General features: G+C 36.9%; 1 protein-coding gene across 1 annotated transcript; it reads left to right on the forward strand.

Moving 5' to 3' along the window:
• Window positions 1-3,607: 3,607 nt before the first annotated feature.
• Window positions 3,608-85,048, forward strand: LOC145112643 (uncharacterized). The gene is made up of 10 exons (XM_079048783.1): window positions 3,608-3,816; window positions 68,859-69,015; window positions 69,150-69,165; window positions 69,243-69,295; window positions 69,383-69,513; window positions 82,267-82,436; window positions 82,578-83,058; window positions 83,169-83,756; window positions 84,477-84,610; window positions 84,825-85,048. The coding sequence occupies exons 1-7, from the start codon at window positions 3,608-3,610 to the stop codon at window positions 82,772-82,774; spliced, it is 933 nt and encodes a 310-aa protein (XP_078904909.1). The 3' UTR covers window positions 82,775-83,058; window positions 83,169-83,756; window positions 84,477-84,610; window positions 84,825-85,048.
• Window positions 85,049-144,179: the final 59,131 nt, after the last annotated feature.

A 144,179-nucleotide genomic window follows, 5' to 3' on the forward strand; every position in this document is an offset into this window, starting at 1 on the left:
ATTTATAAATTTAAATATTAACCCCTCATGTTTTATTAAGTGTTATATTGCATCCTTGCAATTAAGTGGAATTAATAATAGACAATTAAATTTAAAGAGTTTTAAATTTACCCCTTATATATATATATATATATATATATATATATATATATATATATATATATATATGTAAGATCCATATCTATTGTATATATATATATATATATATATATATATATATATGTATATATATATATATATATATATATATATGTAAGATCCATATCTATTGTATGTATAAGAGAATTACAATATGCATACTCGCATATTTTAAATATTGACATTGTTAGTCTTACCATGACTAGGCTTACCCATTCTGATGTAGGGATTTAAGGAGGTCTCTATGATTCCTAATGAGGTCGGTTTTTAATATTCTTCGTGCTTACCATCCTCACCACCCTATTGCATTTTGAGAATGGAGTTACCGAAAGGGTTTGATATTGATAATGGTCAATCCAAAAGTATTCTAAATACAAGTATAAAACAAAATCCCATTTTATTAATTAAAAGTGAATCTTATGTTGTCCATAAAAATTGCACATTCTCTTTATAACTTGTTGATGGAGCTCGCATGGTTAACCGACATGTCAATTTGAGAGTATAGGTAGAGAATGATATGGAACTCATGAATATCAAGGGTAACTTGAGTTGGGTACCATGCAATTTTGTATGGGTGATTCACCATCTATTCAATGATCCGCAACATCCCTGTCATTGAATTTGAGATGAACATAATTCGATAATAACATGCTATTGATAGTCAATGAATCTCAAAGATCTAGAATTTCTTGGTGATCGAAATTGGCAAAGAGTTTTGTCTACCTAAATAACTTTGTCGTGTGTTTATGGCATCCCTTTACACATCATGAAGCCAAATATGGATCATAGCCTTAATTTAATAATTTGATTCAGGGTGATTATTTATTAATGATTTTATATATCAAACTAATTGGAATCTTATATTTTGTTGATGTCGATTCCAGTCAACAACAACAACAAAATAATGATTTTATATATCAAACTAATTGGAATCTTATCTTTTGTTGATGTCGATCCCAGTCAACAACAACAACAACAACAACAATCCTCCTGTTCCTCTTACTCCTCCAAACCAAAACTCAAGCTTCTCTCTGATGTCAGTTCTAAACAAGGAAAGGCTCAATGAAGATGGATCCAAGTATCTTGATAGGATTAGGACCTTGAGATTCATGTTGAGATATGAGAACAAAGAGTATGTTCTCGACGATGATGTTCCCGAACTTAAAGAGAATGCTACCCCAGATGAAGTTACTTCCTACAACAAGCATTATGATGAATCGACAAAAGTGGCTTGCCTTATGTTAGCGACCCTGGCTTCTGGTCTCCATAAGAACTTTGAAAATTGGGGCACTTATGACATAAACCAACAATTCAACGACATGTTCCAAGATCAGGCTAGGCAAGAACGATTCGAGATCGTTAAGTCCCTCATGGCATGTAAACAACAAGAGGGAGATTCTATGTGTGTGCACGTTCAAAAGATGAAGTCGTACATAGACAGACTTGGGAATTTAGGTGTCGAGCTGCCTAAGGAGTTGACGATTAACATGGTCTTGAACTCGCTTAGTAGTTCGTATTCGCAGTTTATCATGAACTTCAATATGAAGAACCTCGATAAGACCTTGATGGAGTTGCATGGCATGCTCAAGGCAGCTGAGGCGAGAATGAAGAAACCTAACAACTCCAACCCTACTGCTCCAGTCTTCACCATTGATCGTGGTTCTGCTAAAAGGGAAAGGGTTTCTCATCCTAAAGGAAAGGGAAAGGGAAAGTTTGGATAGTCTAACCAAGGCCCTAAGAGAAAGGTCCAAGCTAACATAGCTCTTTTTGCTGATCCAAGTGAGGCCATTTGTTTTTATTGCTAGTCAAAGGGGAACTGGAAGCGTATTTGCCCTAAATACCTGGAGGACCTTAAGAAGGGCAAAGTCAAAATTACTGGCACCTCAGGTATGTTTATGATAGAACTCTATAACACATCTACTTCTAACTCATGGATTCTTAATATAGGATGTGGTACTCATATTTGCTCTAATATGAATGGACTAAGACAAAGTAGGAAGTTGAGGCATTGTGAGCTCAACCTGATCATGGGAAAGATGCACAAGTCAGTTGTTACAAGGATTGGGAACTATGAGCTCATGCTTGGTGGGGGTGTTTATCTTAGTTTATTAAATTGTTGCGTTTTGCCTGATTTGGCATGAAACATTATTTCTTTTCATGCACTTTATAAGTATGGTTGTAGTTTTTCTATTGATAATGATAATGGTGAGATTTTGGTTTATAAACATGGTTGTTTTATATTTAAAGCTAGTCCTTGTAAAGGTGTGTATGAAAGTGTTGTTTATGTTGGTGAAATTGATAAAATATTATTGAATATTGGTTTGTATAATAGTGAATTAGACAAATTGTGTTTGTGGCATTGTCGACTTGGCCATATAAATAAGAAGCACATTACCAAGCTCCAATCAGATGGGATCTTGGATTCATTTGACCTCAAATCAGATGATGTATCCAAATCTTGCTTACTTGGCAAGATGACAAAGGCGCCAATCACAGGTCAATGTGAAAGAGGAAAAGATATATTGGATCTCATCCACACAGATGTTTGTTGACCATTCAAATCCACCACAAGACATGGAGAAATATACTTCGTGACTTTCACTAACGATTTTAGCAGATATGGATATGTCTATCTAATTAAGCATAAGTTAGAAACCTTTAAGGTGTTCAAAGAGTTTCAAAATGAAGTAGAGAACCAATTGGGCAAAGAATCAAGATACTCCGATCCGATAGAGGTGGAGAATATTTAAGTCTTGAATTATAACATCATCTTAAGAATTATGGAATAGTTTCACAATTGTCTCCTCCCAGAACATCACAGTTGAATGGGGTGGCTGAGAGAAGAAATAGAACACGATTAGATATGATTTGATCTATGATGAGTCGAGCTACACTTCCGATATCTTTTTGGGGGTATGCCTTAGAGACATCCGCCCACATCCTAAACCTCGTACCTATTAAGAAGGTTGCTAAAACACCCTTTCATATGTAGAGTGAGACACGTCCTTCTCTAGCATATATAAAAGTTTGGGGTTGCGAAGCTTTTGTTCGTTGTCAGGCGAATGATAAGCTCGAGACCACATCAGAGAAGTGTTACTTCATTGGTTATCTAAAAAAGTCTTTTGGATACTTTTTATACAAGCATTATGAGAACAAAGTGTTTGTTGCTCGAAGGGGATTCTTCTTCGAGAGGGATCTCATTTCCAAATAGGACAGTAGGAACCATATTAACCTTGAAGAGCTTCAAGAGTCAAGTGAAGAAGAACCCTTAGTAGACACTAGCACTCAATCTGAGGTGGAACAACCTGTTGAGGAACCTCAACCTGAGGCAAAGCAGCCTGTTGAACAAAAAGATATATCTCCACCTCCCCTTCTCAGATCCAATAGAGTTTGTCTTCCTCCTGATTTCTATGGTTTCCATATGAGCACATAAGGAGACGTATTGGTCAGTGATCGTACATTAGTTAATATGGATGAGCCATCCAACTATAAGGAAGTGATGACAGGCCATGAGGCTGCCAAGTGGAAGGAAAACATGGAAAGCGAGTTTCGGTCCATGTATGACAACCAAGTATGGAATTTGGTTAATCCTACACCTGGGATCAAAATTGTTGGGTGCAAATGGATCTTCAAGAAGAATACAAGCATAGATGGGAATGTGTATACGTTCAAGACCAGGTTGGTTGCAATGGGTTATACTTGAACTTAAGGGATTGATTATGATGAAACCTTTTCACCAGTAGCCAATATCAAGTCTATTAGGATATTACTTGCCATAGCAGCCTTTCATGATTATGAAGTATGGAAAATGGATGTGAAAACCGCTTTCCTTAATGGAAAACTCATAGAGGAAGTGTATATGGCACAACCTAAGGGTTTCATATCAAAAATATCCAAATAGAGTGTGTAAGCTTGAAAGGTCCATATATGGACTAAAACAATCATCTCATAGATGGAACATTTGCTTTCTTGAAAAGGTCAAAGTGTTTGGATTTTCAAGAAGTGAAGGGGAGTCTTGTGTATATATCAAAGCTAGTGGGATTATTGTAGTCTTCCTAGTGTTATATGTAGATGACATACTCCTTATAGGAAACGAAATACCGATGTTGCAAGGAGTTAAGACGTGGCTTGGGAGTTGTTTCGCTATGAAGGATCTAGGAGAGGCTGCACTCATCCTTAGTATAAGGATATATAGAGATAGATCAAAATGTCTAATAGGACTAAGCAAGAGTACATACCTGGATAAGGTCTTGAAGAGCTTCAAGATGCAAGATTCCAAGAAAGGTTTTCTACCTATGCAACATGGCATCAAATTAAGTAAAACTCAATTTCCTAGTTCTAGTGATGAACATGATAGAATGAGTCGAGTCCCATATGCTTCTGCTATAGGATCGATCATGTATGCCATGACATGTAATCGACCTGACGTCTTATTTGCTCTCAGCATGGTGATTCGTTTTCAGAATAATCATGGCGACATTCATTGGACAGCAGTAAAGAACATTCTGAAATACCTAAGAAGAACACATGATATGTTCTCGGTATATGGGAGTAAATATGAGTTGAGAGTTATAGGTTATACAAATACATGTTTCCAAACTGATAGGGACAACTCATGTTCGCAGTCAGGATGGGTATTCTTGCTTAACGGAGGATTGGTCAGTTGGAAAAGTTCCAAGCAGTCGACATTGGCAGACTCTACGTGCGAGTCATAGTATATAGAGGCTAGTGAAGCTGCAAAAAGAGCTACATGGTTGAAGAATTTCATTGATGATCTTGTTGTCGTTCCGAGCATCAAGGATCCCTTGGAAATCTTCTATGACAACGAGGGTGTAGTCACATTGACTAAAGAACCCAAGGACCATGGTAACTCAAGACATATACTTAGGAAATTCCACTATGTGAGACATAGAGTCGAGGATGGAGACATTGTCGTGAATATAATATCGTTAGAGGAGAATCCAGCCAATCTGTTCACGAAGCCATTATCAAGGATCAATCATGATAGCATACTAGATCTATAGGCATTAGATTTGCTGATGATATGATTGTTGGATTAGGTGTTTAAGCCCATAACTATAATTGGTATGTACTTGACCCGAGAGTAGCATGGTCCATTTCGGGTTGCATATCACCAGGACAATTTGATAGGATGGACTTTTGAGAAGAGGTTCTTTATGATTTATTAATATATTATAAGTTCTAATATATTAATATGAAATCATATGATTTAATTAGTATTGATCAAGAATTAATTTGGAATTAATTTAGTGATCAAAAAAGACTAATTAATCAATGGGGACTAATTGTGTAAATTAGTCATATATATAGACACACACACACACACACACATATATATATATATATATATATATATATATATATATATATATATATATATATATATATATATGTATATATATATATATATATATATATATTGGGCTTATGATACATGATGGACTAAGTTTATGGAAGAATCCATAAAGAGTTAGCCCACTTGATTCATGGATCATGGTTAATAGGCCCAAGGGTATGGATTAGGGTTTACCATGAATCCTACAACTATATATATAATGTCCCATGACCTAAAATTGACCCCTACATGTTCTAAGAGTTCATAGAGCCGATTTCGAGTGCAAGAATGCTCTCTCTCAAGTCTTCCTTTGTCCAAGGGTGTGTTGTGAACCGTTTGAGGCATCATACTTGGGGTGCTAAGTTCTTAATGGCCAAAACCACAAGCTACAACTAAGAGGTAACTATATAACTCATTTTTATGTTGATTATGTCAATAGTATTCTAGTTGTAGGCTTAATGCTTTGGAAACAATATTGCATTTATAATTAGAGAAAACATAGATCCAAAGTATTTAGGGTTGTATGTGCACCATAGGATGTTGTAGTATACAAAATCCATCAGTGGTATCAAAGCATAGGATTGTTTTCTATTATATTTGATGCATGACTTAATTTTCAAAGTTGAAAAATCGATTTTCTGGCTTCTGACTGATGAACTCGCCGAGTCCACTGGCTGACGCGACGAGTCCACACAGATTTTCGGGATTTTTGGCCGGTTTTGGATTAGGATCATTACCACAAAATGTTTTAGTTCATAAAATTTGATTTTTGTTGATATGGTAGTGATCATGCTTATCCAAATTAAAAGATAATTGTCAAAATTTCAAGATTTGTATTAGTTTATATGATCAGGCTAATTTCTTGTAAATTGTTGATATGAACTATCTTGACTTATGAGTTTAACTTGATAATAGATAAATTATTTGATTATTTTGTTAATTGAAATATTTGATCTTAAATGTTTTTAAAGTCCTCCATAACTTGTCCTCAAGTTATGGAACATGAAAAGTTTTTCCATAAAAACCACATTAAACTCGTAAGTTATGGAATTCAAAAGTTTTTCAAGAGTTACAAAACTTGCTCTCAAGTTTTGGTATTTGAAAAGTCTTAAATTTAGAAACTCTTGTAATTAAAAGGCGTAACTCTTGGGTTCATAAATTAAAAAAATTAATTAAATAGTTTTTAATTTTGAATTTTTATATTTAGAACCTTGAAGTTTTTGGATAGTTCAAATTACACCCTATGGACTTTATTAAACTAATTAAAGTGTTTAATTAAAGGAGGTTAATAATTCCATAATGATATGGTTTAAGTTTAATTAAATTAAGACTATTAATAGATTAAACCATATATAATTTTAAAAGTTTAAAATACACCCTTATACTATTATAATATTAAAAGTTTAATAATTATATATATGTATAAGACAAGTCAGTCTTACCGTTAGTAGACCTCATTCACAAAGTCAGTCTATAAGGGGGGGTATAAGGCTACTGCCTATAAAATGACAGTTTAATGGGTGTCCACTCTCACCCACCGCTTCCTTGACTGGTGGAGGGTCGTTAGCCGAACGGGTAGGATAGGACATTAATTCTCATTAAAAGTATAATGAAAAAAATACCAATTAACTAACACTTATAAATTCTCAATCTTAGTTACCTAGGAAAAATGTGAATTTGGTGCTAACCCATGAAATTGCACTTTGCACCTTGCCAAGTCGTTAGTGGAGTGTGTGTTGTTAACCGGCACACTAACTTGGACTAACAAGGGTGGCAAAGGGTAGCTTGATGTTTGTCATAGATCAATGGAGCGTGTGTGGTTAACCGGCACATTGATTAGGTGATAAATGACATCGAGAGTACCAAGCTAATTTGCATGGTTATTCACACCTTGTTTGTGATCCTCGGTATCTCAGTCACAAACTTGAAGGGCATAATCGAGATTAAACATGCCATTGAAAAGTTCAATGAATCTCAAAAGATCTAGGAATTTCAATTCATTTAAAACGTAAAATTCATTTTCGTTTTTCATGGTGGAAATTGGTAAATTGTCATTTACCTACCTTCAAATATTTTGCAATTGGATTACGACATTCCTCTTCCGAATTGTAAAATATTGTGTTGGGTCCTAGCTTTAATATTTCATTTGGGTGTTATATTAAGGACTTAAATCAGCTAAACTTGAATTTCTCCCCTATAGATGTCTAGTTCTGACAACTATGGTCTAGCATATACTTTTGGAAAAAGCTTTCCTCATAAAGATGATATTCCATAAGACGGTCAAGGTGAAAGATTAATCCCTTCTTTATGCTGTAAGTGGAACTTCACTTCCTCCACCTCCTGCAGTAATTCTCCTTAACCCACATGTTCAAAGAGTTGAAAATTTCAAGGTCACTCAAACCCTATTGGCTAGCAAATACAAAGATGGAAAGTCTGTATGTGCTCACATCTTGGAAATGAAGTTACATATTGACAAGCTGGGAGAGTTGGGTGTCGAAGTCTCGAGGAAGCTGGTTGTTGACTTGGTTCTTCAGTCACTCCCTAAGTCGTATAGTGATTTCATTAAGGACTACTATATGACAGACCACGACATGACCCTTATCGATCTTGCCTATTTGCTTGTTGCTGCTGAATCATCAATGATTTAGCGCACTGGTAAAGCAAACTTGATTGGAAGATCTACTCCCCAAACTTCCATGGACATTGACAATGGAAATATTGGAAGTCCAGAAAAGTATTCTCTTCCCAATGGAAAGGGATCGGCCATGGTCAAGTCAAATGACCAAATGGTAAAGAGAAAGGCTGAGTCTGAGATAGTCCCGTGTACCATTCCCAAAGAGTTCATATGTTTCTATTGCCAAGAGAAGGGGCATTGGTTACGAAGCAGCCATATTTACCTGAAAGATCGCAAAGATGGTCAAGTCAAAAAGTTTGACTCTACTTCAGGTGAAGTCCACTGTCTAACTCTATTAAGTTCCTATTTGGAGATTCTTAATACATGATGTAATGTAATTAGATTTTGATGTTTTGTAGAATCGAAGAAATGAAAGGAAGCTTAAAGGTAGAGTAAGTTGATTCTGATAGTGAAGAGATGAATTTCAATCGCATGGTTCGATGATCAGGATTTTGAGCTGCTGCTTAAGAGTTATGATAGATTGCTTAGGAATAGATAACAACATAGTTTTCATATGTATTTGCATTGTAAGGACAAGTTTTCCGCAATTTTTTATAAATAAAGAAAATATTTGAAATTTATCTTTTTTTTTTTAAGTTTCCTTACAATGACATTTATGAAAAATTGTTGCTTATATGTTTCCATTGATAGAAATATTGGAAAATGGATTTGATTCTTTCGTTTGTAGTAGTGTCAAAATTTACCAAATAAGGAAATATTCTCATCACCCAAGTTTCAGTTGGATAGAAACTTGGAATCATGCAACTTGTATTGTGTGATGAATTAGAACCTTCGTCTTTGGGAAATTAAGACTAATTCCTTGTTCACATGTATATGTGAGTCAGGTGAAGGACTAGGGGATCGGTACACTTGGTTGTGCGCTGATCACGTCCACCACAAATAACGATAAGACTATTCGTTATGATTTACTAAAGTTTAGTAAATATGGTTATACTTACAAGATTAGGTATAATTCTGAACCCTTGGAAAAGTTTCAATGTATGGCAGAACGAATAAGAAGAATCAAATTAGGCAGAAAGATAAAGTTTCTCCAATCTGAAAAGAAGGGAGAGTACTTGAGTATCGTGTTTTATGATTATCTTAGTGATTATGAAACCATATCACAATTGATTCTCTAAGGACATCTTAGTGCATTTGTATGGCTAAGAAGAGGAATCGTGAATTGTTAAAATGGTTAAATCAAAAGGTGAATCATACTTTGTTCCAAAATCAAGTCTTAGAGTAATATTCCAAGATTGTAACTTAAGTGACATAATCTTAAGAAAGGCTTATAACACTTATCAAGTGTAGAGTAAAATGTTTTCTACTCTTGTACATTTGAAATTGGTAAGTTGATATGTTTTGTATAAAACAAAGACCAACTAAGACCAATTATCAGAAGTGTTTGTCTTGATAAGAATCCGCACTAACTCTTGAATATTTGTTTGTCAAGTAATGTTCCTTGACAAAGAGAATCTTATATGTCAAGAGGTTAGTAGGAGTCTTAAAGATCTTGAAGAGTTTCAAGAACTAATCAAGAGTAAACCTATTGTTAATCACTAGCACACGACTTGAGGTTTGTAACCTATCGTGTTGACATATTCTTGTTTCTGTGCCCATTCCAGTTAAATTTGACTATGCATGTGAGTTCTATGAGTTCTCAGGTGTTTTCATAACAACTTGGAAGCAATGGTAGGCCCTTGTGCTACCAGGTGGCAAGAAATTAAGATTGAACAAGTTCAGTCCATATGAGTTTGGATTTGTCACTAACCTTATCTTGTGATTATGGTTATGACAAATTCACATGGATAGGAAGATATACACCATAAAATCTAAGTGTCATAAGGTTTCTCTCCAATTCATGAAAATGATTGTGGGGAAACGCTTTCACTAAGTAGATTTTAAGGAGATAGCAATTGTGTTATTTGCATTCTCAAATTCGATTATGATTACGACATCCCTCTTCATAGTTCGAATTGTGAGAAATGGAAAAAGGTCTAAACATTTAACACTTATGGCTGTAAGTTCTAAAATTGTTTAGACACACATGTGAGCTATCTAAGGACAGGTGTATGAATTTGAGAAGCCTAGATAAAGTCTTATCGAAGCATCTCGTATCAGAAATCTGAACTTTGGTAAGAAAGTTAATAAGTATTGATTTCTAGAAGTCCAGCCGATTTCTGGTGACATGTCAAAGCTAGTGGGAGCATAAGTGTTATGCTAGTAAGATAATAATTATTATGCTAGTGGGAGCACAATTATTACTTTAAGAGTTGCAAGTTAGCAATGTTGGTTATAGAAAACAAAAAGTTTCAATTTGCAAAGATGCAGGGTTTGAAAAGTTGTTTTGCTATAATTAAGGGAGAGGAATTCATACTTCATTTCAAATCTTAAATCTTAGATTAAGATTTTAATCGAATTTAGTCATGGACATTTGTGGATGTTATGTTGAAATTGTCACACCCCAAAACCGGAACGGCGGAAACGTTCGGGGGTGGAGGACGTCATGTACAGTATCACAACAAAGCATAGTAGTAAACAAGCAACAACATCATCCATTGCATTAATAATATAATTTAATACAAGTGTGTTCTGTGAAGTTTATAAGACACCAAAAATGTAAATCATAATAAGAGATGAGTCTTGAACGAGCTCCATCTTCTCAAAACCTGGCATCGGTACGTGTCTACTGATGACCTGAGAATACAAGTTATTTTGAAAGAGTTTATCAGCTTTAAAGCTGGTGAGTTCATAAGCATTTTAGTGTCATTGTTTGTATGAAAATGTTTGTAAGTGCTTGATGTATAAGTTTGTAAATGTTTGATGTATAAGTTTCTAAATGTTTGCATCTCCTAGAAAATCCTATATTTTCTACTAAACGTAGCCTTCTACCAAGGCATCAAATGTTCTGTATGTTTGTTTCTTGTAAGAGTGTGTATTTTCCCAAGTGTGACTATCATTAACCAAAAATATAGTTTTACATTACCTTTTATGTGAAAAGATCACAATGTGAATGCAATAGGGAAATAATAAAGTACTATAGTGTTGTATTATAATAACTATTGCTGTACTTTCTACCTTAATCCGGCCGTTAATTAAGGTTAAATGTGAAATGGTTGCACCATACTATCGACTAATAACACGACGATGAAAGACGTCGGAAGAAATGACATTTGGCACTCGTAGACTTGCAAGTCCCACTGTAGCGAACAGCAAGGTGTAGGATAGTCAATCCAGTATAGATCTATATATAAATTCACGCTCTCCTGGATACAAAATGAGCCATGACAGGTGATGCCATGCCCCGAAACATTGGCTCACATTTATGTTATAGTATTCTTGTATATGTTTTGTATGTACTAGTGTAATGTATGTTCTCTCTGTCTAGTATGTAGTATGTTCTCTTTGTTTCTAATCATAGTATGTTCTCTTAGTTTCTCATAATAGTATGTTCTCTTAGTTTCTCATAATAGTATGTTCTGACTCATGTATGAACTGACTCTTTGTATGTTTCATTGTTCTAGTAATAGTATTAGTAACTTCCTAAACTATACCTATTATAGTTTACTAGCAATGTTGTTTGTATGAATGAACATGTTTGTATATCTTTGCTACCCAAAGGTATTGAACTGAATGAAGGAACTTTTATATCTATATACATATACATAATATATAACTAAGATTCAAACGACCTTCGGACAACAAACCGATACCCTAAGTCCACAACCAAACAAGGAATAGGAAGTAAGGTGAGCTATCAGTCCTAAGTCCTTTCAATCCTACTTATATAACTATATCTATATAGATACGCATTTGACAAAAAATATATATAAGTTTAGAAAGAAGTTTTGTAAAACCTTTTGAAGAGTTTATATAAATATTGATGACTTCATGTCATTTTATAAGACGATTTAAAAGCAGTTTGGCATATAAGAACAAGTTTGATAAAGAGTTTAACGTGCAAAAGAGTTTGATAAACATTTTGAAAAGTAAGAAAATCCATATGTTTGATAGTTATTAATCACATGTGATTGATATAATAACTATATTAGTTCAACTTGTATTCCCCCCCCCCCACCATAAAAGCATTTAAAATCATTTAAAAGGTAGATTAAGGGTGGTTTGGATGAACGAGTGGTATAGGATGCTAAGTGTCAAGTGAAGACTTGAGCACACACACGGATCCTATTTAACATATAATGACACATATATGTATCTAATTAGTTAAATAACAACTAATTAAGCAAGTAAAGACACCCTAGGACATGGAAAACACTTTAATTCAAGTGCTAGAAGTACCAAAGGGTTACATCTAGGGGAAGTATGGCCTCATTTTGGAGTTTAGGGCCAACATGGATGCATCACATGAGTTTACGGCCCAAGGGTAAACCCCCATGAGTTTACGGCCGTAAACTCATGGTATTTTGTACCAAGTTGTGTTTTAAGGTCTTACAAGTCACAATGAAGTGTTCTAGGCTTGGTTCCAAGGCTTTGGGAGGGATTAGGGCTCATTTGCACCCTTAATTAGGGTTTACGGCCCAAGGAGATTGCCTTGGCCGTAAACACCTTTTGTTCTTGATTTCTTGATGTTTTCAAGGTGTAAACTAAGTGATTCAAGCATATAACAAGCTAAAGCAAGAGTACTTACAATATAGAAGCTTGTAAGGGTGATTAAAGTCCAAAAACACTAGTGTGTGTTCTTGGTGTTCTTGGTGAAATGAAGAACACTTGAGGATCTATCAAAATGGAATGATTTCATGGATGAAATCAAAGGGTTGTACTAGTTAATGAAATGTAACAACAATTCAAAGGAAGAATTTCTTATATTTTTTGAAGATTAAGATGAAGATCTTGAAGATACTTGAGAGAGAATGGGAGTTCTTTGACTTGAAATGAAGGAAATGATGAAAAATGATGTAAACTCATGCATATAGCATGATTTCACGGCCATGGATGAGTTTACGGCCCAAACTCATGAAGTTTGGCCGTAAACACCTCATAATGGGGTTTAAGGCTTGATTTTTGCACATTTATCTTAGAAGATACTTCCTAACATTTGATTCTTGAATGCCATATGATTAAAACACCCAAACAGACTCTAAACAGTGCTAAAAGTTAGCATAAATAAGTATGACTGTGATTGAGTTGAACAACTGTACAAGATAGAAATTTCGGGTTGTCACATCATCCCCCCGTTAGAGAGAATTTCGTCCCGAAGTTAGAGTTTAAGCAAATAAGTAGTTACAATTAACTAAGTAAAAAGATGAGGATATTTCAGTTTCAACTGATCCTCGCGCTCCCAAGTGAATTCAGGTCCTCGCTTGGCGTTCCAGCGAACCTTCGCTATCGGGATACGACTTTGCTTCGTTTGCTTGACTTCTCGGTCCATGCTCTCTACAGGTTCTTCCAAGAAGTTGAGTCTCTCGTTGATCTCGATCTCGTCGAGTGGGATTACAAGAGTCTCGTCGGACAGACACTTTTTCAAGTTTGAGACGTGGAAAGTAGAATGTACGTTACTAAGTTCGCGAGGTAAGTTGAGTTTGTAAGCTAAAGGGCCGATTCTGGCGAGAATCTCGAAAGGCCCTACGTATCTTGGATTTGGCTTTCCACGCTTTCCGAAGCATATTAAAGCCCTTCCAGGGTGAGACCTTCAATAGAACACGGTCGCCCACCTGGAATTCCAACGATTTTCTTCGTTTGTCTGCGTAGCTTTTCTGTCGGTCTCTAGAGGCTTTCAATCGTTCACGAATCTAAACGATCTTCTCTGTCGTTTCCCGAATGATCGACTCTGGACCTTTGGAGCAATTACCACTACCTCTAACTCCAGATCATGTGTTGTATAGCTGGCTTCGAGTGTCTTAAGCTGACGGGAGGCATAGGCAATGACCTTACCTCGTTGCATCAGAATACAACCGAGCCCTTGATTTGGATGCATCGCAATAGACCACGAAGTCTTCTATTCCTTCTGGGAGGGATAGTATCGGTGCGGCGCATAAGGATCGCTTCAGCGTTTGGAACGCTTTCTCTTACTTATTTTCCTAGTCAGAGGTTACGTCCTTCTGGGTCAAAGTCATAAGAGGTTTCGCAATTTGGAGAGAAGTTCTGAATGAACCTACGATAGTAGCCAGCGAGACCTAGAAATTTACGAATTTCTATAGGTGTCTTCGGAGCTGACCAGTTCCCAATGGCCTTGATTTTGAAAGTGTCCACATGAATTCCTTCTTCACTAACAACGTGACCCAGGAATTCGATTCTTCGATTCCAAAACTCGCATTTAGGGAACTTCGCGTAGAGCTTCTCTGATCGTAATGTTTCCAAGATCTGACGTAGATGCTTACTATGCTCTTCCTTACTACAAGAGTAGATAAGTATGTCATTAATGAAGACAATGACGAATTGATCCAAATAAGGACGACATACCTTATTCATTAAGTTCATGAATATTGCGGGTGCATTGGTCAATCCGAATGGCATCACTACAAACTTGTAGTGTCCATAACGAGTTCAGAAGGCTGTTTTTTTTGGAACATCCTCCCCTAGCACTCGTAATTGGTGATACCCGGATTTCAGATCTATCTTTGAAAAGTAATTCGCCCCTTGCAGTTGGTCGAACAGATTGTCTATACGAGGTAGTGGGTAACGATTCTTAACGGTAAGCTTGTTGAGCTCCCTGTAGTCAATGCACATACTAAACGATTTGTCTTTCTTCTTGACGAACAAAACCGGTGCTCCCCAGGGTGAGAAGCTTGGTCTTATAAAGCCCTTGCTGAGCAGTTCGTTAAGTTGACCGGATAGTTCTTGCATCGCAATGGGTGCTAGCCGATAGGGCGGTTTGGCTACTGGGGTAGCCCCTGGAATTAAGTCGATTCTGAACTCGACTTTGACATTGAGGAGGTAATCCTGGAAGTTCTTCTGGAACGATGTCGGAAAGATCCAAAAGAAAGTATGATTACTCATGAAGTAAGGAAAAAGGATAGGTACTTCTGTTCTATCTGTATGTCTTGTCTCGATCGGCGGGAAAGGCATTTGTTTGGCTCTTAAGTTTATCCGCATAGCAGCGCGATCACTCGTATTCTTGAGCAGTCTCCGTCCTGAAGTTCATATTAGAAGTCATATTTGGTTCATCAATCACAGCTTCGCGTATACGACTCGTATATAATTAAGATTGAAAAGGTCGTCGAATAAATGATTCTTCTCTAAGCTCACATCCAAACAAGGAAAAGAAGTTAAAGCGGGATCATCAATTCTAAGCCTGTAGAACCTTGATTATATACCACCCTTGCGTATACATTCCTCAGCGATATATTAACCGTATGAGTCTTCAGATTGAACTTGACGTATTGCACGAGCGGTATACCGGGGAGGTTTCTTCAGGAAGGATACGAAACATAAGATACTCTTCGCATGAGTATCTCGGAGTTCTGGAATGACGGCTTCGCTAGAAAGGCGATTACGTGGAAAAGAGTTTTCGCACGAGACTGGCATTGTGAGGATCGAATTGACTCATGTTACATGATAATGTCGGACTACTCGGAATAAAAGGCGTTAGACTAGATCATAAAGGTGTTACAAAAACATAATGGTGCAACTTTGACAGAGTTTCAGTACTTTAGTTTTATCTTACAAGACTACTGCTGCGAACAAGGTATACTACAAAAGGCAAGTATACGCAGCACGAGAGTCCCTTGACTGACGGGATCTCGCAAAAAGATATGACCCGAGTTGCACTAGTTTTTAACAGTTTATAAGTCTAATATAACGAAACGCCCTAGAATTTCAACGTGGGTCCGGAGTAGTCTCTCCTTCAGCAGTGATCCTTAGTATCTTCCCGTCTGCGCCAGAGTTCTTTGTTATTGGACAATCCTTCTTGAGATGTCCTATCTCACCGCATAAATGACATATCTGGCTTGCACCAGCATCGGTGGTGGAAGTGATGTGTCGGGTCGGAGTTATGTGGACACGAGCGCTTTCGTTGTTCCTCTCTTTTGGACAATTCCTTTTATAGTGTCCGGTTTCACCACAACCATAACAAGCCGGGCTGACCCCGATGCTAGTGGCTTGGAAGACGGTTCGTGTCGACGCCCTATAGACACGAGTAGTGTGCCCCATTCGATTGCAATTCATGCATTGCAAATCACGGCAAACTCTGTTATGATGAAAATTACACTTGTCACACTTCAGGAGTGTTCCCTCATATGGTTTGACCGGTGTTGAAGTGGCAGGGGTCGCCACTTGTTGCTGTTGCATGGCACGTCTTTGAGATCGCTTGCGCTCCTTTTGGGCTTGATGCTTTCGTTTCTTATACTCAGATTTGTGGCTTTGGGTGTTTGTAACAGTTATCATTTGTTGATTTCCCGGATTGTGACAACAATTTGAACTGTCAACACCTTTTACAGCCTCGATTGCGTTACCAGCGTTGAAGTGTGCAAGGACAGCTGCCACGACAGCTGTTACCGCGGCTTGGAAGGTGGTAGCGTCTATATGAAGGATCGGGGTTTCGTCGTTTGGCTGACTATTTCTGGATGACGACATGATTCTGTTATATGACAAGAAAGGAGTTTGTGAGTGATTATGGTCGGTCCTAGATGTATTCTACTCATTTATGTAAATGTATATTTTTCGTTTTGTTAAACTGTTCTCGGCGGTTTGACCTACATCTCTATGATGCAGTACTGGTAAAGAGTTGAAGTAAGTTCGTAGAATGGTCACCAGACGATTGCTATTTCGAACTAGGCTATCATTGGTTGGTGGGTAACATGATCCAACCTTTGACAAGAAATGGAAGTGATCCATGAGCTAAATTACTGTAGCTTGATGAATTTGACGAGAGTGAGATTTAGATAGAATTCTAACGATAGTAGAATGAAAGTATTTGAACAAGGGTTGCCACAGGGATTTGCCGACTGTCAATATCAGTGATATTTAAGATGTAATAAATTTGGGAAAATTGACCTTGAAGTTGGTCTTACATCCTATCCTAAGTAGAAAAGTTTTGACAGAACAAAGGCCTATGAAAGGTACTTATAGTACAGGGGTAGTTACATAGAAAAGTGATACTTGGAGCATAGATAGGAAGACTATTCCTTAAACCAAGGAAAGAAAGGTAGGATATCTCCTACTGATGACGGTTATCCCTCGGGTGAGCCTTTAGTTCAGCCAGCTGACGCTCCACATCGAGCAGGTGCCTTTCGTACACCCTTTGGCGTACTCGGAGCTCTATGACTTCAGCTCGAGTTTCAGCTAGCTCTTGCTGCAGGGCCTCGTGGTCTCCCCTATATCGATCACGAGCATCTTCCGGATGAATGGTGCGGATGGTATGCATTCTCGCATTGGCGTTAACTTCCGTGATTCGATGGAGAGCTGTCCTGCCATGAATTTCGTTTCGGGCAACTCTGTGGACCAGGATTGGCAATACTCTGTCTGTTGAGCCTCCTTCGCTCAGGTCATAAAAGCTTCGGTTTCCATTGAATGGTGTGGGCTGATCCTGCTCTTGGCTCCATGTTTCCAAGCTTTCCACCCAAGAAGGCATCGGGCCTTGAAAAGTCGGGCGAGGGTTAGGATTTGGGACAGGAGCCACCGGGGGTAGGTTATTGACCTCGGACTCGGAGTCCGAAGCATCAGAAAAACCTTCAGCCTGGTGATCATCCAAAGGGATTGGGTGATCCTCCTTTGGCTCTGCTTCAAACCCTCCTCCAGCACCTTGGTTAGGGAAGTACGGGTCGCCGTGGGGATGGAATCCAGCCATGTTATCTACGCAAGAAATAGGGATAAAGAAATAATTAATAGACATACTAACTAGATAATTATAAGATGATCTTTATCAGTTACTTCAATACTTGTATAGTGCATACCAGTTATATGAAATCAAAACAGGATAGACCTTCGAATAAGTGACCCTAACTCCAAATCCACAAGGGACAGGGAGTAAAGCAAAGGTCACAGATTCTAAGTGTATGACATCCTAGTTACATATAACCTTAGCGTATCCACTTAGCAACTATTGACCTACTAATGAAGACCTTTAGTTCTCAGATAAGTAATTATGGTATACAAAATACTCCTATAGTATTTTAGGTTTATGTTTTGTTCGAATGTTTTCATTGTAGTAGTATTGGTAAGTTTTTAGACTTGTTGCCACATCACAACCATTCTCGGGCATATTCTAATCACTTCTCGGATCAACATAGTTGATCAGGCTATGTCACTCCCAGAACTGATCATACATCCCCGAGTCTACTTGTGATGTTCAACAATCGTAATACTTTTGTTCTGTCCTAGTGACACTGATTTTAGTATGAATACAGGTATGTATACTTAGTTAAATATTTTATTATTTAAAAGTATAAACTCTGGATCAGAGTATTTTAATCCCGCTGTGTTTATAGTTTGTATATCTTTTATGGGTTGATATACTCGATTCACTATAAACGATGCTCTGATACCAATCTGTCACACCCCAAAACCGGAACGGTGGAAACGTTCGGGGTGGAGGACGTCATGTACAGTATCACAACAAAACATAGTAGTAAACAAGCAACAACATCATCCATTGCATTAATAATATAATTTAGTACATGTGTGTTCTGTGAAGTTTATAAGACACCAAAAATGTAAATCATAATAAAAGATGAGTCTTGAACGAGCTCCATCTTCTCAAAACCTGGCATCGGTACCTGTCTGCTGATGACCTGAGAATACAAGTTATTTTGAAAGAGTTTATCAGCTTTAAAGCTGGTGAGTTCATAAGAATTTTAGTGTCATTGTTTGTATGAAAATGTTTGTAAGTGCTTGATGTATAAGTTTGTAAATGTTTGATGTTTGTAAATGTTTGATGTATAAGTTTTTAAATGTTTGCATCTCCTAGAAAATCCTATATTTTCTACAAATGTAGCCTTCTACCAAGGCATCAAATGTTATGTATGTTTGTTTCTTGTAAGAGGGTGTATTTTCCCAAGTGTGACTATCATTAACCAAAAATATAGTTTTACATTACCTTTTATGTGAAAAGATCACAATGTGAATGCAATGGGGAAATAATAAAGTATTGTAGTGCTGTATTATAGTAACTACTGCTGTACTTTCTACCTTAATCCGACCGTTAATTAAGGTTAAATGTGAAATGGTTGCACCATACTATCGACTAATAACACGACGATGAAAGACGTCGGAAGAAATGATATTTGGCACCCGTAGACTTGCAAGTCCCACTGTAGCGAACAACAAGGTGTAGGATAGTCAATCCAGTATAGATCTATACACAAATTCACACTCTCCTTCTAGGAGACTCTGGATACAAAACGAGCCATGACAGGTGATGCCATGCCCAGAAACAGTGGCTCACATTTATGTTATAGTATTCTTGTATATGTTTTGTATCTACTAGTGTAATGTATGTTCTCTCTGTTTAGTATGTAGTATGTTCTCTTTGTTTCTCTTCATAGTATGTTCTCTTAGTTTCTCACAATAGTATGTTCTCTTAGTTTCTCATAATAGTATGTTCTCTTAGTTTCTCATAATAGTATGTTCTCTTAGTTTCTTATAATAGTATGTTTTGACTCATGTATGAACTGACTCTTTGTATGTTCTATTGTTCTAGTTATAGTATTAGTAACTTCCTAAACTATACCTATTATAGTTTACTAGCAATGTTGTTTGTATGAATGAACATGTTTGTATACCTTTGCTACCCAAAGGTATTGAACTGAATGAAGGAACTTTTATATCTATATACATATACATAATATATAACTAAGATTCAAACGACCTTCGGACAAAAAACCGATACCCTAAGTCCACAACCAAACAAGGAATAGGAAGTAAGGTGAGCTATCAGTCCTAAGTCCTTTCAATCCTACTTATATAACTATATCTATATAGATACGCATTTGACAATATATATATATATATATATATATATATATATATATATATAAGTTTAGAAAGAAGTTTTGTAAAACCTTTAAAAGAGTTTATATAAATATTGATGACTTGATGTCATTTTATAAGGCAGTTTGGCATATAAGAACAAGTTTGATAAAGAGTTTAACGTGCAAAAGAGTTTGATAAACATTTTGAAAAGTAAGAAAATTCAAATGTTTGATAGTTATTAATCACATGTGATTGATATAATAACTATATTAGTTCAACTTGTATTCCCCCCCCCCCCCCCCAATAAAAGCATTTAAAATCATTTAAAAGGTAGATTAAGGGGTATGAACTCACCTGTAGTGAGTGGTTTTGATGAACGAGTGGTATAGGATGCTAAGTGTCAAGTGAAGACTTGAGCACACACACAGATCCTATTTAACATATAATGACACATATATGTATCTAATTAGTTAATTAACAACTAATTAAGCAAGTAAAGACACCCTAGGACATGGAAAACACTTTAGTTCAAGTGCTAGAAGTACCAAAGGGTTGCATCTAGGGGAAGTATGGCCTCACTTTGGAGTTTACGGCCAACATGGATGCATCACATTAGTTTACGGCCCAGGCGTAAACCCCCATGAGTTTACGGCCGTAAACTCATGGTATTTTGTACCAAGTTGTGTTTTAAGGTCTTACAAGTCACAATGAAGTGTTCTAGGCTTGGTTCCAAGGCTTTGGGAGGGATTAGGGCTCATTTGCACCCTTAATTAGGGTTCACGGCCCAAGGAGATTGCCTTGGCCGTAAACACCTTTTGTTCTTGATTTCTTGATGTTTTCAAGGTGTAAACTAAGTGATTCAAGCATATAACAAGCTAAAGCAAGAGTACTTACAATATAGAAGCTTGTAAGGGTGATTAAAGTCCAAAAACACTAGTGTGTGTTCTTGGTGTTCTTGGTGAAATGAAGAACACTTGAGGATCTATCAAAATGGAATGATTTCATGGATGAAATCAAAGGGTTGTACTAGTTAATGAAATGTAACAACAATTCAAAGGAAGAATTTCTTACATTTTTGGAAGATTAAGAGGATCTATCAAAATGGAATGATTTCATGGATGAAATCAAAGGGTTGTATATAGTATCATGTCTTTATGTAAACCATTATGAATCGTATTCCATATGCTCCGGATATAGGATCGATTACATATGCTATAATATTAATATGTTCTAATTTTTCCAAATGCCTAGGGCATTAAGAGGGAAAAGGGACTAGAACGAGATATGACTAAAATGGTTAAGCAATTGTCGAGGACAATCTGAGGTTTACCAAAGATTGGTTGCTTATAGACAGTTGGAAGTATATTCTAAATTTTTGGAAGGACCATATTGACATACTCTGAGAAGAGGTAACTCTCGTTCAGAAGTGATAGTCAAAATGGGAATATGGAAATGTTTCCATAAGTGGAAGTGAGTCTTTAAATATGTGTAAGATTAGGAAACTTAATGCAAGAAGGATTTTCAAAGGAATATACTTTGAATGTGAGACTTTGTTTCCATGGAATTGCTCTCCATTGGAATACTTTGAAATGTAAGTTGCCAAGTCTCTGCGATTTTGTGCATAGTCATTACAAAATGATCATTGCATATAAGTTTAAAATCTAACAGATTATAGCGAATGACAAGAATTTGGTATTCTTACATTTACGATAAGGATTTGGAATTGTGAAATGAGCGTCATTGAAATGCTTTCAATTGATCTATTTCACAAAGAAAGGACCATAGGCAAACATAGTGTGCATGCTTGGAGTATGGCATAACTGTTGTTTTAATTCAAGTATTAAGTTGATTAATCGAAACATTATACAATGAATAATGTGTAATCAATATGGTGATTAAATAAAAGGTGTTTTATTTATAAGTTTTGGGACCATATTGGATTCTATTATTCTTGTGTTTCACTTTGCATGTTTTGACTTCCTGAAATAACTAGGATATTCAAACTATCCACAGTCGATCATACTTTGGAAGTAGGTATTGAGGCAAGACTGTCATGAATCTGACTGTAGATTGTCTAGGTGTTTTAGACATAGCACAAGTTTGCTGCAGTGTTCATGAGTACTCCTAGAATAAGATTCGAGTATTGGATTAAACCCACGCTCATCTGAATCACTTCATGGATTTTATCATGAGTTATTGTGAGACGATAATATCTTATATTCTTGAAACCAAGACATGTGAGTTGTAATTTACAAGTCGGTTGCACATTGACATATGTAAACACATCGGTAACTTGGTGTTATAAAACATATTGTTGTGTGTGATTTGATGAGTAAGTACAAGCAAGCATTTGAGTCGAAGTTTATCCACCCATTTTTCCCTTAGAGTAATAAAAGCGATATCTATGGGCCCCTCGATGATTTAGTGATGACAACCCTAAGTGCTTGGCCAAGCCTGGACTGATTTGATCTGTTCAATTAGTCGGTCGTCATAAATCGGAAATCGGGAAACAACAGATGGACAGAGAGAATGATTATATTCCATGTCTCAGTCCATATGATATCTTGTAGAATGGAGGAATATATGATCCCTTATCTAATGGATGCGTCATTGACTAGTTCAGAGTTCGACAACGGCTTTTTAGAGCTACAATTGCTAGTCGGGTTGTGGAGTCGTACTTACAATAATAGTTATTAGACTTATCCAAGTGGGAGACTGTTGGATTAGGTCTCTATGCCCATAACTATAATTGGTATGTACTTGACCCGAGAGTAGCATGGTCCATTTCGGGTTGCATATCACCAGGAAAATTTGATAGGATGGACTTTTGAGAAGAGGTTATTTATGATTTATTAATATATTATAAGTTCTAGTATATTAATATGAAATCATATGATTTAATTAGTATTGATCAAGAATAAATTTGGAATTAATTTAGTGATCAAAAGAGACTAATTAAATCAATGGGGACTAATGTGTAAATTAGTCATATATATATATATATATATATATATATATATATATATATATATATATATATGTATATTGGGCTTATGATACATGATGGACTAAGTTTATGGAAGAATCCATAAAGAGTTAGCCCACTTGATTCATGGATCCTACAACTATATATATAATGTCCCATGACCTAAAATCGGCCCCTACATGTTCTAAGAGTTCATAGAGCCGATTTCGAGTGCAAGAATACTCTCTCTCAAGTCTTCCTTTGTCCAAGGGTGTGTTGTGAACCGTTTGAGGCATCATACTTGGGGTGCTAAGTTCTTAATGGCCAAAACCACAAGCTACAACTAAGAGGTAACTCTATAACTCATTTTTATGTTGATTATGTTAATAGTATTCTAGTTGTAGGCTTAATGCTTTGGAAACAATATTGCATGTATAATTAGAGAAAACATAGATCCAAAGTATTTAGGGTTGTATGTGCACCATAGGATGTTGTAGTATACAAAACCCATCAATGGTGTGATTGTTTTGTTGTTTAGTTTGATAATCTTTGAAACATTTGACAATATGAATTGTGACTGAATTGATGTTTATTTTATGGAGACTTAATAAAGTGCTAGTGATGTTATCATTTCTATTAATTTGTTATTGTATTTCACTTTTTCATGTTTGAAACCCATTTCCTGAGTATTAATTTACTCAAACCTCCACAGTCGGTCATACTCTTGGAAGTAAGTAGTGATTCAAGACTATCATGCGTATTAGTGGATTGACCATATTGATTGGGCGTAGTATAGTGATTACACCAACACTCATGAGTGCTTAATGGAGATTTAAGTATTAGAACATCATGCACTTAGAGATTACTTCAAGGATATAGTCACAAGTAATTCTAAGATTATAAATCTTATGTTCTTCAAACCGAGATACATGTGGGGTTTTGCTCTATGATTCTGTTATGTATTGGTGTACTCCAACGCTACTTAACTAGTAGCTGTAACGGGTAGATCAATGTATGACATGATGAAATAGATAAAAACTATGTAATCAAAGTTTATTCGTCCCATATGCCTTAACAGGAGAAGCGATATATATGGTCCCCACGATGATTTGGTGCTGGAAACATAAATACGTGGCCAGGTGTTGATTGAAATGGATGTGTTCAATTTAGTAGTCAAATGCATTCGTCACAAGTCTCTATCAGGAAACATAATCTTGAATTCTGATATTTACCATTATCCAGGTCTCGAATTAATACTGATATCCTGAGGATGAAGGAAGTGTTGATCACTTATCTGAGGGATGAAACTGATTAGATCAGAGTTCGGCAGATGCATTAGATGGCATTCTCTCTGTTGATTATTAGAGAAGTATTGGACCATATATAGTTGATGACTTATCCAAGTGGGAGACTGTTGGAAAGAGTGTCCAAGGTCATTAACTATTGGTAATATTTCTAATAATAGCATGGTCCTCTTGGGTTTCCCTCAAGACTCAAATTAAGTGTAATAAATAAAGGAGGAATTAGTTTATTAATTATTACAGTTTAATAGTTAATTAGAAACTAATTGGAAAACAATTTGGGAATTAATTAATAGTTTAATTAATAGAAGGGTTAGATATCAATTAATCAATAGTTGGTTAATCATGAATATTCCAGAACCCTAGGAAGAAGGGTGGTGGATAAAAATTCCCTTTGGATAAGGGAAATGTCGCTAATAGGGTTATCCTATCCCACATGGGCATGAAGATAAAACCCTAGGAGGTATGCGAGGCTATAAATAGGGTCTTAGGGATTCATTCATCCTTGCTAATTCTTGGCTTGATTTTTCACCATTTCTTTCTCCCTCCTTGTGGAAGGACTCTCCTTATAGTTCATCCCCTCCTACTTATTTTTGATTCTACTCTTTTGGCTCTCCTTGTGAAAGGACTCTCCTTATAGTTCAACCAAGAGAGGGATTCTGGTTTGGGTCCTGATCATCTAAACAAGGTGGCACGCATGAGGAGTCAAGCGTGAAGATCTTTGGCTGCAAAAGAGGTATGTGATTCTTCCTTTTGTGTTTTCGATTTTTCCGCTACCTAGTTTAGAGTGTATTTGATCCGTAGAAAACCAAACAATTTAAAGCACAATTTGATTAGTGTTTTGCAAATAATTATTGGAATAGGAAATTAGGTTCTTTTTTATAAGGAAGGACGTATAATCTCCAACACGGAAACGAAGGAGATTCTGCTGAATTCAAAATGAAAGGGAGACATGTTCACTCTTAAGATGAAACCAATTGTGGGTATTCCCTCAGTGTGTTTGCTATCGAAAGCATCTTTGGATCTCAGCTGGTTATGGCATAGATGTCTTTCTCATCTCAACTTCAAAAATCTAAACAAGCTTGTTCTTAACGACCTTGTTCGTGGTTTACCTGTTTTGAAATTTGACAATGATTCGTTATGTGATGCATGTGAACAGGGAAAACAACATCGTCAGGGTCATCCGATCATAATTGATGTAAAAATCATTGAACCATTAGAACTTCTTCACATCGACTTGTGTGGACATTCGACTGTTGAGTCTCTTTATAAAAAGAAGTACATACTAGTTATTGTTGATGATTTTTCAAGGTTTACTTAGACTTTCTTTCTTCAACAAAAGTCTGAAACAACTCAAGTGATGATTGATTTTATCAAGAGCATTGAATTGAGCTTAAAAAGGAAATTTCAAAAGATAAAGAGTGATAATGGAACGACATTCAAAAATCGAATTTTAGATTCATTTTTGACTGAACTGGGCATTTCTCACATTTGATGATCATTATGTCAAGAGAGTTGAATAGTCATTCATTCAAAAACCAATTATTGCTAAATCAAATGTTGAATCTGAGCAAATGCATACTTTTGATATTGATCTTGATCTGATTTTTGGCATTCCTGACAAAGCTATCAATGCTGATATAATTGTTGAAGAATCGAAACATTCTGAATATTTGTATTACAGACGATGTATTAAACACATGCCTCAGTTTTTCTGTTTTCTTGTTTGCTTTCGTAATATTTTTCCTACGCCCGTGTAATATACAGGTCTTACACCGTGTATGTGTGTGTGTGTGTGTGTGTGTGTGTGTGTATATATATATATATATATATAGAGAGAGAGAGAGAGAGAGATAAATATAGCCAACCCCTAAATATATAATATATATATATATATATATATATATATATATATATATATATATATATATATATATATATATATATATATATAGAGAGAGAGAGAGAGAGATAAATATAGCCAACCCCTAAATATATAAAAGAGATAGGGTATCTGTTCAAAAACAATTTACAAGGAGATATAATTATTATTATTATGCCCTCAACGTTTTTAAAAAGATTCACTCGTGTCTTCACCGAAAAGATATCGTTGATGTGATATAGATAAACGATTGTCAGACACTAATACTTTTTGGACAAAGGAAACAAAATGCTTCGTATATATAAAAGTCAATATCATTAACTATTCTATCAAATAACTTTTGTAACGATATAAGAGAAATGAATATTGTAACGATAATACTTGGCAAATTGTTTAAAGATAAGAGATGAAATTGTAAAAATCCAAAAAAAAAAAAAAACATAAAATTACAAAACCTAATACTTTTATTCTCAATTCAAACAAAAAGGTATTAGCACTCAAATAAAAAGTGTTTCGAAATTGTCAAAAGTATGAAAAGTAAAATGATAACACTTTTGCCCCACAAATGTAAAAAGTAGTTGTAACTTGTTAAATATAATTTTGAAGAGATGTTGTAGACGTTATCGTACTTTGCATGAAGCGTTTCGAAATTGTTAACTATACATTATACCTTAAAACTAAAACAACACAAGCCAAGATAACGTGTACTACATCATAAAAGTATTATATTTAAAAAAATGAACATATTTGACAGGTTCTTATAAATATAAAATTTTCATTTAAATTTACTTTGATGAATAGTAATCGTGATACAAACACAAATGCTTTAATTAGTGATTGAAAACAATATAACTAAAAATAAGATATACAATTGATGTATTAATCATTATTAGTTAACACGGATAACATTTTAGACCGGTGGGAGTGGCTACGACCTCTACCGCACTTTCAATGCCACGTAAGCCGGAACACCGGCCTTTTACTGCGCTTAGGGTGCGGCTAGGGCCGCACTTCGGCAGTAGAAGGACGTGTTTGTTGATTGGCCGGCTGTTTTTTTGACCATTTGTAACTGTAATAAAATTCAAAATTATTTTTTTTACCAACTCTACAAATACATAACATTTTTAAACAAACTAACCCACAAACACTTCATATTTTACTATCTCTTTATTCCAAAACCTTTTAATATGTCATCCTCCAAAAAACCTATCAACCAAAAACCACCCACTAGAAACGCCACAACCACAAGACCTTCATACGGTCAATCGATATATTCGCCCCATTTTTACCACTACTATAGTATGCTTTTCTATTATCCACAACATATCTCACAACCACAACGACATACACACCCACTTCCACAAACACAAGTACAACTCGATCCAGATTTTGATCCTTTTGATTTTGTTACTCAATCCGAATTTGTTCCACAAACACCTATTTCCGAATTCGAACCCGAATTTGTTCAAGAAAATCAACCCGCTCGACCACAAAATAAAATAAAAGAGAAGGCGGATGCTAAAATGTGGGAACCCCAAGAAGTGTTAACATTGGCACAATCATGAATTGACGTTTCAAAAGATCCGATGACGGGAGCTGACCAAAAACATGATTGTTATTGGATGAGCGTTAGAACTAGGTTCCATAAAGGAATGAACCTACCATTATATCGTTCTAAAGATCAAGTCTACTCGAAATGGGAAAGATGAACAAAGAAATTATGTTGTTTAACGATTTGTATAACAACATGAAACGACAATGGAACAACGACGAAAGTGAGGATGTGATTTTGGAGAAAACTTTTAACATTTAACAAAAAGAGCAAAAGAAGCCTTTCAAGTTTTTTGAAGTGTGGAATCTAGTCAAAGGCAACAAAAAATTGACAAAATAAAAAAACAAGCGACGAGCACATCGATAGTGGCTCAAAACGGTCAAGAACTTCCGACTCCGATCACAGTACATCGGATGTTTGTGTTGGTTTTGACCTCAACGGTGATGAGCTCATTCAAGTGTCACCCCCCCCCCCCCCCCCCGACCGATGGAAGGGACAAAGCAAAGGCAATGACAAAGCATCGGAGTCGGATGCCTTAAATGAAATGGATGACAATGTGCAATGCATAAAATATAGAATGAATAAAATTTTCCAACTTGTTTCGGATAGAGAGGCTCGGAAAGAAAGAGACATCGACATGAGAGTGCTAGCGATGGACACGTCGAAATTGATTGGGGATGAGCTTCAAGTCTTTTTAGCGATGAAGGAGGACGTCAAAAAACATTACCCTAATCGTTTTTAATTTCTAGTTTTTTTCCAAGTTTTTAATCGTTTGATGTGACTTTTTTTAAGTTGTATGTTTAATATTTCTAGTTTGTTTTTTAAAAATTTTTAGGGTTTTTTTTTTAATTTATGCAATGTAACAGTACTTTTATTTTTAATTAATGAAATATTATCTTTTTTTTAAATAAATTTTTTATTCATTAAAAAAAACCATAATGTGGCACCACTCCTTAGATATGACAACAAACCATTTTTTTTGGTAAAAACACACATGACACCTATGTGGCAGTGTAACAAAATAAGAGAGTGTGACAACATTCACTCTCACCTTACATATTAACATTATAGAAAAATAAATATATAATTTTTGGTCGAGTAAGTATATTATTGTTTATTGAAAATGATTTATCTATTTTGAAAAATGTAGTTCAAACATATAATATTTTTTAAGTTGCAAAACAACTTTTATCTATTTTATCTATTTTGAAATATCACAACATATATTTATCTATTTGAAATATCACAACATATATTTATCTATTTTGAAATATCACAACATATATTTATAATTTCATTGATTAAATTCTTCAATTTTTTGTAGTTTAAAAACACTTCCACTTTATTTAAAACATGTAAATGCCATCAATATAAACTGGGAATTTAAGTAAAATTACTATCCTCAAATTTATAAAATGTAAAAAAGTAATAATATAATCAATCAAAAATAAGGAACTAGATCGATAAAATATGAATTTGTTTATATTCTGTGATAAAAATAAAATGGAAGTAAAAATAAAAAAATGGTAAAAACATTATATTTCTAAGTTAAAAGATTCAAAAAAAAATGATGTGCAATCGTGGGCACATACAAAAGTGATAGGACATAGATTTAACCTTTTTTCAGGTACATGTCACCCCATACTAAACGCGATTTTATCCGCCGACATGGCAGAAGATAATTGGGTGAACAGATTGCTTAGGATGACAGACATAACATTTGTGGCAGATGGATGCTGTTCGTTGTCATCATTACTTTCGGTGACTTCGATTACAACCCAAAACCATTTGACAAAACTATTTAATGAGTAATTGACAAACATTTATATTTAAATATTGATTCATTAATTTATCTTATTTTTCAAATGTTCACTATTTGATGAAAATATAAGTTTAATTTAAAGAAATCATTCTAATTATCAAGTTTATGGGTATGAAAAGGTAGACATTTATAAGTATGATATTTTAACCTATATATTATACTTACTTAAAGCCAACACTTACATGGTTGAAAACTTTCAAATTATATTTATTTTGGAGAATTATAAAAATATCACTTTGTAATTACATTAAACATTTTGATAATTTGTATATAAAAAAACGAAATAATCAAATTTTTCGAAATCAGTCATTTGTGAAATATTTTTTAAGTTGCAAAACAACTTTTTCTGAAAAACCATCGTCAAAAATTTAAAATATATAAATTTAAAGTGTGAAAAAAATATTTTTTTTAAGTATAAAAATATTACTAATCATAAACCTCATGTATTTTTTTTATTCTTAATTTGTAACTTTATCATTCAACTCATTGTATTAAATAAATTGTTATTAATTTAAATTTCTACGACCGATCACTTTTGAAACCTTGTTTTATTTAACTAATTTACCTTTCTTTTATTGAATTACATTTTATAAAACTCTTCATTTAATTTGTTGTTTTTTTAATCGTATGTAATATTTATAATATTAAAAAGTAATTAATATGACATGAAATAACGATCCATAATTTTTATAAACATTTAACATTAATTTTTTGGGAAGATATAAGAGTTTACATACATGATACTAAAAACCAGAGTTTCAAAAATCTTTTTATAGTATCCCAAAAACATCAACGCGTGTTACCAATTCATATCTTAACCATAATTAAAGCAAACAATGATAAACATGTAACAAAAGTCTAGTCCGATGTCCTTGTTGCTTCTAAGTCCTCACACTCTATATCTTGCTATTAGAACTTGTAAACAAATGGAAACAATATTTGTCAGACCGATGAGTTATAACATAATGTAATACAATATAACAATATAACACATATTTGACTTGTCACATAAGTAACCAAGCATCTACACATATATCGGGTGATAAACAACCGATCATCATCATCATCTTTGTTTTCATGCAAAACTCTAATCATAATCTTTCTAAGGAATCCCTTAATTTAACTCTCTGCAGGCATGCACACACACATCATAAAACATACACAAGTTATTTAGCATCACACAATCTAACAATGATGTAATCAATAATTACATCCATACATTCACATGCTTGTACATGTTCTATATCACATAATCATACTTTAAAAGATAAGTATAACTCACCTTTTGTTGTGGAATAACAAACTACTTCCAACTTCTCCAAAGGTTCTCTTGAGAGGCTTGAAATCCTTACTTGCTACGACCTATGACATTCACATACATTAAGCCTCTTACATGTGTCTTAATCCATTAAGACATTACTAGTGATTGTAGCCAAAAAAATCATATTTTTAACCAAAACCCTAGCTTGACTATCTTTTGTTCAAATGTTTGTTAAACTACTCCAATCAAGCAATTAAATACTTAACCTTAATAGGTTATAACATATGAACACCTTCTTAATCATTTCTATTTCTAGGGTTTCAAAACCTAGAATCAAATCATAGAATTCAACTATTAAAACTTCATATAAACCACGGATTAAGCTCTAAAACACTTAATCAAGCATTAATACCAAGTTATCTTGAAGAAATATGGCATACTATCATCAAACCTGAAATTTATCATTTAAGCTACCGAAAGCTTAAAAATGAAGAAAACAACTACAACAAGAGTTTGAGATGCACTTACCTAGTCCAAAGCAAGTTAAATAGACACTTGATGCATTCTGGAACTCAAGATAATCAGATCTCCTCTTTTTAGGGGTTGGGTGCGCGTTTCTGAACAAATGAGGTCTAACTCCAAATTTATCACTACACGAAACCGCACCGTGACGAGGTATTTATCGTGTCGCGGTGACTTAAATGAACTCTCGGCCAACCTTATGCCACGCCGTGGCGACTATTATTCATAGCAACATACTTTTCCTACCACGTCGTGGCACCCATACACCACGCTGCAGAGCCAAGGTACGTTGCCTGTGACTTACGAAAAAGAAACTCCTAAACCACCGCCTCGCTCACAGCGTCGCGGTAAGCTTCTTAACTTGCCATGGTGAGGGTAAAAATAACCTTTGCATTCCGTTTTCAATGCCTTTCAAACCCAAACTCATTTCTATCACTTTCATTCCACTCTTAAACCATTATAACACATTCTTATAGCTTCAAAGCACAAGGTAAATGCATATAACGTATCCAAAATATTTCACAAATCTAAATATCATCAAAAGGACCAAAATACCCTTGACAATAAGATAATATTCTACAACATAATTAACCAAAAAATCTTAGTTGTTACACTACTAGCCTTAGAGTTCATATTTCGTTTTGACCTCTTCATACAATATTACGCACACAAAAACAAAATAAAAAAGATAAAAATATCATTTGACCTTTACAAGTATAATGTTTAATATTAAAGATTAAAATAAAAAAATTGGTCATAATAATAACGATTTAAATGTTAAATATAACGAGGAAGATAATATATCATTATGGAACAAAAGGATTGATTATATAAATCAAAGTTGTGAAAACCGCTCGTACGGTAGCTTGGCGGTCGACTAGTGATAAGGGATTAATCGGACTAAGTGTGGATTAATCAACAATTAATCGGTGACCCTTAATTATTAATAAAATTATTTTTAAAAAAATAGTATATCCTAAAATAATAAGTATTTGAAAATTTATAATTTTAAAATTTAAAATTTTGAAAATTTTGGTATAATATTTTAAAATTTAAAGATTTGAATACTTAAAAATTTTAAAATTTAAAATTTTGGTGTTATATTTGAAATTTAAAAAATTTGAATTTTTAAATATTTCCTGCCTATGACCGCCGAGGACCGCCAATGACCGTCAAGTCCGAATTTGACCGATTTTGACCAATTCCCGCCAAACACCTTAATCGTACTCGGTTTAAGGCCACCAAACGATTAATCGAAGATTAATCGGCCGCCAAGGCCAATTTCTACAACACTGATATAAATCATGAAACTCAAAAACATCATTTAGTATAATAAAAATGGTTGATATTATTGACAAAAAAAAACAATTCATTCTAATAGTAAGAATACAATTTTTCGGTTGATTATTAGTATCCGAACTCTCAAAAACCTATCATTTAAAATGCTGTAAGTATCATAATTTTTAAATACTAAGGTGAAAGGTTCCAAAACACCACAAAATAGTCGGTTTTTCGTTTATAAAATGAAGTCTAAATTCGTAAGTATTTCACACATTACATCGTTTATGTAATATAATTTTATTTACCAAAAATATATGGTAGGTCATCTAAGAAAACCAACAAATAGGAACAACTTACATGTAGGGATATCAAAAAGTCTCGTGGAACCCCGTTCCCGTGGGGGCGGAGGAACGGGCGGGGGTAATAAGGCTGACCATTTTGGGGGTAGGGGTGGGGTCAAGGGAAAGGGGAAATTTCGGGGGTGGGGGCGGGGAATGCACTCCCCATCCCGTCTGCCCTCGTTGACATCCCTAGTTACGTGCTCCTCAAATACTAACAAAAATAATTATCATTACAATGATGATAAATAAGGATTACATAGAATCGATTGATCTCTTTATTGAAAGGGATATGATACATAAATAGGTACAATAGCTAGCAAACTACCTAAAATACAAGATCAATGAAGAGCAATTACATGAGAAATTTAAATAAAAAATATATACAAATAATACGTCTAATACTCCCCGACAGTTGGATCAGGAGGAGGACGGATGCTTAAAATGGTTTTGAAACGATTGAAGATTTGACGTTGCAACCCTTTGGTAAAGATATCCGCATATTGATGATCGACCGGTACATGAATGACACAGATTCTTCCAATTTGAACTAGTTCTCGGACAAAATGAATGTTAATCTCGACATGTTTTGTTCGTTGATGTTGGACAGGGTTGTTGGAAAGGTAAACAGTGGAGATGTTGTCACAATAAACGATCATTCTTTTGTTACTGGTACATGAAGTTCATGTAACATGTTTTTGAGCTAGCTTATTTCGATAGTGGCGTTTGCAACACCTCTTTATTCTGCTTCTGCACTAGATCGGGACACAGTTGGCTGCCGTTTAGATGAACAGGAGACGAGGTTGTCCCCAAGGAACACACAATATCCAAATGTTGAACGACGAGAGTCGGGGTACCCCCAGTCGGCGTCTGAGTATGCAATGATGCAAAGGTTTGAGGACACGTGATGCGAAACCCTTGGTATTTTCCTTTAATATAGTGAAGTATGTGTTTAAGGAAATTGAAATGAGGTTCTCGGGGAGCATGCATAAAAAGAAAAACTTGTTGAACGGCATAGGAAATATTATTCCTTGTAAATGTAAGGTATTATAGAGCACCTGCTAGGCTTCGGTAAAAAGTACCATCGGTGAAAGGTTGACTAAAGTTAACACTAAGCTTGGAAGAGGTGTCCACTGAAGTGGTGACGGGGTTGCATTCGGTCATTTTTTCCCTGTTAAGAATGTCTTTAACATACTAAGATTGCGAAAGAAACAGACTGCGATTAGTGCGTGTAACGCGAATGCCAAGAAAATGATTAAGTGTTCCCAAATCGGTCATGGAAAATTCGTGAGAATGGGTGTCGATGACCTTGTGAATGAAAGATTCAGAAGATGTCGTAAGTATAATATCATCGACATATAGGAGTAAATATGTTGTGTCTTGCCCTTTTTGATAAACAAATAGAGAAGTATTTGTGGCAACACTTTTAAAACCATGAGATATGATGTATGTGGCAAAGTGGTGGTACCAAGCCCATGGGGCTTGTTTTAGCTCATATAAAGAATTTCTTAACCTGCAAACAAAGTTAGGGCGGGTGTGATCCACAAAGCCTGGAGGTTGATGCATGTAAACAGTTTTTGGAAAAATTATCATGTAAAAAAGCGTTCTTGACATCGAGTTGGTGTATCGGCCATTACCGAGATACCGCAAGAGAAAGGACTTTGCAAATTGTAGTGGGTTTAACAACAGGTCTGAAACTGTCATCACAGTCTACAACAACGTGTTGAGATTTCCTATTTTCCACAAGTTGAGCTTTATACGTCTGGAGAGAACCGTTAGCATGTAATTTATGGCGAAAGAGCCATAAGCATCGAATAATATGAGCCTCGTTTGGTTAGGGAACTAGTTCCCATGTGTCATTATCACACAAAGCCTTGTAATCATCGTTCATGGCCTTATTCCAGTGTGGGTCGAGGAGGGAAAGGTGAGGGTTTTCCGGGATGGGATAAATAGTAGTGGTGTGAAGGTTAAGACGTTGAATTGGTTTGGTAATTCCAACATGAGATCTAGTTGTCATGGGGTAAGGCGAGATTGGAGGTGAATTCAGGTTATGAACATGGTTATCGGAAATAGGGGAGATTTGAGGGGTTACCGAGGGTGGTGGAGGTGGGGGTGACAGAGAAAGAGATGTAGTTTTTTGGTGTGTTGGTGGCAGAGAAATGGTGGGGGATGGAATGGTGGAGAAATGTTTGTATGTGTATGGAAGATTTGTGTCTTGGAGAAGGAATTGCTAATCATGGGAAGGAATTTTGGAGAGAGTGGATGTCACACCCCCGAACCAGGACGACGGAAACGTCCGGGGGCGGATGACGTCATAGTGTAATATCATAGCAGTTGAATATAAATGATACATAGTTACCAAACATCATACATTACAATATACCAACATTCATTGTTTACAAATTGTACTTGTTCTTCAATTAAACAAAAATAACAATAAGTATGATGTCTCAAAAAGATAGCAAAATATCCAGATCCAAGGATCGAGTACCTGTTCACTGAGTCCCTGAGAATGCAAGTTGTTTTGAAAAGCATCAACATAGAATGTTGGTGAGTTCATAAGCATATTTGTAAGAAAACTTTGTAATTGCATGCATGTTCTCTGTTTTCCTTTGTTTGTATTTGAAAAGAGTGTCATCCCAGAAAATCCAATATTTTCTATAAAAGTAGTTTGTGAGTTTCGTTCCAAAATCGTGTATAATTGCATGCATGTTCTCTGTTTTCCTTTGTTTGTATTTGAAAAGAGTGTGATCCCAGAAAATCCTATATTTTCTGTATATAAAAGAGTTGTGGTCTTAAAACCCTAAGTTCGGAGTGGTGAAATTAGTTTACAAAATAGACGAAACATAGTTGCATATTTTATAAAGCTAGTAGAGTGTATATCCTTCGTAAATTCAAATAATATTGTTATTCTCTATGTGAGTCGCTACAACCATGCTAATTTGACTAACACGCCTGTCTTGACATTCTTCAGGCGTCGATTTCTAAAGGATATTTGTCACTCTAGACTGTCCCGTCTAGCTGTAGCGAACAACTCAGGTGTAGGGGTGTCAACCCCGTATAGATCTATACACAATTACCTCGCTCTCCCTTCAGGAGACTCTGGTTATAACTACAGGGCTTACGGTGTATGCTAGGTAGGTACGGTGAAGGAGTGTCTCACAAGAGCCTCAACAAAATTTACGCGAATTTATCGAATAATGCATACGACGTCCTTAGGATAAATTCATAACACATAGACATATATACATTTCAAAACACATAGACATATATACACACAAGTACATGCAAATATCCAAAGATTTCAAACAAGACTTGACTTGTATTCTCACCCAAAAGGATGAAAACTTGAAAAGAGTGGGGTATGAAGCTCACCTTGGGGATTTTCGAAATGTAGAAGGAGATGAAGAAGAAACTTTTGAGCCTGGCTTCTGTCTTGGAGAGATTCTCGAAAATGTGGGTGTTCTAAGAAGTTTAACACACAACAAAGTGTGTAAATTGAATGTTCTAAGCATAAAAATGAAGCAAAAACACTTGAGTTAAACATGGACTTACCAAGTTGATGATCCTTGAAGAACACATACACGCCCACAAATTTTTAGAGAAAGGAGATGAGAGAAATGTTGAATGTTTGAGAGGAAAATGATTTGGAAGTGAATTAAGAATGAGGGTGGAGAGCGGTTGGATTAGGTGTCTAAGCCCATAACTATTTTGGTATGTACTTGACCCGACTATGAGCATGGTCCTTTTGGGTTTCCTTCACTCATACAACTTGATAGGATGACGAAAGGAGAGAGAGTAGAATTTTTTATATGAATAATATATTCTTACTCAAAATGGTTATATTAATATATTACAAGATTAATATATTATTTGGAAATCATATTATTTAATTAGTATTGATCAAGAATTTAGAATTAATTTAGTGGTCAAAAGAGACTGATTAAATAATTGAGGGACTGTTATGCGAATCATTGATAGTTGCATAAATGGGCTGATGGACTCCATAGAGTGGAGTGGACGAATTTCTATAAGGAAGCCTTATAGAATTCGTCAATGGGCTCTAAGGAAAAGAGTTCATGGGCTGCTTGTTGCCTAAGTCAGGTATTAGGGTTTCCACCTGAAAACCCAAGCAGCCGTCAACTATATAAACCCTTCTAGTCTAAGGAATTCGGCCCTATGCTTCTTAGAGTTGCCCAAGCCGATTTCCTTCCCTCTCCTAAGTCATCTAATTGTAAGAGTGTTTGTGACTCCATTAGAGGTGCAACACTTGGGGCACTAAGTTTTCAAAGGTCAAGGAGTTCTTGTTATTACTACATAACAAGTTGAAAGTTTGATTTTGAAATGTTAAATTCTAAAACCCTAGTATTTGAATAGTTCAGATTACACCCTTATGGTTTTATTAAATTAATTAAGAGGTTAATTAAAAGAGATAATTAATAAATCCATAATAACATGGTTTAAGATTAATCAAATTAAAAGTCTAATTTATTAATAGTTTAAACCACCTAGTATTTTAAAAGTGTAAAATACACCCTTATACTATATAAAATTAGTAGTATAATATATTATATATGTATAAGTAAATGGTTCAGTCTTACCGTTAGTAGGCCTCATTCACGAAGCTGGTCTATAAGGGGTGTTTAAGGAAGCGGCCTGTAAAATGACTGCCATTGGGTATCCACTCTTACCCACCGCACCCTTGACTAGTGGAGGGTCGTTAGCCGAACAGGTAGGATAGGACACAACCTTCCATTATAAGTATAATGAAATATGAAGTAACTAAACACTTTTATAAATTCCCAAATCTTAGTTTCTTTACGAAAAATGTGGAGTTGGTGCTAATCCATGAAATTGCACATTGCACCTTGTTGGTTGTTAGTGTAGCGCATGTGGTTAACCGGCACACTAATATGGGACCAATGAAGGATGGAAATGGGTAGCTCTTAGATTATCATAGATCAATGGAGTGTGTGTGGTTAACCGACACATTGATTAGGTGATATACATCTTTGAGAGTTCCAAGCTAATTTGCATGGTTATCAACACCTTGTTTGTGATCTCGGCATCCCAGTTGCAAACATGAAGGGCATAATCGAGATTAAACATGCCATTGAAAAGTTCAATGAATCTCAAAAGATCTAGGAGTTTCAATTCATTTAAAACCTAATTTTCAATTTTCTTTTTTCATGGTGGAAATTGGTAAATCGTCATATACTTACCTTCAAATATTCTGCAATTGGATTACGGCATCCCTCTTTCGAATTGTAGAATATTGTGTTGGATCCTAGCCTTAATATTTCATTTGGGTGTTACATTAAGGATTGAATCAACTAATATTCTAAAACTATGGTCTTCCTGAATCCTTTGGAAAAAGTTTTCCACATGAAGATGATGTTCCACGATTAGATTGTGGAAATGGAAATCATGCTTCCTCCACCTCCTCCAATAATTCTCCCTGAACACGTGTTCGAAAACTTGAAAAGTTCAAGGTCACTCAAGCCCTATTGGCAAACAAACATGAAGATGGAAAGTTTGTATGTGCTCAGGTCTTGGATATGAAGTTGCATATTGATAAGTTAGGAATGTTGGGTGTTGATGTATCAAGGAAGCTAGCTGTTGACATGGTTCTTCAATCACTTCCTGACTCATATAGTGAGTTCATTAGAGAGTATTATATGATGGACCACAACGTGACCCTCATTGATCTTACTTATTTGCTTATTGCTGCTGAATCAACAATGATTTGGCGCACGGGTAAAGCAAATTTGACTGGTAGATCAAGCTCCCAAACTTACATGGACATTGATGATGGCAACATTGAAATTCTAGAAAAGTCTTCTCTTCCCAATGGAAATGGATCGGCCAAGGTCAAACCGTTTGACCGGATGGTAAAGAGAAAGGCTGAATCTGAGATTGTCCCATGTGCTGTTCCAAAACAGTCTATTTGTTTCTATTGCCAAGAGAAGGGGCATTGGTTACAAAGCTGCCATATCCACCTGAAGGATCGCGAGGATGGGAGAGTCAAGATGTATGACTCTGCTTCAGGTAAATCCACTGTCTAAATCTATTAAGTTCCTATTTATAGATTCTTAATACATGATGTGATGAGATTGCATTTTGATGTTTTGTAGGATCGTAGAAAAGAAAGGAAGCTTAAAGGAAGAGTGAGCTGAGTCAGATCACGAAGAAATGGATTTCGATCGCATGGTTCGAAGATCGGATTTTTGGGCTGCTTTTTAAGAGTTAGAATAGATTGCTTAGAAATATTTAGTAACATAGTTTTCATTTGTAATTGCGTTGTAAGGACATTTTTTCTACGTTTTTATAAATAAAATAAATTTTTGACTTTTGTCTTATTTATACATATCCTTGCAATGACTTTTGTGAAAATTGAGGTTTGTATGTTTTTATTGTTAGTAATATTGAAATGGATGTGATTCTTTGTTATGTTAATTGTGGTAGTGTCGAAAATTTACCAAATAAGGAATGATTCTCATCACCCAAGTTTCAATTGGACAGAAACTTGGAATCATACAACTTGTTTTGTGTGATGAATGAGAACCTTCGTATTTGGGAAATTTAGACTAATTCCTTGTTCACATAATTATGAGAGTCAAGTGAAGGACTAAGGGATCTAGTACGCATTGTTGTGCACTAGGCCAAGTCCACCACATAGAACGATAAGAATATTCGTCATGATTTGCTAAAAGTTTAGTAAATATGGTTATGCTCACAAGATTAAGTGTAATTTTGAATCGTTGAAAAGGTTTCAATGTAAAACAGAACGAATAGGAAGAATCAATTAGGTAGAAAGATAAAGTTTCTCCAATCTGAAAAGAAGGGAGAGTACTTTTGTATCATGTTTTATGATCATCTTAGTGATTATGAAACCATATCACAATTGATCCTCTAAAGGACACCTTAGTGCATAAGTATGAATAAGAAGAGGAATCGGAAAATTGTTGAAATGGTTAAATCAAAAAGGTGAATCGTACTTCGTTCCAAAATCGAGTCTTAGAGTTGTACTCCAAGGTTGTGACTTGAGTGACATCATCTTAAGAAGGTTTATAACACTCATCAAATGTGGAGTAGAAAAATTTTCTTACTCTTGCACGTTTGAAATTGGTAAGTTGTGATGTCTTGGATAAGACAAAGACCAACTAGGATCGATATTGTGAAGTGTTTGTCTTAATAACAACCCGCACTAACTCTTGAATATTTGTTTGTCAAAGAATGTTTCTTGACAAGAGATTCTTATATGTCAAGAGGTCAGTGGGAGTCTTAATGATCTTGAAAGGTTTTAAGAGCTGATCAAGAGTAAACCTATTGTTAATCACTAGCACACGACTTGAGGTTTATAACCTATCGTGTTGACATATTCTTGTTTCTGTGCCATTCCAGTTGAGTTGACTATGAATATGAGTTCTACGAGTTCTCATTTGACTGCATAAGGCAAAGCACCTTGATCAATGAAAGTACATTGAACTGTGAGGGCGAGCTGCTAAACAACTTGGAAGACATGGTAGGCCCTTGAGCTGCCGGGTGGCAAGAAATTAAGATTAGACAAGTTCGGTCCATATGAGTTTGGATTTGTCACAAACATTGTCTTATGAGTATGGTTATGACAAATTCACTTCGATAGGGACACATACACCATAAAATCTAAGTGATAAGGTTTCTTTCCGCTTCATGAAAATGATTGTGAGGAAACGCTTTCACTAAGAAGATTTTAAGGAGATAGATGTTGTGTAAATTGCATTCTTAAATTTGATTATGATTACGACATCCCTCTTCGTAGTTCGAATTATGAGATTTGGCAATTAGTTTGAACAATTAAGACTTATTGCTATAAGTTCTGAGATTGTTTAGACACACATATGAGCTTTCTAATTAAAGGTGTATGAGCTTAGATAAAGTCTTATCGAAGCATCACGTATCAGAAATATGAACTTTGGTTAAGAAAGTCAATAAGTATTAATTTCTAGAAGTCCAGCTGATTTCTGAATACATGTCAAAGCTAGTGGGAGCATAAGCGTTTTGCTGATAAGGAAATAATTATCATGTTAGTGGGAGCATGATTATTATGTTAAATGTTGCAAGTTGGCAATATTAATTATAGAAAACAAAAGTTTCAAATCGCAAAGATTGCAGAGGCTAAAAATGTGTTTTTCTATAATTAAGGGAGAAAATATTATACTTCATTTCATATCTAAAAGCTTAAATCGAGAAATTTTAATCAAATTTTGTCAAAGGACATATATAAATGTTATGTTGAAAATATTCAACATAAGGAAATTCTATATATGGCAGTATTATAGCAAGAGACTGGTAAAGCATCATGTCTTTATGTAAGACTTTATGTATCGTATCCCATACGCTTCGGGTACAGGATCGATTGCATATGCTCTAATATTCAACCGTTTTGTCTATTCCAAATGGATAGGGAATTAAGAGGGAAAAGGAACAGAACCGGATATGACTAAAAATGATTAAACAATTGTCAAAGACAGTCTAAGGTTCGCCAAGGATTAGTTGCTTGTTGCCAGTTGGAAGTATAATAATGGATGGACCATATTGACATTATTATGAATAGATAGGATTCTATTTAGATTGAGTTGTCATATGGAAAATATGGAAATGTTTCCATAATGGGAATTGGATATTAAGAATCTATGTGCAAGTTAGAAACTTTTATGCAAGAAGGATGTTCAAAGGAATGTACTTTGAATGTGAAACTTCATATCTATGGAGTTGTCTTGTAACAATCTCCAATAAAGAACTTTGTAATTTCATTGGTAAAGTCTTGGTGACTTTGGTGCTATGACATTACAAAAGGATCATTGCATAAAATGTTAGAATCTAACATATTCTAATAGTGGCTAGAATTTGGTGTTCTTACACTTGTGATAAGGATTAGGAATTGTGAAATGAGCGTCATTGGAAATGTGTTCGATTGATATATTTCACAAAGTAAGGACCATAGGTAAATATAGTCTGCATGCTTGGAGCATGGGACAACTATTGTTATAATTTAAGTATTAAGTTGATTATCCGAAACATTATACAATGAATAATGTGTAATCGGTATGGTGATTAAATAAAAGGTGTTTTATTTATACTCAAAAGTTTTGAGGCCATATTGGATTCAATTATTCTTGTGTTTCACGTCGCATGTTTTGACTTCTCGAATAACTAGGTTATTTAAACATGCACAGTCAATCATACTTTGGAAGTAGGTAATGAGGTAAGACTGTCATGAATCTGACTGTAGATTATCTAAGTGTTTAGGCATAGCAAAAGTCTGCTGCAGTATTCATGAGTGTTCTTGAAATAAGATTTGAGTATTGGATTAAACTCACGCTCACTTGAATCACTTCATGGATTTTATCACGAGTGGTTGTGAGACGATAATATCTTATATTCTTGAAACAGAGACATGTGAGTTGTAGTTTTCAAGTCGGTTGCACATTGGCATATGTAAACGCACCAGTAACTTAATGTTATAAAACATATTGTTTTGTGTGATTTGATGAGTAAGTACAAGCAAGCATTTGAGTCGAAGTTTATCCATTCCTTTTACCCTAAGAGGGATAAAAGCGATATCTATGGGCCCCTTGATGATTTAGTGATGACACCCTAAGTGCTTGGCCAAGCCTGGACTAAGTTGATGTGTTCAACAGAAGTCTATTATCAGTCGTCTTAAACTAGAAATCGGGAAACAATACATAGATAGAGAGAATGATTATAATCCATGTCTCATGTCTATACGATATCTAGAATGGAGGAATATATGATCCCTTATCTAAAGGACGCGTTGCTGATAAGATCAGAGTTCGACAGCGGCTTTTGAAAGCTACGATTGCTAATCAGGTTCTGAAGTCGTACTTGCAAAATAGTTATTAGACTTATCCAAGTGTGAGACTGTTGGATTAGGTGTCTAAACCCATAACACTTTTGGTATGTACTTGACCCGACTATGAGCATGATCCTTTTGGGTTTCCTTCACTGATGCAACTTGATAGGATGACGAAAGGAGGGAGAGAGAGTAGAATTTATTATATGAATAATATATTCTTACTCAAAATGGTTTTATTAATATATCACAAGATTAATATATTATTTGGAAATCATATTATTTAATTAGTATTGATCAGGAATTTAGAATTAATTTAGTGGTCAAAAGAGACTGATTAAATAATTGAGGGACTGTTATGCAAATCATTGATAATTGCATAAATGGGCTGATGGACTCCATAGAATGGAGTGGACGAATTTCTATTAGGAAGCCTTATAGAATTCGTCCATGGGCTCTAAGGAAAAGAGTTCATGGGCTGCTTGTTGCCTAAGTCGGGTATTAGGGTTTCCACCTGAAAACCCTAGCAGCCCTCAGCTACATAAACCCTTTTAGTCTAAGGAATTCGACCCTATGCTTCTTATAGTTGCCCTAGCCGATTTCCTTCCCTCTCCTAAGTCATCTTGTTGCAAGAGTGTTTGTGACTCCATTAGAGGTGCAACACTTAGGGCACTGAGTTTTCAAAGGTCAAGGAGTTCTTGTTATTACTACATAACAAGTTGAGGTAATCATTCTAACTTGTTTAGTATGTCAATTTCGAAGTAAGCGTGCTAGATTAGGGTTTGTTGTTTTGGTATTCAATGTTGTATGTTCAATTTAGAAAAACCTAGATCAAAACAATTAGGGTTGCATGTACACCATAGGAATGATGTTATGCTCATAATCCATCAGGAAGAGGGGCGCCCAAGAGGTAGAGAAGAGGGGGGAGGGGGTAGGGGTAGACCTATGGGGGGGGGGGGGGGTGATGGGAAAGGTATGGATGCATGGAGGGTAATCCCTTGGGTGCATGTTGTGTAAACATGAGGTGTCAACTCTATTACCCAAGTTATTTCTCCTTTTTTTTTTTGAATAAGCCAACCGGCCCAAGGGGCTCTCGACCCAAGGTTGGCCCAAAAAAAATATTTGTGGGCTTTGATTTAGCTTGGCCCAATGAGGATTCTTGGCCCATTGATTCTTAATAGGGGTTTTCGGTTCAAGGAGCCCAAAATAAGAATTCTCGGCCCAATTAAGGCCCAAGTATGGGCTTTCGGCCCATATAAAGGCCGACTAGAATTTTTCGGCCCAAAAGGCCCATTAGAGGAGTTTTTGGCTCAATATAATGTTTAATAAAAGTTTTCGGTCCGTTAAGGCCCAAAGAGGGTTTTTTTGGCCCAACAAGACTAAAAGGGGAAGTTATCGGCCTAATAGGGCCCAATAAGGAAGTCTTGGTCCAATAAGGGATTTGGACCGACAATTCTTGGGCTAAGGCCCAAAAATGATTGAATTTGGCTTATTGGATCGAGTTTTGGGCTTATACGTGGTTGTTTCGACTTGAATGACAATGTATGAAAGTATGAAATTAATAGCATTAAAGTTTGAATTTCGCTAAATGAAGTGTTGCAAGATTACACAAGGAGATTATCTTGTACAAGGGTCAACTTCTTAACCCTAATTTGCTAGTTGTGATAGTGGAGAAGGAAATAATAGATCCATCGAAGGTAACATGGCAGGAAAGATGGATTTTCCCGGTCTCAGGGTCGAGACATTAGTAGCCTTAGTATATAGCTGGATAGTCGAGGAAGACCCATCGTATGGACAGATTATTAAGTTTGTGGGTGCGAGTGGCAGAAAGGTTTGGATAGCAAGCACACTCGAAAATACAAAGGTGGTCTTAGGATGGGCTACGTTGAAAAAGAACATAGGTGGGGGATTGATTTTTGAGGAGTTTGGTGGGGGTAATGTTGTGGAGATAGGTTGCAACATGGAGAACTATTGGATTAGGTGTCTAAGCCCATAAATATAATTAGTATATACTTGAATTGATTGTGGCACAACCCTTTTGGATAGCCCTCAAAACGAACAACTAGATATGATGACTTTTGGAGAGAGAAGTTGAATTTATTATTTGATTAATAAATTGAAATAATAATTTGTTAATATATTATGAGAACAATATATTAATTAGAAATAACAATATTTAATTAATATTTAATCAGAAATTAATTGGGATTAATTTTGGGATTAAAAGAATTAATTAAAAGTGCAGGGGCTAAAATACAAATGTTCAATAGTTGAGCTAGAGGTTCCAGAACCTTCCTAGGGAAGGATGTGGACGGTTTTCATATCGATAATCTAGGGTTTCTAGATTATCCCATATGGATAAATAAAGAGCTGAATAATTACCAATGTAAAATATTAATATTATATTCAGATCAGGGTTATCCAGGACATCCTAGCTGCACTATAAATAGGCCTCAAACCCTTAGGAATTTCAGCCATCTGAAACCCTAGAGTGATAGCCGAAATTCTCAAGCTCCCTTATCCTCTCTCCTCTCTCATCCTCTTGCTAGTATTGGGTGTGATCTTTTAGAGGCACAACATTTGTGGTGCTTGCTCTCTAAGCTTCTACAACACAAGGGTTTCTTGTTATTTTTCAATAACAATCAATGGTATGTATTCTAACCCTAGTTGTTAATTTCGAAATTAGTATATGCTTCCTAGAGTTTTCCTTTTGATGTTCAAAGTTGTGTGTTTAATTAGATAAAACATAGATAAAAAATTAGGGTTGCATGCCCACATAGGAATTTTGTTTGTTATGCTCAAAACCCATCAGTGGTATCAGAGCCTTGGTTTGTTTTCTATTGAATAGATTACAATTGTTTGAATTTGATCAATTAGGGTTTATGGCAATTAAACCCTTTTGGACTTGCGGATTTTCGATTTCAGGGTTTTCTTGAACCCTATGTTTCGAAAATTAGGACAGGGTTTTAACCCTTTCACTTGCCCTACAATTTTCGAATTAGGGTTTCCTTAACCCTCAAGGTTTCGAAAATGGTAAGGATTGAAATCCTTGCCTTCCTCCCCAAGATAAATCATTTTCGAAAATCCTAGGGTTTTGGTACGGTTATCTTATTTCTGGTAATTATCTATTTACTTGATTTAATTGGATAATTATAAATTTTTTTTATCCCTCCCATGATTTTCGAAAATTACAGGGAGAGGATTAGGATTAAGTTATATTGATTAATTTAATTGGATAATCCTCAATTGATTTAATAAATTAATTAAATGTTTAATTAATAGATAATTATTAAATCATTTGTTTTTAATTTTAAATTCTTTTAATTTCGAAATTTAAAATTTAAAAAACCTTGTATTTTGAAAAGTTTAAAATACACCTTATACTATATGTAAAATTAAATGTTTAGCATTACTATGTGTATAAGACTAAGTCAGTCGAACTGCTAGTATGCCTCATTCACGAAGCCGATCTACAAGGGGGTATAAGGAAACTGCCTATAAAATGGAAGTTGAATGGGTGTTCACTCTCACCCACCGCTTCCTTGATTGGCGGAGGTTGTTAGCCAAACGGGTTTGATAGGACAAATAATCCTCATTAATAAGTATAATGGATTATAAAGTAACTAAATTCCTTTTATAAAATTCTCAATCTTAGTTACTTTAGTAAAAATGTGAATTTGTATGCTAACCCATGAAATTGAACATTTCACTTTATAAGTCATTAGTGGAGCGTGTGTCATTAACCGACACACTAATAGGTACTAATAGAGAGTGGAAAGGGGTGTCTCGCAAATTACCATTGATTAATGGAGCGTGTGTGGCTAACCGACACATTAAAATGAGATGATAAATGACAGCGAGAGTACCAAGCTAATTTGCATGGTTATTCACATCTTGTTTGTGATCCTCGGTATCCTAGTCACAAATGGAAGAGCATAATCGAGATTAAACATGTCATTGAATAGTTCAATGAATCTCAAAAGATCTAGGAATTTCATTAAAAACTTAATTCGTTCAGATTTCGTTTTTCGTGGTGAAATTGGTAAATCGTCATTTACCTACCTTTATATAATTTAAAATTAGATTACAACATCCCTTTTCTCAGTTGTGAATTATTTAGTTGGATCCTAGCCATAATATCTCATTTGGGTGTTATATTGAGGATTATTCTTATCTAACCAAAACTATATTTCTTTTATAGATGTCTACTCCAAATGATGTTTTTGGTTCCTCCTCCAACAACAACTCCTCCAACAACAACTTCTCACTATTGAACATCTGTTCGAGGGTAACTTTTGATGGCACCAATTAGAACGAGTGGATGTGAAACATCAAGATGGCTCTACGTTTCGAGGACAAGGAGTATGTGCTCGACAAATAACTTCTCGAGATTGATGAAACCAAAGCTACTGCTGTAGAACTAGCTGAGTATAGGAAACACTATAATGATGCAACAAAAATTCCTTGCATCATGGTGGCGACTATGACTTCTGAGCTACAAAGGTTCTTTGAGGATTACTGGCCGTACGAGATGAACAAAGACTTGATGGAAAAGTACCATCAACGAGCTCGTCAAGAAAAGTATGAGGTCGTAAAGTCCCTCATCACTAGCAAGATGAAAGATGAAGAGTCCATCAGTAGCCACGTGTAGAGAATGCAACGATACGTGGATCGCTTGCAAAAGCTCAATGTGAACTTCGATGAGGAATTGGCTATTGATATAGTCTTGCACTAATTTCCCAGTTGTTATGATCAGTTATCTTGAGTTATCATCTGAACAACCAAGAGAGCACATTGGCTAAACTTCAGAACCTCCTGCGAAATGTTGAAGCAGGAATGAAGGGAAAAGGTGTTGCTTCCACTCTTTTTGCTGCTCCAGTCTTAGCTATGGGACAAGGAAAAGGGAAGAAGATGAAAGGTCCTCCCAAGCAGAATTGGACGGGAAAGTCCCAAGCCGGGTCATCAAGCAATGGACCCAAAGGAAAGGCCAGTTCTGACGCTCCTCTGCCTCCAATCCCAAAGAGGCTACTTTCTTCTACTGCCACAACAAAGCGCATTGGAAATGAAGCTACCCGAAGTACTTTCAAGATATAAAGGATGGCAAAGTGAAGCCAACCTCGACATGTATTTAAACTATCTTATCTAAAAACTAATCATACTCTCATTCTTGGGTCCTTGATACAGGATGTGGTTTTCACATTTGTTCTGATTTGTAGGGGCTAAGAAGAAGTAAGGATGTGGAGCATGGAAGAACGAACTTGATCATGGGCAATAGGAGATCTTCACGTGTTACCAAGATTGGAGTTTATAACTTAATTCTTAGTAATGGGATAGGTTTGGATTGATAAATTGTTGCTACTAATCAAAAATGACACGAAACATCCTTTCATTTCATGCTTTATTTAAACAAGGTTTTAGATATTCTTTTAATGATGAGAATGGATCTATTTCTGCTTTTAAAAATGTTGTTTTTTTTAAAAATTTACCTTATGATGATGTGTATGAAACTTTGATGATTTTAGACAATTTAGGTAACCGTGTTCTTCAAATTGATTCATCTAATGGTATAGACAAAGCATGTTTGTGGCATTGTAATCTTGGACATGTTAACAAGAAATGCATCGCCCAACTCCAAAAGGATGGAGAGCCGGAATCATTCGACTTCAGGTCAGATGATACATGTGAGTCTTGTTTACTAGGGAAGATGACAAAATCACCTTTCACTGGTTCTTGTGAAAAAGGTGAAGGATTGTTGGATCTCATACACACATATGTGTGCGGGCCCTTCAGATCCACCACAAGGGATGCAAAATCGATTCTATGTGACTTTTACTGACGATTATAGTAGATATGGCTATATCTACTCAATCAAGCATAAGTGAGAAACCTTTTAAAAGTTTAAAGAGTTCAAACAAGAAGTTGAGAATCAATTGGGCAGGAAGATCAAGATGCTTAGATCCGATAGAGGCGGTGAGTATCTTAGTATCGAGTTCCATGACTATCTCAAGGAATGTGGAATAGTTTCACAATTGACACTTCCTAGGACACCACAACTTAATGGTGTGACTGAGAGGAGTAATCAAACCTTGTTGGAAATGGTTCGTTCCATGATGATTTAAGCTTCACTTCCAATCTCATTATGGGGGAATGATTTAGAGACTGCCTCCCACATTCTTAATCTTGTCCCAACTAAGAAGGTTACCAAAACAACTCATGAGTTGTGGATAATGAAGGTTCACTCGTTAGCACATATCAAGGTTTGGGGTTGTGAAGCTTTCGTTAGACTAGAGACTCACGAAAAACTTGAACCTCGAAGTGAGAGATGTATTTTCATCGGTTACCCATAAAAGTCTTTTGGATATTTGTTCTACAGACCTAGTGACAACGTGGTCTTCATAGCACGAATGGGAGTCTTTCGTAAGAGAGAACTCATATGCAAAGAGGAAAGTAGGAGTATAATTGATCTTAAAGAAATTCGAGAGTCAAATGATGAAGGAACCTATGAAAATGTTAGGGCTCAAACTGAGGAAGAAATTACGGTTGAACCAATTGACGAATCATTACCTCTTAGGTGTTCCAGTAGAGTTAGAATGCCACTCGAGTTTTATGGTTTCCATATTACTACAGATGGTGATATGTTTATCAGTGATAGTACACTGGTAAATTTGGATGAACCTTCTAACTACAAGGAAGGAATGGCGGGCCCTGAGTCTGCCAAGTGGAAAGATGCAATGGACAGCGAGATCAAAGTCCATGTATGACAACCAAGTTTAGAATATGGTTGACAATGTACCAGATTGTAAGATAGTTGGGTAGAAATGGATCTTCAAGAAGAAGACCGACATGGATGGAAAGGTACACACCTTCAAAGCTCGATTGGTTGCGAAGGGCTTTACTCAAACCCCAAGGGTTGACTATGATGATACCTTCTCACCAGTAGCTAAGATTAAATCTATTATGGTAATTCTAGCCATAGTTGCGTTTCATGAATATGAAATTTGGCAGATGGATGTAAAAACCAATTTCCTTAATGGGAAGTTGGTTGAGGATGTTTACATGAGTCAGCCAGAGGGTTTTGTGAATGCAAAGTATCCTAATAGAGTGTGTTAGCTTGAGAAATCAATCTCTGGATTGAAACAAGCTTCTCGCAGATGGAATCTTTGATTTGACGAGAAAGTAAAAGAGTTTGGATTCTCTATAAGTGAAGATGTATAACACCCGGACTCCCAGGCATATTATTTATATATTTATATTTTGGGTTTACTGAGTAACTCGGCGAGTTGGTGCTAAAAATCGTCGAGTAGAGTCATGTTTTGCCACGTGGGATTAGTAACCTACTCGACGAGTCAGAGAGTCGACTCGCCGAGTAGACACTGAGTGATGAAAACTTATATCCCCGGGTTTGGGGCCTATTTAAGGACACTTATAGCCTCATTTGCGGCTCACCAGCTGCCCAACTTCACTGAGAGAAAACCCTAATCGGCCATTGAGCTGAGAGAGAGTATTTGAGCTAACTTTGAGTCTTTGGTGCATCTTTTGAAGAGAAAGGAAGGATTCCAAGCCAAGGGACGAGAAGAGGCTGTTAGATTCGTGGCTATTTCATCCAGGAGCTTCTGTGAAAGGTAAAAAGTCCACACCTTTCTCATTTTATTGGGTAGATCTCATATTATTTGGAGTTTAGGGCTTTTTCCATCTAATATTGGTACTTTGAGTGTACTGAGTTCATATAGAGATTTGGACATCAGATCTGGACCTTGAGAGGTCCCTAGAGTCAAAAGGTCCCTACTTTATTCAGGCATAGTAGAGCTTTTGTGTGAAAAACCCTTTTTGGAGCTTGTATTGGCATTATGGAGCAAATAGGCAATGCATGAACGTAAAGATCGAAGCTTTACGTGACATTCGAGCCTTGGGGGACTAGATCTAGAGTTTGGAGTGATAGATCTGCCTTAAAACGTATGAATGAGAATATAAACTGAATGGACTCGACGAGTCAATAAGCTGACTCGATGAGTCGGCTAGGGTTTTCGTGATGAGATTGAACATGCGATAACTCGGCGAGTTGAGTTGGACCAACTCGGCGAGTTGAGTTGGACCTTCACGAGACTTCTGAGGAAAAGAGTGGACTCGACGAGTTACATGGGTGCACTCGGTGAGTCAGGTCAAACATGGACTGTTGACTCGAGTTTGACTTCTGTTGACTTTAGGGTTTGGTCAACATGAGTAATGGAGAGCCATAGAGGGGTAAAAATGGTCTTTTACCCATTCCAAGAGTTAGAGAGAGAGAGAATAACCCTTGGTTTATTTAGAGTCAAGAATAGAGTATTAATTAGAGATATTTATCCTATTTGATAGGCGGAGGCTAGTTCGAGATTTGTGCACGAGGTTTTGCTAGCTTGCTTACGAGGTGAGTCTTCTCACTATACATTACCATGAGTGGTCTCTATGTTTGACCGGAGGGTCTTATGTGCTTATATTGAGTACGGTGATATCCTGCATTATGTCTATGTTATTTATGCTGGGTATTATTTTGAGCTTACTGAGTTAGGACCGGAGGGTCCACCCGAGTTGTGGGACTGGAGGGTCCTACTGAGACACATTGACCGGAGAGTCTTATTGAGTTATAGTCTCGAGTGGCTAATGAGCTGTGTGTGGTATTTTGGGGAACTCACTAAGCTTCGTGCTTACCGTGTTTTGTGATATGTGTTTCAGGTTCTTCTCAGGATCGCGGGAGGGTGCCGGTTCGATTGTACACACCAGAGAAAGAGTTATGTTTTTGACGATCCTGGATTATTAATCAAACAATTACGGAGTTGTGTTTTGTAAATTAAATAAATGAGATTTTTGTGAAATGTGTTATGAGAATCATGTGATTTTAAATTGAAAATTTTGTTTGAAAATTTACGGTGTTACAAGTTGGTATCAGAGCCTTGGTTTAAGGGATTCGGATGCACCTCCGGGTGTGTTTGGACTCAAACTAAGGATTTGAGAAAAAATTTCAAAAGAGATAAATTTTTCTAAAATGAGAAAGAGTTTAAGAGAAAACGAGTTGGAGCAGTGTGTACAATCAGCCAGAGCCCGAACGGTGATTTCCCAAAATACCCTTACTTTTGTGATGAGATATTTATGAGACATTTTATGAGATATTATGCATGCTAGAGGGTAGGCTAGGTAATTCACATTTTAGGACTAGAGTGGCCTGATTTGTGATGCCTTCGCCTAGGAGTTGCTGCTCTCTGTGATGTGCTTTTGAGTATAAGCTGAGTAAGAGTATTTAGCAGGAATCACCTAGAGAGAGTTCTGAATTGAGTGATAATCTAGTAGAGATACCTAGATGTGCATTTGAGGAGTTTATTGAGGGAGTAGAGAGATACCCGCGAGAGGCAGGGTTGCTTGAGTTTGGTGATACCTTTTGAGTGTGAGTAGAGCAAGTGGAGTTGTAGCCTATAGTGGTTTACGTGTTGGTGGAGATTATTCGATGCCCGAATGCTGCTTGCTTTGTGCTTTGTGGAACTCTTGATGATGGGAGACAGCTACCAAGTGAATATGACGATATTCAGGAGGTAGATGACTGGCATCATGAGGAATTTTTCAGTAGCTGATTGCGGAGAAGTGTGAGAACCTAGGAAGAGCCTGGGGAGTGACTTTAGTCAGAAGAGTACACTGATAGAGGAGAGTATTCGCTGGATAGCGACCATGTATATCGGGAGAGGTGATCGAGGAGGTTGAGCAGCTACTTAGGAAATCTGGGACAATCCATAAGGAAAGTATGGGTAGATGTGGCAGGTAGTATGGGCCCTTACTACTGAAAGAAGAGGACCCGTACTCGAAACAGGGAGAATTCCAGATGTTCTAAGTAGCAGATTGAGAAGTGGTAACATGGTTCGAGTACCATGATTCATAGCAGATTGAGAAGTGATAACATGGTTCGAGTACTATGATTCGTAGCAGATTGAGAGGTGATAACATGGTTCAAGTACCATGATTCGTAACAGATTGAGAGGAGATCACATGGTTCGAGTACCATGATTCGTGGCGGCTAGTTCTTCTGGTTTTACCAGTTATCCCGTTGTGATTGATTAGACTGAGAACATATATGATAGAGTGTGGGGCCAGAGGGCCATGTCGAGCGAGTTTTAATGGAGCATACCTAGAGAGGGAAATCGAATTAGTTATGAGAGATTTTCATTGGTGAGATGCCAGTTGGAGTCGCAAGATACAGGGATGAGTGGAGATGAGACTTTATGGAGAATTGCGGCCTGAGTTGAGCAATCAGACGATAGTTGAGATGTCACCTTCTGTGACAAGAGTTGCGCTGTTCTCGTTTCCTGGGAGAAGCAAAACAAGATATTGAGCTTTCGGTTTCAGAGTTGGAGGTAAACCCTGTGGGGTAGCATAGGGTTGCAACCTTTTCACCAGAGTATTTGGGCAGTATGTTTGCTGCGAGGTATTCCAAATACCACGAGAGAGCTATTAGTGGAGACAGAGATGAGGACAAGGAGATGCCTTAGTCGAGTCAGGCATGATTTTAGCAGTGGTTTCAAGTGATCAAGAGGAGTATACTTGGACGGTGGCCCTTGTTGTCTACGTTGTGTATCGACTGTGAGAGTGAGGAATCTTGCTTCCATGATGATTTTTGCGATGGGAGGCTGGTCGGGGAATCAGAGATGAGGTGCATGATAGTGAATTATTTCCAAATGGAGACTCAGGACTAATTCGGAACAGTTGGGGTATCTGGCGGTGTGTCGGTCTGAGGCTTCGAGATGACCAGAGGCAGTCAGGTCGAGAGGATTCTGAGATTTGTTTTCTGAGTTACGGGATATTTGGAGTTGTTTGGTTTTCATCAGAAGATTATCGAGTATTACGTTGTACGAATCCAAGATTCAAGTATGATGTACTTGGTGAAACAGTCTGTGGAGTAGACTGTTGGTATGCCAATTGGTGATGGTTCGAACCCTGAGTGGGGGAGAACTGAATATTTTATTAAGAGGATCAGAGGTTTGTTCAGGTGCGGTCAGAGAACTGATTATGGAGATCTGTGGTACGGGAATTATGAGACTTGGGTCATTGGTGGATGAGACAAGACATTGTGAGATTCTAAGAGGGTGTATTTGTTGGATAAGGTGTCTAAGTCCATAACTTATTTGGTATATACTTGACCCGACCCGACATGGTCCATTTGGGTTGCACTTCACCCGAACTATTTATATGGATAACATTATGAGAAGAGTGTATTTGCGGCTTATTAATATATTATAAGTTATAATATAATAATATGAAATTGTATTATTTAATTAGTATTCGTCTTAAATTAATTATGAATTAATTTAGTGATCAAATGGTGACTAATTAAACATGGGCTATTATATTTATATAGTGTGGGCTAACACTCATTATGGTAATGGGCTAAGCTTATATGGGAGTCCATGGATGATCCATGGAGCTCTTAACCCATGAATCCTTGGAAAGGAAAAGACATGAGTTATTAGGGTTTACCCTAATCATGTGCACTATATAAACAAGCTTGTGATGCATGAAATGACAACCTAGTGTGTGTGAAGAAAGGTGGCCGATTTCTAGAGCATAGATATACTCTCTCATAAGTTTTCAAAGTTTGTGGTGATTTGTGATTTACATTTGAGGCATTCACACTATTGGTGCTGGCTCTCAAACTCCTAAGGAATCAATTCACAATCAAAGGTATGTAATTCATCTAGTTCTTTTATGTTTAAAAGTTCCCCATGCCATGCTAGATAAGTTATAAACCTTGGAAAACAAATTTTGCATGTATTTTAGACAAACATAGATCCAAGGTTTATTAGGGTTGCATGTACACTTAGGAAGTGTTAGAATGCTCAAAACCCAACAGTGGTATCAGAGCGTAGGCTTGTTTGTTGATACTTGATGCAAAATTGTGTTAAAAATCGAAATTGTTTGCTGTCTGAACAGTGGACTCGCAGAGTTCATGGGGGGACTCGACGAGTCCAAGTGAAAATTCATCCTACTCATCGAGTAGGTTCGTGCACTCGACGAGTAGAATGAACTGACAGCAGATTTTCGACTTTTGTTGCTGGAAATGGACTAGAAACATTACCCTAAACTGTTTTGGTGTTTTAAAACCTGTTTTAGATGGTGTAATGTTTAAGCTAATCCATTTACAATGGCTTATATCAAAATTCCATGATTTTATGTGTTCATATAATTCTTGAAATCTTGATGATCATGTTCATGTTCTTATGAGTTTAGAAAAATGATAGGAATTATTTGCTGAATTGTTTATCATTAATTCTTGATCATTTATGTGTTTTAATGGAGTCCATAATTTGTCCTCAAGTTATGGATATCCAAAGGTCACTTTCTTTTAAACACACATTTAAACACATAAGTTACATAAAAATGAAGAGTCTTCATTTTTATGAACCATTAACTCATAAGTTATGAAATGAAAAGTTTTGAAAAGTTTCAAAACTTGCCCTCAAGTTTTGGAATTTGTAAAGTTACACACACTTTCATATACTTTAATTCCAACCCTTAGAGTTTTAAAAGTTAAAATTCAACCCTTATACTATTTATAACATTAATGGTTAATTATTATATATATGTATAAGATCAAGTCGTTTTACCGTTAGTAGGCCTCATTCACGAAGCCGATCTATAAGGGGGGTATAAGGTTGTTGCCTATAAAATGGCAACTTAATGGGTGTCCATTCTCACCCACCGCTTCCTTGATCGGTGGAGGGTCGTTAGCCGAACGGGTAGGACAATGACTTTAAATTCTCATTAAAAGTATAATGAATATTATAAAGTGACTAAACCTTTTATAAATTCCCAATCTTAGTTACTTTTGGAAAAATGTGAATATGGTGCTAACCCATGAAATTCACACTTTGTACCTTACCAAGTCGTTGGTGGAGTGTGTGTGGTTAACCGACACACTAACTTGGACTAGTAAGGATCACGAAGGGTGACTTAATGTTTATCATAGATCGGTGGAGCGTGTGTGGTTAACCGGCACATCGATTAGGTGATAATATTAAGGGTACCAAGTGAGTTTGCATGGTTATTCACACCTTGTTTTGTGATCCTCGGCATCCCAGTCACAAAACCTGAAGGGCACAATCGAGATTGAAACATGTCATTGAAAGTTCAATGAATCTCAAAAGATCTAGGAATTTCAAATCCAATTAAAACCTAATAATTCATTTCGTTTTTCATGGTGGAAATTGGTGAATCGTCATTCACCTACCTTCAAATATTTTATAGCTTGGATTACGGCATCCCTCTTCCAAGTTATAAAATATTGTGTTGGGTCCTAGCCTTAATATTTCATATTGGGTGTTATATTAAGGACTTAAAATCAACTAACTTGAATATCTCCCATTGTAGATGTCTGGTTTAGACAACTGTGATCTTCCCAAATCTCATGGAAATCATACTTCTCTACCTCCACCTCCTCCATTTATTCTCCCTGACCCACAAGCTCGAAGACTTGAAAAATTCAAGGTCACTCAAGCCCTACTAGCAATGAAACATAAAGATGGAAGACCTGTGTGCACTCATGTCTTAGGAATGAAGTCACATTTTGACAGGTTGAGAATGTTGGGTGTCATTGTCCCAAGGAAGTTGGCTATTGACTGGGTTCTTCAGTCACTTCCAGATTCATATAGTGAGTTCATTAAGAACTACTATGTGATAGATCACGACATGACCCTAATAGATCTATCTTATTTGCTTGTTGCTGCTGAGTCAGAAATGATGTGGCGCAATGGTCAAGCAAATATGGGTGGAAGGTCTATTTCTCAAACTTCCATGGACATTGAAAATGGCAACATTGGAAGTCCAGAAAAGCCTTTTCTTCCCAATGGAAAGGGATCGGCCTTGGTCGACCATGTTGACCAAAAGGCAAAGGGAAAGGCTAAGTCTGTGATAATCTCGTGTACCATTCCCAAAGAGTCTATATGTCATGAGAAGGGTCATTGGAAGCGAAGCTGCCCTGAATACCTAAAAGATCTGAAAGCAAGTAGAAACAAAAGGTTTGACTCTGCTTCAGGTAAGTCCACTATCTAACTCTGTTAAGTTCCTTATTGATGATTCTTAATACAAAATGTGACTCGGTTACATTTTGGTGTTTGGCAAGATCAAGCAAAGGGAAGGACACTTAAAGAAAGAGTATGCTGAATCTGATCGTGAAGATGGATTTCAATCGCATGGTTCGAAGATCGGATTCTTGAGCTACTACATAAGAGTTATGATAGATTGCTAGAAGATATGTAATAGCATAGTTTTCATTTAAAGTTGCATTGTAAGGAAAAGGTTTTTCCGCATTTATAAATAAATAAAATTTTGTTTTATTTTATTATATCTCCTTGCAATGGCATTTTATGAAAAATTGATGTTTGTATGGTTCTAGCAACAATAGAAATGTGCATTTGATTCTTTCATTAGTGGTAGTGTCTAAATTTATCAAATAAGGAAAGATTCTCATCACCCAAGGTTTCAATTGGACTGAAACTTGGAATCATGCAGGTTGTATTGCATGATGAATGAGAATTTTCATTTTTGGAAAGATAAGACTAATTCCCTGACCACATGTATATGTAAGACAGGTGAAAGACTAAAGGATCGGGTACACTGGGTGTGTGCAGGTCAAAGTCCACCACAAAGATTGATAAGACTATTCGTCATGATTTACTAAAGTATAGTAAATATGGTTGTACCTACAAGTTGAAGTACAATTCTGAAACATTGGAAAAGTTTCAATGTATGGCAGGACGAATGGGAAGAATCAAATTGGGCAGAAAGATAAAAGTTTCTCAAATCTAAAAAGATGGGAGAGTACTTTAGTATCTTGTTTTATGATCATCTTAATGATTAAGAAACCATGTCACAATTCATCCTCTAAGGACATCTTAGTGAATTTTATGGCTAAGAAGAGGATTCATGAATTGTTGGAATGGTTAAAATCAAGAAGATGAATCATACTTCGTTCCAAAAACAAGTCTTAGAGTCATACTCCAAGATTGTAACTTGAGTGACACATCTTGAATAAGGTTTATAACACTTGTCAAATGTAAGAGTAAAATGTTTTCTACTCTTGCACATTTGAAATTGGTAAGTTGTGATGTTTTGGATAAAACAAAGACCAATTGACACCAATTGTGTGAAGTGTTTATCTTGATAAGGATCCGCACTGACTCTTGAATATTTGTTTGGTTGTCAAGGAATGATTCTTGACAAAGAGAAACTTGCATGTCAAGAGGACAGTGGGAGTCTTAAAGGTCTTCAGAGTTTCAAGAGCTAATCAAGGATAAAACCTATAGTTTATCGCTAGCACACGACTTGAGGTTTGTAACCTATCGTATTGACATAATTCTTGTTCCTGTGCCTATTTCGGTAAAGTTGACTATGTATGTGAGTTCTGTGAGTTCTCAATTGTGTGCATAACAACTTGGAAGCAATGGTGGGCCCTTGGGCTACCAAGAGGCAAGAAATCAAGATTGAACAAGTTCAATCCATATGTTTTGAGTTTGTCACTAACCTTGTCTTTTGATTATGGTTTTGACAAATTCATATGGATAGGAACACATACATCATAAAATCTAAGTGTCATAAGGTTTTTTTCCGATTCATGAAAATGATGGTGAGGAAACGCTTTCACTAAGTAGATTTTAAGTAGATAGCAATTGTGTTGTTTGCATTCTCAAAGTCGTTAGTGGAGCGTGTGTGGTTAACCGGCACACTAACATGGACTTGTGAGAAATGGCAAACAGGTCTAAACATTATGATTACGGCATCCCTCTTCATAATTGTTTAGACACACATGTGAGCTATCTAAGGAAAGATGTATGAGTCTGAGAAGCTTAGATAAAGTTTTTTCGAAGCATCTCGTATCATAAGTCTGAACTTTGGTGATGAAAGTCAACAAAGTATTGATTTCTAGAAGTCGATTTCTGAGTACATGTCAAAGCTAGTGGGAGCATAATTGTTGTGCTAAATAATTATTATGCTAGTGGGAGCATAATCAATTATGATGAGTATTGTTAATTATAGAAAACAAGAATTTCACTTGGAAAAGGTTGTTTTGCTATAATTAAGGGAGAGGAGATTATACTTCATTTCATTCCTAAAAAATTTTAGATTGAGATTTTAATCATCATTAGTCACGGACATATATATGAGTTTTATGTTGGAATGGTTCAACATAAGGAAATTCTATATATATTGCGTTCTCAAATTCGATTATGATTACGGCATCCCTCTTCATAGTCGATTTTTGAAAACATGGCAAATAAAAAAAAATATTGTAGCAAAAGACTGATCTAGTATCAGGTCTTTATGTGAGACATCGTGAATCGTGTCCCATATGCTTCGGGTATAGGATCGGTCACATGTGCTATAATATTCATCCTTTCTAAATTTTCCAAATGCTCAGAGCATTAAGAAGGGAAGAGTCTAGAATTGGATAAGACTAAAATGATTAAGCAATTATCGAGGACAATCTAAGGTTCACCAAAGATTGGTTGCTCAGGGACAGTTGGAAGTATAGTGTTAAATTTTGGAAGGACCATATGGATATATTCTGAAAAGAGGTAGCTCTTGTTCAGATATGATAATCAAAATGGGAATATGGAAATTTTCCATATTGGGAGTTGGATATTAAGAATCTATGAGAAAGTTAGAAACTTTTATGCAAGAAGGATGTTCAAAGCAATGTACTTTGAATATGAGAGTTCGTTTCCATAGAAGTGACCTCCTTTGGAATACTCTGTAATGACTGTTGACAAGTTTTGTAAACTTTTGTGCATAGTCATTGCAAGAGGATCAATGCATATAAGTTTGGAATCTAACAGATTACAGTAAATGACAAGAATTTGGTATTCTTTCATTTACGGTAAGGATTTGGGACTGTGAAATGAGCATCATTGGAATCATGTTCAATTGATCTACTTCAAAAAGTAAAGATCATAGACAAACATAGTGTGCATACTTGGTGTATGGCATGACTATTGTTTAGAAAACATAGTGTACATGCTTGGAGCATGGGACAACTATTGTTTTAATTCAAGTGTTAAGTTGATAAATCGAAACAGAATAATGTGGAATCAATATGGTGATGAATAAAATGTGTTTTATTTATATTCATAAGGGCTGAGACCATATTGGATTCAATTATTCTTGTGTTTCACTTTGCATGTTTTGACTTCCATAATAACTAGGTTATTCTTTCCGAATGATTAAGTTATTCAAACCATCCACAGTCGGTCATATGTTGGAAGTAGATATGAATCAAGACTGTCATGAGTTGGTTGTAGAGGTCTAAGATATTGGACATGGCTACAACACTTATGAGTGCTCATAAGTTATGAGTATTGGATTCAACCCACGCTCACTTGCATCACTTCATGGAATTTATCTCGAGTGATCGTGAGATGGTAATATCATATAAGTCTTCAAACCTAGAGATATGAGTTGTTACCTATGAGTTGGTTGTACATTGATTGCACGAAAACGCATCAGTAACTTGATGTTATAAAACGTGCCTTTGTGTATAATTCAACAACTAGTAGAAACAAGTATATGAGTCGAAGTTTATCTGTTCCTTCTAGTCCTTGGAGGATTAGAAACGATATCTGGGCCCCTCGATGATTTTGTTTTGACCTATGTAACGGGCCCGGTCAGAACTAAACTGATGTGTTCGATTAAGTTCTTTGTCAAACAAATCGGAAATCGGGAAACAAACTGTTGGACAATAAGTAAGACATTGTTCCATGTATTTGTCCGGCTGATATCATGAGAGCAGAGGATTATATGATCACTTATCTAAAATGGCGCTTCATAGTTCAACAGAGTTTTCGAGAGCTACGATTGCCGGTTGGTTCCTGAAGTCATATAGGCAAATATAGTTATTAGACTTATCCAAGTGGGAGACTGTTGGATAAGGTGTCTAAGTCCATAACTTATTTGGTATATACTTGACCCGACCCGGCATGGTCCATTTGGGTTGCACTTCACCCGAACTATTTATATGGATAACATTCTGAGAAGAGTATATTTGCGGCTTATTAATATATTATAAGTTATAATATATTAATATGAAATTGTATTATTTAATTAGTATTCGTCTTAAATTAATTATGAATTAATTTAGTGATCAAATGGTGACTAATTAAACATGGGCTATTATATTTATATAGTGTGGGCTAACACTCATTATGGTAATGGGCTAAGCTTATATGGGAGTCCATGGATGATCCATGGAGCTCTTAACCCATGGATCCTTGGAAAGGAAAAGACATGGGTTATTAGGGTTTTCCCTAATCATGTGCACTATATAAACAAGCTTGTGATGCATGAAATGACACCCTAGTGTGTGTGAAGAAAGGTGGCCAATTTCTAGAGCATAGATATACTCTCTCATAAGTTTTCCAAGTTTGTGGTGATTTGTGATTTCCATTTGAGGCATTCACACTATTGGTGCTTGGCTCTCAAACTCCTAAGGAATCAATTCACAATCAAAGGTATGTAATTGATCTAGTTCTTTTATGTTTAAAAGTTCCCCATGCCATGCTAGATAAGTTATAAACCTTGGAAAACAAATTTTGCATGTATTTTAGACAAACATAGATCCAAGGTTTATTAGGGTTGCATGTACACTTAGGAAGTGTTAGAATGCTCAAAACCCAACAATATTGTGGTATCCGAGTATGATGCCGTTAGTGGAAGATCAGTGTATGAGACAAGATATCGTGAGATTTTGTGATGGTGTATAGGGGTAGCTGAGTATGACGCCCTAAATTTTTGGATTATTTTGAGATTTGAGTTTGCAAGTGGAGTACCGAGTGACTATTGTTCCAGTGGGAACCCATCAGCTAATTGTCGCCAGAGCGAGACTGTCTAAGGGTGTACCTGTGTTGAGAAAAGTGCCTTGCTTACGAGAATTTACATCAGGAGTGGTGGTGCATAAGCTGAGTGGGTGTGTGAACTTATCTATGTTGGGTTGTGGAGCATGAGTTGGTGAACTCAGTGTAGTGATGACTTGATGATGATATTATGAGGTGATAAAAGAGCGAGTGGATCCGAGTGGGGTAATCACTTAGGATTATCAGGGAAAACCATGGAGTGAGCCCATGGCGAGTCAGTTAGTGAGAGAGTGTTGTAAGACTACGGGGAGCCGTAGCATCCATGAGTCAGTAGGAGAAAGAATATTGTGTGGCTACAGAGATCCGTAGCATACGTGAGTCAGAGAAAGGGTACTGTGTGACTGCGGAGAGCCGCATCATACGTGAGTCAGAGAAAGGGTATCATGTGACTGCGGAGAGCTGCAGCATACGTGATTCAGAGAAAGGGTATCGTGTGACTGCGGAGATTCATGGCATACGTGAGTCAGAGAAAGAGTATCAAGTGACTGTGGGGAGCCGTAGCATACGTGAGTCAGAGAGAGTATAGTGAGACTACGGGGAGTCGAAACATTCGTGAGCTAGCGAGAGAGAAAGAGAGAATATCGCAAGACTACGGGGAGCGTAGCATTCGCAAGGCAATGAAAGAGAGCCATAGGACTACGGGGAGCCGTAGAACGTGTTAGTTAGTGAGAGAAAGTGTTGTATAACTGCGGGGAGCCGCAACCTTATTAGTCAGGGTATGACGCAGAGCGACTCTTAGGCATGGGTAGCCTTACCAGGGGAGTCTGTGAGAACCTGGTGACCGAACCAAAGGCGAGACTGGGGTCTCGGCAGTGGTCGAAAACCATTGTGTTTTGAGAATTAGAGAGCTTGTCGCGAATCGGACGGATCGAGGTGCATGCGTATAATCGTGGAACAAGGATCATGAGTTGAGTGCTAGATTGGGACGAGTGGTTCCAATTCTGTTTCGGACCAAAATCTGGTGGGTGAGTTGGTTTTATCTGTATGGAGGACGAGCAGTTTGAGATTTCGGGTGGATCTCATTCTGAGAGGGATGTGTTTCCATCTGATTTTTTATACTTGAGTAGTCTAGTTCGTTGGTTTAGGAATGGACCGCGAGACACATGGAATTAGTAAGTAGTAGACGACAGAGGTCGTAAGAGAGGCGACTCCAGGAGGGGAGTGTAGTGTTCGCTTGAGGTAAGGCGAATTCGTGACTTCGCGTATCACATGAAGGGCTGAGATGGTTAGTATGAAAGGGAGTTATAAAGAATGACTGGTTGAACGAGCAATGAGTATCCCTTGGAGGTCCAACCGACGGGTCGGGAGCTGACCTGGTGTTCAGTGTTGAAAGGGATATGTGAGAGGGAGTTGGGGCTTATGCTCATAGAGGTCCGAGGATACTTCTGAGGGGGCACGATCATTCCTTGTGTATGAGAACATAATACCGAGGTTCATTTTGTTCAGATGGGTTCTGATAGTAGTGCAATTGATGGGTCTCTGGTGAGATGTGAACCTTTTCGTTCCTTTGGAGTACGATCTGGATCGACTGATATGTCATGTATTAGTGTTCGGCAGTTGTTATGGTTAATGATCTGATTTCATCAGTCGCATCAAGATAATTAGAGCTGGAAGTATAATTTGAGATCAGTCATTCGATGAGTGAATGACATGATGATATCTTGCATGGGCAATCGTGCAGGGAATTAGACTACTAGAGTTTTCAGGTTCTGAAAAGTCAGAACTGGAACCGCTTCAGCGGAGGGAGTTATCCTTTTTCGGCATAGGGAGTTCCTGTATTGGGTTCGGGTGCCTTGGGGAAAGAGATTTTTGTATGACATGAGATAGAAGTGGTGCCATTGGAGAATATTCAGACTGATGATAGCCTGGATTATTTTTGTGAGGCTGAATGCGATCTTGCAACGGAAATAGGTGTCCTGGTTCAGGTCCAGTGGCAGCATCGGAAGGGATCCGAGTGGACATGGGAGCCGCAGTCCAAGGTGCGCGAGCAGTACTCAAAGTTATTTCCAGAGCATGACATCGAGGGCGAAGTTTGATTCTAGTGGGGGAGAATTGTAACCTCCGGACCCCCAGGCATATTATTTATATATTGATTTTTTGGGTTTATTGAGTAACTCGGCGAGTTGGTGCTAAAACTCGTCGAGTAGAGTCGTGTTTGGCCACGTGGGATTAGTAACCTACTTGACGAGTCAGAGAGTCGACTCGCCGAGTAGACGCTGAGTGATGAAAACCTATATCCCCGGGTTTGGGGCCTATTTAAGGACAATTATAGCCTCATTTGCGGCTCACCAGCTGCCCAACTTCACTGAGAGAAAACCCTAATCGGCCATTGAGCTGAGAGAGAGTATTTTAGCTAACTTTGAGTCTTTGGTGCATCTTTTGAAGAGAAAGGAAGGATTCCAAGCCAAGGGACGAGAAGAGGCTGTTAGATTCATGGCTATTTCATCCTGGAGCTTCTGTGAAAGGTAAAAAGTCCACACCTTTCTCATTTTATTGGGTAGATCTCATATTATTTGGAGTTTAGGGCTTTTTCCATCTAATATTGGTACTTTGAGTGTATTGAGTTCATATAGTGATTTGGACATCAGATCTGGACCTTGAGAGGTCCCTAGAGTCCAAAAGTCCCTGCTTTATTCAGGCATAGTAGAGCTTTTGTGTGAAAAACCCTTTTTGGAGCTTGTATTGGCATTATGGAGCAAATACGCCATGCATGAACATAAAGATCGAAGCTTTACGTGACATTCGAGCCTTGGGGGACTAGATCTAGAGTTTGGAGTGATAGATCTGCCTTAAAACGTATGAATGAGAATACAGACTGAATGGACTCGATGAGTCAATGAGATGACTCGATGAGTCGGCTAGGGTTTTCGTGATGAGATTGAACATGCGTTAACTCCGCGAGTTGACGGGTCAACTCCGTGAGTTGAGTTGGACCTTTACGAGACTTCTGAGGAAAAGAGTGGACTCGACGAGTTACATGGGTGCACTCGGCGAGTTAGGTCAAACATGGACTGTTGACTCGAGTTTGACTTCTGTTGACTTTAGGGTTTGGTTAACATGAGTAATGGAGAGCCATAGAGGGGTAAAATGGTCTTTTACCCATTCCAAGAGTTAGAGAGAGAGAGAATAACCCTTGGTTTATTTAGAGTCGAGAATAGAGTATTAATTAGAGATATTTATCCTATATGATAGGCGGAGGCTAGTTCGAGATTTGTGTACGAGGTTTTGCTAGCTTGCTTACAAGGTGAGTCTTCTTACTATACTTTACCATGAGTGGTATCTATGTGTGACCGAAGGGTCTTATGTGTTTATATTGAGTACCGTGATATCCTGCATTATGTCTATGTTATTTATGCTGTGTATTATTTTGAGCTTACTGAGTTCGGACCAGAGGGTCCACCCGAGTTGTGGGACTCGAGGGTCCCACTGAGACACATTGGCCGGAGGGTCTTATTGAGTTATAGCCTCGAGTGGCTAATGAGCTGTGTCTGGTATTTTGGGGAACTCACTAAGCTTCGTGCTTACCGTGTTTTGTGATATGTGTTTCAGGTTCTTCTCAGGATCGCGAGAGGGCATCAATTCGATTGTACACACCAGAGTAAGAGTTATGTTTTGAGGATACTGGATTATTAATCAAACAATTACGGAGTTGCGTTTTGTAAATTAAATAAATGGGATTTTTGTGAAATGTGTTATGAGAATCATGTCATTTTAAATTGAAAATTTTGTTTGAAAATTTACGGTGTTACAAGATGTATCTTGTGTATTTGTCAAAGCTAGTGGGAGTATAGTACCCTTCCTGGTATTGTATGTTGATGACATACTTCTTTTAGGAAATGACATTCCAACTTTGCAAGAGGTTAAGTCTTGGCTTGGAAAGTGTTCCGCTATGAAGGATCTGGGAGAGGCTTCATATTTTCTAGGGATAAGGATTTTGAGAGACAGGAGAAAGAGACTAATTGGACTTAGTCAGAGTACGTATTTGGATAAGGTGTTAAAATGTTTTAGCATGGAAAATTCAATGAACGGAGAACTGCCTATCCAGAGTAATACCAAACTGAGTAAGATTCAGAGTCCGAGTACAAATGCAGAGATAGTAGTAATTAGTCAAGTTCCATATGATTCCACCGTTGGATCGATCATGTATGCTATGACATGCACTCACCCTAACGTGGCATTTGGTTTAAGCATGGTTAGTCGGTATTAGGGAAATCCGGGTAGAGCTCATTAGATAACGGTCAAAAATATTCTCAAGTATCTGCGAAGAACTAAGAACTGGGTCATGGTGCTTGGTGGCAGTGATAACTTGAAAGTAACTGGGTATAGTGACGCTAGCTTTCAGACAGACATAGACAACTTCCGTTCTCAAAGTGGCTGGGTATTTACCTTAAATGGAGGAACGGTAACTTGGAAAAGTTCCAAACAGGAGACGATGTCTGATTCTACATGTGAATTACAGTACATAGCAGCAAGCGAAGCATCGAAGGAGGCTATATGGTTGAAAAACTTCATCGAAGACCTTGGAGTTATGCCAGCCATAAAGGAGCCAATGGAGATTTTCTGTGATAATGAAGGAGCAGTTTCCTTGACAAAGAAACCAAGAGATCATGGCAGATCAAGACATACCGATAGAAAATACCATTTCATCAGACATAGAGTAGAAGAAGGACACCTCGTCGTGAAGAAGGTATCATCGGAAGAGAATCCTGCAGATCCCCTTACAAAGGGTCTAAGTAGGATTAAGCACATTCAACATGCCAGGGGCATTGGTCTGAAGGATGATATTAGTTTTAGTAGTTAGATAGTTAGATAAAAACTTGTAACAAAGTAAATGTAATTGACTATTGATGATTAAATAATGGAGAATTATTTATTAGTATTGTTTACTATCTTTTGTCAATTGTTTATTACTATGTTTCATTTTGCATGTTTTACTTCCCGAATAATTCTATTATTCAAACATCCATAGTCGATCTTACTTTTGGAAGTAAGTAGTGAATTAAGGCTGTCATGAATTGGGTTGTAGATTGTCTACTGGCTTAGACATAACAATGGTTTGCTACAACATTCATGAGTACTTAAAAATAGTGATTTTAAGTATTGGATTAACCGACGCTCAGAGAATTACTTCAGGGAATTTATCATGTGTAACTATGAGACGATAATATCTTATAATCATTAAACGGAGATATATAAGTCGGTGTTTACAAATCAATTGTGCATTGATGATATGTAAACGCATCAGTAACTTGATGTTATAAAATGTATTTTTGTGCATGATTTGGTGAGTAAATACTACAAGCATATAAGTCAAAGCTTATCTGTTCCTTTTTTCCTTAATGGGAAATAGCGATATCTTGGGCCCCTCGATGATTTGATGTTGACTTATAGTGTTGGGCCCGGCCAGGACTAAATTGATGTGTTTGATTAGTAGTTATTTGTCATTACAAATCAGAAATCAGGAAAAAAAGTATTGAACAATGAAATTGATTCTGTTCCATGTCTCATGTTCACATGATATCTTGTAGAACGTAGGATTATATGATCACTTATCTTAGGACATGTAACTGACTAGGTCAGAGTTCGACAACAGCTTTTGAGAGCTACAATTTGCTAATCCATTTAGAAGTTATACTGGCAACTACCGTTATTAGACTTATCCAAGTAGGAGGCTATTGAATTAGGTGTCTAAGCCCATAACTATAATTGGTATATACTTGAATTGATATTAGCGCAGTCCTTTTGGATTGCCCTCAGAACTAGCAACTAGACAGGATGACTTTTGGAGAGAATGGTTGAATTTATTATTTGATTAATAAACTGAAAACATAATTTTTTAATATATTATGAGAATAATATATTAATTAGAAATAGCAATATTTAATTAATATTTAAGAAGAAATTAATTGGAATTAATTTTGGGATTAAAAGAATTAATTAAAAGTGTAAGGGCTAAAGTACAATTGTTCAATAGTTGAGATAGAGGTTCCAGAAACTTCCTGGAGAAGGAGGTGGATGGTTTTCATATGGATAATCTAGGGTTTATTGATTATCCTATGTGGATAAATAAGGAGCTAGATAATTACCAATTTGAAATATTAATATTATATTCAGATTCGGCTTATCCATGGCATCCTAGCTGCACTATAAATAGGTCTCTAACCCTTAGGAATTTCGGCCACCTGAAACCCTATAGTGATAGCCAAAATTCTCATGCTCCCTTCTCCTCTCTCCTCTCTCATCCTCTTGCTAGTATTGGGTGTGATCTACTAGAGACACAACATTTGTGGTGCTTGCTCTCTAAGCTTCTACAACACAAGGGTTTCTTGTTATTCTTCAATAACAATCAAAGGTCACTACTAGAAAAACACCCTTTAATGACATGCGAACCATGAAACATGTTGTTTTATGGTACGCAAAAGTGTGTGCCCTAAAAATAATGCCAGCTCTCCCAAAATTTGAAGGATTTAGGACGCACATTTTTGCTTGCGTTAAAATTAGTGTCACAAAAAAAAACACTGAGGGTACCTATCATAAAAGTGTGTTGTGAAATCATGTCGTTTTATATTTTTTTTTAATGAAACGCGCACATCTTCATCTTTCGTAGTTGCGGTATTCAACTCTACCTTCTCTCCATCTTTAATAGCTATAGCAGCGGGAAAAGGAATTCCCAAAAAATTAGAAAACTTGAAAACCCCACCATGGAGATTTAGGGTTGGTTCCATCTCCATCTCTTGTTCACTTCCATCTCCACTTTCTCTTCCATATACAATCTCTCTTCCATCACTGACCTCGCAGTCGATGAAGGTTTATCGTGATTTTTTGTTGCACTTACAAGCCCTAGACCCGATTTCAACCAATAAATCGTTCGATTAACATAATTCATCAAACCCTAGAATCGTAAAGCAAACCTAGCCCCCATATCTTTCTTCACAGTTCACCTCCTCAAAGATCTCATCGGTAATAAATCAAATTATTCTTTTCTTTATACTCTTTGTATGCTTTATACTCTTCGTATGCGACCTTCTAATCTCTTTCCTTATGTTTCTAGAAGCTAATTTCAATCAATTTTGAGGTATACCAACATTCATATGTCCCTAATTGATTAATTGTATGATTCAATAGGCCTCTGCATTTATGTGTGACAACATGGAATGTTGCTATTGTTAAAAGATGGATTGAAGTTGCATCCTCTGAAGAAATTGCAGAAGCCATAGACGTACCTAGTCCAGTGGGGACCGTATTGACTATGGAAGCTGCTTTAAGAAAGACCATGAAGCTGGTAAGTTTATCTTTATTCAATTTGTTATATCATAATCCGTATGCATCATTTAAAAACATACAACATGAAATTTCTTAATTTTTTTCCACATTTCATTCAAGCATAAGCTTTTACAGGATCGGGTTATCTTTTAGATTAATACGCAAGTATGTAACCGTTTTCATGTTGAGGATAATTTGGCCATTTCATCTCTTAAGATTAACTTACATGGTAAAAACCATTTTCAGGTTCACGAGGAGTGGGGTTCATGACGCATATCCTTGATGTTAAAGCTGGAGAGGTGCAATCATGATCCTTTTGTGTTTCTGAAAAGCTTTATCCATAATTTTTTATTTACTAAAATTCATAATTTTTTATATAATTACAGGATGTGTTGGGAAAATTCATGTGGTTTTCTCAGAGTATCACTCAAGCTGTGTGCATTCTATCATCTAATGGAGCCTTATCTAATGTTACACTTCAACAGTCTGCAACCTCTGGTGGAACTGTCACATACGAGTTTTTTTAAACATTCATTATTATTATTATTATTATTATTATTATTATTATTATTATTATTATTATTTTGATGTATAAATTATAAAAATTATTAATTTATATTTTGTTAATAAAATGTAACACTCTAATTTTTCAAATAAAATTTTCATTTTTAAAATCATATAAAACACAATCTTATATTTCTCAAAACAAAAAATGTATAAGTTGTTCAAAACACAAGACAACAAAATGTTCGATAATATCCCATAATCCACAAAACATAATCTCTAGCTGGTGTGTACAATCAAGCCGATGCCTTCCCGCGATCCTGAGAGGTACCTGAAACACATTTCACACAACATTGTAAGCACAAAGCTTAGTGAGTTCCCCAAAATACCACACACAAATAATTAGCCTCTCATGGCTATATCTCGATAAGGACCCTCCGTTCAATGTGTCTTAGTGAAGACCCTCCCGTCTCACAACTCTGGTTGGACCCTCCGATCCTAACTCAATAAGGAACAAAATAATATACAACATATATCACAATGACAAATGTCGGATATCAAATAACTCAGTGTAAGCATATAAGACCCTCCAGTCACACAGTATTAATACTCAAGTAAGTATAGTGAGAAGACTCACCTCGTACGTAAGCAAGTAGGTCTCGTACTCAACGATCGGTCTAGACTCCGCCTACATATCATAATCATCTCTAATTAACACTTTATAACAACAAATCCAAAGACTCTAAGCTAACCCCTTTTCTAACTCTCCGAAAGGATGAAAGACCATTTTACCCCTCCATGGTCTCCATAATCCATGACCTGACCAAACCCTAAAAGTCAACAGAAGTCTACACTCGAGTCAACAGTCCATGTTGACCCAAATCGTCGAGTGTATCTATGCAACTCGTCGAGTTCCTTCGGTTCTTCCGAGAAATCGGGAAAAATTCATTTTAACTCGCCGAGTTGTCTTATCAACTCGCTGAGTTCGTAACGCGTCGAGACTATCGGAGAAAAACCCTAACCGACTCGTCGAGTTAGCTCATCAACTCGTCGAGTCTCTTCAGTTGATTTACTCATTCAGAGGTTTTTAAGCAGAACTAAGGCCCCATACTCTAGATCTAGCCTTCTAAGGTTGAATTATCATGTAAAGTTGCAAGCTTTACGTCCATACATGGCATCTAGGGCTCAAAATGCCAAAACAAAGCTTTATAGAGGGTTTAATGCATTAAAGTTGGCCAATACCTTGATGAAGCTTGAATCTTTAGGCCCAAAGGAGCTCATACTGTCCAGATTTGAAGTCTCAACTTCATGGCATGCTCAAACAGCTTAAGGATTCAAAGAGAAGATGGAAATCACCACAAACTCCCTAGTGAAGAGATCTAACCAAACAATGATCAAGGTGATAGCTTTTTACCTCCAAATAGTAGCTAGCACTGAAAGAACATTGGATCCATGCCTTTTGCTCCTCTATCTCCTTCCAAGACTGCACTACTATTTCCAAATAGTAACTAGTGAAGGGCTCCTTCTCGTTCCAAGCCTTTTGCTCCTCTATCTCCTTCCAACAATGCACTAAAACATACAATCTTAGCATCTCTCTCTCTCTCTCTCTCACACACACACACAGATGGTAACAACTCGATTAGGGTTTCTATCGGTGTGTAAAGGTGATAATGGAGGCAGAATGAAAGGCTTAAGGTCCTTTAGATAGGGCACAAACACTAAAAATTAGGGTTTTCACACTCAGCTCCTACTCGTCGAGTTGGGGTCCTCCAACTCGCCGACTAGACTCTAAAAATTACGCGGCCATCTCAATCTCTACTCGGCGAGTTGGGGCCTCCAACTCGTCGAGTTTCCCTGACAAAATGCATATAATTTATTTAAATATTATACCTGGGAGTCGGGATGTTACAATTCTCCCCCACTAGAATCAGACTTCGCCCTCGAAGCCATCCTTCGGAAATAACTATGGGTACTGCTCTCACATCTCGGAATTCGGCTCCCAGGTCCACTAAGATCCCTTCCGATGCTGCCACTAAACCTGAACCAAAGGCACATCTTTATTCCTCAAGACCTTCACCTTCTTATCTAAAATCACAACTGGCTTCTCAATGTAGTTCAGACGATCATCAACTTGAATGTCCTCTAAAGGGACCACTGCCGTCTCGTCGGCTACACACTTCCGTAATTGGGACACATGGAAGGTGTTATGAATCTGGCTCAACTCTGGAGGCAGCTCTAACCGATAGGCTACCTTACCCACTCGAGCGATCACTCTAAAAGGACTGATGTATCTCGGGCCTAGCTTACCCCGCTTCCTTAATCGGATCTCCCCTTTCCATTGGGATACTTTCAGGAGGACAAAATCTCCGACCTGGAACTCTAGCTCTGAGCATCACCGGTCTGCGTAACTCTTCTGATGACTCTGGGCCGTCAGTAATCTCTGTCTGACCTGCTAGATCTGCTCCGTCATCTTGAGCACTATCTCAGTGCTCCCCATCACTCTCTGCCCTAACTCTCCTTAACAAATGGGAGTCCAGGACCTCCACCCGTATAAAAGCTCAAAGGGAGGCATACCGATACTAGAGTGATGACTGTTGTTGTATGAAAACTCATCCAAGGGAAAGTAAGTGTCCCAACTTCCACCGAAGTCCATAACACATGCGCGTAGCATGTCCTCGAGTGTCTGAATCATCCGCTCGCTCTGTCCGTCTGTCTGTGGGTGGTAAGCGGTGCTGAAATGCAATCGGGTACCAAACTCCTCATGAAAATTCTTCCAGTACCTGGAAGTAAAACGCACATCCTTATCTGACACTATCGATGTAGGCACCCCATGTCGTGGCACCACCTCTCGAACGTAGATCTCGACTAATTTCTCCGCAGAAGAGCTCTCACTTATAGCCAGGAAGTGAGCACTCTTCATCAATTGATCTACAATCAACCATATCGCATCGACACCTTGCACAATCCTCGGTAACTTGGTAATAAAGTCCATGGAGATCTGTTCCCACTTCCACAGGGGAATCTCCAAAGCCTGCAACTGGCCATGGGGACGCTGGTGCTCTGCCTTGACCTGACGACATGTCAAGCGTCACTCGACTACCCATGCCACATCTCTCTTCATACAGGGCCACTAATAATCCCTTTTCAAGTCCAAATACATCTTGTTAGCCCCCGGATGGATCGAGAATCTCGACCTATGGGCCTCCTCCATCAAAATACATCGAGCTCCACCCGTATATGGCACCCATATCTGTCCACGGAATGTCATAAGCCCCGACTATCAGTCTCAAACTTAGAAATCTGCCCGATCACCCGCTCTCTCTTACGGTTCTCTGGTCTCATGGCCACCACTTGGGCCTCTCGGATGGTATCTAAGACTACAGTCATCACCATCATCCTCATACACACATCACGGATCGGAGCACTCTTTGCTCTATGACTCAGGGCATTGGCTACCACATTAGCCTTGCTAGGGTGATATAAAATCTCACAGTCATAGTCTTTCACTACATCCAACCACCTCCTCTGTCTCATATTCAAGTTGGGCTGATCCATAAGGTACTTTAGGCTCTTATGGTCCGTGTATATGGTACATCAGACACCATAAAGATAATGGCGCCAAATCTTGAGGGCGAAAACCATTGCCCCCAACTCCAAATCATGGGTGGGATACCTTGTCTCGTGAGGCTTTAACTGCCTCGACGCATATGCTATCACGTGTCCACTCTGCATCAACACGACACCCATCCCCGATATAGATGCATCATAATAAACTACGAAGTCCTCCAGTCCCTACGGAAGGGCTAACACTAGAGCTTCGTACAACCTCTGGTGAAGAGTCTCGAATGAAGCCTGCTGCTCGGGCCCCCAGACAAAAGTAACACCCTTCCTGGTCAATCTGGTGAGAGTAACGGAAATATTGGAGAAATCTTTGATAAACCTTCGATAGTAACCCGCCAGACCCAGAAAACTCCTGATCTCGGATGGGGATCTCGGCACCTCCCATCGCATAACTGCCTCAATCTTGGCCGGGTCGACCAAAATCCCATTCTGATTAACGAGGTGTCCCAAGAACTGGACCTCTCGTAACCAGAAATCACACTTGGAGAATTTGGCATAAAGCATCTCCATCCTCAATACTCCAAGAATCTCACGAAGATGCTCCTCGTGCTGTTACCTAGACCTCGATTACACCAAAATGTCATCGATGAACACGATTATCGAATGATCCAACATAGGCCTGAACACCCGGTTCATGAGGTCCATGAACGTTGCCGGTGCATTGGTGAGCCCGAAAGGCATCACCACAAACTCGTAATGCCCATAGCGAGTCCTAAAGGCCGTCTTCAGAATATCCCCCTCGAAAAATCTCATCTGATGATACACAGATCTCAAATCAATCTTGGAAAACATAAGCCCCCTGCAACTAATCAAACAAATCGTCGATCCTTGGTAGTGGGTAACGGTTCTTGACCGTCAGCTTGTTCAACTCCCGGTAATCGATTCTCATCCGGTGTGAACCATCCTTTTTTCTTGACAAAAAGGATCGACGCTCCCCACTGTGAGATACTCGTGTTGGGTTTTGAGCATTCTAACACTCCTAAGTGTACATGCAACCCTAAATACCTTGGATTTATGTTTTCTCTATTATACATGCAAATATGAATATCCAATGTATTATACTAACTAGCATACAAAACTTTGATTCACATGAAATATAACAAGTTAGAATACATACCTCTTTGATGTAGAATGACTCCATGATGCTCGAGAGCCTAGTGCCCCAAGTGTGACACCTCAAATGGTTCACACAAGATCATATGAACTTGAAAGACTTAGAGAGAAATGATACTTCATGAGATCGGCTTGCCCTTTCCTTCACACACTTGTGTTGTGTTGGCCGATTTTTCCCAAGAATATGATCTTTATATAGTGTCACAATTAAGGTAAACCCTAATTGTCATGGCTTTCCATTGCCTTCGATCCATGGGTTCAAATACACCATGGAACACCCATGGAGCATCCTATGGGTTTTAGCCCAACTTGATAATCCATGGAGTCTTAACCCACTATACAAGTATGGATGATTTACACAATCAACCCATATATTTAATTAGTCTTCTTTTGATCACTTAATTAATTCTAGATTAATTCTTGATCAATACTAATTAAATAATCTTATTAATATATTAGAACTTATAATATATTAATAATCCTTAAGTGTTATTTCTTTCATTTTAGTCTACCCAAATGCATGATGCCATGCAACCCAAATGGACCATGCCAAGTCGGGTTAAGTACATACCAATTATAGTTATGGACTTAGACACTAATCCAACAGTCTCCCACTTGGATAAGTCTAAAACTATTATTGCGTATGACTTCAAGAACCAACTGGCAATCGTAGCTCTCAAAAGCCGCTGTCGAACTCTGACCTTGTAGATGAACTCTGACCTTTGTCAATGACTTGTCCATTAGATAAGGGATCATTTATTCCTCCATTCTAGATATCATATGGACTGAGACATGGATTATAATCATTCTCTCTGTCCATTTGTTGTTTCCCGATTTCCGATTTATGATGACTGACTAATTGAACAAATCAAATCAGTCCAGGACCGGCCGAGCACTTACGTTTGTCATCACTAAATCATCGAGGGGCCCACATATATCGCTTTTATCCCGAAGGTAAAAGGAATGGATAAACTTCGACTCATATGGCTTGTTCTACTACTTGTTGAATCATACACAAAGGCACGTTTTATAACATCGAGTTACCAATGCGGTTTGGCGCAATCAATGTACAACCAACTCATAGTAACAACTCATATCTCTAGGTTTGAAGAATATAAGATATTATCGTCTCATGATCACTCGTGATAAAATCCATGAAGTGATTCAAATGAGCGCGGGTTGAATCCAATACTCAGAACTTATGAGCACTCATGAGTGTTGTAGCACCGCTTTGTCCAACATCTTAGACCTCTACAAGCCAACTCATGACAGACTTGATTCATATCTACTTCCAACATATGACCGACTGTGGATGGTTTGAATAACTTAGTCATTCGGGAAAAATGACCTAGTTTATTCTGGAAGTCAAAACATGCAAAATGAAACACAAGAATAATTGAATCCAGTATGGTATCAAAACCTATGAATATAAATAGAACACCTTTTATTTATCACCATACCGATTAATCATTATTCATTGTTTCGGTTTTATCAACTTTATACTTGAATTAAAAAACACTAGGTGTCCCATGCTCCAAGCATGTACACTATGTTTTTCTAAACACTAGTCATGCCATACACCAAGTATGCATACTAGGTTTGTCTATGATCTTTACTTTGTGAACTAGATCGATTGAACATAATTTCAATGATTCTCTTTTCACACTCCTAAATCCTTATCGAAAATGTAAGAATTCCAAATTCCTATCATTTACCGAAATCTGTTAGATTTTAAACTTATATGCATGATCCTCTTGTAATCTTTATGCACAAAGTCACAAAGACTTGTCAACATACATTACAGAGTATTCCAATGGAGATCAACTCCATGGAAACATCCTTCTTGCATTAAGTTTTTCTAACCTTACACAAATTGAATAACTTCCACCTATGAAAACATTTCCATATTCCCATTTTGACTGTCACTTCTGAACAAGAGTTGCCTCTTTTCAGAATAACTCAATAAGGTCCTTCCAAAATTTAACACTATACTTCCAACTGTCCCCGAGCAACCAATCTTTGATAAACCGTAGATTGTCCTCGACAATTGCTTAGTCATTTTAGTCATATCAAATTCTAGATTTTCCCCCTTAATGCCCAGAGGATTTGGAAAATTTAGAAAGGATGAATATTATAGCACATGCAATCGATCCTATATCTGAAGCATATGGGATACGATTCATGATGTCTCACATAAAGACATGATACTAGACAAGTCTTTTTTCTATAATATTTCTATGTCTATTTGCCAAGTTCTCATAATTCAGATTATGAAAAGGGATGCCGTAATCATAATCGAAATTTAGGACGCAAATAATGGACCCATATATAGAATTACCTTATGTTGAGCCATTCCAACATGAAATTCATATATATATATATATATATATATATATATATATATATATATATATATATATATCCTTGACTAAAGATGATTAAAACCTCAATCTAAGCTTTTATAATTGAAATGAAGTACAATTTCCTCTCCCTTAATTATAGCAAAACAACTTTTCCAACCCCTGCAACTTCACGAATTGAAACTTTTGTTTTCTATAATTAACATTGCTAACTTGCAATCCTTATCATAATTATCATGCTCCCACTAACATGATGATTATTAGCATAACACTTATGCTCCCACTAGCTTTGACATGTATCCAGAAATTAGCTGGACTTCTTGAAACCAATACTTTATTGACTTTCTTACCAAAGTTCAGATTTCTGATACGAGATGCATTGATAAAAAACTTTATCAAAATCATACACTTTATCTTAGATAGCTTACAGGTGTGTCTAAACAATTTCAGAACTATGAAAAGGGATGCCATAATCATAGTCTCAATTGTTCAAACCTTTGCCATTCCTCACAAGTCCATGTTAGTGTGCCGGTTAACCACACATGCTCCACTAACGACTTTGAGAATGCAAATATCACACTTGCTATCTTACTTAAAATCTACTTGGTGAAAATGTTTCCTCACCATCACTTCCATGAATCGGAGAGAAACCTTATGACCCTTAGATTTTATGGTGTATGTGTTCTTATCCACGTGAATTTGTCAAAACCATAATCACAAGACTAGGTTAGTGACAAATCCAAACTCATATGGATTGAACTTGTGCAATCTTAACTTCTTGCCACCTGGCAGTACATGGCCTGCCATTGCTTCCAAGTAGTTATGCAAACAATTGAGAACATGTAGAACTTAAATGTATAGCCATCTTTACTGGAATGGGCACAGAAATAGGAATATGCAACATGATAGGTTATAAACCTCAACTCGTGAGCTAGTGAGAAACTACAGGTTTTTACTCTTGATTAGATCTTGAAATACTTTCAGGATCTTTTAGACTCCCACTAACCTCTTGACATATAAAACTATCTTGCCAAATATTCAAGAGATAGTGCGGTTCCTTATCAAGACAAACACTTCACACAATTGGCCTTAGTTGGTCTTTGTTTTATCCAAAACATCACAACTTACCAATTTCAAATATATAAGAGTAGGACACTTTTACTCTTACATTTGACAAGTGTTTTAAACCTTTATTTAAGATATGTCACTCAACTTGCAGTCTTGGATTATGACTCTAAGACTTGTTTTTGAAACGAAGTATGACTCATCTTCTTGATTTAACCATTTCAACAATTCATGACTCCTCTTCTTAGCCATAAGAATGCACTAAGATTTCCTTAGAGGACTAATTGTGATATGATTTCTAAATCATTAAGATGATCACAAAACATGATACGAAAGTAGTCTCCCATCTTTTCAGATTTGAGAAACTTTTATCTTTCTGCCTAATTTGATTCTTCTCATTCGTTCTGCCATACATCGAAACTTTCCAATGTTTCAGAATTATACTTAAACTTGTAAGTATAACCATATTTACTAAACTTCAGTAAATCATGACGAATAGTCTTATCGATCTTTTGTGGTGGACTTGACCGGTGCACAAGAATGTGTACTCGATCCCTTAGTCCTTCACTTGACTCACATATACATGTGAACAAGGAGTTAATCTTAATTTTCCAAAGATGGAAATTCTCATTCATCATACTATACAACTTGCATGATTTCCAAGTTTCTATCCAACTGAAACCTTGGGTGATGAGAATCTTTCCTTATTTGGTAAATTAGACATTACCACAAATGAAAGAAACAAATCCATTTTGCGAATATTGCTATCAATAGAATCATATAAGCAACAATTTTTTTTTCACAAATGCCATTGTAAGGATACTTAGAATAAATAAAATCAAAAATCTCCTTTAATTTTAAAACTTTGCGGAACAACTTATCCTTACAGTGCAAAAGCATATGAAAAACTTGTTGTTATCTATTCCTAAGCAATATAACTCTTAAGCAACAGCTCAAAATTCTGATCATTGAACCATGCAATCGAGATCCATCTTTATGATCAGAATCAACATACACTTTCTTTAAGTTTCTTCACTTTTCTTTGATTCTTAAAACATCAACATGTGATCCAGTCACATCATGTAATGAGAATCTCAGAATAGAAACTTAACAGAGTTAGATAGTGGACTTTTATCTGAAGTTGAGTCAAACTTATTGACTTGATCAGCTTTATGATCTTTCAGATAAATAGGCAGCTTCGCAATCAATGCCCCTTCCTTTGGCAAGAGAAACATATGGACTCTTTGGGAATGGTGTACTGGACTATCACAGACTTACCTTTCTCTTTACCATTTGGTCAACTGAGTTGACTATGGCCAATCCCTTTCCATTGGGAAGAAAAATCTTTTCTGGATATCTAATGTTACCATTTTCAAAGTCCATGGAAGTTTGGGAAGTTGATCTTCTGATCAAATTTGCTCTACCAGTGCTCCAAATCATTGCTGATTCAGCAACACAAAGCAAATAGATAAGATCGTTAAGGGTCATGTCATAGTCTGTTTCATAGTAGTCCCAAAGAAACTAACTATGTGACTTAGAAAGTGATTGAACATCCAACTTTCTTAAGACTTTGACACCCAACTCTCCCGGCTTGTCAATATGTGACTTTATCTCCAAGATGTGAGCACACATAGACTTTGCTTGCCAATAGGGCTTGAGTGACCTGAAACTTGTGGGTTAAGGAGAATAATTGGAGGAGGTGGAGGAAGTAAAGTTCCAAGAGATTTGGGAAGATCATAGATGTCTGAACTAGACATCTTTTGGGAGATATTCAAGTAAGTTGATTTAAGTCCTTAATATAACACCCAATATGAAATATTAAGGCTAGGACCCAACATAATATTTTATAACTTGGAAGAGGGATGCCGTAATCCAAGCTATAGAATATTTGAAGGTAGGTGAATGACGATTCACCAATTTCCACCATGAAAAACGAAATAATTTATTAGGTTTTAATTGGATTTGAAACTCCTAGATTTTTTGAGATTCATTGAACTTTTCAATGGCATGTTTCAATCTCGTGTGTGCCCTTCAGGTTTTGTGACTGGGATGCCGAGGATCATAAAACAAGGTGTGAAGTAACCATGCAAATTACTTGGTACTCTTAAATTTTTATCACCCAACCGATGTGCCGGTAAACCACACACGCTCCACCGACCTATGATAAACTTTAAGAAACCCTTTGCCTACCTTGTTAAGTCCAAGTTAGTGTGCGGGTAAACCACACACGCTCCACCAACGACTTAAACAAAGGTGCAAAGTGAAATTTCATGGATTAGCACCTTATTCACATTTTCCTAAGTAACTAAGATTGGGAATTTTAAGTGTTTAGTTACTTAGTATTTATCATTAATACTTTTAATGAAGGGATAATTATAGTCCTTGTCCTACCCGTTCGGCTAACGACCCTCCACCAGTCAAGGAAGCGGTGGGTGAGAGTGGACACCCATTAAACTGCCAATTTATAGGTAGTAACCTTATACCCCCCTTATAGACCGGCTTTGTGAATGAGGCCTACTAACGGTAAGACTGACTTGCTCTTATATATATATATATATATATATATATATATATATATATATATATATATATATATATATATATATATATATATATATATATATTATTGACTTATAATATTATAAAGTATAGGGGTTGAATTTTAACTTTTAAAATCCTAAGGGCTTAATTTGGAATTAAAGTATTCATGAAAGAAAACTTTTCAAATTCCAAAACTTGAGGGAAAGTTTTGAATTATTCAAAAACTTTTCAATTCTATAGCTTATGTGTTTAAAGTAGTTTTAATTCAGAAACTCTTCAAGTTCCATAACTTGAGGACAAGTTATGGAAGACTTTAAACCATTAAAAGAATGTAACTCTTCCTTATTCATAACTTATGGAAAACTTTATGAGTTTTATGAAACTTAAATGTGACTTTTCATATAACTTGAGGACAAGTTACAAAAACACATTTTAGAATCAACTCTTAGATTAATTTGGATTGAAAACAACAATTTCACTTAACATTCCTATTAATCTAAGCAACTCATAAGAACAAGAATAATTCAATCAAACTTTTTCATGTAATTAGCCTAATCACTAAGCTAATACAAAACATGAATATTCCTATCAAAATTTCAAGAACATATGAACACATATAGACATGAAATTTTGATATTAAACTTTGAAATTGGATTAGCCTAATCATTACCACATAAAAACAGGTTTTAAGGTTCAAAAAACAGTTTAGGGTAATGATCCTCATCCAATACCAAGCAAAACCTCGAAATTCTGCATACAGGGGCATCACCACGTCATGGTAAAGACTGCCACGTCGTGGTGAGCAGTCAGATGCAAAAATTTTCGAGTTTTTTCAACAAGTTTGCATCAAGTATAATTGAAAACAAGCCTAGGCTCTGATACCACTGTTGGGTTTTGAGCATTCTAACACTCCTAAGTGTACATGCAACCCTAAATACCTTGGATCTATGTTTTTTCTGTTATACATGCAAATATGAATATTCAAGGTGTTATACTAACTAGCATACAAAACTTTGATTCACATGAAATATAACAAGTTAGAATACGTACCTCTTTGATGTAGAATGACTCCATGATGCTCGAAAGCCTAGTGCCCCAAGTATGACACCTCAAATGGTTCACACAACATCATATGCACTTGAAAGACTTAGAGAGAAATGATACTTCATGAAATCGGCTTGCCCTTTCCTTCACACACTTGTGTTGTGTTGGCCGATTTTTCCTAAGAATATGATCTTTATATAGTGTCACAATTAGGGTAAACCCTAATTGTCATGGCTTTCCATTTCCTTGGATCCATGGGTTCAAATACACCATGGAACACCCATGGAGCATCCTATGGGTTTTAGCCCAACTTGATAATCCATGGAGTCTTAGCCCACTATACAAGTATGGATGATTTACACAATCATCCCATATATTTAATTAGTCTTCTTTTGATCACTTAATTAATTCTAGATTAATTCTTGATCAATACTAATTACATAATCTTATTAATATATTAGAACTTATAATATATTAATAATCCTTAAGTGTTATTTCTCTCATTTTAGTCTATCCAAATGCATGATGCCATGCAACCCAAATGGACCATGCCAAGTCGGGTCAAGTACATACCAATTATAGTTATGGACTTAGACACTAATCCAACAGTCTCCCACTTGGATAAGTCTAAAACTATTATTGCGTATGACTTCAAGAACCAACTGGCAATCGTAGCTCTCAAAAGCCGCTGTCGAACTCTGACCTTGTAGATGAACTCTGACCTTTGTCAATGACTTGTCCATTAGATAAGGGATCATTTATTCCTCCATTCTAGATATCATATGGACCGAGACATGGATTATAATCATTCTCTCTGTCCATTTGTTGTTTCCCGATTTCCGATTTATGACGACTGACTAATTGAACAAATCAAATCAGTCCAGGATCGGCCGAGCACTTACGTTTGTCATCACTAAATCATCGATGGGCCCACAGATATCGCTTTTATCCCGAAGGTAAAAGGAATGGATAAACTTCGACTCATATGGCTTTTTCTACTACTTGTTGAATCATACACAAAGGCACTTTCAGGGACGATTTGAGATCTTATCTCTTTGTTGTTCATTTATGGTTTGTGAGAGTGATGGGCAAAGAAGTAGGACTGGTGGTTTAAGCGTGTCACTTTCGGGGCCAGATGGTCATGTTTTAGGTGGTAATGTGGCTGACCTTCTAAATTTTCCAGCACCCGTTCAATTTTTTTTTTCATTTATTTATTTCCATAAATACCCTTGGATGGAATGGAATGGAATCAACCATTCCATTCCTAATTCCTGATTCCCGATTCCTGATTCCAAACCCTAAGAAACTTATTTTTTTCTTGGTCACTTTTTATAGATGATTGTTGGTAGCTTTGTTCCTGCAAGTCAGAAACAAAGAAAACCAGAGGCAGAAGTAGTCAACATGGATGTACAACTCTGCATACAGTTGCAGATGGTAGAGAACTTGTACAGATTCTTCTTGTTGTTGGAGCTGATGCTACTGCTCAAGACACTCAACATGGACGTACAGCTCTGCATACTGCTGCTATGAGTAATGATGTGGAGTTAGTTAAAGTAAGTTTATTTGTTTATTTTATTTATTCTTCCATCAATTTCCTCAAGTGTGTTGACATTTTCTGTACAGAAAGGCATGATTGAGTTGAATTGGTTGGGTCATTAACTGTTGTTTTGTTTGAACATATTATTCATTATGTTGGGGTTGATGTGAACATAAGGAATGTGCAAAACACCGTTTCTTTACATGTGGCATTGGCAAGAGGACCAGAATCATGTGTTGGAATGCTTCTTTCTGCAGGAGAAAATTGTAATTTGCAGGTTCCTATGCCTTTCCCTCTATCAATTCTAAATTAGATATTAGTTTGTTATGAATTATTTTTTATGGCTCTAACATGGGTGCTGCTTGTTTTCAACTTTTTTCTTTTCAGAATGATGAAGGAAATAATGCTTTTCATATAGCTGCTGATACAACAAAGATGATACGTGAAAATCTGGAGTGGATAATTTTTATGCTTAGATATCTAGGGGCTGTGTAGAAGTCAGGAATCACATTAGTTAATACTCGTTGATGCATGCTTTTGTTTATTTTTTTAGTAATTTAGATATGTTTTTAAGCTGTTGGCCTCTGTTTTCTCTATCACCATGGGGGAGGAAACAACCCTAATGGTACCACCAATGGTAATCATACCATAAGTTTAACAAATGGATATTTTGCAGTGTTTTTGTAGCATGAAAGAGTAAGTTATTGTTAAAATGACTTCATGGGGGAATAAACTTTTGATTTTTAATCATGAAAAGAAATGGGAAGTTTCTATTTCTTACTATAAGTTGCCTGTTGTTCAATGGTTTATATAAATCTAATGTTATGCTTATCTATTGCTTGTTGTATTTATGCACTTATTTGCACTTTGCAGCCAAGAATCTTATTCTTGTTGGACTCAAGTCTGTGACATTCAACCATACATTCAACTATGTACATTATCACGCTCAATCTTATCTCATCTGGGTTCATACAGGTAAGCTTTTAATTAATTTTTCTACATTTGTAGATTTCTATTTCTATTTTTTGTTTCGTTTGACTGCATTCATCTTTTTCCTCTTGGGTTTATATGATCATCAAGATCTTCCCAACTTGTTCAGAAATGGCTGAAACATTGTGATGCATTCTTGTTTTTTTTCATGGATGCTTTGAGTGGAGATTGTGGAAAGCTTTGGGTTATTAACACAAAGTTTCTACAAACTAGACATCAATGAGGAACATAGAATAATCTTTATATAAATAAATACACTAAAAATGAAGATGAATAGGTTACATCAAGTCATTCGATGCAGACAAATCTTATATTTTTAGTGTTTATATTAATATATCGTCATGCAGTACGGACACTATCACACTAAAATGGAGAAATTCTTGGAATATGAGTTCTTTTTCTTTATATATATATATATATATATATATATATATATATATATATATATATATATATATATATATATATATTTATTTCTTCGTCTATTTGGATCCAAAGTGATAGACTAAGCTAAAGCAACCTAGCATTTCTCTATGTACTTTTCTTTTTTCTATTTGTATAAAAACTTTGAGTTAAAACTTAATATCCGGTTTTAACGAGTTGCAGCATTTTCCCTTTATAATGGTGTAACCTTTTCATTAATTAAGAATTCTTTTTTAAAATTTTGTACTTTATTTCCCTTTTTTCTTTTCTCCTTGTATTTAGTTGGAGATTTGTGGTGTTATTATCATCAAGAACAGTAAATCATGGACCTAAAAACATGGTCTTGGAGAAAAAGATCTGTCCATAAATCCGTCGACAGTGAAGCTGGAATCTCTATAAAATGAAATGAAGAAGAGGTATATATAATATAATATCTTATTAATTTTTACTTAAATTTTAATGTAATAATATAGTTCTTCCTTACGAAGAATGACGACAATGTTTACTTGTCAAAATCAATAATTCCCACAAAATATAGGAGTAACAGCAACAGTAGCATTTCAGGGTTTAGCTAAATTTCATGGTTGAGCTAAAGTTTACTTGTGATTAATAAAATCTTTTTTGTTTCAGCCAATGTTCAAGTCATTACTTGCCATCCACGCTCGTTTGACAGCAACACAGTACACCACCAGGTGGCAAACCAATGATATGGAGGATTTTTTTTTGACATGATATCTGAAACAAGAAGGTGCCGTTTAATAGCAATGTAGTGTTAGGTTATATAGTTATGGAAAACCTCTTAATAACAATGTACAATCAGATCCACTTAATATCAATGTATTGTAATTTTTTGACATGATGTTATTGGATGAAATTGAATGTTTTGGTATATATTTGTTTCTATATTTTTGTATTATGCGTAAATGAGTATCGTAAAGGCACGTCGTATATGCATATCGTAAATGGTTGCTGAAGTTTATGGCACGAACATGCGTGTCATCTTCATTTATGACAGGGGATTTAATGATATGCAATGTGTGTGCTAAACTTACGTTACGACATGCAAATGCGTGTCGTCTTCCTTTATGACAGGGCCTTTCTTGACACACAATGTGTGTCGTAAGTTTACGACATGCAAAAGCGTGTCGTCTTCCTTTATGACAGGGCCTTCCTTGACACGCATTTACGTGTCATCTGTACCCTTTTATGACACGCAATGCGTGTCATTAAAGGGTATTTTTCTAGTAGTGGGTATGTTTTCTAACCCTAATTATTAATTTCGAAATTAGTATATGATTCCTAGGGTTTTCATTTTGATGTTCAAAGTTGTATGTTCAATTAGACAAAAACATAGATAAAAAATTAGGGTTGCATGCCCACACAGGAATTTGTTTGTTATGCTCGAAATACATCAAGAACATCAACCCAAAAATAGGATGGTAAATAAGCGTGAGCAAGGAGAACAAGGACACTTTCGTTTACGCGACAAAGCATGCACTTCGCTTTACCATTTTGTAGGGATGTTTGAGGACATGAAAAATGAAGTTGGAGTCCATGGGTAGAGGCGAAATGTTTGAAATTGTGATTGTCAAATTCACCACCCATGTCACATTGGAAACTTTTAATTTTTGTGTTGAATTGAGTATGTATAAAGGAGTGAAATTGAATGAAACGATCAAATGTTTCGGAAGTGAATTGTAAAGGGTATACCCACACATATTGGGTGAAGTTATCTATTAAAATCATGTAGTATTTATGATTGTTTTTCTTGGGACGGGGGAAGTCTGAACGTCACAATGAATTATATAAAATGGTAATAATGTGTACGAATTGGAATCAAAGAAAGGTAAGCCTTTGTGTTTTCATATTGGACAAGAATGACAAAGTAAATGAGAATTGTTAGTTCTATTATTACACGCAATTATATAATTTAAACGTAAAAAATCAATAATTTTATCGGCTGGATGACCAAGCCAGAAGTGCCATAGATCGGAAGAGATGGAGAGAAGAGCGAACTGAGTGGGAGCCGAATGTGTGAATGGGTAGAGAGCTACGATGTTATTGTGGCGAGATAGAATCATTCCATTCTGAAGGCCCTTCACAGAAAATCATGTTGGATTAGGTGTCTAAGCCCATAACTTTAATTGGTATGTACTTGACCCGATAGTAGCATGTTTCTTTTGGGTTGCCTTCACCATAGCAATTTGATAGGATAAATTATGGAGAAAGAGGTTAATTGTGATTTATTAATATATTATAAGAATAATATATTAATTGTGAGATCATATTATTTAATTGGTATTGATTGAGAATTAATTTGGAATTAATTTATTGATCAAAAGAGACTGATTAAAATAACGGGGACTGATTATGTAAATCAGTGATAATTGTAGGTTGGGCTAATGGACCATATTGATAAGTGGTGGATGAAAACTCTATGAGAGTCCATAAAGATTTCGTGCAAAGGCTTTCATGTGGAGGTTCATATGTTGCTTAGGGCCTAAGCAAGGGAACTAGGGTTTCCAAGTTGAAAACCCTAGGAGCCTTAACTATATAAAGGAACCCCAAGGCTTCAAAATTAGCACCTATGCATGAAAAGAAACTCTAGCCGAATTTGATCCCCCTAACCTCTCTCTCATAGTTCTCCATTTCTACTTGGTGTTTGTGACTCATTAGAGGTGCAACAATTGAGGCACTAAGCTCTTGAAGGTCAAGATCAACTAGCTACAAGGAAAAGGTATTCATCTAACTTGGTTTTAGTTATCAATTTCGAAATTATGTATGCTATACTTAGGGTTTATGATTTGGATGATTACTTACATGTATAACTTGAGAAAAACCTTGATCCAAAGAATTAGGGTTGCATGTACACCATAGGAATGTTGTAGTGCTCAAATCCCATCAAATCCATGTTTAATATCTGGTTTTGAAGTACTTCCATTGTTGATTCTTATATTGAGGTGTATTACATTTGGGTCCCTAAGTTAAAGAAAGTATGCAAAGTTCTAAATTTGCAAAGTCGCGGGCATCAATACTTCATTTCGAATCTAAAAGTTTAGATTGAAATTTTAATAGAACGTAGTCATGAACGTATATGAACGTCATGTTGAAATGCTTCAACATAGGAAATTATATATATGGAAATATTATAGCAAAAGACTGATAAAGTATCATGTCTTTATGTAAGACATTATGTATCGAATCCCATATGCTTCGGATATAGGATTGATCACATATGTTATAATATTCACTCGCTCTGATTTTCCAAATGCCAATGGCATTGAGACGGAAAAAGGACCAGAACCGGATATGACTAAAATTATTAAACAACTGTCACAGACAATCTAAGGTTTACAAAAGATTGGTTGCTTGGGACAGTTGGAAGTATAGTAATGGATCGACCATATTGATATAATTCTGAATGGATAGAATTCTATTTAGAATGGATGGTCATATGGAAATTATGGAAATATTTCCATAATGGGAGTTGGATATTAAAAATCTATGTGTAAGTTAGAAACTTTTATGCAAGAAGGATGTTCAAGGAATGTACCTTGAATGTGATACTTCATCTTCATGGAATTGTTCTGCAATAAATCTCCAGTGGAATGTTTTTTAATATCATTGGCAAAGTCACTATGACTTTGGTACCTTGACATTACAAAAGGGAACATTGCATGTAAGTTTAGACTCTAACAGATTCTAGTAGTTGCAAGAATTTTGTATTCTTACACTTATAATAAGGATTAGGGAATTGTGTAATGAGAATCATTAGAAATATGTTCAATTGATCTATTTCACAAAGGAAGGAACATAGATAAACATAGTGTGCATGCTTGGAGCATGGGATAACTATTGTTTTAATTCAAGTATTAAGTTGATTAGTCGAAACATTATACAATGAATAATGTGTAATCAATATGGTTATTAAATAATACGTGTTTTATTTATATTCAAAAGTTCTGAAACCATATTGGATTAGATTGTTCTTGTGTTTTACTTCCCAAATAATAAGATTATTCAAACATCCACAGTCGATCATACTTTGGAAGTAAGTAATGAGGTAATACTGTCATGAATCCGACTGTAGATTGTCTAAGTTCTTAGACATAGCAAATGTTTGTTGCAGTGTTCGTGAGTACTCCTGAAATAAGAATTTGAGTATTAGATTAAACCCACGCTCATCTGAATCACTTCATGGATTTTATCACGAGTGATTGTGAGACGATAATATCTTATATTCTTGAAACGGAGACATATGAGTTGTAGTTTACAAGTCGGTTGCACATTGATGATACGTAAACGCACCAGTAACTTGGTGTTATAAAACGTATTGTTGTGTGTGATTTAATGAGTAAATTGCGCAAGCATATGAGTCGATGTTTATCCGTTCCTTTTACTCTAAGAGGGATAAAAGCGATATATATGGGCCCCTCGATGATTTCGTGATGACACCCTAAGCGCTTAGCCAAACCTGGACTAAGTTGATGTGTTCAATTGTAGTCTGCGTCAGTCGTCGTAAATCGGAAAGTCGGGAAACAAACCTTGGACAGAGAGAATGATTTTAATCCATGTCTCATGTCCATACGATATCTTGTAGAACCTAGGAATATTTGATCCCTTATCTAAAGGACGCGTTACTGATAAGATTAGAGTTCGACAGCGGCTTTTGAGAGCTACGGTTGCTAATTGGATTTTGAAGTTGTACTTGCAGTTATAGTTATTAGACTTATCCAAGTGGGAGACTGTTGGATTAGGTGTCTAAGCCCATAACTATAATTCGTATGTACTTGACCCGATAGTAGCATGGTCCTTTTGGGTTGCCTTCACCATAGCAATTTGATAGGATGAATTATGGAGAAAGAGGTTAATTGTGATTTATTAATATATTATAAGAATAATATATTAATTGTGAGATCATATTATTTAATTAGTATTGATCGAGAATTAATTTGGAATTAATTTATTGATCAAAAGAGACTGATTAAAATAACGGGGACTGATTATGTAAATCAGTGATAATCGTAGTTTGGGCTAATGGACCATATTGATAAGTGGTGGACGAAAAATCTATGAGACTCCATAAAGATTTCGTCCAAAGGCTTTCATGTGGAGGTCCATATGTTGCTTAGGGCCTAAGCAAGGGAATTAGGGTTTCCAAGTTGAAAACCCTAGGAGCCTTAACTATATAAAGGATCCCTATGGCTTCAAAATCGGCACCTATGCATGAAAAGTAACCCTAGCCGAATTTGAGCCTCTCTAACCTCTCTCTCATAGTTCTCCTTTACTACTTGGTGTTTGTGACTCATTACAGGTGCAACAATTGAGGCACTAAGCTCTTGAAGGTCAAGATCAACTAGCTACAAGGAAAAGATAATTATCTAGCGTGGGTTTAGTTATCAATTTCGAAATTATGTATGCTAGACTTAGGGTTTATGCTTTGGATGATTACTTGCATGTATAACTTGAGAAAAACCTAGATCCAAAGCATTAGGTTTGAATGTACACCATAGGAATGTTGTAGTGCTCAAAACCATCAATGGTATCAGAGCCTATGGTGGTTTTCTGTTATATGATGCAATTGTAATGTTTTCAAAGCAAAAGAAAAATCGTTTTTTTGGTTCTGCCTGAGGACCACGACGTGATGGTTCTCACGGCGTGAAGTCGGATGGCTCTCACGACGTGAAGACGATTCACAGTGCAGATTTTTGTGATTTTGGCGTAAATTAGGTTTGGATAATTACCTCAAGTTATTTTACTAACTAAAAATTCGAATTTTTGATATGCTAATTGATATCCTAATCTAATTAAAAGATAATAGTCAAATTTTAAGATAATTACAAGTTTATATGATAAATTAATTATTTGTAAAATTTGATTTGTATTTATCTTACCATATAAAATAGATTAGGTCAAATTATGTGATTAAGATAAGTTATATGAATAATTTTAATTGTTATTCGAATTTGATCTAAAAGGTTTTGAAAAGTTTCAAAATTTTCCCTCAAGTTTTGGAATTTAAAATTTGATTAAAATTTAATTTTGATATATTAAATTCTAAAACCCTAGTGTTTTTAAAAGTGTAAAACTTTACCCTCATGGATTTTATTAATTAATTAATTAAGTGTTTTAGTTAAAAGACAATTAATAAGTCCATGGATAGGTTTAAGTTTAATTAAATTAAAAGTCTAATTTATAAAAGGATTAAACCTTAGTATTTTAAATGTATAAAATACACCCTTATACTATATAAAATTAAAAGTCTAATATATTATATATGTATAAGTAAAAGGTCAGTCTTACCGTTAGTACGCCTCATTCACGAAGCTGGTCTATAAGGGGTGTTTAAGGAAGCGGCCTGTAAAATGACCGTCATTGGGTATCCACTCTTACCCACCGCACCCTTGACCAGTGGAGAGTCGTTAGCCGAACGGGTTGATAGGACACTTAAATCCTCATTAAAAATATAATGAAATATAAAGTAACCAAATTTTTTATAAATTCCCAATCTTAGTTACTATAGGAAAAATGTGAATTTGATGCTAACCCATGGAATTGCACATTGCACCTTATTGGTCATTAGTGGAGCGTGTGTGGTTAACCGGCACACTAATATGGGACTAATGAAGGATGACAATGGGTTTCTCGTAAATTATCATTGATCAATGGAGCGTGTGTGGTTAACCGGCACGTTGATTAGGTGATGAATGACATCGAGAGTACCAAGCTAATTTGCATGGTTATTCACACCTTGTTTGTGATCATCGGTATCCCAGTCACAAACTTGAAGGGCATAATCGAGAATAAACATGCCATTGAAAAGTTCAATGAATCTCAAAAGATTTAGGAGTTTCATTTAAAAAACCTAATTCATTTCAAATTTCGTTTTCGTGGTGGAATTGGTAAATCGTCATTTACCTACCGACAATTAATTTACAATTGGATTACGACATCCCTCTTCCGGATTATGAATTATTGTGTTGGGTCCTTGCGTTAATATTTCATTTGGGTGTTATATTAAGGATTAAATCAACTAACTTGAATTTCTCCCTTGTAGATGTCTAGTTCTGACAACTATGGTCTTCCTTATCCTTTTGGAAAAAGTTTTCCTCATGAAGATGAAAATCCACATGACGATCGATGTGAAAGATCAATCCCTTCTTCATGCTTTGGTGGAACCTCTCTTCCTCCACCTCCTCCAATAATTCTCCCTGGCCCACATGTTCATCGAATTGAAAAGTTCAAGGTCACTCAAGCCCTATTAAGAAGCAAACACCAAGATGGAAGGTCTGTGTGCACACGTCTTGGAGATGAAGTCACACATTGACAGGCTGGGGATGTTAGGAGTCGTTGTCTCGAGGAATTTGGTTGTTGACTTGGTTCTTCAATCACTTCCTAAGTCATATAGCGAGTTCATAAAGGACTACTATATGACAGACCACAACGTGACCCTTATCAATCTTACATATTTGTTAATTGCTGCTGAATCAGCAATGATTTGGCGTACTTGTAAAGCAAATTTGATTGAAATATCTACTTCCAAAACGTCCATGGACATTGACGATGGCAACATTGGAAGTCCAGAAAAGTTTTCTCCTCTCAATGGAAAGGGATCGACGAAGGTCAAACCGTTTGACCAAATGGTAAAGAGAAAGGCTGAGTCTGAGATAGTCCTGTGTACCATTCCGAAAGAGTCTGTTTGTTTCTATTGCCAAGAGAAGGGGCATTAGATGCGAAGCTGTCGTATCCACATGAAAGATCGCAAGGATAGTAAAGTCAAACTGTATGACTCTACTTCAGGTAAATCCACTATCTAACTCTATTAAGTTCCTATTTATAGATTCTCAATACATGATGTGATAAGATTGCATTTTAATGTTTTGTAGGATCGAAGAAAGGGAAGGAAGCTTAAAAGAAGAGTAAGTTGAGTCTGATCGCGAAGAGATGGATTTCGATCGCATGGTTCGATGATCAGGATTTTTAAGCTGCTACTTAGGAGTTATGATAGATTTCTTAGGAATATTTAGTAACATAGTTTTCATTTGTACTTGCATTGTTAGGACAAGTTTTTCCGCACGTTATCAATAAAATGAATTGTTTGTTTTATTTATGTTTCCTTGAAATGGCATTTATGAAAATTAGTGTTTATATTTCTATTGTTAGCAATGTTGAAAATGGATTTGATTCTTAGTTATATCATTTGTGGTAATGTCATAATTTACCAAATAAGGAAAGATTCTCATCACCCAAGTTTTAATTGGATATAAACTTGGAATCATGCGATATGAATTGTGTGATGAATGAGAATTTTTATCTTTGGGAAATTAAGACTATCTCCTTGTTCACATATATATGTGAGTCAAGTGAAAGACTAAAGGATATAGTACACATCGATGTGCACTGGTGAGATCCAGCACAAAGGATGATAAAGTCTATTCGTCATGATTTACTGATAGTTTAGTAAATATGGTTATGCTTACAAGACTAAGTGTAATTCTAATACCTTGAAAAGTTTCAAGGTATAGCAGAACGAATAAAAAGAATCAATTAGGCAGGAAGATAAGAGTTTCTCCATACTGAAAAGTAAGGAGAGTACCTTAGCACCATGTTTTATGATCATCCTATTGATTATTGTGACAACCGTCAATGTTTGGTCAAGTCAAAGTCAACTAAAGTCAACGAGTCAAACCGGTCAACTCATCTAACCCTTGTATATTAGGGTTTCCATTATGTTTCTTATAGAACAACTCGCAATCTTAATACAAAGTATCACTTAGAGTTTTCACGTGTTCGTAAATTCTAAACCCTAATCAGGGCAAGTGATGAAACTACTCGATAAAACATTATTCCTTAACCATCGGGGGCATATAACAATCATAACGAGACTTAACGACATATACAAACCTTGCGTTACAAAGCCAAACACTTAAAAAGGTTGCAAATGTGAAATCTCTCCCAAATCTCTCTCTGTATGAGAAATCTCTCCAAGAATGTGAAATATCTCCCAAATCTCTCCAAGTATGTGAAATCTCTCCCAGATCTCTCTCTGTATGAGAAATCTCTCCAAGAATGTGAAATCTCTCCCAAATCTCTCTCTGTATGAGAAATCTCTCCAAGAATGTGAAATCTCTCCGAAATCTCTCTCTGTATGAGAAATCTCTCCAAGTGTGTGAAATCTCTCCCAAATCTCCCTCTGTATGAGAAATCTCTCCAAGTGTGTGAAATCTCTCCCAAATCTCTCTCAAAATCTCTCTCAACTTTTTGTAATCACTCGGGGCATCCCGACCCTTAATTTAGTCGAAAACCGCTCGAAAACGGAAGTTTACGCGAAAAACCCTCTTAAGGAGCCGAAACCTCTTAAGGAGCCGAACCCTCTTAAGGAGCCGAACCCTCTTAAGGAGTCGAACCTCCCTTAAGGAACCGAAACGTCTTAGGGCCGAAACCCTAAGAAGCCTCGCCCAACTTCGCTTCTGACAAGGTTCGCCTCTGACAACTTCACCTTCGGTCCTGACCTTGCAACCGAACCTTCCCTCCCTTCTCGCCTGCGAGCCTTCTCGGACCGAAGCTACTCTCGGCTCTCACCCACAACCAAAGCCACCTTCGGTTCCCAACCTCTGAAGACCGAACCTCACTCTCGGTTCCCATCTACTTTCGGTTCTAAAGGCTAGGACCGAACCTCCGGCCCTGAATTTCGGATTTTAGCAATTTCTACCTGGTTTTCAATATTTTTAGCGTTTTGAGCCCGTTTTTCGTGATTTTAACACAGGATTTTCACCCAAACTCGTATTTTAACATAATAAACCCTAAATATTCATATTTTACTTATATTTTGGGGAAAATCCTTGCCGAAGAATAAAATCTAGTAGGTAAGATTTATTGGTGGAGTGTTGACTTTATCTTTAGATTATGACACAAGCAATCCCACACACCCACTCCACGGCCATACTCAGTCACTATTCCTCCATGCTTAGTCAATTAGTTGTCCTTTCACACTATTTCACCAGCCCATAATCATATCAAAGGGCTGGAAATCTTCACTTCACTCTCCTCATTATTCACTCTTTCTCAAAGAAGAACAAACACACTTCTCTCATTTTCTCTCTCCCTCTAAAACTCGAGATTCAAGGGCTGTTCTTGAGTTCTTCCTTCACTTTTGGAAAGTACCTTCATCCTACACTTTATTTCCTTACATTTCTTCACTCAAATCATGAGTTCCTTACACAAATATCGTCATATTTGTTGTTAGATCTTCGAATCTTCAAGCATCTTCTAAAGTGTTCTTGAGTTGAACACTTCTTTTCTTCATCATCCATCTACTGAAATCACTCAAGGTGAGTTCATACCCCTACATTTTCATGTTTTCTTCAAGTTTTAAGGGGGGGGGGGGGGAATACAAGTTAAAACACCAACAACTTAACTAAACTCAAACAACAGCTTTCATCAGGAAAGTTGAGTCTTATTCACGGACTATTTTGACTATCTTAAACTTAATATCTTTCAAAAGTGTTTAATATGAAAATATTTCAGGTTCATACGTTTAAAATGACTACTTGCACATCTCCACACGATTTTTCCACGATTTATGGTGATTTTTACAAAACTGCCTATCATTTCAGAAATGAATTCGGACCAGTCTGTGAATATGAACATTTTAACACAAGTTAAAGACTTCTAAAAATCATAATAAAAATTATGAATAAACTAGACACATTTTGTGAACTCTCAGAATTTACGGATTTAGTTTTCGACTTCGTATGATTTTTCTATGAATTTTGTAAAACAGTGTAGAAAGGTCAAAAACTAGTTCACGGTTTACAACTTTCATAACACTTTGTAGTATGTTGAGCAAAGTGCATAACAATAAGTTCTAAATATTGAATGTATTTTCTTGTTAGTGTATCATCATAAACTGAAATTTAGTCATTCATGATAAGGTTTCTTCATTCATTTCGAACACATATAATAAACTACAATAAGCACAGTTTATGGATTTTTACTACATCAAAAAGGTTTTACTCTCAAGACAAATGGTTTTTTCATATACTACATGATAAACTATAATAGTAATAGTTTAAGGATTTCTTATCACTAATTTATTCATAAAAGGTGATTTTACTTCCTCCACGGAAGAGGTTTTAATATCAAACTATGTGTAAACTACTTAACTTAAGTTGTTAGGCAATTCTCTCCCCGTACGTTCGAGTGCGGGATTCCAATTCCTGTAAGTTATAACCAGAGTCTCTTGTAGGGAGAGCGTGATAATTGTGTATAGATCTATATTGGGATTGGCACCCCACACCTCGCTGCTAGCTATAGCCGGACCGGCAGGTTTGCGGGTGACAAGAGTCATAGTATCTTAACGTCTGAAAAACGTTGTGCAGGTTATTTCTCGTCATAGTATGGTTATAGCAACTCACATAGGGAGTTAACAATCTTTCAAGTTTACAGGGAAAATTCTACCCTGAAAAGGGGTTTTACTTCTAAATTAAACGAGTTTATGTCGATTTAAACTTGCATGAATTACTTTAAGTATGGAAACACATTACCATTATGAACATTATAAGTACAAAACACACACGTATTCTCGGTCCTGGGATTTAGGACTACATGACTTTTATAAGGAAAATATTGGATTTTCTGGAATCATACTCTATCGTATTTACAAGGAAAACGGCTTTTTCCTCAAACTAAACCCTTATGAACTCACCAACTTAATTGTTGACACTTTTTCAAAACTACTTGTATTCTCAAGAAATCAGTGAAACAGGAAATCAACAGCATTTTGAGGATGGGACGTTAAGTCGTCAAACAGTTCATTTTGTCATCATAATGTAATTGATTTTGAAACATGTAAACTTATACTATGGTGTAACCTTTTCAATTATATTTATGATGGTTGTATTTACTTTGAGCACTATTATACTCGTTGTTGTGATACTAAACATGAAGTCCTCCACCCTCGGACGTTTCTGCCATCCTTGGTTTGGGGGTGTGACAATTATGGAACCATGTCACAATTGATCCTCTAAGGACACCTTAGTGTACTTGTATGGCTAAGAAGAGGAATCGGGAATTGTTGAAGTGGTTAAATCAAGAATATGAATCATACTTCGTTCCAAATTCGAGTTACAGAATCCTACGCCTAGATACTTCAAGATTGTGCCTTGAATGACACATCTAAGTTGGTTTATAACGCCTCATAAAATATGGAGTATAAATGTCTTCTTACTTTTGCACATTTGAAATTGGTAGTTGTGATGTTTTTGGATAAAACAAAGACCAACTAAGACCAATTAGATAAAGTGTTATCTTGATAAGATCCCACACTAACTCGTGAATATTTGTTTGTCAAGGAATGCTCCTTGACAGTGAATCTTGTATGTCAAGAGGTCAGTGGGAGTCTTAATGGTCTTGAATAGTTTCAAGAACTAATCAAGAATAAACCTTTTAGTTATTACTAGCACACGACCCGAGGTTGATAACCTATCGTGTTGACATATTCTTGTTTCTGTGCCTATTCTAGTTAGTTCGACTATGCATGTGATTTCTATGAGTTCTCCTTTAAATGCATAACACAAAGCACCTTGATCAATGGAAAGTACATTGATCTGTAGGGGTGAGCTGCACAATAACTTGGAAGCAATGGTAGGACCCTTGTGCTATTAGATGGTAAGAAATTAAGATTGAAAAAGTTCAGTCCATATGAGTTTTAATTTGTCATGGAGCTTATCTTATGATACTGGTTGGAAATGACAATTCCACATGGATAGGAACACATACACCATAAAATCAAAGTGTTAAGAACTTTCTCTTTACTTCATGAAAATGATTGTGAGGAAACTTATTCACTAGTAGATTTTAGAGTTAGCAGATGTGATATTTGCGTTCTCGAATTCGAATATGATTACGGCATCCCTTTTCATAGTTCGAATTGTGAGAAATGGCAAATAGTTTGAACATTCGGACTTATTGCTTTAAGTTCTGAAAGGTTTAAACACACACTTGTGCTATCTATTGTACGGTGTATGAGCTTGAGAAGTCTCTATAAGGACTTATCAAAGCACCACGTCTCAGAAATCTGAACTTTGGTAAGAAAGTCAATAGGTATTGATTTCTAGAAGTCTAGTTGATTTCTGAGTACATGTCAAAGCTAGTGGGAGCATAATTGTTATGCTGGTAAGAACATAATTGTTATGCTGGTGGGAGCGTGATTATTATGTTAAGTATTGCAAGTTAGCAATGCTATTTATAGGAAACAAAGTTCTAAATTTGCAAAGTCGCAGAATTTGAAAATTGTTTCACTATAGTAAGACTTAAGGGAGACGGCATCAATACTTCATTTCGAATATAAAAGTTTAGATTGAAATTTTAATAGAACATAGTCATGAACGTATATGAACGTCATGTTGAAATGCTTCAACATAGGAAATTATATATATGGAAATATTATAGCAAAAGACTGATCAAGTATCATGTCTTTATGTAAGACATTATGTATCGAATCTCATATGCTTCGGATATAGGATTTATCACATATGTTATGATATTCACTCGCTCTGATTTTCCAAATGCATATGGCATTGAGACGGAAAAAGGACCAGAACCGGATATGACTAAAATTATTAAACAACTGTCAAGGATAATCTAAGGTTTATCAAAGATTGGATGCTTGGGACAGTTGGAAGTACAGTAATGGATGGACCATATTGATATAATTCTGAATGGATAGGATTTTATTTAGAATGGATGGTCATATGGAAATTATGGAAATATTTCCATAATGGGAGTTGGATATTAAGAATCTATGTGTAAGTTAGAAACTTTTATGCAAGAAGGATGTTCAAGGAATGTACCTTGAAACTGATACTTCATCTCCATGTAATTGTTCTGCAATAAATCTCCAGTGGAATGTTTTTTTAATATCATTGGCAAAGTCTTTGTGAATTTGGTACCTTGACATTACAAAAGGGAACATTGCATATAAGTTTAGACTCTAACAGATTCTAGTAGTGGCAAGAATTTTGTATTCTTACACTTGTAATAAGGATTAAGGAATTATACAATGAGCATCATTGGAAATGTGTTCAATTGATCTATTTCACAAAGGAAGGACCATATATAAACATAGTATGCATCCTTGGAGAATGGGATAACTATTGTTTTAATTCAAGTATTAAGTTGATTAGTCGAAACATTATACAATGAATAATGTGTAATCAATATGGTGATTAAATAATAAGTGTTTTATTTATATTCAAAAGTTCTGAGACCATATTGGATTAGCTTGTTCTTGTGTTTTACTTCCCGGATAATAAGATTATTCAAACATCCACAGTCGATCATACTTTGGAAGTAAGTAATGAGGTAATATTGTCATGAATCCGATTGTAGATTGTCTAAGTCTTAGACATAGCAAATGTTTGTTGCAGTGTTCGTGAGTACTCATGAAATAAGAATTTGAGTATTGGATTAAACCAACGCTCATCTGAATCACTTCATGGATTTTATCACGAGTGATTGTGAGACGATAATATCTTATTTTCTTGAAACGGAGACATATGAGTTGTAGTTTTCAAGTCGGTTGCACATTGATGATACGTAAACACACCAGTAACTTGGTGTTATAAAACGTATTGTTATGTGTGATTTGATGAGTAAATTGAGCAATCATATGAGTTGAATTTTATCCGTTCCTTTTACTCCAAAAGGGATAAAAGCGATATATATGGGACCCTCGGTGATTTCTTGATGACACCCTAAGCGCTTAGCCAAGCCTGGACTAAGTTGATGTGCTCAATTGTAGTCTGAGTCAGTCGTCGTAAATCGGAAAGTCGGGAAACAAACCTTGGACATAGAGAATGATTATAATCCATGTATCATGTCCATACGATATCTTGTAGAACGTAGGAATATTTGATCCCTTATCTAAAGGACGCGTTACTGATAAGATTAGAGTTCGACAGCGGCTTTTGAGAGCTACGGTTGCTAATTGGATTTTGAAGTTGTTTATTAGACTTATCCAAGTGGGAGATTGTTGGATTAGGTGTCTAAGCCCATAACTATAATTGGTATGTACTTGACCTGATAGTAGCATGGTCCATTTGGGTTTCCTTCACCATAGCAATTTGATAGGATGAATTATGGAGAAAGAGGTTAATTGTGATTTATTAATATATTATAAGAATAATATATTAATTGTGAGATCATATTATTTAATTAGTATTGATCGAGAATTAATTTGGAATTAATTTATTGATCCAAAGAGACTGATTAAAATAACGGGGACTGATTATGTAAATCAGTGATAATCGTAGTTTGGGCTAATGGACCATATTGATAAGTGGTGGACGAAAAATCTATGAGACTCCATAAAGATTTCGTCCAAAGGCTTTCATGTGGAGGTCCATATGTTGCTTAGGGCCTAAGCAAGGGAATTAGGGTTTCCAAGTTGAAAACCCTAGGAGCCTTAACTATATAAAGGATCCCTATGGCTTCAAAATCGGCACCTATGCATGAAAAGTAACCCTAGCCGAATTTGAGCCTCTCTAACCTCTCTCTCATAGTTCTCCTTTACTACTTGGTGTTTGTGACTCATTACAGGTGCAACAATTGAGGCACTAAGCTCTTGAAGGTCAAGATCAACTGGCTACAAGGAAAAGATAATTATCTAGCGTGGGTTTAGTTATCAATTTCGAAATTATGTATGCTAGACTTAGGGTTTATGCTTTGGATGATTACTTACATGTATAACTTGAGAAAAACCTAGATCCAAAGCATTAGGGTTTCATGTACACCATAGGAATGTTGTAGTGCTCAAAACCCATCAAATCCATGTTTAATATCTGGTTTTGAAGTACTTCCATTGTTGATTCTTATATTGAGGTGTATTGCATTTTGGTCCCTAAGTTAAAGAAAGTATGCAAAAGGAGCCCTAGTGGCATTGTTGTAATATTGGGCCTTCGTAGTACGCCATGCGTACGTGGTGTACGCTGAGCATACTAGGGCGCACCCTAGTATGCTGGGCGTACATCAGTGTATGCTAGGTGTACTTGCTTAATGAGGAAACCCTAATTTTTAGGGTAGGGGTGGTATTTACACGCTCTTATGGCCTCATTTCACCCACTTTAGCTGCCTCCGTCCCTCTCATTTATTGTGCAACCCTAGAACCACCTTAAGGAGCCTTTTCAAGATTAGAAGTATGTTTTTGGTGCCTTAGAAGAAGAAGGAAGGAAGCCAAGTTCATCATGAAGGAATGGAATATTTGGATATGGTATTTCTACTTCATTTGCAACCATTATAAGGTAACAAGCGTGCAAGTGTATCCCATTATCTCATAGATCTAGTTTTGGTAGTTTTATGGAGCTTTTTGGGTCCCAAAATGTTAGATCTTGAATATGGCATGTTCTTGACCTTTGAGTTGTCCTTTCAGACTCTATGAGGGGTCTTAAGTCGTAAAAATGGGTTCCAAGTGGTTAGTTTTGCTTCATGCATCTTGTAGAATGTTTTACTAGAATAAGACCTTGTGTTTAGCCCTTACTGGACATGTTAGGTGATAAAGTTGGAGACTTTATGACTCTTAAGAGTATTTTGGCCATGGATATGAAGTTTGGACATAAGAGCTTAAGCCATTAAGCTCTTAAAATGGATTTTTGGGCTTGCGAGTGTACGGCCCACATACTCGGAGTACACCCTACGTACATGGTCAACCACGCCGATGGTGGTCAACCTGCGAGGCCTCATGTACGCCCAACGTACCTACAGAGTATGCCCCACGTACGCAGTCTGGGTTGACTCGGCTGGGTTGACTTTGTTGACTTATAGACTTTGATCAAGTTTGACCTAAAGAGTGTATTGGGTATTTTGGTATTTTAGCATTTTGATGGATATTGGTCATGTGGATGGATAGGTGTTGGTTAGAGATGAGATTCAGAGTCGCGACCTTATCAGCTATGGATCAGATCGAGAGGTCAGTTTTCCCTCACTGTACTTGCGGGTCGAAGGCACCAAGGCCGGCCCATTGGATTAGATATCCTGTTATGTGATAGTATGTTATTGTGTTGTGGTGATCTGTTAGTTCGGTATCCTAGTATATAAGATGATGCTATTCTTAGTGATCAGTAGATCTGCCTGTTATCTTCTTCGTGGATATATGTTTATCTGTGGTATATGTAGTTGTAGTGTGGGTGGGTTGAGATTGTATTGCTTTTTGCTATCAGTCAACAAACTCGGTAATGTTTACATCGATATGTTGTTATGGTTTACTAGGCTTACATGTTTATTGGATATGTTATATCGACATGTTGTGTGTGGTTGGGTTGAAGCGGACCAGTGTAGAATGAAGTCCAAGAGACCCAGGGCATCCCGGATAGACTGCAGGTCTGAGGGGCGTACCAGTCCGGTCGAAGGCCCGGAGAATGTTCCAGATAGGCTGAAGGCCCGACGATGCGTACTAGTCATGCTTGTTAAAAATAAATCCGAGTTGACAAATGCGTAATATTAAGAACAATCAAGAATCAATCACCATCATATGCAAGTAATCAGACAAAGGTTTTGTTTATATTGATATGGATCTGAACGTACAAAGAAAACCATAATTTGGAAAAAGCTTACATCAAAAGCTAACCTAATGATTATTTATAGAGAACATAAATATTTACCAAAAATATAAAACCCTAAAAAGGCTTCCCTATATAACCAAATATGCCAAATCAGTTTCAATATCTCAAATACTCAACAATCTCCCCCTAGATGTTGAAACTGATGAAGATCACGATTTTCGATCTTCTTGGCATTTCTCACCCTAAATTGTGAGATTCATCAGCACATGGGGTATTCAAAGCGAGAAAAATAAATATCATCTTCCAAATGTGAACTCTCCCTTGAATAATCATCACTCCCCCTTGAAACTTCAACAAATACCATAGAGAGAATCCAGAAAGTTAAGAAGAATCACCAACAATCTTCGCTATCTCATAGAGTAAGTCGTATAACCTGCTCTGTCATAAGGAGCGAGTTTGCCAAAATAGATCTTCAAAACCCGTACGATTTGATGAAATAAATCCTTGTTGAATATGCACGATTCTAAAAAAAGTAAAACCGGAAAAATAACAAAAAATTAATTTTGTATTTTTCGAATTTTAAATTTAGACAAAAAGAATAGAGTAAGAGCCAATTTATTTAGAATGGTTTAAAAAGAATAAGACTAAAGAAAATGATTAAAAATGAAAATAATTTGGTTAGAAGGGTTAAAAATGGCAAAAACCCAAGAAATTGTGAAATATTGAGATATGGGGATAAATCTGTCAATATGCATAAACGCTGGGCACTGGATCTGAAAATATTATCCTCTTCCTCGTTCAATCAGAAGAGCGACGCATCTTTGACTTTGAAAGTCAAAATCGTTAATACCAAACTCCGATAGCGATAGTTCGAAATCAGGTACCCATGAAATGCCGATCACCCCATCAAAATTCGATTGTGAGTACAAATTCCGACTTCAATTTCGTTTATAACAGATTGCGATTGAGATTTCTGTTCTTAACTTCCGATTTCAACAAGTTCAAATATCGAATGACTGTTCCGACGAACAGCAAAATCCGAATCCGATCTTGAAGCTTTGAAAGTCCGATTGCAAGTTCAACGAATCTGAATCCCGATTAACTCCAATTTCGATTCTGAATAATGACTCCGATTGAGGTTTCGTTCCGATTCCCAGTTTCGGTTTCATTGATTAAACAATTTTGATGTTAGTTCTGAACCAATTGTAGTTCCGAACACAGTCTAGAAGTCCCAATTGCAATATTTAATCACAGAACTCCGAATAGATTGCAACGTCCGAGCCTAGAACTCCGAACGACTCCGAGCGCTCGGAACGATTCGGAGATGAACGGTAAATTCCGAAACCAGGAACTCCGAATTCAATTTTGAGACTAGAAATTCCGATTCCGAGACCAAGGATTGCAAACTCCGATTCCAGAACTCCGAACGACTCCGAGCGTTCGGAGCGATTCGGCGATTGATTTTGAATACGAGTCCCAATTCCGAACGCAAAACCTGCGAACCAGAAACAGCTTACAAACAATGAATCTCCGATGTGAGCAAAATCAATTCCGATTTGATTTTGAAATTCCGATTGATAGCATTTGAATCCGATTGCGAGTTTGTTTTACAACGTGAGACTTCCGATTGCAGGAAATAAATTAACCCATTTTGACCATAGTTCCGATATGAACCCTTTTTGTTTTAATGAAATTGCAGTTTGTACCCAGAGTTCCCAAAGTGACCCATTTTTCTCTTTAATTGCGAATTTAACCCTTTATTTCTTCAAAGTTCCGAAACTAACCCCTTTTTGTCAATAATTCTGAATGTAACCCTCATGTTACAGTACACAGCTTGCACCCCTTTTGCTTAAATGTGTCGGATTGCAGCTCTCTTTTTGCAGAAAAAGTCACTTTTCACCAACTTTTTCAACTTTTCACCTTTTTGTCATTTTCAATCAAGAAAAATCAATAAAAATTGATTTCTTCAACACATAAATTTCATCAGCTTTTGTCTTTTTTTTTTTTGCTAAAGGTTTATGAAACCTTTGGGACCCATTTAAGATTCAAAATTGAAGTTGGTTTCTTGCACACCCATTTATTTGAGGAAAATCGATCATCTTCTGAAAGTAATACCCGCTTTTTAGTTGGAAAACAAAATTTTCCAAAAATCCCATTGACCCAACTAAAAACTTTTTTTTTCTTTTCTCCAACTTCTAACATCTTCATCATAACAAAAACTGAATTTTCTTTGAACATTTTTGACTTTAGCTTTCTGAACCTTTTCACATGCATGAGGGACTTGTACCTTGCGCATCCAAACCTTCTTCATTTTACTCTTGTTCTTATTCTTCTTCTTTCTTTTCTGATTTCTAGGCTTCAGAAACGAATTTCGGATTTGAACAACCTCTTCACCTTTCTGAATCTGAACATTTGAAGACTTTTGAATATAATCCTTAGGAGTTTGGTAAATCTGAACATCTTGAATCATTGGCTTTCTGTAAGGAACCAATCCTTCAAAAACATCATCAGAACTTGAAAAATCATCTGTTTGAGTTCCAATAGAACAAAACTTCTCTATTTTCACTATTTCAGGAGACTTCATTTGCGATTCATTGTTTGAAACACCAGATTCAGAGTTAATGACTTCTGAATCACAAACCTTTGTATGAACATCTGACTCCCTCTCAAAAAAAGCATCTAGAGTCACCTTTTCTTCAAAAACATGCAAATCATTATCACCTTCACCAAGAACACCAAGAACATCTTCTTCTTTTTCTTTCTCCCATAGCATATTCCTTTCTTTTTCTTTATAACTCCAACCGTTGTTCATTTTTCAGATCTAAATGTGCTTTAATAATACGAAATTGATCTATAAAAATTCATCATTTGCTAAGACACAACTTCCATATTGATTACAACTTGTGAACTTTTCTATCTCCCCATGAACAAAGAGATTATACATCTCAATAGCATCTCGATCCACATACTGATTGTACAAACGCCAATATTTTCTTAATTCCAAACAAAATTTTGGATCAGTGATCTTTAATCCAAGATAAAAAAAATGGAAGACAAAAACAATGAGTTTGGTGAAACCAATAGATCTTCAACAAGTGACAGAACTTGAAGAGAGAGAAAGTAGATCTTGTAACATCCCGTTATTTTCAATATTGTAAAAGTCAACTCAAGTCAAACCCATCAAATAAAAGTCAAACTTGGTGAATTATTATTTAATAAAGTTAAAATAAATATGTTTGATACATTTAAATACTTAGTAAAGTGTTGTATAAAATGGAAACTAAAATCACCCAAAAACCAAGACGCCTCGCTTTTCCTTCTTCTCCTCGGACCACAAACACACCTCGGACCGCAAACACTCTTCGGGCCGCAAATGGTTCATAGCCGTGAACCCTCGCAACAGTGAACTCCCTTCGCAGCCGTGAACCCGAAGATCTTATCTCCTCGGGAAACGTTTACAGCTGCAATCTCTTATGTATATATACATGTTTAACTGATTTTTTCCCTTCATTCTACACTTCTCAACCGTGAACTCAAAACTTTCTCTCAAGTATCATCAATCAAAAATCCTCCTCTCTCCTCAAGAACATGAGAAACTTCTTCCTTTCTTGAAATTCATGTGAAATTCTCTTGAATTCAACCTACAAACACTTCCAATCTCCATAATTTGGGCCGAAAACCCAAGAACATCAAGAGCTTCTGGCTGTAAACTCCAATCAGCCATCTATTTTGCTTCTAACACACTTATTTGTAAGTTAAACATGCAAATTAGTCCATTTCCTTATCATATTTGTGATTATATTCACTAAAACTATACATATATATTACATGAAATGCTTATAGGATTCGTTTTGCTTCGGAATCTAACTTGTGGAAAAACATCCTAAATCGAACCTTCAATCGAATCACTCACAAAAGGTGAGTTCATACCCCTACATTTTTATGATTTTTAACTGTTTTAATGTTTTTAGTGTTTTTAAAATTGTTATAATTATCAAAATTACATATTTATATCTGTGTAAATTATATAATTTGGATTCAGAAGATTTATAATATGTAATTTGACCCCATTTCCTGTTCCTTCTTTGGTTGTGGGCTTGGGGTAAAGTTATTTAATCAAATGTCTAACTAATCACAATTATATAAATATTACATTTATAAATATAAAATGGTTTTCAAACTGTTCAGTGCTATTTGAATATAAACAGTGGAATTTAAGGAATAACAAAATTTAACAAAGGTTTTCATTACAGTATAATAAACATATAAACTATAATAGGTATAGTTTAGAGAACTTATTCATTGGTTTCAAAGTTCAGAATACATAACAGAAAACAAACAGAGTACATAACGGAAAACAAGTAGAGGACATTTTTTAGAAAACAAACAGAATACTTTACTGAAAACAAACATATAAATTATAGTTATGAAACTTACTGACATTGTATTTATTTCAAAGTAACTTTTTATTATTTTATGCATAATCATCAATATAGAATTTGTGAAACAATCTTCACGTACTTTTCTAAGTACCAACCAAGTCCTAAAATTATAACCAGAATCTCCTGGAGGGGAGAGTGACACTTGTGTATAGATTTATACGGGACTGAAAATCTCGCACCAGAGCTGCTTGCAACAGCTAGGTCGGCAGACCTGTGGTAAAAAATGTTGTAGCTTTTGCGACGCCTGAAGAACGTCGTGTTCAGGCCATCTTAGGGCATCTAGTATGGTTATAATAACTCACAATTTGGTATTGAATAAAATGATTAGTGTATAAATAAGGAAACAACTTCACATAGTTTTATTAAAATGAAACTATAATACAATGTTTTACAAGTATAAGTACAGAATACTATATTAGTATAGAGAAAACATACTTTTCATGAATTCTAGTGAACTAAATTACAACTTACCACATTAGAGTACAGTAACTTTCACACGTTTTACTTACATTATACTACAACAGAAAATATAGGATTTTCTGGGAAAACATGATTACTTTATCAAAGAACAAGAAAACAGATTTCAGTTATAAACATACTTATGAACTCACCAACTTAATTGTTGACACCTTTTCAAAACTACTTGTATTCTCAGGAAAATAGTAAACAGGTACATCCACAGCTATTGAGAAGACGGAGCTATATAAACTCATGTCTTTTAAACTTGTACTTTTGGTGTTATACATACTATGTTTTGAACTCAGATGTAAAACTTATAACTTTGTAAATACAATCGTTGTTGTACTTTTATTACTATTATGCATTGTTGTGATACTGTACATGACGTCCTTCGTCCCCGAACGTTTCCGCCGTTCCGGTTTGGGGGTGTGACAAATCTGATAAGGTTTATAGAGAGTTAAAACGGATATGAGATGGTTTTTAGAAAGATAAAGTAGATCTGAACACAAATATGAGAATAAACACGAAATTCTTCTTATATTTCTCTTCCAGAACACGAATCAAAAACAAATTAAGTGAAAGAATTAGTAGAAAATAACAGATCTGAGATGGGTTTTGCAACAAAACGAAATATTTCACTTTTTCCTTTCAGAAAACTTGAAGAACAAGGTGAGATTCACAAAACAAATTCACCAAATCTGATCGATTCTTGTAATAATTGTTTAGATCTACTAGAACCCGCTCTGATACCACTTGTTAGAAATAAATCCGAGAAGACGAATACGGAATATCAAGAACAATAAAGAATCAATCACCATCATATGCAAGTAATCAAATAAAGGTTTTGTATATATTGATATGGATCTGAACGTACAAAGGAAACCCTAATCGAGAAAAAGCTTACATCAAAAGCTAACCTAATGATTATTTATAGGGAACATAAAATATTTACCAAAAATATAAAACCATAAAAAGGCTTCCCTAAATAACCAAACATGTTAAATCAGTTTCAATATCTCAAATACTCAACAATGCTGAAGGTTCTGTGAGAATACCAGATAGTCTGTAGGCCTGTGTCGCGTTCCAGTCAGGTTGTAGGCTCTATATGCATGCCGTTTGTTTGCTATGTGTATTGTATGGTGGTATTTTGGGGGAACTCACTATTTTTTGTTTTTACATTTTTGGTTTACGGTTTCAGGTACTTCAGTGGACCGTGGCAAGGGGAAGGCGTGACCGTACGCATCCTTGGTTTTCAACTGATTTGATCTTGGGAGACAATGATCTTAAATGTTGTTCTGAAAACAATGTTTTTGTAACACTTCTATTAGACAAAAGTGTTTTTTGAAAAGTTTTAAATTTATTGAATTTTCAGGATGTTACAAGTTGGTATCAGAGCCTTGGTTTGAGTGAATTGGAGGAACACTCATGTGAATCCAGTCTCAAACTAAGGAAAAAGGTTTTAAATATGATTTTCGAATTGATTTTCAAAATAATCAAAGTGGATATGATGTGTATGATCAGTCGGAGCCATTAATTTGATCCCAAGTTACCACACCGTTATCTGATATTATGATATGTTAGAGCAACATGCTAGTGATAGGCTAGGGATCTGTAGGAATTGCATGATCAAATTGCATGATTATAAGATGCCTGATAGCCTAGGATCTCCCTTTTATGAAATTGACATCTTTACTATAGTTGCTTAGTGTATGCAACATAGTTGTACATAGCCAAGAGTCTATAGCCTGAGAATGTTTGGTTTAGCCTTATTTCATGTTCTTATCTGATGAAGGGCTTAGGGTAGGATCAAATATTCGACTTTCTATAGGATCCAATGTTATGTATGACTAGCATACATGAGTGTTGCAGGGTTGGTGGAAGTTTCATGAGTGGGTGCAGTATAGCAGGTCAGCGCGAGGAATGGTTAGCGACTCTGGAGAGAGTATGGGCAGGTCGAAGGTGTATCCGAGATGATGGGAAATGGAGATCGGGAATTTCGTATGAGGGTCTGTCTGATTTTATTGCGTCTTAGTGCCAGTCGACTCCACTGCTCGAATGTTGTTTGCTTTCTGCTTTATGGGACTCACATTGATGTGATCTGACCATCAAATGAATACACTAAGTTACATGTTATGAAGGTTAAATAATTTAGAGTGAAGGCTTCGGCTCTATTGAATAGCTCTCGTTTGATTCTAACCGTTGTAGGGTTGGTTCCTTTAGTCGAAAGATTATTTAAGTTTTGTTGCATGTAATTGTATCATGAAGTGGTTGACTGGCATTGATTGGAATTCTTCAGCCGTTGATGGCGGAGGAGGTGGGGGAACGTAGGAGAGCCTATGAAGTATTTTAGTGTGATTGTTTTGCTGTTGAGCGGGTATCGGAGTATTATTATGAGTAAGTCTTGGAGGACCCGAAATGATCATTGAGGAAAGTATAGATAGGTGTGGAAGGTAGTATTGGGCCCATACTACTGGAAGCACATGATCCATACTCGAATCAAAATTACATATTTATATCTGTCTAAATTATATAATTTGGATTCAAAAGATTTATAATATGTAATTTGACCCCATTTCCTGTTCCTTCTTTGGTTGTGGGCTTGGGGTAAAGTTATTTAATCAAATGTCTAACTAATCACAATTATATAAATATTACATTTATAAATATAAAATGGTTTTCAAACTGTTCAGTGCTATTTGAATATAAACAGTGGAATTTAAGGAATAACAGAATTACAACCTTTTACAAAATTTAACAAAGGTTTTCATTACAGTATAATAAACATATAAACTATAATAGGTATAGATTAGAGAACTTATTCATTGGTTTCAAAGTTCAGAATACATAACAGAAAACAAACAGAGTACATAACGGAAAAAAAGTAGAGGACATTTTTCAGAAACAAACAGAATACTTTACTGAAAACAAACATATAAATTATAGTTATGAAACTTACTTACAGTGTATTTATTTCAAAGTAACTTTTCATTATTTTACACATAATCATCAATATAGAATTTGTGAGACAATCTTCACGTACTTTTCTAAGTACCAAGCAAATCCTGAAATTATAAACAGAATCTCCTAGAGGGGGAGCGTGACACTTGTGTATAGATCTATATGGGACTGATAATCCCGCACCAGAGCTGCTTGCAACATCTAGGTCGGCAGACCTGTGGTGCCAAATGTTGTAGCTTTTGCGACGCCTGAAGAACGTCGTGTTCAAACCATCTTAGGTCATCTAGTATGGTTATAATAACTCACAATTTGGTATTGAATAAAATTATTTGTGTATAAATAAGGAAACAACTTCACATAGTTTTATTAAAATGAAACTATAATACAATGTTTTACAAGTATTAGTACAAAATACTATTTTAGTACTGAGAAAACATACTTTTCATGAATTCTAGTGAACTAAATTACAATTTACCACATTAGAGTACAGTAAGTTTCACACGTTTTACTTACATTATACTACAACAGAAAATATAGGATTTTCTGGGAAAACATGATTACTTTATCAAAGAACAAGAAAACATATTTTAGTTATAAACATACTTATGAACTCACCAACTTAATTGTTGACACCTTTTCAAAACTACTTGTATTCTCAGGGAAATAGTAAACAGGTACATCCACAGCTATTGAGAAGACGGAGCTATATAAACTCATGTCTTTTAAACTTGTACTTTTGGTGTTGTACATACTATGTTTTGAACTCAGATGTAAAACTTATAACTTTGTAAATACAATGGTTTTTGTACTTTAATTACTATAATGCATTGTTGTGATACTGTACATGACGTCCTCCACCCCCGAACATTTCCGCCGTTCCGGTTTGGGGGTGTGATAGATTGGTATCAGAGCATTGTTTATAGTGAACTAAGTATATCAGACCATAAAAGATATACAAGCTATAAATACTATAGGGCTGAAGCGCTCTGACTAAAAGTGTATTTTTAAAATCTAAGTATTTTATAAGAAATATACTAACATGCATACATACAAGAAACAGTGTCACAATAAGAACTGTATAAAAGTATTTGGATGTTGGACACTACAACTAAACCTGGACAGTTATGTAATCATATATGGGATCAATATAGCCTAATCAACTATATTTATTTGAGATATGACCAACATGTGCTTGGGAGTGATAGTGGTGTTGCAACAAGTCTAAAACTTACCTAAGTACCAAAATAACTCTAGAATCAAATATAAAGATGAAATACTATAGGAGTATTTAATGATACTATAACACAGAAACAACATGATACAAGAGAGTCATCCTTACTAGAAATAAACATGTGAAAACAAAGGATCATTACTGGTAAAGCTATAATTACTAAGTGTATACATAAAGTGATATATAATTAAGGTTTTATAGACTTAGAACCTGTGAGTTAACTTTATTTCCTGTTCCTTGTTTGGTTGTGGACTTAGAGTAGAATCACTTATTAGAAGGTCTATTTAGTCTTGATTATGTATGATTCGTATACACTAAGTGATTATAGAAAGACCGAGTATGGATTTCATAATACATATTCATTTGAAGAGATACCACAAGTACTATTGAGATTATTTACTTGTATTAGTAAACTCCTGTCGCAGAATATTAAGAAAGTTGGGATATGATGTGTTTATAACTAAAATATATTTGTTCAATATCACCTGGCTCATGATTACTACAAAAAACTTATCATCATTTTTCTCTTAAATTATTGTAGAGAAAGATGCCTCCTAGGAAGTCTAACAGGAAGAACAACAACAATCCACCAAATCCACCACCACCACCACCTCCACAATATGATGTTGCTGTTTTCCAAGCAGCAGTAGCTGCCTCCGTGGCCGCTGCAATGACACAAATTAATGCCAGTGGTTCAAGTGGAGCTGGCAGTGGGACTCATAACTCTAATCATGGGGAAAGTCTAGGACATCCTCGTGAGTGTTCGTATAAAGACTTTACAAATGCAAAGCCTAAAACTTTTGATGGCACCGGAGGTGTCATTACTCTGACATGCTAGTTCGAGAAAACCGAATCAGTGTTCGAAATTTGTGCTTGCCCCGAGGCAAGCAAAGTAAAGTTTGCAGCATGTACCTTCCAAGACAGAGCCCTTTCCTGGTGGAATGGCTATGTGAAATCCTTATCCCTTCCAGTCGCCAATGCTATGGGCTAGGATGATTTAAAAATACTGATGTTAGAAAAATACTGTCCCCGAGGCGAAATTCAAAAGCTAGAGGAAGAACTCTGGAGTCTGACGATGAAAGACTCCGATATTGCTGCATATACTGCCAGGTTCAGAGATCTGGTTATTCTGTTTGGGGATGGTTCCCACTGAGAGCAAGAAAGTTGAGAGATATATTTGGGGACTCTCTCCTCAGATACAAGGAAATGTAATAGTCGCTAACCCTCTCACTTTTGGCAGTGTCAAGCGTTTGGCACAGACACTAGTAGACCACGGAGTTCGTCAGGGCTTTATGGTACCCATCCCGGAGAAACCCAAGGAAGGGGTCAGCAAGAAGAAATTCTGGAATAAGCGAAAGGGGCAATCCTCTCAAGAGCCCTCAAAAAAGCAACAAATAGTGGCAGCGCACGCTGCTATCTTTCCTGATGTTGTTCCAACCCCTGTTCCTACCATTATGTCTATTATTCCAGCAACCCCAAGTAGATACGCTGGAACTTTGCAAAGTGCAATAAATGCAACTTCCATCATACGGGAGCTTGCAGAGAAATGCACTGCAAGAATTGTAACAGAAAGGGGCACACTGCTCGTTTCTGTAAAGCACCAACACAACCCATTTCTCAAGTCCCTGCCGTGGGAGGGAGCCAAGCATGCTATGAATGTGGGGAAGTAGGACATTTCAAGAGAAATTGTCCTAAGTTAAAGAACGCTGGTGGTACTGGAAGAGTCTTGTCGATTAGCTATGAAGAAGCGGTAGCGGATCCTAATGTGGTGACCGGTATGTTTCTTCTCAACAATTCTTACGCATGCATTCTTTTCGATACCGGTGTAGAGAAAAGTTTCGTAAGCCATAAATCCAAACGTCTTCTAAAACAAGATCGCAAAGCACTAAAAGATACATTTACCATTAAAATGGCCAACGGAGAAACCGAGAGTACCAATGACATATACATAGGATGCACACTCACTCTAAATAACCATTCATTCCAAATTGACCTTATGCCGGTCTCCATTAAAAGTTTTGACATCATAATTGGCATGGATTGGTTAAGTCTTCATCGTGCTGATATTCTATGTTACGAAAAAACCATTCGTCTTAATCTGCCAAGTAATGAATCTCTCATTATCTATGGCGATAAATCTGGTGCAAATCTCCAAATCATTTCTTGCGTCAAGGCTCAGCAGTATCTTCGCAAAGATTACTGTGCCTTCTTAGCTCACGTTGTTGATAAGACACAAGAAGTAAAAAACATCAAGGATATCCCTGAATTCTGTGATTTCCCTGATGTGTTCCCTGAAGATATCTTAGGAATCCCTCCTGAACGCCAAGTCGAATTCCGAATCGACTTGATTCCGGAAGCTACCCCTGTAGCTAAATTCCCGTATCGTCTTGCACCTTCAGAAATGCAAGAACTATCCAGCCAGTTGAACGTACTTCTTAGTAAAGGCTTCATTAGACCAAGCTTTTCACCCTGGGGAGCACCGGTCTTGTTCGTGAAAAAGAAGTATGGATTGTTTCGTATGTGCATAGACTACCACGAATTAAACAAACTTACCATTAAAAACCGATACCCTTTACCACGGATAGATGACCTCTTCGATCAACTCCAAGGAGCTAGTTTCTTCTCCAAGATTGACCTGAGATCGGGACACCATCAGCTACGAGTCCAGGAGGCCGACATTCAAAGACAGCTTTCAGAACTCACTACTGTCACTACGAATTCGTAGTGATGACCTTTGGTCTAACGAATGCACCCGCATTATTCATGGACCTGATGAATTGGTTTGTCGACCTTACTTAGACAAGTTCATTATAGTCTTCATTGACGATATACTAGTCTATTCTCAGAGTAAGGAAGAACACAACCAACACTTGCGACAAGTTTTGGAAACCTTAAGGGCAGAGAAATTGTACGTGAAATTCTCAAAATGTGAATTATGGATTCGAAAGGTGGAGTTCCTAGGTCATGTAGTCAGCAAGGATGGGATACATGTTGACCCCTCCAAGATCAAGGCTATCCAAAGTTGGGCGACCCTACGAACCCCAACAGAAATTCGTCAATTTCTTGCTCTCCCTAGCTACTACAGGAGATTCATTCAGAATTTTTCAAAGATCGTGAAGCCACTCACCACGTTGACCCAAAAAGGTGTGATATTCAAATGGGAGGAGAAACAAGAAACTACTTTCCACATACTAAAAGAAGCCCTTTGCAGCGCACCGATCTTGTCCCTCCCAGAAGGGATGGAAGATTTTGTAGTTTACTGCGATGCGTCCAACAAAGGGCTAGGTTCCGTTCTTATGCAACGAGTAAAGGTTATATCCTATGCCTCGAGAAAGCTTAAGAACCACGAAGTCAACTATACTACGCACGATCTCGAACTGGGAGCAGTGGTTTTTTCCTTGAAGATCTGGAGGCATTACCTGTATGGTCCAAAATGCACACTCTTTATGGATCATAAAAGCCTTCAACATATCTTTGATCAGTAGGAACTCAACATGAGGCAACGATGATGGGCAGAGCTACTAAATTATTACGAATGTGAGATTCGTTATCACCCAGGCAAGGCCAATGTGGTAGCAGATGCCCTTAGTCAGAAAGAGTACTCGGGCCGCCGAGTAAAGACTCTGACCATGACTATCCATTCCAACCTATCTACACAGATTAAAGAGGCTCAGGTGGAAGCCTTGAAACCTGAGAACATGACAGGTGAAGCATTGAGGGGAATGGAAAAGAATTTGGAAATCAAGGGTGATGGAGTTCGTTATTTCATGAATCGAATTTGGACACCGAAGTTCGGTGGCTACAGAGATGTTGTCATGAATGAAGCCCATAAAACTCGATACTCCGTCCACCCGAGTTCAGACAAGATGTATCTGGACCTAAAGAAACTCTACTGGTGGCCAAACATGAAAGCCGAGATAGCTACTTATGTGGGCAACTGTCTAACTTGCACCAAAGTCAAAGTAGAATATCAAAATCCCTCGGGTTTACTACAACAACTAGAAATACCTGAGTGGAAGTGGGAGCGGATTACAATGGATTTCATAACCAAGTTACCCAGGACAACTGGTGGTCATGATACCATTTAGGTTATTGTTGATAAACTAACCAAATCCGCACACTTCCTGCCAATAAAAGAAATAGATAAAATGGAGAAGTTAACAAGGACATCCATTAAAGAGATGGCACGATTGCATGGTGTGCCAATATCTATTATCGCTGAACGAGATAGTAGGGTTACCTCTCGGTTTTGGCAATCATTGCAAAAATCCTTGGGAACGAATCTTAACATGAGTACAGCGTACCATCCTCAGACTGGTGGGCAAAGCGAGAGAACAATTCAAACGCTGGAAGACATGTCAAGGGCCTGTGTGATAGATTTTGGTAAAGATTGGGATACCCATTTACCACTTGCTGAATTCTCCTACAACAACAGCTATGACACTAGCATCAAATTTGCACCCTTTGAAGCTCTCTATGGCCGTAAGTACAGATCCCCTCTGTGTTGGGCTGAAGTGGGCAATACGCAAGTAGCAAAGAACCAAATACCTGATAGTACTTTAACCGGCCCTGAGATCATTCGTGAAACCACAAAAAATATTGTCCAAATACGGGAACGGATGAAAGCTTCTCGAGATAGACAGAAGAGTTATGCGGATAAACGACGAACACCCTTGGAATTCCAGATTGATGACGGCATTCTGTTGAAGGTCTCACCTTGGAAAGGAATGATACGTTTTGGTAAATGTGGCACACTGAATCCAAGTTACATTGGACCATTCCAGATCATTGCTAGAATCGGTCCGGTTGTTTACAAACTCAATCTACCACATGAACTCGATAACATTCATCTCGTTTTTCATGTCTCGAATCTCAAGAAGTGTTTTTCCGACGAGACTCTTGTTATCCCACTCGATGAAATCGAGATAAACTAGAAGCTCAATTTCGTAGAAGAACCGGTAGAAATCCTAGACAGGGAAGTGAAGAGAACTAAACAAAGTCGTATCCCGATAGTGAAGGTTAGCTGGAATGCAAAACGAGGACCTGAATTCACTTGGGAGCGAGAAGATCAAATGAAATAGAAGTATCCACATCTCTTTCCCTAGTCTTACTGTATCTGTATTGTCTTAATTTCGGGACGAAATTCTCTCTAACAGGGGGATATTGTAACATCCCTTTATTTTCAATATTGTAAAAGTCAACTCAAGTCAAACCCATCAAATAAAAGTCAAACTTGGTGAATTATTATTTAATAAAGTTAAAATAAATATGTTTGATACATTTAAACACTTAATAAAGTGTTGTATAAAATAGAAACTAAAATCACCCAAAAACCAAGAAGCCTCGCTTTTCCTTCTTCTCCTCGGACAACAAACACACCTCAGACCGCAAACACTCTTCGGGCCGCAAACGGTTCACAGTCGTGAACCCTCGCAGCCGTGAACTCCCTTCGCAGCCGTGAACCCGAAGATCTTATCTCCTCGGGAAACATTTACAGCTCCAATCTCTTATGTATATATACATGTTTGACTGATTTTCCCTTCATTCTACATTTCTCAACCATTAACTCAAAATTTTCTCTCAAGTATCATCAATCAAAAATCCTCCTCTCTCCTCGAGAACATGAGAAACTTCTTCCTTTCTTGAAATTCATGTGAAATTCTCTTGAATTCAACCTACAAACGCTTCCAATCTCCCTAATTTGGGCAAAAAACCCAAGAACATCAAGAGCTTTTGACCGTAAACTCCAATCATCCATCCATTTTTCTTCTAACACCCTTATTTGTAAGTTAAACTTGCAAATTAGTCCATTTCCTTATCATATTTGTGATTATATTCACTAAAAGTATACATATATATTATATGAAATGCTTATATGATTCGTTTTGCTTCAAAATATAACTTGTGGAAAAACATCCTAAATCGAACTTTCAATCGAATCACCAACAAAAGGTGAGTTCATACCCCTACATTTTTATGATTTTTAACTGTTTGGGGAGGGGGGGGGGAATACAAATGAAACACAATAAAAATTGTGTTAATATCTAAAATGTTTTTAATGTTTTTAGTGTTTTTAAATTGTTATAATTATCAAAATTACATATTTATATCTGTGTAAATTATATAATTTGGATTCAGAAGATTTATAATATGTAATTTGACCCCATTTCCTGTTCCTTCTTTGGTTGTGGGCTTGGGGTAAAGTTATTTAATCAAATGTCTAACTAATCACAATTATATAAATATTACATTTATAAATATAAAATGGTTTTCAAACTGTTCAGTGCTATTTGAATATAAACAGTGGAATTTAAGGAATAACAGAATTACAGCCTTTTACAAAATTTAACAAAGGTTTTCATTACAGTATAATAAACATATAAACTATAATAGGTATAGTTTAGAGAACTTATTCATTGGTTTCAAAGTTCAGAATACATAACAGAAAACAAACAGAGTACATAACGGAAAACAAGTAGAGGACATTTTTTAGAAAACAAACAGAATACTTTACTGAAAAAAACATATAAATTATAGTTATGAAACTTACTTACATTGTATTTATTTCAAAGTAACTTTTTATTATTTTATGCATAATCATCAATATAGAATTTGTGAAACAATCTTCATGTACTTTTCTAAGTACCAACCAAGTCCTAAAATTATAACCAGAATCTCCTGGAGGGGAGCGTGACACTTGTGTATAGATTTATACAGGACTGACAATCTCGCACCAGAGCTGCTTGCAACAGCTAGGTCGGCAGACCTGTGGTAAAAAATGTTGTAGCTTTTGCGACGCCTGAAGAACGTCGTGTTCAGGCCATCTTAGGGCATCTAGTATGGTTATAATAACTCACAATTTGGTATTGAATAAAATGATTAGTGTATAAATAAGGAAACAACTTCACATAGTTTTATTAAAATGAAACTATAATACAATGTTTTACAAGTATAAGTACAGAATACTATATTAGTATAGAGAAAACATACTTTTCATGAATTCTAGTGAACTAAATTACAACTTACCACATTAGAGTACAGTAACTTTAACACGTTTTACTTACATTATACTACAACAGAAAATATAGGATTTTCTGGGAAAACATGATTACTTTATCAAAGAACAAGAAAACAAATTTCAGTTATAAACATACTTATGAACTCACCAACTTAATTGTTGACACCTTTTCAAGACTACTTGTATTCTCAGGGAAATAGTAAACAGGTACATCCACAGCTATTGAGAAGACGGAGCTATATAAACTCATGTCTTTTAAACTTGTACTTTTGGTGTTATACATACTATGTTTTGAACTCAGATGTAAAACTTATAACTTTGTAAATACAATCGTTGTTGTACTTTTATTACTATTATGCATTGTTGTGATATTGTACATGACGTCCTCCGATCCCGAACGTTTCCGCCGTTCCGGTTTGGGGGTGTGACAAATCTGATAAGGTTTATAGAGAGTTAAAACGGATATGAGATGGTTTTTAGAGAGATAAAGTAGATCTGAACACAAATATGAGAATAAACACGAAATTCTTCTTATATTTCTCTTCCAGAACACGAATCAAAAACAAATTAAGTGAAAGAATCAGTAGAAAATAACAGATCTGAGATGGGTTTTGCAACAAAACGAAATATTTCACTTTTTCCTTTCAGAAAACTTGAAGAACAAGGTGAGATTCACAAAAAATTCACCAAATCTAATCGATTCTTGTAATAATTGTTTAGATCTACTAGAACCCGCTCTGATACCACTTGTTAGAAATAAATCCAAGAAGACGAATGCGGAATATCAAGAACAATAAAGAATCAATCACCATCATATGCAAGTAATCAAATAAAGGTTTTGTGTATATTGATATGGATCTGAACGTACAAAGAAAACCCTAATCGAGAAAAAGCTTACATCAAAAGCTAACCTAATGATTATTTATAGGGAACATAAAATATTTACCAAAAATATAAAACCATAAAAAGGCTTCCCTAAATAACCAAACATGTTAAATCAGTTTCAATATCTCAAATACTCAACAATGCTGAAGGTTCTGTGAGAATACCAGATAGTCTGTAGGCCTGTGTCACGTTCCAGTCAGGTTGTAGGCTCTATATGCATGCCGTTTGTTTGCTATGTGTATTGTATGGTGGTATTTTGGGGGAACTCACTATTTTTTGTTTTTACATTTTTGGTTTACGGTTTCAGGTACTTCAGTGGACCGTGGCAAGGGGAAGGCGTGACCGTACACATCCTTGGTTTTCAACTGATTTGATCTTGGGAGACAATGATCTTAAATGTTGTTCTGAAAACAATGTTTTTGTAACACTTCTATTAGACAAAAGGGTTTTTTGAAAAGTTTTAAATTTGTTGAATTTTCAGGATGTTACAAGTTGGTATCAGAGCCTTGGTTTGAGTGAATTGGAGGAACACTCATGTGAATCCAGTCTCAAACTAAGGAAAAAGGTTTTAAATATGATTTTCAAATTGTTTTTCAAAATAATCAAAGTGATTATGATGTGTATGATCAGTCGGAGCCATTAAGTTGATCCCAAGTTACCACATCGTTATCTAATATTATGATATGTTAGAGCAACATGCTAGTGATAGGCTAGGGATCTGTAGGAATTGCATGATCAAATTGCATGATTACAAGATGCCTGATAGCCTAGGATCTCCCTTTTATGAAATTGACATCTTTACTATAGTTGCTTAGTGTATGCAACATAGTTGTACATAGCTAAGAGTCTATAGCCTGAGACTGTTTGGTTTAGCCTTATTTCATGTTCTTGTCTGATGAAGGGCTTAGGGTAGGATCAAATATTCGACTGTCTATAGGATCCAATGTTATGTATGACTAGCATACATGAGTGCTGCAGGGTTGGTGGAAGTTTCATGAGTGGGTGCAGTATAGCAGGTCAGCGCGAGGAATGGTTAGCGACTCTGGAGAGAGTATGGGCAGGTCGAAGGTGTATCCGAGATGCTGGGAGATGGAGATCGGGAATTTCGTATGAGGGTCTGTCTGATTTTATTGTGTCTTAGTGCCAGTCGACTCCACTGCTCGAATGTTGTTTGCTTTCTGCTTTATGGGACTCACATTGATGTGATCTGACCATCAAATGAATACACTAAGTTACATGCTATGAAGGTTAAATAATTTAGAGTGAAGGCTTCGGCTCTATTGAATAGCTCTCGTTTGATTCTAACCGTTGTAGGGTTGGTTCCTTTAGTCGAAAGATTATTTAAGTTTTGTTGCATGTAATTGTATTCATGAAGTGGTTGACTGGCATTGATTGGAATTCTTCAGCAGTTGATGGCGGAGGAGGTGGGGGAACCTAGGAGAGCCTATGAAGTATTTTAGTGTGATTGTTTTGTTGTTGAGCGGGTATCGGAGTATTATTATGAGTAAGTCTTGGAGGACCCGAAATGATCATTGAGGAAAGTATAGATAGGTGTGGAAGGTAGTATTGGGCCCGTACTACTGGAAGCACATGATCCATACTCGAATCAAGGAAAGTTTCGGGAATTCCAAGGGCTGGTCGGGAGGGATAGCATGGTTTGATACCATGATTTGCTTCAGTAGCTCCATATCTTCTGATCTTTGGTTAAGGTTGCTTGGGCATGAGGATGGGTCTGGTAATTGATCGGCCCTAGTGGCGATATCGGTTTAGATTGATTGGTGCATACCTAGATGAGATTTTTAGTTTCGAGGTCTCGAGGGTGTTGGCTCGAGGCAATGCATTCGATTCTGTCACACCCCCGAACCAGACGGCGGAAACGTCTGAGGGCTCGTGTGACTTAAATTGAAATATCATCACAATGAATATACATGAAACATAACATAAACATCACCATGCATTAATACATTACAACCGTCATTGTTCACATCCAGTACATTGCTTACATTACATAATCCAAAACATAAATTGTTTATCAATTGACACACACAAAGGACGTTCAGAAACATGCTTGATAATTCTTCATCCTAACGATTACCTGAGAACACAAGTTATTTTGAAAACGGTCAACATATATAATGTTGGTGAGTTCATAAGCAGTTTTGATGTAAAACGTTTTGTATTGTTTGTAAAACCCAGAAAATCCGATATTTTCTTAAACAAAAACGGTTTACAAAAAAAAGGTGTGATGATCCATAAGTATACGTGTATATGATTTCAAAACCTGTATAAGTGAAATGCCTTTCATAACAGTTTTTTGTATTATAGTTGTTATAAGTAAAGATAAATGATGTTGTTTGCCCAGAAAACCCGATGTTTTCCTATATAAATAGTATGATAGTTTTGTATTATTTTATAATCACCACGTATGAATATGAATTCCCATGATTACTTAGATGGTAATGGATCTCTATGTGAGTCGTTATAACCATGCATAATAATGACTAATTCGTCTGTCTTGGCATTTTATCGAAATGCCGGTCTTAAATTAAGATTTTGTCACCCTAGACTTGCCGAGTCTAACTGTAGCGAACAACTTAGGTGTGGGGGAGTCACCCCCGTATAGATCTATACACAAACTCTCGCTCTCCCTCCAGGAGACTTTGATTATAACTACAGACTACGACCGACACTTATTGGTGCACCCGTTATTTCTCACTAAATCCAAAAGAAATTGAATAACATTTTTTTACGACCCGATTTATGATTACTTGAATAAAAGGTAAGCCTGACAGACGAAGAGAAGAGGACTATGGAGGCCCACTAACTTTGTATGTTATTACAGGTTGTCGAGTATGCTACGGATATGTTATAGTCCATTAAGCATATTATGAATGTTTAGGGTTTATTAGCAATGCAAATGGACCATTAAGGCCCAATAGCATGTTAAAGCTGATAAAGGCCCATTGGGTATGTAATTGGGTCACCGGAAGCCCAATAAACATGTGTGATTATAGTGGGCCCATTAATCATGATATTGGGCCACAAAGGCCCAATAGCACGAATAGAAGATATTTGAACCCAACCATTGAATCATTTATAATTTATTGATCTTAAGTTCGTAATGTAGGTATTTGTTGTAAGCGAAATGTTTATTCGAAGTGTTAAAATACTTTGACGTTTGATTTATATCGAAGCTTTGGTTATATATATATATATATATATATATATATATATATATATATATATATATATATATATATATATATATATATATATATATATATATATTTAAAACCATGCGTTATAAACTTAATACTTTTAACCCAATAATTTAATATTCGTCTAATTGGCCAAAAAACATTTAGTTTGACCATTTCAGCCCCTTCATCTATAAAAATGACACTTTTAGTCCCCTTTTATGAAAATTGACATTTTAGACCCAAACTTTATTTAAATAATAATTTCAGCCCAAAACTATTGTATTTGCCATTTCCAGCCCTTAGTTGAAAAAATTTTACACTTTTGGCTTAATTTCCGTAAGTTTTACAATTTTGACCCCAAAATCAAAAACTTTGCATTTTTAGTCTAATCTTTGCATCAAAGTTATTTTCAGCCTTTAAAACAGTTTTATTCACGTTTTAGACTCATCGTTTGTTAACTTTTCCATTTCATCCCCTCAAATACTTCATTTTCGCAACTTTGGGCCCAAAACTTGTGAGGCCCAAATTTAAATCCCATTAAGCTAATATTTATGTTTTTGACCCCTAGACAAGTGTTATTTTCATAAAATTCAGATTTTTATGTAAATAATACCATTTTGTCCTTATAAAACCAAAAATATCATATTTTACCCAAACCTTTATTATTTTTGGAAAAAATGACACTTATAAGGATTTTGGCTTTGTTTTCACTTCTTGAACCTAAAGACTCTTAGATCTTTGAAGTGTGTGGTTTATTATGTTATTTGTTTATGTAACCTTCACACTTTAGCCATAGATTTCGTGATTTAGCAAGTAATATCATATTTTCACAACATAACCAAAGAAATCACATATAACAAGCATACACACATAGATCAACACATAGTACTTGTATTCTCCCCCCAAAACACGTAAAAACCGAAAACAAGGGGGTATGAACTCCCCTTGCTTAGTTGTCTTCGGTTTTGAAGTAGAAATGGAAGAAGATGCTGTTGTTTTTGGCCCTAACAAGCTCCTTGAGGAGACCTCGAATTTGAAGAGTTCTATGGAGTATGATTAAGAATTTAAGGTTGTAAGAAGAGTGATTAAGTGTAGAAGGAAAACATGTTTGCAAGATCTTACCAATAGTATATAACTTGAAGTGATTTTTGGATGAAATTCTTCTTGAAGCTCTTATGATTCTCGAAAATTTGGAGGAAGGATGAAGATGTTCTTGAGAGAGTTTGAAGTAAATTGAAATGGTGGTGTGTGTGTGTGGGTAGCCTCGACCGAGAAGAAGAAGAGAGGGGAGAGAGAGAAGTGAAGTGACTATTATGGATGCATGTTGGTCCATGCATGGATATATGGTGTGTAATATGGAGGTGGCACCTCCCAAAGTAAACCCTCCCCATAATACTTTTTTTTATACTTGGGCCGATATTTGGGCTAGGAGGAAAGAGGATGAACTAGTTTGGCCCAATTCTTTCCTTGGTTTAAAATTATGAAATCCATAGAGAAGTTTTCGGCCCATTGGGCCTTTAGGGTAGTTCATGGCCCAATTTTTGTATAAAAGAATGGATTTATGACCCATTAGGGCTAATTAGATTTGTTATGGCCCAACAAGTCCCATTAAAGGTAAACTAATCCATTTTAGGCCCATTATGGCCCAAAATGTTATGTTTCATGAAAGTGGGTCCAATTAGGGCCCATTTAAGGGTTCTAAGCCCAAACTAGTTAAATTGGAGACTTATTGGTCTATTAGGACCAATCAGAAAATCCTAGTCCATATTGGACTTAAACCGGGATTTTTAGGGTTTCCAATCCTTTGTTGACTATTTGAAGTGTTTGTATTGAGTGTTTGATGAAATTTTATTGTCATTGAATAAACATCATGCATGCTTTCAAGTTTTAGTTACATATGTTATCCTTGTTAATGTTTACAAAACCATTAAAATTTCATGGTTGTGACATCATCCCCCCATTAGAGGGAATTTCGTCCCGAAATTCCTTTTGAAGCTAGATTTGAGAATGCGAGAATAAGTGAGGGTACTTTTGCTTCATCTGGTCTTCGCGTTCCCATGTGAATTCCGGACCACGCTTTGCGTTCCATCTAACCTTCACAATCGGAATGCGACTCTGCTTAGTACGCTTCACTTCCCTGTCCATGATTTCAATTGGTTCCTCGATGAACAGGAGATTCTCATTGATTTCGATTTCTTCCAATGGGATGACAAGAGTTTCGTCGGATAAACATTTCTTCAAATTGGAATCATGGAACACGAGGTGTACACTGCTGAGCTCAACAGGTAGCTGCAGCCTATAGGCCACTGGACCGATTCGGGCAAGAATCTCGAATGGCCCAATGTATCGTAGGTTTAATTTCCCCCGTTTCTCGAAACGAATCACTCCTTTCCTAGGAGAGACCTTTAACAACACCCGATCACCGACTTGAAATTCTAAGGGCCTTCGTCGTTTATCAGCATATCTCTTCTGTCAGTCTTGTGATGCTTGAAGTCGAACTCTGATTTGAACTATCTTCTCTGTCGTTTCACGTATAATTTCTGGCCCTGTTAAAGCATTGTTTGGTGTCTGTCCTCTTGCTAGCTGAGTGTCACCTACCTCAGCCCAACACAACGGTGATCTACATTTACGACCATATAATACTTCGAAAGGAACAACCTTAATGCTCGCGTGATAACTATTATTGTACGACAATTCAGTCAATGATAAGTGGGTATCCCACTACCTTTCGAAGTCTATCACACATGCTCGAAGCATATCTTCAAGCGTTTGAATGCTTCGCTCACTTTGACCATCAGTCTGTGGGTGATAAGCGGTGCTCATGTCGAGTTGTAATGCCCGTGTTTCTAGGCTAGGCATTAATATTGATGTGATAGTCTATGTTAACCTTTGTAACTCATTTTGAAGAAATGAAAAGGAATTATGTGAATATTATGTGTTTTATGCTTAATTATTAGGACTTAATTAATTAAGAGTAAAAATGAGCGTCGAAAATAAATATTAGATAAAGCCGATATCTATTAAGAAAGTTGTAGTGGTCGTGACAAGGATTACGGACATATAAAGAATACCGAAATCCAAGTTATAACGAAGAAGTTATGACCTGTCGAAGTTTCGCGACAAAACCGGCACGGTGCCGAATGACGTAAAAAGTGAGTTTTCGATAAACTACTTTTTAGCCTTAGTAATCTAAACGAAATTCGTAGTGTTCGTTAAACCGAGAGTGTGCATAAAAGGAACGCCCACGTCTGACTTCGTATGAGGAAGTTATGATTTTTCTAAGTTTCAGCTTAGCAGTAGACAGCTAAAAACTCGAATTTTTGATCGAGTGATTTTTATCCAACACAACCTAAACAAGAATCGAAGGTCTCATCAAAAGTAGTACAACGGTAAAAAGACAGACGAAAACGGACTTCGAATGAAGAAGTTATGAATTTTTAACGGATTTCCTGTCCCAGTCTGTTAAAAATAATAATATAAAAATTAAATTCAAAATTAGCCGACGAAGTCTAAACGAAAGTTGTAGAGCGTAATTTTACCTACACGTGCATATAAAGAACGTCAAAAACGGAGCCTGTATGCGAAAGTTATGGATTTTAGAAGTTTTTGCACAAAAATCGAGAAAAAATGCTAAATCCGAGAAAATTCGCATAGTCATACTTCGGCCATGTCACCTTCGCTCCATGCGTGCCACGTGTCCGAAATTGCTAAGTTATCCGAAGTCGTGGCGCATCCGAGGAGTGACTCGTGTGCAGCCTCGTCCGAGCCTCGCACCCCCTACCGCGTGTCCGACCTTCGCACCACCTGTCTCCCTTCCCTCTTGCTTCGGATCCGAACCTCGGACCTAGACCTCGGTCCAATCAGAAGCCCACAGCTGGACCCTCGCACGTGCGAGCCATGTGCCTTCTCTTCGGATCTGCTGCCGCGTGGAGTCCTCTCAGCCGTCCGATCAGAAGCCGCACCCCTATAAATAGAAGGGTGCGAGACCTCCCAGTGGTACTTTGGAAAATTGCCACTTTTAAACCCCTTAAACAATATTTCTTTCATTCCAACTTCCCCCAAAGCCCCGGTATTATACCAAACACCCGAAACACGTCCCGAAGTGCCCGAGAAGCCCGAGAAATTTATCTTTTCGGTTTTGAAGCCCGACCCTCGCAGAGCCCGGTTTCTCAATAAAACTCCCGGTTTTATTAGAAACGGTCGTTTTAGGAAACGAAGTGCTGCCCGATTATCATTAAATCAGGTGAGTGTGTAGTCACTTTCACCTTACACATAGATATGAAGTATTTTCTTTAAAATACGTTCTATGTGTAATTATATTAATTGTTTATTTGAGGTGACTGTTGAATAGATGTTTTATACAAGTTTTAAACTATAAATGTATTTTATCTACAAATATGTTGGGTAAAACATGGGTAGACCAAATAGTCAATGTGTGTTAAAATGGTGAGAGGCCTCGATGTTGTTGGTGTTGTTGTTGTTGTTGTTTTTGTTGTTGTTGTTGTAGTCGTCTAGCGGAGTATAGATGACGACCACGGACCTTTCTAGACAGTCCAGTGGAACACTAACAGGTTCACAACTTGTAGGTGTTGATGAACTAAATGTTCATTGGCATACTCTATCCCCCTCATGGTTGCCTTTAGGACATGTATGGCTGAGGACTCCCCTTAGCAGTAGTGTCCATCCCGATGATATTCCTTAGGCTAGGTCCCTTGTGATAGGTGTTTAGGGACGTAAAGTGAGGATAACGAGAATGGGTAATCATGATTTTTGTTGATTGATTAACTTAATAAGTTTATTATTATTGTGGGTTGAAAACCCTATATGCTCACCAGGCTCCCAAGCCTGACCCACTCAGCTTTTTATTATTATAGGTAGTGGACCCCGAGCATAACCGGATGATGATGAGAGATTTTTGGATTATAGACCAGTAGTTGTAAATAACTGTTGTAAGGCTTATAATGTCTTGTTTATGCTTTTGATCTGTATCGGAACATGACATCCCGAGGTTTTGATATAAAAGGAAAATATATACTTTCTTAAAGAAAGGTTTTGATAAATTTTTATCATGTTTTGTTTTGGGGACCAATTCCGCAACATCTTTTAAAATCATTTCTCTGACTTTATTTTAAAAGCATAAATTAAATCGGTCTTTTCTGGCCGAGAAATTAGGGGATGTCACAGTTGGTATTAGAGCATTAGTTTAAGCGAACTAGGAATTTGTAGGATTTCTAGACTTAAACTTAGAATGCTAAGTGATGGTTGTGAGATGAGTGTCTACCATATTTTAGACACGAGCACTAGTTTATTTTAGGAAAGATGCCTAAAATACTTTTATGTGCTAAATGTTATATGTTTGCCATATATGTTGTTATTTGTTCGGATCTATGGTCTATTGCCGACCGGATCTGGAAACCTTATGTGTGTAGGATTCTAAGCGTATGATTACGAGATTAGAACTAACATGTAAACGTTTCGGAGTGATAAGGGAATTGAAATATCTATCAAGGATAAAGACCTAAATTTGCCTTATTCGGTGTATAGATTTTAATGGCAAGAACCCGAAGTGGAGCAGGAAATGCAAAAAGAAACCAACAACCTCAAGCCCAAGTGGTGGAACAGGTGCCTATATCAGGAGCTGCACCAGAACTCATCACCATGGCTAGAGTATGAGCCATGATTCAGACCATGATGGCTGAACAAAGGGAGGAAATGAGGCAAATATTGTTGAACAACCGGAATGAACCTTCAATTCCTGTTGAACAACCTGAATTAAATGACGATCGATCTGAAGAAGGAAACAACAGTAGATCTGTTGGTCATACTGAACCGCTTGTGGTTGGGAGAAATAACCACGAGGATAGAGTGGAGAAAAATGGGTGCAAGTATAAGGACATTATGACTTGCAAGCCATCGACCTTCACTGGAAAAGAAGATCTCGTCGGAGTAATGGATTGGATCTCAGAAATGTAATTGGCTTTCATGACTTGTGGTTGCCAAGGCAAGTTACAAACCACATTTGCAGTGCGTCAGTTCAGGGGTAGTGCTGCTCGTTGGTGGAACACTCTGGGGAAAACCCTAAGCCCTAATGAGCCACTGTAACTGACTTGGGCAGAGTTCTTGGTGCACTTCAAGCGCAAGTACTGCTCGGCCCAAAATGTGCTTGAGCTAGAAAACCAATTTCTAACGTTGAAGAAGGGGAGTATGATCGTTGATGAATACACAAATAGCTTCACAGACAAAATGGATTTTGCTTTGCGTATTGTCCCAGATGAGCTGACAAAAATTGACAGATACGCAAAGGGACTTCCATGGGAGTATGCGGTGCCAGTACGTCAGGCACTTACATTGGAGGCAGCTGTCTGGGCTGCCAAGTCTATTGAAAATATGATTAAGGGGAGAGCCGCCAGCAAGGTTGAAGTTGGCGAAAAGAGAAAGTTTGAAGGAACTTCAGGTTCCAATAAAAAGAACAAGTTCTCGAAGAATGGTTCGAAAAAATTCGGAGGAGGAGCCGAAGCCAAGTGGTGTGACAAGTGTAAGAAGAAACATGCTGGGAAATGCAGCGTGGAAGTCACTTGTTACAAATGTGGAAAGCCAGGGCATTATGCCAATGAATGCACCTTCAATAAGAACGTTTATTTTGGGTGCAATGAAAAATGGCATATTTTGAAGGATTGCCAGAAGAAGAAGGATGTAGCAAAACCCAATCTTCCACCAAAGCCGAAGGCGAGAGCCTTTCAGATGACACTTGAAGCTGCGAAAGAAGAAGCCGATGTCGCTTCAGGTGCTTTTCTCGTAAACGAATTGCATGCCCAAATTTTGTTTGATTCTGGAGCCAATTACTCCTTTATTTCGCATGAATTTGGTAGAAAACTAGCTTTGCCTGTTGATAGACTAGTTAATGCTTTATTAGTCGAGATTGCTAGTGGCAAGTTTGTACCTGTTAGCCATCGTATGAAAAACATCCTCATTGACTTGAATGGGAATAAGTTCCACGAGGAATTATTACCTATCGAGTTAAATGGTTTCGACATAGTTTTAGGAATGGATTGGCTTAGCGCCAATGATGCCGAAATATTGTGTAGAACCCGCCGGGGAAAGAGTCATTTATGGTGTATAGAGACAAACGCAGAGTAAACTCTTCAATCATTTCCCTAATGAAAGCCAGAAAGTGTTTGGTCAAGGGATGTACATCATATCTAGCATTCGTTATCGATGCTAAGAAGGAAAAGAAGGAGGTGGAGAATATTCCGGTGGTGCGTGACTATCCGGAAGTCTTTCCCGAAGATCTTCCCGGATTGCCCCCTGATCGACAAGTAGAATTTCGTATCGACTTGTTACCAGGAACGACGCCAATAGCAAAAGTATCGTATCGATTAGCACCAACAGAGATGAAAGAACTTATGACACAACTTCAGGAGTTATTGGACAAAGGTTTTATTCGACCTAGTTCATCACCCTGGGGAGCCCCAGTGTTATTTGTAAAGAAGAAAGACGGGAGCATGAGAATGTGCATCGATTACAGAGAGCTGAATAAAGCAACAATAAAGAACAAGTACCCGTTGCCGAGGATCGATGACCTGTTCGATCAGTTGCAAGGTTCGAGCTATTTTTCGAAGATCGATCTTAGGTCAGGATATCATCAACTAAAGGTAAGAGAGTAGGATATCGAAAAGACTGCGTTCAGAACAAGATATGGACACTATGAATTTTTGGTTATGTCGTTCAGACTAACCAATGCTCCAGCAGCTTTCATGGATTTGATGAACAGGGTTTGTAAACCATACCTTGATAAATCCGTGATAGTATTCATAGATGATATCTTGATTTATTCAAAAAGCAAGCAGGAGCATGACAAGCATCTGCATTAAGTGCTAGAAGTTTCGAAAAAGGAGAAGTTGTATGCAAAGTTCTCCAAATGTGAATTTTGGATTCAAGAAGTCCAATTTTTAGGTCATGTGGTTAACCAAGAAGGAATAATGGTTGACCCAGCAAAGATTGAAGCTGTGATGAAGTGGGAACAACCAAAAAGTCCTACAGAGATTCGAAGCTTTTTAGGATTAGCCAGATATTATCGAAGATTTATCCAAGGCAATTGAAAGAGCATGAAAAGAACTACCCCACTCATGATCTGGAGTTGGCAGCGGTAGTATTCGCCTTAAAGATATGGAGGCACTATCTTTATGGTACTAAATGCAAACTTTTCACTGATCATAAGAGTCTTCAATATCTCTTTAATCAGAAGGAATTGAACATGAGGCGGCGGCGCTGGCTGGAGTTACTCAAGGACTACGACTGTGAGATACTTTACCACCCTGGTAAAGCAAATGTTGTTGCTGATGCTCTCAATCGGAAGGTAAATCTTGAAAAGAAAAGGCCAAGAGCGTTGAGAATTAAAGTTGTCTCGACAATTGTGGAAAGTATAAAGAAAGCTCAAGAGGAAGCTTTAGAGAAAAATGACCGAAAGGAAGATCGTTTGGGCAAAACGTTGGTGTTTGATACAAACGGTCAAGGACTGAAGGTATTCAAAGATAGGATGTGGGTACCTAAGATGGGAGGAGTAAGAGATCCTCTGATGGAAGAAGCTCACAAGACCATGTACTCGATTCATCCCGGCAGTACAAAAATGTATAGGGATCTAAAACCCTATTACTGGTAGCCGACGATGAAGCTCGATGTTGTTAAGTATGTGGCCGAGTGTGTAACATGTGCTAGGGTTAAGGCACAACATCAGAAACTGTATGGGAGTTTAGAACCCTTACCTGTACACATGGGTAAATGGTAAGAAATCACCACGGATTTTGTAACTAAACTGCCCAGAACAAGGAACGGTCACGACATGATTTGCGTGGTCGTTGATCGCTTCACTAAGAGTGCGCATTTCATAGCAGCCAACGAGAAATGGTCTATGGATAAACTTGTGAATTCTTACGTGAAGGAAATTGTGAGGCTTCACGGTGTTCCGTTAACGATTGTATCCGATCGTGACAACCGTTTTACCTCAAGGGTTTGGAGGAGTCTACAAGAGGAATTGGGTACCAAGTTGTGTTTGAGTACAGCTTACCATCCGCAAACCGATGGTCTGAGCGAACGAACAATTCAAATATTGGAGGATATGTTGAGAGCATGTACCCTAGAATTTCAAGGTAACTGGGATGAACACTTACCTCTAGTAGAATTTTCCTATAATAACAGTTTCCACCCGAGCATCAAGATGGCACCTTATCACGCTTTATATGGATAAAAGTGTCGAACGCCGTCATGTTGGCTGGAAGCTGGGGAAAAGCAGTTTATGGGACCTGAAATAGTCCATCAGACTGCTGAAAAGTTGAAAGTGATTAGGGAAAGGATGTTAGCAGCTCAAGATCGACAAAAGAGCTATGCTAACAAGAAAAGACAACTGATATCATTCGAAGTTGGAGATTCGGTTTTACTTAAAGTCTCGCCATGGAAGGGACTTATAAGATTTGGTAAAAGGGGAAAATTGAGTCCAAGGTTATTGGACCATTTAAAGTTCTTCATAGGATTAGGAATCAAGCTTACAAGCTAGAATTACCAGAAGAACTAGAGGGTATTCATAATACCTTTCATGTGTGTTATTTGAGAAAGTTCACGAGAGATGTGCCCGATATAATTCCCATTTCTGAATTAAGGTTGGATGAAAACAATAGGTTAATTGAAGAACCTGAGGCAATCATTGACCGTAAGACTAAGAAGTTGCGACGCAAGATAGTTGATTTAGTGCTTGTGCGTTGGAAACATACGAATGAGTCGCTACCCGCATTTGTTTGTTGATGTGTTTCCGGGGACGAAATCATCCTAAGGGGGAGAGAATTGTAACGCCCTTGTTTCTAGGCTAGGCATTAATATTGATGTGATAGTCTAGGTTAACCTTTGTAACTCATTTTGAAGAAATGAAAAGGAATTATGTGAATATTATGTGTTTTATGCTTAATTATTAGGACTTAATTAATTAAGAGTAAAAATGAGCGTCGAAAATAAATATTAGATAAAGCCGATATCTATTAAGAAAGTTGTAGTGGTCGTGACAAGGATTACGGACATATAAAGAATACCGAAATCCAAGTTATAACGAAGAAGTTATGACCTGTCGAAGTTTCGCGACAAAACCGGCACGGTGCCGAATGACGTAAAAAGTGAGTTTTCGATAAACTACTTTTTAGCCTTAGTAATCTAAACGAAATTCGTAGTGTTCGTTAAACCGAGAGTGTGCATAAAAGGAACGCCCACGTCTGACTTCGTATGAGGAAGTTATGATTTTTCTAAGTTTCAGCTTAGCAGTAGACAACTAAAAACTCGAATTTTTGATCGAGTGATTTTTATCCAACACAACCTAAACAAGAATCGAAGGTCTCGTCAATAGTAGAACAATGGTAAAAAGACAGACGAAAACGGACGTCGGATGAAGAAGTTATGATTTTTTAACGGATTTCCTGTCCCGGTCTGTTAAAAATAGTAATATAAAAATTAAATTCAAAATTAGCCGACGAAGTCTAAACGAAAGTTGTAGAGCATAATTTTACATACGCGTGCATATAAAGAACGTCAAAAACGGAGCCCATATGCAAAAGTTATGGATTTTAGAAGTTTTTGCACAAAAATCGAGAAAAAATGCTAAATCCAAGAAAATTCGCATAGTCATACTTCGGCCACGTCACCTTCGCTCCATGCGTGCCACGTGTCCGAAATTGCTGAGTCATCCGAAGCAATGGCGCATCCGAGGAGTGACGCGTGTGCAGCCTTGTCCGAGCCTCGCACCCCCTGCCACGTGTCCGACCTTCGCACCACCTGTCTCCCTTCCCTCTTGCTTCGGATCCGAACCTCGGACCTACACCTCGGTCCAATCAGAAGCCCACAGCTGGACCCTCGCACGTGCGAGCCATGTGCCTTCTCTTCGGATCTACTGCCGCGTGGAGTCCTCTCAGCCGTCCGATCAGAAGCCTCGCCCCTATAAATAGAAGGGTGCGAGACCTCCCGGTGGTACTTTGGAAAATTGCCACTTTTCACCCCTTAAACAATATTTCTTTCATTCCAACTTCCCCTAAAGCCCCGGTATTATACCAAACACCCGAAACACGTCCCGAAGTGCCCGAGAAGCCCGAGAAATTTATCTTTTCGGTTTTGAATCCCGACCCTCGCAGAGCCCGGTTTCTCAATAAAACTCCCGGTTTTATTAGAAACGATCGTTTTAGGAAACAAAGTGCTGCCCGATTATCATTAAATCAGGTGAGTGTGTAGTCACTTTCACCTTACACATAGATATGAAGTATTTTCTTTAAAATACGTGCTATGTGTAATTATATTAATTGTTTATTTGAGGTGACTGTTGAATAGATGTTTTATACAAGTTTTAAACTGTATATGTCTTTTATCTACAAATATGTTGGGTAAAACATGGGTATACGAAATAGTCGATGTGTGTTAAAATGGTGAGAGGCCTCTATGTTGTTGTTGTTGTTGTTGTTGTTGTTGTTGTTGTTGTTGTCGTCTAGCGGAGTATAGATGACAACCACGGACCTTTCTAGACAGTCCAGTAGAACACTAGCAGGTTCGCAACTTGTAGGTGTTGGTAAACTAAATGTTCATTGGCGTACTCCCTCCCCCTCATGGTTGCCTTTAGGACATGTATGGCTGAGGAGTCCCCTTGGCAGTAGTGTCCATCCCGATGATATTCCTTAGGCTAGGTCCCTTGTGATAGGTGTTTAGGGACGTAAAGTGAGGATAACGGGAATGGGTAGTCAGGGTTATTGTTGATTGATGAACTTAATAAGTTTATTATTATTATGGATTGAAAACCCTATATGCTCACCAGGCTCCCAAGCCTGACCCACTCAACTTTTTATTATTACAGGTAGTGGACCCCGAGCATAGTCGGATGATGATGAGAGATTTTTGGATTATAGGCCAGTAGTTGTAAATAACTGTTGTAAGGCTTATAATGTCTTGTTTATGCTTTTGATCTGTATCGGAACATGACATCCAGAGGTTTTGATATAAAAGGAAAATATATACTTTCTTAAAGAAAGGTTTTGATAAATTTTTATCATGTTTTGTTTTGGGGACCAATTCTGCAACATCTTTTAAAAGGATTTCTCTTATTTTATTTTAAAAGCATAAATTAAATTGGTCTTTTCTGGCCGAGAAATTAGGGGATGTCACACGAGTTGTGTTCCCATAGCCTTTTGAAGTGTTTGCCAAAAGCGTGAAGTGAATCTACTATCTCGATCTGAGATGATAGATATTGGTACTCCATTGAGTCTCACAATTTCCTTGATGTAGATTCTCTTCAATCGTTCCATCTTGTATGATTCCCTTATTGGCAGGAAATGGGCGGATTTTGTCAACCTATCAACTATTACACATATGGCATCCAATCCATAAGTTGTCTTGGGTAATTTGGTCACAAAGTCCATGGTAATCCTTTCCCATTTCCACTCGGGTATTACCGGCTGTTGTAATAGCCCGAGGGATTCTGATATTCTACCTTCACTTTAGCGCAAGTGAGGCACTTGCTAACGTAAGTGGCAATTTCTGCCTTCATGTTAGGCCACCAATAATGTTGCTTGATATCCAGGTACATTTTATCTGAACCCGTATGGATGGAGTATTGTGTCTTATGGGCCTCATTCATGACTACCTCTCTGAATCCCCCAAGTTTAGGGACCCAGATTCGGTTCATGAAATAATATGTTCCATCCTCCTTGACTTCGAAGTTCTTTTCCATCCCACGTAATGCTTCGCTTGTTCTGTTTTCTGTCTTCATGGCATCAGACTGGGCTTCTTTGATTTGCGAGAACAGATGTGATTAAATGGTTATCGAAAGAGTTTTCACACGTCGATTTGAGTATTCTTTCCGACTCAAGGCATCAGCTACCACGTTAGCCTTGCCTAGTGGTACTTGATTTCGCACTCATAATCGTTTAGCAGCTCAACCCATCTTCACTGCCTCATGTTTAACTCCTTTTGATTTAAAATGTGTTGGAGGCTCTTGTGGTCAGTGAAAATGGTGCACTTTGTACCATAAAGGTAGTGCCTCCAAATCTTCAAAGCAAAGACCACAGCTCCCAATTCGAGATCATGGGTGGTATAATTCACCTCATGTGTCTTTAGTTGTCGGGATGCATAAGCTATCACCTTCCCACGCTGCATGAGTACACAGCCTAAACCCTGATTCGAAGCATCACAGTAAACTACGAACTCCTCAGTTCCCTCTAGTAATGTTAGTACTGGTGCACTACAGAGAGCTCGTTTCAGAGTTCGGAAGGCAACCTCCTACTTTTCTGTCCATTCAAATGGTACGCCCTTTTGTGTAAGCATGGTAAGTGGCTTGGCTGTTCTGGAGAAGTTCTGAATGAATCTTCTGTAATAGCCTGCGAGACCCAGAAATTGACGAATTTCTGTGGGTGTCGTTGGTATTGGATAAGGTGTCTAAGTCCATAACTATTTCTGGGATGTACTTGACCCGACCCGGCATGGTCCATTTGGGTTGCATGGCACCATGCAATTGGATAGACTAAATGAGAGAAATAACACTTGTGGTTTATTAATATATTATAAGTTCTAATATATTAATAGTATTATTTAATTAGTTTGATCAAGAATTAATTTAGAATTAATTAAGTGATCAAAAGATAACTAATTAAATATATGGGTTGATTATGTAAATCATTCATAACTTGTATAGTGGGCTAAGAGGCTCCATGGATTATCAAGTTGGGTTAAACCCATAGGATGCTCCATGGATGCTCCATGGGAGTTACAAACCCATGGGTCATGGAAATGAAGAGTCATGACACATTAGGGTTTACATGGTGTAACCCTAGATGTGTCACACTATATAAAGACCATCTCCTCCACCAAAATCGGCTACACTAAGAAAACAAGAGGGCTAGAGCCGATTTTGCAAGTGTAAGATTCTCTCAAAGTTTACTCCTTTGCATTTGGTGTTGTGTGAAGCATTTGAGGCATCACACTTGGGGTGCTAGGCTCACAAGGTTTCAAGGATCATAATCAACAACAAGGTAAGTTATTCTATCTTTCATTCAAGTTAAAAATGTTCCCCATGTATGCTAGATAGGAATATAACCTTGGAATTCAACTTTGCATGATAATTAGACAAACAAAGATCCAAGGTTATTAGGGTTGCATGTACACTTAGGAAGTGTTAGAATGCTCAAAACCCATCAGTTGGGACTGCCCATCCTTTAATGGCTTTGATCTTAGAAGGGTCCACATGTATCCCTTCTTGGCTGACAACATGACCTAAAAAGTTTACGCTACGGAGCCAGAACTCACACTTAGAGAGTTTTGCGTATAACTTTTCGGCTCGCAGGGTTTCCAAGATTTGTCGGAGATGTCGACTATGTTCCTCTTCGCTTCGAGAATAGACCAGAATATCATCGATGAAAACGATGACAAAGTTGTCGAGGAATGGTCGGCAAACTCGATTCATCAGGTCCATAAATGCGGCAGGGGCATTCATTAGACCGAAGGGCATTACAACAAATTCATAATGTCCATAGCGAGTTCGGAAAGCGGTCTTGGGGATATCCTCTTCTCGGACCTTGAGTTGGTGGTAGCCGGATCGCAAATCTATCTTAGAGAAGTGATTTGCTCCTTGAAACTGGTCGAATAGATTGTCGATTCGTGGAAGTGGGTAGCGATTCTTGATAGTGAGCTTATTCAGTTCTCTATAATCGATGCACATCCTAAAGGATCTGTCCTTCTTCTTAACGAAAAGGACCGGAGCTCCCCAGGGTGAGAAGCTAGGTCGGATGAATCCTTTGCTCAAGAGTTCGCTGAGTTGGCTTGACAATTCTTGCATCTCCGCAGGAGCCAACCTATAGGGCGATTTGGCGATGGGTGTAGCTCCTGGCACAAGGTCGATTCGGAACTCGACTTGTCTTTCTGGGGGTATCCCCGGAAGATCTTCAGGAAAGATGTCAGGGAAATCGCAAGCCACTGGGATGTCTCGAATACTAACCTCTTCCTTGGATTTATCCACGATGTGAGCCAGAAACGCAAAGTCCTTCTTTTGTAGACACTTCTGTGCCTTAATACATGAGATAAGACGAAGGCTCGTACTGGTTTTGTGTCCGTATATGATTAGGGTTTCGTGGTTAGGGAGATGAAGGCAAACGGCCTTCTCGCGACACATAATTTCGGCATGATGGGGGCTCAACCAATCCATGCTGATAATCACATCAAAACTCCTAATAGTTACAGGCATCAAGTTTATTTGAAATGCGTGCTGATTTAAGGTTAGGGTACATCCTACGTAGATTTCCCTAGTTGATTCTATTTTCCCATTAGTCATTTCCACCGTAAAGGTTTCATTAAGCTTCGGGGGTTGTTTTTTTAGCAAATGTTTGAATTTATTACTCACAAAACTCCGCTCTGCCCCGGTATCAAACATGATGCATGCATATGTGTTGTTAAGGAGAAACGTACCAGTGACAATAGCGGGATCCTGAACCTCTTCTCCTTGACCCATGGTTAGCACTCTCCCTGCTCCTCCATTCCCTTGGTTGTTGACATTGGGGTAGTTTCGACGGAAATGCCCAGTCCTTCCACATCCATAACAGGTGTGGCTAGCCCCAGCGTTGTTGTCGTGGTTTTTGTTGGTGTTGTTGTTGTTGTTGTTGTTGTTGTTGTTGTTGTTGTTGTTGTTGCGGTTATTGTTGTTGTTTCCCTGTTGCTGGTTCTGGGGAGGATAGGTCCTACAGTATTTTGCCGTGTGACCCTTTCGGTTGCAACTGGTACAATGCATCTCCCTGCATTCACCATTGTGATGGAGATTGCACTTGTTGCACTTTGGGAGATTTTCAGAATACTGCTTAGGGGCACTTGGGGTGGATGAGGCTGGAGCATGTAGTGTGGAGGGAACTTGGGTGGTTGCAGCATGAACTATCACTGTTTGTTGTTTCTTCGACGACTCTGAGCCTTGTCGTCCCTTCCTCTTGTTATTCTTTCCTTTCTTGTTATCACTCTCCTTCTTGCTTTCAGTTTCCCCTGCTTTCTCGCCCTTCTTGTTGTTGTGGTCGTACAACTTCTTGGCCAACCTCTTGGCACTGTCAAAGGTTTTAGGATTTGCGGCTATCACGTTTCCTTGAATTGGGGAGGTTAATCCCTAGATGAATCGTTCGATTTTCTTCCCTTCCGAAGTAATCATGCCAGGGCACAACAGAGACAGTTCACTAAACCTTGATATGTAGGCATCGATGTCGGAGTTTCGGACAGTGAGATTCCATAACTCTTGCTCCATTTTCTGAACCTCGCCACGTGGTCAGTATTCAACCATTATCATTTCCTTCAATTCCGTCCATGGCATGGCATTAGCCACCGGAAGAGTCATAGCCTCCACATGTCCATTCCACCAGGTGAGAGCTTGATCAACAAATGTACATGCTGCAAACTTCACCTTGACTTCATCCGAGCATCCGCAAATCTCAAACACCGATTCCACCTTTTCAATCCATCTTTTCAGGGTTATCATTCCCCCTGTGCCATTAAAGGTTCGTGGCTTGGCGTTGGTGAAATCTTTGTAAGAGCATGTCTTGGTAGGTCCTTGGTTTATCCCGTTGTTTGAACTTCCGGCCCCCTGTCCGTTGCCTCCACCATTGTTCCCGTTGTGGATCTGCGCCAGTGCTGCTGTGACTGCGGCAGATACAGCTTCTTGAAATGCAACTGAGTTGATTTTTGGTGGCGTCGGTGGTTGATTGTTTCCACGGTTTGCTCTGTGCGGCATCTTGTTGTTATGGAACAGGAAGATGTTGAGTACGTATTGTATTTAAGTTAGGAATTCCGTGAATCGATTGTGCATCTAAGTGATTCCATATATTTACACCAAACAATAAGAATATAAAACACATAGCAGATAACAACATCACGATAAAACACATAATATCTTCCACTAATAATATCCGTACTTTGATACATGAAAATTTGCCCGAAAGAGCATACATAAGGGTACAAAGTTCGGCAGCATAACGACTCTATGAGTAGTGGAATCACTTAAACATGGAATCGGTAGTACATAACATGGTAAGCATAAGAGAACGTAACACTAGTAGGGGGGTCTACTGATTCTAAACACACTAGGAGGCACCCAACGGCGGTAGCGAAATGTTGTTCCAACATCTGGGCCATCTCGATCATCTCCCCGATGACCTCATCCCTTTCCAGTTCAGCCTGTACCGCTCGTGCCTCCATGGCAAATAGTTGTTGCCGTAGTGCGGCAGCCTCTGCCTCCGGAGAACGATCATCTCCCACGGGATTTCCTGGTGGGGCAGGGTGGTCCTGATGTGTCTCGTCGGTAGGTGGTTTGATGGAGGCTTCGTCTGTGTCTCTTTCCTCCTCCATGTCGTCATCGGTCCCCTCAAACTTGTAGTCCGTATCCGTGTACTCGTCGGGCCCAATGCCGTGTGCTGCCCCTTGTCCTTCCTCGGGGTCGTCTTCAATCATTCTGTGGGCCACCAAGGCCTGGTGAAACTGAATGCCTTGATGCTCCTCTTCCATGGTGACTGTGATGAGGAACACGTAAGGAGGGTATATAAATAAACTATTATTATTCCTAAGACATTTTTGTTGTTATTGAAATTGGTTTGATGTTCTCCTCTTGGTTAACAAAAGGGTATGCCTTAGGTTTACCGACCATCGCGATCGCTCCAGGGCATGTGATAGTTGTATTCTGAAGGAAATGTAGTTGATCAGGCTACATTCATCCCTAATACAACTGTGAACGGTCCTGGCTTAACCGAGATGTCAGGATTTTTCCCAATGTCTTATTTGAATTGTTATTATGCTTATTTTTCTAAGTCGCACAAGTAACAATGTTTATTATTATATTTTAGTTGTTTTGTTCAGAGTTATTTAGTCCCTCTTTGGGTTTATAGTTGCATATCAATGTGTGGTTAGATATGTCAGTTCACTATAAACAGAGCTCTGATACCAACCTGTCACACCACCGAACCAGACGTCGGAAACGTCCGAGGGCTCGTGTGACTTAAATTGAAATATCATCACAATGAATATACATGAAACATAACATAAACTTCACCATGCATTAATACATTACAACCGTCATTGTTCACATCCAGTACATTGTTTACATTACATAATCCAAAACATAAATTGTTTATCAATTGACATCACACAAAAGACGTTCAGAAACACGCTTGATAATTCTTCATCCTAACGGTTACCTGAGAACACAAGTTATTTTGAAAACAGTCAACATATATAATGTTGGTGAGTTCATAAGCAGGTTTGATGTAAAACGTTTTTTATTGTTTGTAAAACCCAGAAAATCCGATATTTTCTGAAACGAAAACTGTTTACAAAAAAAAGTTGTGATGATCCATAAGTATATGTGTATATGATTTCAAAACCTGTATAAGTGAGATGCCTTTCATAACAGTTTCTTGTATTATAGTTGTTATAAGTAAAGATAAATGATGTTGTTTCCCCGAAAAACCCGATGTTTTCCTATATAAATAGTATGATAGTTTTGTATTATTGTATCGTCACCACGTATGAATATGAATTCCCATGATTACTTAGATGGTAATGGATCTCTATGTGAGTCATTATAACCATGCATAATAATGACTAATTCGCCTGTCTTGGCATTTTATCGAAATGCCGGTCTTGAATTAAGATTTTGTCACCCTAGACTGGCCGAGTCTAACTGTAGCGAACAGCTTAGGTGTGGGGGAGTCACCCCCATATAGATCTATGCACAAACTCTCGCTCTCCCTCCAGGAGACTTTGATTATAACTACAGACTACGACCGACACTTATTGGTGTCACCCGTTATTTCTCACTAAATCCAAAAGAAATTGAATAACATTGTTTTACAACCCGATTTATGTTTACTTGAATAAAAGGTAAGCCTAACAGACGAAGAGAAGAGGACTACGGAGGCCCACTAACTTTGTATGTTATTACATGCTGTCGAGTATGTTACGGACACGTTATAGCCCATTAAGCATATTATGAATGTTGAGGGTCTTATTAGCAATGCAAATGGACCATTAAGGCCCAATAGCATGTTAAAGCTGATAAAGGCCCATTGGGTATGTAATTGGGTCATCGGAAGCCCAATAAACATGTGTGATTATATTGGGCCCAATAATCATGATATTGGCCCAATAGCACGAATAGAAGATATTTGAGCCCAACCGTTGAATCATTTATAATTTATTGACCTTAAGTTCGTAATGTAGGTATTTGTTGTAAGCGAAATGTTTATTCGAAGTGTTAAAATACTTTGACGTTTGATTTATAACGAAGCTTTGGTTACACGTATATATATATATATATATATATATATATATATATATATATATATATATATATATATATATATATATATATATATATATATATATATATATATATAAAATCATGCGTTATAAACTTAATATTTTTAACCCAATAATTTAATATTCATCTAATTGGCCCAAAAACATTTAGTTTGACCATTTCAGCCCCTTTATCTATAAAAATGGCACTTTTAGTTCCCTTTTATGAAATTGACATTTTTGGTCCTTAAACCGTTTTTTTCTTGACATTTTAGACCCAAACTTTATTTAAATAATAATTTCAGCCCAAAACTATTGTATTTGCCATTTCCAGCCCTTAGTTGAAAAAATTTTACACTTTTGGCTCAATTTCCGTAAGTTTTACAATTTTGACCCTAAAATCAAAAACTTTGCATTTTTAGTCCAATTTTTGCATCAAAGTTATTTTCAGCCCTTAAAACAGTTTTATTCATGTTTTAGACTCATAGTTTGTTAACTTTTCCATTTCAGCCCCTCAAATACTTCATTTTTCGCAACTTTAGGCCCAAAACTCGTGAGGCACAAATTTAAAGCCCATTAAGCTAAAATTTATGTTTTTGACCCCTAGACAAGTGTTATTTTCATAAAATTCAAATTTTTATGTAAATAATACCATTTGTCCTTATAAAACCGAAAATATCATATTTTACCCAAACCTTTATTATTTTTGCAAAAATGACACTTATAAGGATTTTGACTTTGTTTTCACTTCTTGAACCTAAAGACTCTTAGATCTTTGAAGTGTGTGGTTTATTATGTTATTTGTTTATGTAACCATCACACTTTAGCCATAGATTTCGTGATTTAGCAAGTAATATCATATTTTCACAACATAAACCAAAGAAATCACATATAACAAGCATATACACATAGATCAACACATAGTACTTGTATTCTCCCCCAAAAACAAGTAAAAACCGAAAACAAGGGGGTATGAACTCACCTTGCTTAGTTGTCTTCGGTTTTGAAGTAGAAATAGAAGAAGATGCTGTTGTTTTTGGCCCTAACAAGCTCCTTGAGGAGACCTCGAATTTGAAGAGTTATATGGAGTATGATTAAGAATTTAAGGTTGTAAGAAGAGTGATTAAGTGTAGAAGGAAAACATGTTTGCAAGATCTTACCACTAGTATATAACTTGAAGTGATTTTTGGATGAAATTCTTCTTGAAGCTCTTATGATTCTCGAAAATTTGGAGGAAGGATGAAGATGTTCTTCAGAGAGTTTGAAGTAAATTGAAATGATGTGTGTGTGTGTGGGTAGCCTCGGCCGAGAAGAAGAAGAGAGGGGAGAGAGAGAAGTGAAGTGACTATTATGGATGCATGTTGGTCCATGCATGGATATATGGTGTGTAATATGGAGGTGGCACCTCCCAAAGTCAACCCTCCCCATAATACTTTTTTTTTGTTTTATACTTGGGCCGATATTTGGGCTAGGAGGAAAGAGGATGAACTAGTTGGGCCCATATCTTTCCTTGTTTTGAAATTATGAAATCCATAGAGAAGTTTTCGGCCAATTGGGCCTTTAGGGTAGTTCACGGCCCAATTTTTGTATAAAATAATGGATTTATGACCCATAGGGCTAATTAGATTTGTTATGGCCCAACAATGCCCATTAAAGGTAAACTAATCCATTTTAGGCTCATTATGGTCCAAAATGTTAAGTTTCATGAAAGTGGGTTCAATTAGGGCCCATTTAACGGTTCTAAGCCCAAACTAGTTAAATTGGAGACTTATTGGTCCATTAGGCCCAATAAGAAAATCCTAGTCCATATTGGACTTAAACCGGGATTTTTAGGGTTTCCAATCCTTTGTTGACTATTTGAAGTGTTTGTATTGAGTGTTTGATGGAATTTTATTGTCATTGAATAAATATCATGCATGCTTTCAAGTTTTAGTTACATATGTTATCCTTGTTAATGTTTACAAAAGCATTAGAATTTCCTGGTTGTGATAGATTCGCAGGACTTAAGTACGGAACGACCATTTTGATCAGCTTGGAAATTGTGGTTGGGAGTAGAATGATTGATTGATGGTTCACTATGTCGTTATCTTTGGTGGGGTTTTTCCCTTTCAGTTTTCTGAGTTTGGGGAAGGAGTGAGCAGGCTTGCGACCTTCAAAGTTGGGATGTAAGCCCAACTTGGGGTCTGCTGGTCGTGGGGTTTGGCGAAAGTATGTCAGCGCAGGAGTACGCATGTGGGTTGATGTGTTATGGATGCTTTGTTATGTGATTAAGGGTCCATGTTCTTGGGTTATAACAGGATGGGTATCAGATCTTTGGTTGGGATTGCAAGCAAGGAGGGTGTGTTTTGGATCGTAAGTCGGTATTTGCTTATGATTTTGTGTGAAATCCTAAATGTTAATGTGGTTATGATTGGAAATTTCAGAGGTCTTCAACTGAAATTCATGACTCTCTTAGGATTGGTTTGATCCCTATCTGGAAGGTTATTCTGTGTGTGTGTTACATTCTAGGGTCAAGAATGTTTGTACCTGGTTGAGCCGGTTTGAGTTATGGTTTGGTTTCAACACCAGTGGGTGGTAGTTCGAACCCCAAGTGGGGGAGAACTGGGTATTCTGCTTGGAAGATCATCGATCATTTTGGATTCGTGGTATGGAGGAAGGATTTTTAGGGATCTGCGGTACAAGTATGTGGGATCTTGGCTCAGGTTTGGCCAATGAAGGGGTATATAATAGGTGGTGATTGTATACAAGTGTCTAGGAGACACATGGGTTGTCACTCAGCAAGATTTGGGTAATCAAAAAGCTCGTTGTAGATATTGGTTCCTTTTTGGGGTACCGATGAATAGATGAGGATCCGTTGGGATTCCTCAGGTTGAGAATCAGTGGCATATGGAAATTGTCAGGTGGTGGT

The sequence above is a fragment of the Lactuca virosa genome, chromosome 5 (assembly GCF_052849685.1).
Source record: "Lactuca virosa cultivar CGN04683 chromosome 5, Lactuca_virosa_CGN04683_v6, whole genome shotgun sequence".
Lineage (NCBI taxonomy): Eukaryota > Viridiplantae > Streptophyta > Magnoliopsida > Asterales > Asteraceae > Lactuca > Lactuca virosa.

Excerpts from the sequence above, each read along its gene's own strand:
- LOC145112643 (XM_079048783.1), top strand. The coding sequence starts at position 3,608 with ATGGATGAGCCATCCAACTATAAGGAAGTGATGACAGGCCATGAGGCT. Across the intron at positions 69,296-69,382 it reads TTGATGTTAAAGCTGGAGAG|GATGTGTTGGGAAAATTCAT; the intron begins GTGCAATCATGA and ends ATATAATTACAG. Across the intron at positions 82,437-82,577 it reads AAATTTTCCAGCACCCGTTC|AGATGATTGTTGGTAGCTTT; the intron begins AATTTTTTTTTT and ends GTCACTTTTTAT.